Genomic DNA, 144,179 nt, shown 5'->3' with positions numbered 1-144,179 from the left:
AGTCCAGGGGTCATGTGACCCCCTTTTGCAACCTTCTGACAAGCAAAGTCAATGGGGAAACCAGATTCCCTTAACAATGGCGTTACTATTGTTAACAGCTGCAGTGGTTCACTGAACAGCTGTGGCAAGAAAAGTCGTAAAATGGGACAAAACTCATTTAATGAATTCCTCACTTAGCAACATAAATTTGGGGGTCAATTGTGATCATAAGTTAAGGACTACCTGTATCATGCAGGTCATAAAAGATGACAAATGTCATATTCTTTGAAACCGCTGAAATACTGTAAACCTTGCACAATGCACATTACTTTTCAGAGAGAATAGTGGATGTTGCCTGCAGAAAGACAGCAGCTAAATCTTGGGGGATTTAACAGCGTCCAAGTGCTTTTAAATGTATATGGGATCACAGCCTCAATGTATTTTAAATCTATTTCATTTAAAAAAAAAACTGGGAATCATGGTATCTTTGTTATAGTACACTAGATATTAATAGCTGTAAGATTTGATCTAAAGCACTGATTTGATCTAGACGTCAGGCTAGCAAAGTCCACAAACAAACATAATAACACTATCAGATAAAGTTAAAAGTGTGAAATTTCAATGTCATAAATGTGTGCACAGCCGGAGCTATGTTCCGACTCAGGAGCAAGGCCTGGAACTGGTACTGCTAGTACTCTGTGCAGAACAACTTAAAGATAGTAATTAGTGGAAGCCACTTTCTCTTTTAACTATTACCAGTCCATCTTGGAGCAAGGACATTTTTTGAAATTGTAGGCAACGCATAACTGCATGCCAAAAAAACAAAGAAAAACAGCATCTAAAGAACATTTTATGGCAGTAGTTCTTAAACTGGGAGTAATAACCTTCAAGGGGATAATTTGGGCCTATCTTATGGGTAGTGGGAAAATTTATAATTGCTTGTTTGTGAGTCAAAGTTCCAGGTTGGGACTGCTGCCGTTTGGACATTTGTGTAAAACAATAGCGTCTGCATAATCATTTAATTCCAGACTGGGAAAAGGGCGAATTGGGTGAAACAGCTGTAGAACCAATGCCTTATACGATAGTAAATTTAGGAGATGTCCATTTTGCTAAAGCAAACTTTTCACAACTTAAAGTGGATATAAGGTTTTGTGTGTGGGGGGGTTGCTTTTCCTCATTTGTGTTGTGTTCTGTTCCTGCTTTTGGTTTTATTATGCTAATAAATTTGATGATTTGACAGCAGTGCAAAGCAATTCTGCACTGGAAATCCAAATCAGATAAAACTATGCTTAAATTCTTGAAACTGCCCCTGCCCCCACAACCTCATTTCAAATTTCGTGACTTGGCAAGTCTATTAAAAGCGTTTCAGATCATGTTCGGAGGTTTTAAGAGATGTTGCTAACTTTCCTCTTGAGTTACTGACATCCACAAATTCTTTATTGGAGCTGGTCCTAACCACAATTCACACATGCATGGAAATCATTTCACTGATGCACGTTTTCATTTGCTTTTGAAAAAGACTGGGTTGGAAGTTACATGAAAATGGGCCTTTTACCACTCCTTGAGTTGACAGAAAATAAAACTGACCTGAAACTAGTCCCTATTGTCAATCCCTATCCTGCCTCTATTTCCAGTCACTGCAGTCAACTTATCTCACTGCAAAATAATGGGTCACAAAGCCTAGCAGCTTTTATACACGTACTTGGTAGCCTGTTCTCCTGGCTTGTGGAGATCAATCCTGGAATAATCATAGATTTTGTACATGTTTTACCCTGCATTCCAGGGAGAGCCATCAGTACAACAGTCCAGAAGTAGAGGTCACCTTGTGGATCTTGCATGACGCTTCTGACACTAGGCATATATTTTTGTTAAGGCAACAAAATTGGTTAAATTGGACTGATGCATTTAATCAAGGGGACAAAGAAAAATAGGGTGATATGAATGATCTAATTTTCAAAGGGATCTTTGAACTGTCTATAAGCAAGGGTAGGCAACCTTGATTCTTCTATGACTCTGGGAGTTGAAGTCCACAAGTCATAAAAAAGCCAAGGTTGTCTACCCCGGTCTATAGTTTCATTTTTCCACAGCATTCTTCATTTTCAGTGAAATTGAAGCTCCCTCAATTCACAGTTAAATTATTGGTGGAGGGGGGAATAGAAGATAGGAAGAAGAGACCATGAGTTCACGTCTTGCCTTAGCCATAAAAGCCAGCTGGGTGACCTTGGACCAGTCACTCTCTCTCAGCCCAACTCACCTCACAGGGCTGTTGTTGTGGGGAAAATAAGAGGAGGAAGGTGTGTTGGATGTGCTCGCCACTTTGAACTATTTGTAAAAATAATAAAGGTGGAACACACACACACACATATATATATGTATGTATGTATGTATGTATATATACTCCAAACTGATATAGTATAAGTGCATGCACATACAGTATATTTTATAGAAAAAAAATCAAGTTTAGATATAAATCCAAATCCAATTCAGATATATTGTATATTTGAAGCACTCTTCACGCAATGAAAGAAAATAAAACTTTGTGTAGTATCTTTCTAGTGACAGATGAGCACTCCATTTCTTATCTGGCTCACTATGTTTATATATCTACCTACAAAAGCATGGAAAAATGATCTTAGTAGCAGTACGTGGAAGAGCAGAATCACAAAGCTGTGCAATATCTGGAGCCAGCAATGAAAAAAAATCTTCTCCGCAGTTCTGCACAAAGTCAAGTTATACATTTGAAAGAAATTTGAAAGAACTTCACTTTAGCATGGTCAGAGGCTGCCAAAAGAGAGTGTTTTTACAAGCACCTTTCACCAACTGCTTGCATTTTAACCTAGAATTACAACACAGGGACATCTCGGTGTTGCCAAACAAACTTCTGCCCCATGTTTAACTCTTGTCATTTCACTTTCAAGAAACTATTCCTGGTATGCTGGGGAATGTGGTTAATGTTACCTTTCATTAAGTTGTTCAGCCAGTTGTATTAAGCCCATTCTTCTACTTTTCAGCAGCCAAGGAGAGTGTGCGCTTAATGTTTGTAACGAAAAGGAAACACTGACATGTATAACTTCTCATTCTTCTGCGAGAAAAACTACACATTCTGAAACCTAATGTTGTACAAATTCAGTGCCAGAAAATCTTGAACCACACTCAGCAAAAGAGATTCGGAGGAGTTGCAGCTGATTGTTGGAACAGATATTTTATACATGGAGTCCATGTTCAATCCTTGGCATTTTCAGATAGGAGTGAAAAAAATCCGGCTTGAACCCTAATACTGTAGCACTGAGTCAGGAAATTACAGTGCACTTTATGAGACTGAATGATAAATCATTGCATGCCCAAGCCCATTTTTCCTTTTTTGCCTGGACAAACTGACTTATCGAAGTGAAGCAGGAAAGTAAGTTCAGAGCCCATTGGAGAGGGATCAGACTTTGTATGCATAGGCCAAGGGTAGGCAACCTCGGCTCTTTTATGACTCATGGACTTCAACTCCCAGAATTCCTGAGTCAGATGCTGACTCAGGAATTCTGGGAGTTGAAGTCCATGAGTCATAAAAGAGACGAGGTTGCCTACCCCTGGCATAGGCAGACCCATGAAGCTTTCAGGAAAGCTGGCTTATTCAGGCAGAATTGGAAAAAAATGAGCATTTGTAATTCATCTCACATTGTACTGAAAATACTGGGATTTAATCATCTAAAATAAAACAATTAACTTCTATTGATTCATTTTTGATAGAATTTGATAAGAACGGTGGCTTATGGATGAAAATTTCTCCCAAGATTTGGGGGCACAAATCAACCTATTTATAAGCAGAATGTAGCTGATGAGTTTAAGATGAAGTTTCTTAACTAGGAAAACCTTTAAAATCGTTTTGATTATCTAACTGTGTACCATATCATCAATATGAAATGGGGGGGAGTAAGAAAGATAATAATCTCTAAGTGAACATACTTTTGTCATCAATGCTCAATATCAAGCCATTTCTCCTTGTCTTCAATTCTTTGATAATGGCAAATTAACTACAGTTTTTCCACTCACCTTACTTTTTATCATCCCCATTTTTCCCCCTCTGTTCAGCCATGTCCAATTTGCTAATCTTTTTATTTATACTGGGGGAGGGAAATAAAAGATACAAAAAGAAATTGTAAAGAAAAGGGAAAAGGGAAAAAAATGAAGCGAATAAGGCTAGAATTTTATAATTAGGGCTAAGAGTACTGAACATCACTAACAGATACACTTCTACAATGCAGAATGCGGCTGCGCGAGTTGTGATGGGGGTTTCCCGATACTCCCATGTAACACCTCTACTCCGCGAGCTGCATTGGCTTCCGGTTGCCCTCCGGGTGAGATTCAAGGTGCTGGTGATGACCTATAAAACCCTGAATGGCTTGGGTCCAGGATATCTGAGGGAACACCTGCTGCCGGCATCAAGCTCCCTTTGTCCTGTGCGCTCCCACAGGGAGGGTCTTCTCAGGGTGCCGCCGATAAAAGATTGCCAGCGGATAACACCCAGGGGAAGGGCCTTCTCAGTGGGTGCGCCTGCCCTGTGGAACCAGCTGCCCGTGGAGCTTAGGACTGCCCCCGACCTCCGCACATTTCGCCGGGACCTGAAAACCTGGCTCTTCGAGCTTTCCGGCCCAGGCTGAGAATTTTTAACTGGGATTTTTAATTCTAGGGATGATTTAATCTTTTTTAAATTTGTTTTTAACTTTTGTATTGGTTGTTTTAAATGCCCTGTAAACCGCCCTGAGTCCTTCGGGAAAGGGCGGTATATAAATTTAATAAAATAAATAAATAAAATAAATCCCAAATTTTGTTACTTGCCAGGCTGGAAGGCCCCAATCAACAGGGAAACTAAAACTATGCATCAAATACAGCGTTGGTGTGACTGGCAGATGATTCAACAGATGACTGTCTTTAGATGTAGCTCATAATTTCCCTTGCACTTTGTTCCACTTGCCCAAAGTGGAAGCCAGTTCTGACAGCACTTGCTTTTAGTCTGCTATCTTAAAAAATAAAAAAAAAACCTTCACAATCTCCTTCTATGATATCTGTGACTTCCCAGGATCAGGACCCATTGCTGGAGAGAATGTAAAATATCTTTTCCCCCCAACTTGATGCTCTCCCGCAATGCTGAGATTACAACCCCATAACTCCCATCCAGCCTAGGAGTAATTATATTACTCCTACATGGCATGGGTCCGGATTACCTACGGGAGCACCTATTGCCGGCGTCAACGTCCCTCCGTCCTGTACGTTCCCACAGAGAGGGCCTCCTCAGGGTACCACCGGTCAGAGAATGTCGGCTGGTGACCCCCAGGGGGAGAGCATTCTCGGTGGGTGCACCAATCCTTTGGAACCGCTTACCAGCTGAACTCCGGATGGCCCCCGACCTTCGCTCCTTCCGGTGTGATCTAAAAACTTATCTATTCGAACAAGCCGGCCTGGCCTGATGGATTTGGGTTTTAAAATTATTTAACTAATGTATTCTTATTTTATTGCCCTGTACACCGCCCTGAGTCCTTCAGGAGAAGGGCAGTATATAAATCAAATAAATAAATAAATAAATAAATAAATAAATAAATAAATAAATAAATATTGGTTCTTTCTAATTTTCTGGGGTGAACCTTAGTCCGATGTTGTACATGAGGCACCCTGAACATCTGTCAGCAGTATATAAATACCGCTGCCATTTAAAAAGCAGAAGCTTCTGCAATGAATTAGTTAAACAAATCTTTTATCCTTGCCTGCTGCTGCTGCTGCTGTTACTGCTGCTTCTCCAAATAGACTGTTTGACAGATGGTGAAGCTGCCACTCAGAGTTAGCAGAAAGACGTGCCTGGCAGGTCACCTGCCCCAAAGGACATCACGAAGGTGAGGCTCTGCAGGTAAACAGGAGTGTCACTGTTTGTCTTGCACACCCCACAATGTGTTATTTTATTGCCTTTCCCAGGGCAGCTCCAGGCAAGCAAGTTCAAGACAAGCTTGGTAAGGAGGAGAAGACTTTTGATCTTTGCAGGCAGGGGACTCAGCCTATCAGAATGTGACCTCTGGACCCATTAGCTGCCCTTAGCTATTTTGTTAACCTTGGATATTTGGGGCACCGTTGAAATATGGAAATATGACAGTTCTCCATTTCCTGTTCTTTAATGCCTGATAGCCACTCTTCATTATTTCTGACCAAAACAGCTGGAATACGGCATCATTTCATTTTGTTCCTTTCACTTAGCTAACAAAAACAACATTCAATGTTACATTCAACCTTTGATAACTTTTTGGGTAACTTACATAGACCCAACCATACAGGGGTTTTTCTTAGCATGGTACAAAACAAGATTTTACTTTCTAAAAGTAAATTAATATAGTCTGATAAATGGATTTATTCTGGAACCTACCATTTGATTACGGTAAAAACAATGCACTGCAACATTCACAAGCCCAAAATTGATCAAAAGCAACACGGTCTCCGACTACAATAAATACATAGTTGTATTGAGAGAACAGCAAACAATATCTAATTCAACAGTAGCTAATTTAACCCCTTAATTTTGAGGGGAAGGGGATGGATCCAAATGGATTGTGTCTGTTTTGATGTATTTAGAGCAGGTTGGGTTGAATTATGGCTCTTCTTCCAGCCCATTTCTAGATCATAATCTTTTAAAATCTCCAATTTAAAAACAAAAAAATGTTTGTTATGGTTTGTTGAACAACCATCAAAAGCATGGTTTACCCATAATGTAACCCATATAACACTGTCATGTTAAAAGCAGTAACAGACAAACCACATTATGGCTTAGTACGATGTGACAATTAAATTCATTTGAGAAAGTTTAGAAATAATTATCTACTAATAAAATTCACATATCAACCCCTGGCATTATTTGTTTGATATAAAGACTTATTTCCCTAAATTATTTGAACCTCTTGTGAAGAAGTTGGTTTTATGAAAAATTGGCACTACCTATATTATGGGGAATGGTAAATTCTTTGGAATATGTTAAGTTGCTTTTTATTCCTTGTCAGAGAGGAATCCAAGCTGGTTTTAAACACTTTCTCATAAATGAAAACACACGGAAGCTTCCAAATTAAAACCCCTAAGAGAAAGGAAAAAAAGTAACTTTTTATCCTTATCTCCAATAAGCAAGCCAACAGTCTGGTTTTTATATGCTTGTTTAGACTTTAGCTAACCAAAAGGTCTTTTAAAGACACCTTTTCAAAGCTTCAAATTACAAGAAATGTCATTGGAAATAGAGTTCTATTAAGTAGAAAATGTTATGAACAATTTTGTGAAAGCTTTTCTCTTTGTCATCTGATTTCTTATTATCTGTAAGTTCACAAATGCTTTCAATTTTAAGCTTCTGCTAACTTTATATTGATGTTCATATAGGAACTGATTACTGTGTGATGCAGCTAATGAAAAAATGTCACTCCTACTTTGATGGAAATTGATTCCTTGCAGATATTCTGGAAGATCATTTGTCTAAATTGGCTTATCTCCTAGCAGCCCACAACTAAATGCAACCACAAAGGATACTGGGTTTTATAACAGATTAAAAGAAAAAAAAAACCTTTTGTTTCTTTTAGTTTTAAAAATGTGGCAGCTACTATTGTTATGTCACTGGCCCACCTTCTCTGGCCCCAGCTATTATGATATTTTATTTACCCTGATTAAAAAGTGAAACCCTCCCAAGTTGCTTATTCCAATAGTAAAGAAACATTATTCATTTTAAAGTACAGGCATTTTATGTGCACGTAAAATAAAAATATTTCACTGAAGGTCTATTTTCTTCTATGCAAGAAAGGCATTTAATCCTTCCATTTCCTCTGGAGACCATGTTCTTTAACACTGCTTTTTTCTTTCTTTCTTTTTGAAGAGTGCCTGTCCCCTGGTTTTTGATAATTTGTTGTTGAAGAGGTAATGGCTGTTACATTTTTATTATAACTGGTTTAAATATATAAGGGCCTCCAATGCTGTGAAACTCTGAACCACATACAGTAAGAAGGGATAATAAAATACAGTTAAAAGCCAAACATGAAAAAGAAGGAAGGAGAAAGGGAGAAGGGAGAAGGGAAAATGGAGAGGAGGAGGAGGAGGAGGAGGAGGAGGAGGAGGAGGAGGAGGAGAAAAAGAAGAAGAAGAAGAAGAAGAAGAAGAAGAAGAAGAAGAAGAAGAAGAAGAAGAAGAAGAAGAAGAAGAAGAAGAAGAAGAAGAAGAAGAAGAAGAAGAAGAAGAAGATGATGCTTGGATGAGCTGCTTTTATATAGAAAAAGATCATATATATGCAGAAAAATATGCATACTGAAAAAAACAAAACACAGACAAAAAAAATCAAAAGAACAGAAATGTCAGTTATGGGCTTTAAATCCTAGGGCTTTTCCTGAGTCAGTGAACTTTTGGACATTCTTTTCTTGACCTGGAAAGTTGGTGATACAGATGATCCTCGACTTACAACAATTCACTTAGTGACCATTCAAAAGTACAACAGTACTGAAAAAAAGTGATTTATGACCGTTTTCCACAGTTATGACCACTGCAGCACCCCCAAGGCCACATGATCAAAATTCAGACGCTTGGCAACTGACCTATGATGGTTGCATGGTCCCAGGGTCACGTGATCACCTTTTGCAACCTTCTTCTAAGCAAAGTCAACGGGGAAACCAGATTCACTTCATAACTGTGTTATTCACTTAACAGCTGCAGTGATTCAGTTAACAACTGTGGCAAGAAAGGTCGCAAAATAGGGCAAATTGTACTTGTTTCATATTTGCCTAATGCTGCTGTCCAGCCTGAAAATCTCTGGTTTCTGCTTTGACAGCTTCAGCCCTTGCAATCAAGTCAACTTGCAGATGCAACTCATGAGGCCTCTGCATGAAGTTATTATGACAGCTGATTCTCACATTGACAAGAAGTCTTGGGGCTGTTTCCAAAACAAGCAACAGGTGCTGACTGCTCTGCTTTCATTCGCACACCAACAACCCACAACAAGCGCCCTCCAATTTCTGCTGAAAAGGACAAAAAAAAGCAACAAGAATCCTGCTGCCTTAATGTGTCTGTATGTAGGATTTTCACTTGAAAGTATAAAACTCACCTGAATTCTTAACCCTCTTTAATATTACTAGTACTAATGTGACTACCGTATTTTTCCATCTATAAGATAAAAAGGTAAAGGTTCCCCTGCACATGTGTGCTAGTCGTTTCCAACTCTAGGGGCTGGTGCTCATCTCCGTTTCAAAGCCGAAGAGCCAGCGCTTGTCCGAGGACATCTCCGTGGTCATGTGTCTATAAGATGCACCCGTGTATAAGATGCTCTCCACGCCGATCAGCGGCTCATCGGAGTGCCGAACAGCTGAGCGCAAGTTTGGCCAGCAGAGGATCTTGCCCCCTCCCCCTCCTGTTAGTGGCAAGCCCACAGGGACCTGGCACCTGCACCAGGCAGCATGGCAACCCACACAGGCATGCCCTGGGCTGCGGAGGTTACCATTATTTTTCTGTGTATAAAACGCACCTGATTTTTGAAGAGGGTGTTTGCAGGGGGAAAAATAGTGTCTTATACACGGAAAAATACGGTAATTACCTGGGACAGTTGGGAGCTACCAGAGACTGTTTTGGAAATGTTATGGGAATCAAAAATAAAAGAATAAAAATGAACAGGCCCCTCTCCTCCCCTACCGCAAGCATTCTACAATAAGGATACGTTCAGCTCCACCCTGTCTTCCTTGGGAAGTATCACACAAAGACTTTACTTTGCACTGACTGCTTTTATTAGCGGTTCCATCTAGGATGCCTTGAAAACCATTGTCAGTTGGTTGAACAAACTTGAGTCCTTCTTCATTTCCCTATGTGTAGGTCCTTGAAGCTGAGTCAGTCAAACATCTGAGGGTTCCCCAGCCTCTTTCAGCCAACAGGCAACTTATATGTCCTTTAGTTCAGTGGCACCCAACCTTTTTGGCACCAGGGACCCGTTCTGTGGAGAGAGGTTTTTCTGTGGACCAGAGGGGACGTGTTTTCGTGTGCTGCCTCCATTTTGCGGATGTGGCTTTGCTTGTTTGTGCAGACCGGTTGTTGGCACGCTGTGGACTGGTGCCAGTCCGCGGATCAGGGATTGAGGATCCCTGCTTTAGTTCAGAATAGGAGTTTTGTTGCCTTCTTCATGAGCAAACACAAACCTGTTTTCTTCTTCATAGCTTACAGGTAGTCCTTAACTTACAATCATTCCTTTAGCAACCATTCAAAGCTACAATGGTCACGTTATCAAAATTCGAGTACTTGGCAACTGGCATGTATTTACAATGATAGTAGCTTCCAAGGTTTGCGACCTTCCAACAAGCAAAGTCAATTGGGGAAGCTGGATTCGCTTAATAACCATATGAGACACTTAACATATAACTTCCCTTAACTGGGCCAAAAAAAGGTCACAGCATTGGGCATGACTTTCTTAACTACCTTGCTTAGCAATGAAAATTCTTGTCCCAATTACGTTTGTAAGTCAACTATAATCACCGGTACTTGTACAAGGGGTTGTAAATTCAAGAGACTGTTTAGGTTGCCAGTATTGTAGATATAGATCACTTAGAAATAAATTATGCATGAACACCTATTTGCGTTGATATTTCAAGCAATCATTAACCCGAGTGATATGTATTTGTTTTATGAGGGCGTATATTAAAGCTAATTAATTCCAAGCCTGTTATACCATTGTTTAATGTCTGATATATGGTACCCGTTCTTGTCTGATGTACTTACAAGGAACATTAGATAATGCAATTTAGATGATCCAAGTATGGAATAAAACATTTTGTTTCCTAAGACTCAGTTCAAATTAGGTACTTGCGAGAAGGATAGGATATGTGGTCCATATACTGTATGAGTATGAAATCTTGTAGCAATGGAAAATGCTAAGTTAAGGAAAGTGAAGAAGCAACATAAGAGTACAAAAATAATAATATACTATAAAATAAACTGAGTAGTTAAAAATATTTATTTCTAGTATATTTACCTTACCAGGCATAAAAGTTTTTCCAATTTCATACAGAAATTTGTAAAACATATAGACATGTAGACCAATATGGCCTGTTTCAATATAAGTTCAACATAGTAAATATAATTGACAATCATCTGAATATAAATATACAATGGTAAAAAACACATCATACAAAATATGATCCAGAAATATTATACATAAAATTTATCATATAGATAAATCCATTGCTATTCATGTTTGCTCAGGATAAGCCTTTGATCTTAGTTTAAACTAGCTGTTGCCTTCAAATTTTATTTATAAAGAGAGTCCAACCTCTTAGTACAACTTTGGTCATCCAATTCATGTTTCATTCAATGGCACTAAATTTTTGGTGTTTTTATATATATTGAACTTCATGTATTAACAATCTTTTATCACTCCGGTTCTGATAACACTCTTTTTAAATACATGATCCACTGAAAAACAGTGAAATCTATATTCTCAAATGACACTGTATCTTTGGGATGGAGGCAATCTATTTAATTCCTTTACCACCAGATTGTAGACAAATTTAATCTGCAATCGTGAAAGTCTAAAACTAAATTAACTAAACTATAGGCAATTGTGGTTAAAGGTAAGAGGTTGAAGCCAACACTCAAAACTCACAAAATAGTTGTAATGTTAGTTTGGCAAGAGTGCAATTCCGAGCATATGAGGTAGACCTGTAATTTAGAATATGTGCCTCCATCAAAATAGCACACTTATTTGGCTTTTAATCAGGGTCAGAACTAAGGCATCTTCTCTTTCCAATCTTGATCTTTCCATTTTTGATCTTGCTTGGGTTATACTGTGGCTGAAACCTGACAAATCAAAGGAGTTGATGCTTTAAATGTTACTCTCTTTTTGGAGCTGGGACCCAAACTTGTCCATTCTTCATTTGACAGTCTTTAAAGGAGTTGGTTGAAAAAATGTTCTTTGACCCACTGGAACCAACTGAAATCCAGTAAGATGCCAGTATTTATCTGCTTTGTCAACAGTCTGAATGGAATATTTATGTGGGCTCTCCTTTACTTTACAGAGTTAATATTTAGATCAACTTTCCTTGATCTTTTCCTGAAGTGGAATGTTAAGAAGCCAAACCAAAGTCTCAGCGAAACTTTGTCAGAAAGTCTCAATGACTTGAGGACTAGAACTGGTGATCTTTCCACTACGATGTCATTTTCAGACTTTGCCAGATGTTTTGTTTTTCGTATGTTCGGTTATGCTTCAACTGCTTCGGTTTGTGCAGCTTGCTTACCAGTTTGGCAATATTGGAAGAAGCTTTGATACTGTTTCGAAGAGTATCCAACCTGCAAAAATAAAAGAGAACTCATCAATTTCAATGATCAAATATGTTGGCGCATCTATAGAGATGTCAACCATCTTAGTTGTCTTAGTCACGTGAACATTTAATTATCATTTTCTGGAAATACAATTTTTTTAATCTCTGTAACCCAGATTCACATATGAATATCTAAAGGTGTATTTTTTTTCCGTACTACTTTTGGAGATGTTATGCAAGGCATATAAATTTAAATACTCTTGCAGCATGCAAATTTACCTCACTTTGGGAAGACGTTCAGAGATAACTAATATTTGACAGATGGATAGACTCAATGACAGCAATGTGCATTGTTGGAAGACTTAAAGAACCAGTCTCGGGACAGATCATCTATTGATGGTATTACTAAAAGTTGACACCAATTTGATGGCACATATCAGTCAATATAATATATCAAGAAAAAGGGATACTAAAAGCATCTCCTTGCTAAACACCTTCATATTTGAGTTCTGTTAAAGCTGTAGCAGAAAGGAAGGATGAATGATATCTCTCCCACCATATTCAACATGGCACATGGAACAACAAGATCCCACATGCAAAATTAAAAAGAAAGCTCTGGGAACAATGGCATTATCATGTATAAGAATAGGCAACCAAACCTCATTTTAATCGAATATCTGAAAGGGGAGGGGTTGGTTATTAACAAACATTCATTCAATTAAGACTATCTCCTTGGGCAATTTGCATAACAATATCAATTGTGCCATTTACATCTTTATGCAGATGACCTTAATCAGTGCAGAAAATTGGTCAGTTCCCTGCAGAGGCTGTCAGCTCAAGGTCTGGTAAATTGATAGCTTAACTAAGAAACCTGCACATTGGGGAAAAGCCCTCTGCCAATTCAGTCTAGGGAAAATTTCGCAACTCATAAATGTCCATTTCCATAAACTGGAATCAGCTATATATACCAGTTAAGAAAATGCAGAGTCCACTCAGCTTCCACTGGGGGTGGGGGGACCAATAACCTTTCCCATGTCAGAGATTTTATGTATTCTGTTGTGGTATGAAGTACATTTATTGGAATCAATCATTTTCCAGAAGTGGAAAGGACAATTTTACCTCTTCATTTTCTTGCTTTCAGCCAGTTGATGAAATGTACACTTCAGTCCAAGCCCTTTGCAATCTCTCCCTTTAAGCAGATGTTTCCATTTCTTTTCTCTAGTGGACTGAGACCTGTTCATATCAATAAAAAAAGATGCAGCTGTGAGAAGCATTCATGCTTCTCGCCCATATTGTAGCACATTTATTAAATCTTAATCTTATTCTTCCTCTATTTTATCCTTACAACATCTATTCATTCATTCAATTGTTCAGATTTAGATAACCTATATGGTATAGGGGTTGTGAAGCAAGACTAGGACTCTACCAAGTTTGACTCTACCAAGGCCACAGAGGTTTAGTGAGGGATTCCTGGCCTTTCATCCTGCCCAACCTCTCCCATAAGGTTACAGAGGGGTAGGTTTGGAGAAAGAAGTGTATATGTGCCAATTAGAGAGTCTGAGGAAAGGAAGGATATAAATCTAATAAATGAATACCCTGGTGTTCTCCAGGATCTCATACCACTATCTTTTCCCCTGTTTCCCCCAAATTATTCTATGGAGTAGAATAAATTGAAAGGGTAACTAGCTCAAAGCCACAAAATGAGCTCCCTTGGCTAAGGTGATTCATGTTTATCATCTTAATTGCATTGATTTAGTTCAGGGATCTCCAAACATGGCCATGTTAAGACTTGTGGACTTCAACTCCCAGAATTCCTCAGTCAGTCAGATCCCTGATTTAGTTGAAGAAAATATCCGTGATCAGACAGAAGCATCCCATGTCCTCCAAATGTTAAGAGCTGCACTCTGATAGACCTCTACCATTAGTCACACTGATTGGGAATGATGACACTTGAAGTTCAAAAGAGGGCATCAATTGCCTGTCCTTGCTCAAAATCATCCATTGGGTATCTTGTCTAAATAGAGACTAGGACCCCAATGCTAACTGAACATGCCCATCTTTAATGCCACCCTGTTTCTCTAGATGCTTCAAAGTCTGTAACTTTTGGTCACTTAACTGAGTCATAGTGGCACAGTGGTTAGAATGCAGTATTGCAGGCTAATTCACCTCACTGTCAGGAGTTCAATCCCGACCAGCTCAAGGTTGACTCAGCCTTCCACCTTTTTGAGGTGGGTAAAATGAGGACCCAGATTGTTGAGGGCAATGTGCTGACATTTGTAAACCGCTTAGAGAGGACTGTAAAGTCCTGTAAAGTGGTATATAAGTCTAAATGCTAAATGTTCAGGCTACGCTAGCTCACATATTTAGAAATGAAGTAGATATACTGGAATCCAGTTTATAATCCATTCACTAAAGGCTAGAAGAAAGCAAAACAAAATTTACCTGTGCTCTGTTCCTGCCTGACAAAAGTTCATACACTTCTTGTCCTTCAGGCTAGCACAGTGGCATCTGCTGTGAGATGGCTGAAGCGTCTCAAGCGTTAAATCTTTTAGGGACCGCCTGGTTCGAGAAAGGCTTCCAAGCCCATATGGCACAATCCGCCTATCATGAAAAAATAATAGAAAAAATATTTAATGAGTAACGCGTGGCCTACAGTTCCCATCATCCCTCGCCACTGGGACCATGCTGGCAGAATCAGGCTGGAACTAGTTTGGTGTAAAACCTCTGGTTTTACCAAGCTCCATACACAGCAGTACAGTTATCTGCGAGGCCTAGGTCAGTTCAAACTTCTAATAATTTGGCACCATTAATATCCTCTTAGCAAAGAAGCACCCTGAAACTGCCTCACACACTGTGGGTAGGTCTCCCCTGAGCCAAATAATTAGAGAAGGATTGGTATGTGCTAGCAGCAGATGGCGGCTTTCAAATACTTTTCAGCATGCTTATCAAGGATTACACAACATGATTTGTTTGATAGCAGCCTGTCTTTGGCTTGCCTCTGCTAATTTGATTATAACTGCAGTTCTGCCTTACATGCGGCTAATGCAGCAGAATCCCATAGGAGAACACAGTGGCCAGATTTTGTCTTTACAGACTTTGCTCATAGTGTACCAAGCCAATTTCAGTTTAACACCACAAATGAACCAATTAAAATCAGATTTCATGCATGAAAGCAAACAGCTGAGCCTATTTGAACAGTGCTGTACTATCAGAGATATATATTTGTGTTTGTGTGTATGTGTGTATATAATACAATATGATCCAGAAAAACCTTAGGATTATGCTGTAAGCCCATGAAAATACATTGCAAAATTAAGAAATACATCCAAACAAATTTTGCTGCTGTTAATAATCCTTACTGCCCAGGCTGCAGTGTGGCACCCTTAAATTCATAGCTACAAAGGTCAAAATTGCAAAGCTACAAACTGCTTAGAAGCAAGCGGAATGCAACTGTATTAGATGTAAAGGCCAATCCAAAAGAATTGTGTCAATAAAGGTTGTCCTCGACTTACAACAGTTCATTCAGTGACCGCTCAAAGTTACAACAGCACTGAAAAAAGTGACTTATGACCGTTTTCCATTCTTACGACCATTGCACCATTCCCACGGTCGGGTGATCAAAATTCAGACACTTGGCAATTGACTCATATTTATGACGGTTGCAGTATCTTGGGGTCATGTGATCACCTTTTGCAACCTTCTGACAAGCAAAATCAGTGGGGAAGCCAGATTCACTTAACAACCACATTACAAATTTAACAACTGCAGTGATTCACTTAACAACAGTGTCAAGAAAGGACGTAAAATGAGGCAAAACTCACTTAACAAATGTCTTACCTAGCAACAGAAGCTTTGGGCTCACTTGTGGTCGTAAATCAAAAACTAGCTGTACTTGTGTTTCCAGGAAGAGTTCTGTGCTGTGCACTTGTTACGCTAACACACTCATCTTTGCACCCGCTTATTCTAACCTGGTACTCTCCCCTTCATTGAACTACAACACCCATTACCACAATCAGTACGATGGAATTCATAATCCAACATATCTGCAAAATACCAGGTTTTCTTGCTGGCTTCTTTGAAGCGCTAGGAGCAAGCAACGCTGCCCGAACCAAAAGCGCTCTCCCAAGATTATCCTGGGTTTAAAGTGCAATTAGACTTCCCATTTGTGCTCCTTTGAAATCTGGCTGATACTTCAGATAGCCCCGGCCAGATAAAGGAGGGATGTGCTGCGCTCGCCCTTAACAGAGGAATCCTAGACTAATTAAACCCAGCCGCAGGAACGATAAAAACTGCATTAATGGCTTAGTGCCAAGGAGGAGGCCCTACTTACTCGGGAGTGTTAATCCAGATGATGTCCAGGTGGCAGAAATAGACGCACTCTTTATCCATCAGGGAATAACAGGAGCAACGCTTCACTCTGCGCGGCGGCGAGGGGGCGCTCGCGGGCTGCTTGGTGCCACCCACCGCTGCATCTGAGGAAGGCAAGGAAAAAAAAAAACCGTCATTGAGGGAGGGAGAGCAAGCAGACCATTTCAGACAAGCGGACCAGACTCGGGGAAGCCTGTGGAGCGGCTTCAAGAATTGCACATTTGCTCCTCGCTGGGCGAGCTGCGTCATTAAGAAACGCAAGGGCCAGACCGGGAAATACAAACCGGCTAGTCCGCGGCGGCCGGTTTGGCACCGAAACGCCCAGCCCGTTCCGACCGTCACTTGAAGCCAACCAAGCTCTCTCTTGGCTTTGACGGTCAATTTGACTGCGAAGGCGAGCCCCACACACACACACACACACACACACACACACACACACCCCACCCCCGGTGTGTTTATCAGGCTATTCCAGTCAGCGCTTCCGAACCCCAAGGCAGCGCGGTTCGTGGGAAGTGTTAGTCCCCAAGAGTTGCAGGGAACCTGGATTGACTACCTCCCCTTTCCAGTCAGTTTCCGAAGACCGTGCGCTTCAGTGGGATCGTCCAAACAGAAGTTGGTCTTCAAAACAAACTTGAGACTGCAATTCCCCAAATGCCAAACCCAGCACTTGTGAATGACGCGGGGCTGGGAAAAAGCTATCGGAACTATCGGGATATAAATGGAATTAAAATAAAATAAAAATAAATAAAATAAACTCGCGCTCGGCTGCCAAAAGAGAGGTTGCTTCAATTGGGAGCTAGTTTTTTTTTAAATTTTAATTCCATTTATATCCCGCCCTTCTCCGAAGACTCAGGGCGGCTTACAAGCTTAGCAGTAGCCTTCATTCTATGTATATGCCTGCTTATTAGGGCTTTCACACACACCCCAAGCGGCATTATTACAAAGTCAGCTTAATTGCCCCCAACAATCTGGGTCCTCATTTTACCTACATCGGAAGGATGGAAGGCTGAGTGAACCTTGAGCCTGGTGGGATGCGAACCTGCACTAATTGCAGGCAGCTGGTGTAACCTCTAGTTGGCACAATACGGTAAACTATAAATCGTGGTTTACATAGCACAGTGGCTGAGCCAAAGCCGAGCAAGGAGGTACGAGCCCTTGCCAGCCTACAATTGTTTGGGTTCGGCGTATCGTAGGAATACAATCGTAGTGGTTTATTCAGCTTTAGCACGTTGGGGGAATTGCAGCTGAGGATGCCCAGTTTTAAGCCCATTTACCTCGCCTTCTTTAAATCAATGGATTCATTCTCTCCTAATTATATGGAGCGCTTGGTGTTCTCTGAGCTTGGTTGCTTGCTTTCAGACGTTTCATTACCCAGTTAGGTAACGGCATCAGCGCTAGCGAGCGTGGGGTTTGCTAGTGAACGTCTCTGAATTCTTTTTGGGTCACAGTCACCCGCTCAAGTGTCCCAAGATTTTGCTGCCTGAATCTCTTTAACTTTTCAACTCTTGAATCATCCCTCTGGCTAATCGCCTAGAGCTAGTGAACCCAGCAGCCAGAACTGTTCCCCCCACCACCACCCCACCTAGGAAGTATTTCTTAAAAAGAACTTTATTGCTAACACCTGCTCCCCAACCTTGGTTCGTGCTTAAAATTGTAAGCCGCCCTGAGTCTTCGGAGACGGGTGGGATATAAATGGGATTTAAAAAAAAACAAACCCTCCACCAGGTAAACCAAATTTGCAACGGCCACCTCTAAACAGCGAGGTAAAGCAGTCGACTCCGCCCGCCTCTCGGAGCAGACTTCGCCTGCGGGATAGAATCTGGGACCAGCTAGTTATTTCGGATGAATTGCCTTGAGGACCGTAGCCCTGGAGAGGGCCCCTTAGCCAGGCTAAGCAAGCTCCTGACCTGGCTGAGGAAACGCTTTTCGGCCAGAGAGCATCAAAGAAGTTTCGCAGTCTTCCTTGGACGGAGGCAGTCTATCGGCAAAAAAGCCCAACCTGGGCTAAGAAAGACATTTATTTGCGAGAAGCGTTCAGAGTGCCAGAGGGCTCCTCAACTTACCCGCGTGCTGAGCCCCCTGGCTGATCACGAAAAGCAAGGGAAGAAGGATCATCCGCTTGTAATCCATCCCGACGGTTCCCTCCGGCTCACTCAACCCCAGGGGCGGGCAGTGCAATTTAAACGCCTTCTAAAAAAAAAAAAAAAACCCGCTGCAATCCCGAGGCAGCTTCGGCGCAGGCAGACACACGAAGCGGAGCGACCCGTCCGATCGCTCGGTTCCCCCGAAGCCACCGAGCTAAGCCCCCCCTGGCCGCACTCCGCTGGGCAAGCCGAGAGGAAGGCTGCGCGCAAAAGAGGAGGGGTTGGTGGAGCAGGTGGGCAGGCGCCGCCGCTGCTGCTGCTGCTGCTGCTGCTTCCACAGCGAGGCTCCGCGAGCGTTTCTGACTTCGGTGGACTCTCGGCGGCTCCTTTTATACGCGCCCCCGGAGAGCGGAGTAAACAAATCCGACTTTATTATGTTATTGTGTTATTAGTCACCCGGAGTCAACGTGCAGGAGAAGATAAGGGCAGGCTGGAAAGGAAATCGCTGCAAGCTTCAGAGAGGCAGACGCCGTCTGGCCAGGGTTACACAGGAAAATAAATACGCGGCGCAGACTTTTTTTAGGAAAGGAAGGCACCCGAGAACGAAGGGCAACCTTCGGCACTTGGCCCACAGGGGGCGCACTGCTCGCCAAGAACCACGGCCAGGTTTCCCCCTTCCCCCCTCCCGCCCGCCCCGACTTTATTTTATTTTTATTTTATTTTAATTCCATTTATATCCCGCCCTTCTCCGAAGACTCAGGGCGGCTTACAAGCTTAGCAGTAGCCTTCATTCTATGTATATGCCTGCTTATTAGGGCTTTCACACACACACCCCCAAGCGGCATTATTACAAAGTCAGCTTAATTGCCCCCAACAATCTGTATACAATATTTGTATAGTGAATTCTTTCTGGTGTAGAATTGAACAATAAGGAGCCTCATTATATCTTTCCCTGATTAAGCAAGCACGTTCCCTTTGTTTTTCCTCACCCGTGGACCAATTCCTTAACTGATTTCACTCCCGTTTTGAATTTCACAAATGTCTTCCAAATATGGTTAGGTGATAATTACTCTCCACCCAGATCGCCAACCCATCCGAACTAGCTAGTGTGAACCGAGTTCCAAATACTGGGGTGGGCAACAGGTTTGGGCAAATATTGGAGTGGGCAACGGGTTTGAGCAGATTGATCTATTATGGTATTGATTTTTTTAAAAAACTACCCAAGTATTTCGTTTCACAGACTGCAAATTTCTATTCAAGAAATAAACCCGTCTTGTAAAATAACAGTTATATTGGAGCTGCGGTTTTCCTATCATTCCTCTAAGATGATACTCATGATCATCTTTGTACTTTAATCATGATCATCATTGTACTGTATTGCAGAACAGCTCCTTGAAATGGAGCCTTCTTGCAAAGTCCATCTTAAATAACACTCATTCCAGACAAATGTTCTTCAGACTTTGTTCACAGCAACAGTGCAAATGAGCTCTCCTAGATTTAAGCCTAGCTTTGAGTAGTGTTGTGGTTTTCCCTTAAATGAGACTTTTCTCATTTAAGCAGTTTTTCGGAGCTGATTGACACCTGGGGAAAAATCAGTTCTGTTGAAGGAAGAAGATTGAAACTAGACATGCTCTGTTCAAAAGCACAAGGGTGCCTTGATTGCTATTGGGTATCATTCATGCAATAGAGATGACTTTATGAAAAATGTACTGACCAAGACACACACAAACACACATACATACATACAAGAGGTGAAGTAGAACCAAACATTATGAACGAATTATTGATGGGTCCTTGGTGCTCTTTGACCTTGCTTATTTTCTTGGAGACATTTCATTACCCAACTAGGTAACATCATCGATGCTAATAAGGAGTGCATTTTGCTGTCAGTTTATATTCTAGTGGCTTTCCCTGTTAGTGTTGGTGGGGATGGTCTTAGAGATTCTTTGGTTTGCTGTTAGCTTCTTTGGCAGTTTCATGACTGGGGTATTGTTTATTTGATTGTTTACTTGATTGTAAAGTGGGACTTACTAGAAACAGGTTCCTTAGTTTTGCACCTGCAATGCACTGTCAGATTACATTGCCAACCTTCTGCAGCAATTGCCTATTTTTGATAGCATGGCTGTATTCTTTTCACCTTCCCTCTCAAAACCAAGATGTAAAATAGTGCATGTGCCCTCACATTCACGCATACAAAGCAAGCCAGAATTTCAAACTTGATCCCTCTGTGGATGTTACACAGTTACTGGCCAGGCTCCCAGGAGCCTTTAGAGGTCAAAAAAAAGGTGCATGCTTGGCCCAGAAAAAAATGTGTATGGTACTTTTGCAGAGGAAGAGAAAGAGAACAGTGAAATTTCATTCTTTCGAGTTTGTGGGTCTCTGCCAAGTGCACTTCCTCTACCTTTGCCCCTCTGGTCACTGAGCAAGATCAGTGCCTTTTTTTTCTTCTCTTTATTTCCAGTTTTCACGGGTCCTGGTTGGGCTGATATTTTTAAATATATATTTTAAACATATGTGTTGTATAGTATATAAATATAATAGTAATAGCATTTTAAAAAAAATCTGTGCATTGACAAAATTTTCATCAGTTGATTGCAAAAGGCCACACTGTTTGGATCCATAGATAGAGTATGCTGATACATTATGATATCCTAAGTTCTTGGGAAGAACTTGGTTATATGAAGGCGAACACCATCTAAAGAACTGGCAGCTGTTCACATTCTTGTGAACAGATAATAATAGCATCCTGCAACAATACCTTTAATATCAAGAGCTGTGGTGGTGCAGAGGTTAGAATGCAGTATTGCAGGCTAATTCTGCCGACTGCCAGCAGTTCGATTATGACTGGTTCAATGTTGACTCAGCCTTCCATCCTACAGTGGTCACTAAAAGGAGGGCCCAGATTGTTGGGGTTAATATACTGACGCTGTAAAAACACTTAGAGAGGGCTGTGTAGCACTAAGAAGCAGAATATAAGCCTAAGGGCTAGTGCTAGTGCTATTAAACTAGGGTTATCTGCCTAACCCAAGTCCTTGGAAGGATTCTGATAGGTGGGTAAATATGCCAAATCCATTCTTAAACAGCAGACTGACTGTGCTAATAATAATATAATAATCATAATCATAATAACAGCAGCAGCAGCAGCAGCAGCATGCCATCCAATTTCCAGCAGCTCTGGACAGTTTAAAATTGTTATAGAGAACAATACAAAAAACATGAAACAGCAGAAGGCAAAGGGACAACGATGGCAGAGGGGAACAGAAAGGAGGAAAGGGATCTCAATCATCCTCTCCAAAGGCCTGGGCCCTCTGAAATCCCAGTTTGTCCATAAAACTCTTTGCTTTTGGATATGCTGATAGGCATTCAACCACCCAACCGTGCTTTTAGGAAGAATAATCATACAGCAGTCATCAGATCGATGCAGACACCACTGCATGAACTGACATTTCCTAGTTCTAAATGACACACTAAAATGAAGAATATGATGTAGAGTATTGAAAAACATAATTTCCTTAAATCTGGAGGAGTTTTAAAAGTACGTGTCTGTTAACGAATGTTTGAAAATAGGGGGGGGGGAAATATGGGTGATAAAAAAAGTGATTTCAGGCTTTTGAAGAATATATGGGTTGGGTCTTAGGCAGGTAGTTAGGAAAGTGTCCCTAGTAAATTTTAATTGTCCAGTCTGGATGAAAAGAGAGCACTTGTGGATCATGTAATCATCAAATTACTAATTTGTTTTGTTCCCCTCAACACTGTGGCTTAATGAAATACCCAATGAACAACTGGGAGTAAAGATCTTTCTTTGCTCTTATCAGAGCTGTTACATTTCTGGCACTTGACATGTTAGGTTTACACGTGGTATCTAGGAACCTCCCTGTTGTGAACAATTTCACCTGCTATTTCTTGAATAACAAGTATTGTTGTTGTTAGCTGCGAAGTCGTGTCCGACTCATCGCGACCCTATGGACAACGTTCCTCCAGGCCTTCCTGTCTTCCACCATCTTCTGGAGTCCATTTAAGCTCACGCCTACTGCTTCAGTGACTCCATCCAGCCACCTCATTCTCTGTCGTCCCCTTCTTCTATTGCCCTCGATCTTTCCCAGCATTAGGCTCTTCTCCAGTGAATCCTTCTTTCTCATTAGGTGGCCAAAGTATTTGAGTTTTAGCTTCAGGATCTGGCCTTCTAAAGAGCAGTCAGGATTGATCTCCTCTAGGACTGACCGGTTTGATCGCCTTGCAGTCCAAGGGACTCGCAGGAGTCTTCTCCAGCACCAGAGTTCAAAGGCCTCAATTCTTTGGCGCTCAGCCTTTCTTATGGTCCAACTTTCACTGCCATACATTGCAACTGGGAAGACCATAACAAGTATAGTTAAAGGTAAAGATAAACAAACAAAGTGACAAAAATACAATCCTTACTAGCCTGGACCATCTGTTATTTTAAAAGAACCATCTTAACAAAGATCTGGACCTTTTTGTAAAAAGCCTTTTTCTTGACTATTTCTGTGCTTTGAGAAATAGCTGGATTAACAGTAAACCAAAATGTATTCACTATACCACAAAAAGCTTTCTTTGCCCATCAAGCTTTTGTTCAAGATAAGAGAGGCCACTTAATACTTTTCACCCCTCCAGTATTAATCCTAAAAATACCCTGGACTTTTTTGGGGGGAGGGGTGGAACCTTGATATTTAGTGGAGAAATTCACATTTTCATTACGTTCTATTCTTTTGTTTTTCACTATTCGGTGTACAGCCTAGTAATAATATATTTAAGAAGTTTGGGAAACATGCATCTGGCCCTCCACTTTTAGTCCCACAACAACCTTATAAATAGTTTAAATAGGAAGAAGGTGAATGTTCACAATCACAGCCCTATTATAAAAGAGGACAAGAATTCTTTATCAGGTATAATTGTGTATATTTGCATATACTGTATACACATTTGGAGCAGAATGACTTTTGTGATTCTGGAAGGTCTTTTAAAATCAATCTCTCTCTCTCTCTCTCTCTCTCTCTCTCTCTCTCTCTCTCTCTCTCTCTCTCTGTGTGTGTGTGTGTGTGTGTGTGTTATAGATTTCTCTGTGTCCTTCTGTGACCTGGATTCAAAAGATTCCACCCTATCTTGGGAAGGTTTGATCTCTTTGGTTCTTTCACTCTGTTGAGCCAGGGGACATTACTGTTCCATAATTAGAAGCCTAATCATTCAGAAATGGTGCATCATTGAAGCCCCACACACCTTTTGTCCTTGGGAGCCACATCTGTGAGGATTAGCGGACCTTTGAAGTCCCCTCCGCAGCCCCTGTTCATCCTTTGTTGCAGGCCACAAAACATATATTCTTAAACCTCAAACATCTGCAGGCATTAACAGTTAATTAGCGCTGCAATTTGCTTTCCACAGACAGCCGGATTTTAACTGGGAAGCACCATTGTAAGGCCCAGTTTGGAGTGGTTAGGCCTAGTGCTCCAAAGGTGGGCATTGTTTGAGAAGTGATTCGAACTGACAGCCTGGAAGCTCTGGCACTTTGGATTACAACCTTGCTTCAGCGTTGGAGGAGTTTGGCCCGCCTGCTGGAAAGAGGCATGGTAAAGCACACCACCCAAATCTGGGCACTCACCCACATCAAAGAGCTTCCATTGTCATGCCCTCCCTTCCCGCTGCATTCTTCCAACGTTGATGAAGTCATAATTTAAAAGATGCAAGAGGGGGGGAAATCTCTTACTTCAGGCATATTTGTGGACACTTGTCCAATAAATCACTGAAATATATTCCAGCCTCAGTGCTTAGTTCACTAATTTACACTTATCTTGCTACTAGGTCAGGGGTCTTCAAACTTGGCCCTTTTATGACTTGTGGACTTCAACTCCCAGAATTCCTCAGCCAGTGTGCCTGGCTGAGGAATTCTGGGAGTTGAAGTCCACAAGTCATAAAAGGGCCAAGTTTGAAGATCCCTGTACTATATGATCACACTCAAGGCACTTCATAGCTGTATAGAAAAATTCAAAGCAAATTATAACAAATCTGGAATGTCGCTAAACTATATTAATAAAACAGCAGTTTACTTAGTGGCAAACTAGCATCCTAAATCAAAGGCAATTTTATAATTATAACTCTGCACAACATATCTGCCCATGGTTTATTCAACCCAATTTTTTTGGTTTTGCAAAACATAAGGAATCATATATTTATTGCATGGCTTAGTTTAACACGATGCACTACTAGGCTAAAATGCAGCAGGCCAACTTGTGATTCGGTGTGTCACGCAAAGGCAAGCTACAGTATGGTCTGTGCAGAACGGGAAAATTGTCTGTTCCTTATATCTACTGAATCTTCTCCTAAAGATGCAGTGGTAAGTTCACACAGACAAAGTACAAAGTTTTCCATGATTGTGGCATTGCTATTCAACTGAGATGGTCAATTATTCAATGCTCACTAGAGTAAAAAGACAACTGACACACTTTTTAAAAATGCATTTAGTAACTAAGTGATTATGATCTTTCATCTGTACAAAAAAGGCCAGAGAAATAACACTTATAGAATTTGTGTGTATATACACCCAGAAACACACATGCACACACAACATACAGAGAGAGCACACAGAGAGAGCTCACATTAAGTATATTTGGGCACGATTTCTTCAATTTTCCTGGGGTTTTTTTTCTGGGCATGGATCTCTTAATAAGAACAGTAGGTCTTCTGGTTCCTTCCTAGAAACAGAAGCGTGATCATTTCTAATCTAATAAACAGTGCAATAATACATAAGCTATGGGTTCAGTACCATAATGAGCCCATAGGATCTCAATGGGCACTGAAACTCTCCTTTCCAAATGACTTTGTTTGTTTATACGTGTAACTGTTCTTCTCTGACGTTCAGCTGCCAAGCCTAGTGAGATAGTTGGCTGTAGTACATCTTTCTCTAGAATCATCCATTTGAATATAGAACACATTGTTTTATCATCACTTCAATATTTCCCAATAGCAAGGGTTCTTTGTATTTACAAATAGTTGGGCCATGGTGGCTCACGTGGTTAGGACGGTGGTGTGTCCATTAGCAGTCTCGTGTTTGAGACCCGGTTGCCGCCACATGGTGGGATGGCCTTCTGTCACTCACTCCACGAAAGCATGTTATCGCGAGTGGATAGAGGAGTACCTCTTCACTGAGCAACTTAATGGAGATATGAAAGGAGCCCCCAACTTCGGGCAATGGTGATGTCACCCATTGATTCTTCCGCCACCAAAGCGCATCAATGCTTCCGACATAATTTTGTATTTTGCATTGTATGACACAGAAGCATACAAAATACATCTTTGATCTCATGTCTTCCTTGTTAAAAATTAAGTTAACAGGCAGGCATGCTGAGGGGCTAACAATGTGACCCTAGACATGTTTACTGAGAAGTATGTTTCATTGTGTTCCATGCTATGATAGCTACTGGTTTGTAACCTAAGGGAGTTATGTGACATATTTTACATAAGACAGTCTACTTCAGGGGTGTCCAACCTTGGCAACTTTAAGACTTGTGGAATTCAACTTCCAGAATTCCCCAGCTATCACTGGGGAATTTTGGGAGGTGTAGTCCACAAGCCTTAAAGTTGCCAGGATTGGACACCCCTATTCTACTTTCTGAAAGGCTGTCCCAGCCAACTCCAAGGTAAAGGTTCAGAACTGTAATAAGGAAAAATAGGAATCATGCTTTTCACCAATACCATAGCAATCACTTAGGTTCTGACTGAACTGCTCACCTCTAACAGTTTTAGTCCAACTGACTGTGGATAGCTAGATTACAGTTCTATTTAGATTATGGAATTGCATCCACATGTCCATGTATACCTATAATTTAGCATGCATTGCTTTTGTGAAATGCTTCTTCTAGTTTCTAGTGATGCTCTTCTGGTGATGCTTAAATGGTCACCAGATACAAATTGTGTTGGAAAAAGTAATAATAAAAGAAAAAAAAGGAAGTGCATTTTCAAGGACTCCCCACCCCTGTAACCCCAAGACATATGAATGCACTGATAAAACATGCTGTTATGAATGTATCTGCTCAACCTTTTTTTAAAAAAATCCAGATACAATATTGTGTTTGATTGCCAGTGAGGATGTTTCTTCCCACACATACATTCCAGGATGATATCTCCAAACCCAGCTGCATTCCTTTAGGACCACAGATGAGAGAGAGAAAAAGAGAAAATGATTGAGCTCTTGAGTAGTTCCACCCATGGGGGAGGATGGGATAGGATGCGCATAGTTTGCCTGCCCATTTTTCACCTGGTTTTGGAAATAAAATCACTGATGTTTCCAGTGCTGCTGAATTGGTGTCTAGCAGTTAAGAGGTCAATACTTGCAATTTCCCCATCATTGCTGGAGGAAGCTGCTCATTCTGATGAAGAAGGTCCTGTGAAAGCAGAAAAATAGGCTATGTCCACACAGGATGCTTAGCCTGGTGATGTTTTCTGGGTTTGCTCAAAACGCTGAACAATTAACCAACCAAACAGATGTTAAGAGACAGACAAATAAACAAGTCAATGCTATCCAAATTTTCCACATTGTACAAATGCAGCAACTAAGTCTTTCAACTTGTTTGGTTAAACGTATTATGCAGACTTAAGCAAACATTATGAATCAGGATATAAGCCATAATTCAATATCCCTGAGGACTAAACTCTTGTACAGTGGTGTTGGATTTATTAACATGGCCTATAACACATTCCCCAAATTGCCCTAGTTATTTTCTTTATTACTTTGCTCCTGTCCACTGCCTTAATCAGATTCATTTGGTAATGAGTTTGAATGAGCTATCAAATAGAATGAGTTTTGGCTTTGTTGCCTGTTTCAGATTTGTTGCCATATATTAAAAGGAATTGATTTCAAAATTTGAGAGGACCTGGGCAGCTCTCCATCAAGGGTTGTGATTAAAGAAGTGGCACTATTGAAAGAGGAAGGAATCCACTCAGCCAGAATCAAATCAAATCAGCAAAGAATGAATGCTTGGATTTTGCTCCTAGCTATCGTAAGGGAAGGGTTTTGTAAAAAAATACATTAGTTCTTAAGAGTATTTTCCTACAAAACTGTGAAATGGTAAACAACCCACAATTTCTGAACCTGCATAGAGGGCATTCAGTAATGAAATTTGGGAGAAAATGCGAACTAATTCAGTAGGCACTGTACTGTATTATATACTGCATAATACTATATTTTTACAGTAATAATAATGGTAATAGCCCTTTGTATGATGGAAGCTTTCAAACACCTATTTTTTTTTCTACATTTAAAACTCTATGGATGACTAGTGACCATACTGAAAACAGGATATTCTACCCTATTTATCTGTCCAGCAGCAATTGGGTTTGGATCTATTTGGGGAAATAAATGTCATGACATGAAGAAAAAAAATGCACAGGTGTTGGCCTTGCCTGGTGACCAAATATTAAATTATAAGCCCATGTGACTTTATCAGGTAGGACTTTTGGACCTTCGCATTATAATGGAGATTGTATTAATTGGCACCTTGTCATTCTTCCATAGTGAATTTGACCTACATGCTTTCTTCCACTGAAACACAACTTCTGAGAGTGGACCAACCTGTCCCCCTGAGTTTGTGTCGGATCTGAGTGATTTGGATTACATTGCACAGCTGCTGCTGCTGTTGTTGATTTGTCTTTTTAAGGTGTTCCTATTTATGATCTGTTCTATTTCACTGAATGTCTATATTCTATCAACGTCAACACTAAATAAATGCTCCAAGTCTAGATATCTATGGATATTCTCAATCATTCAAGTCGTAGTTGTCCCAAAGGTGCTTTTTCCAAAAGCAACCTCGACTTCCTTCTTGTTTTTTCTTTGAAAATGATTGAACTGAATAAGCTTCTTGGATGAGAAGCGAAATGTTTTCAAAGAAAAAAAAAACCCAAGAAAGTTCAATCGCCTTATGGAAAAAGCACCTTTGGGATCCCAAATCTAGATCGACTTAGCAACAGGGTGGTAGATGTGTGCTCTTCTTCTTCAGATCCTGCCTTGATGACAAGCCTTTGCTAGGTTCTTCAAAATGTAGGATTCAAGAAAACAAGGTAAGAAATGCATTCAGTTGCCTTGTTAGGCAGGAGATGTGTCACCTGGGAAGCTGCAATCTACACTGGGGGTTGGGAGTATCACACTGGGGGAAAATTACCTCTTTATCTGGGAATGAATGCTAATGTCTGTCTTCCTCCTGAACAGGCAGATAGGATTATATAAGAAGTACACAATCCATCCTTATCTTGTGCCACATTTTTCTAGCGCTGATCCCAGGTATGAGTTGTTCCTTGAAAAGACTGGTTCTTCTCTAGCAATGGTATTGCTTTAGTAGAAGAATCAAGCCACAAGATGGTGCTGCACTCTACATTTTTATAGTAGTAAAAACAAAAAAAACCTGGAATGGAGTAAAATGCAAAGTAGAGTTTAGTAGTAGTCAGCGGTAACTTTTTTTTTTTTGCAATGCTTTTAGTAGTGGAACAAAAAATCAACCTTCCTGCTTCCTCCATATAAAAATAAGGTGGGATAATTAAGCCAAAGGAGTCGATACAACTTGAAGACACAATCAATTTTAGAGAACCAGGAACAGAGCTTTGCAGACATTCTTTTAAATTTCCGCTGAGCAATGAGGATCATTAGGAGATGTTAAGCTAATCAGTGGTAACACTGTGTTGTACCAAGGCAGGAGTTTTTAAAACACGTTTGTTGAACAAGGCATCATGGCATGGTTTGCACATAGTGTTAAATACTAATGAGAGGTCATGTCAAGCTGAAAGCAAGCCAACCATATTAGGCTTAATGGCTTCATGTTGTATGAACCACACAACAATATTCCGGTCTAGCCTATCTCAAAGGAGTGTTCTAAAAATAGGAAAAAAATATTTTTGCAACACTAAAAACAGCCCTCTTGCGCTTTGAGTTGGAGGAAGGAGATGATACTACTATTATTAGAGGGACCAGGAGAAATATTTTATACACAGTGTTACTGTGACCGCAATAGCACAACGAGACTGGTTGTTTCAGGGATCTTCCAAGATAATATATTTTCCCTTCCAACAATAGCAGAGGTATCTCTCACTGTGCAGAAATTCTCACTGATTTATTGATTATAGGTGCACTTTTCCTTTCCTTCATGGAGTTCAGGGCATCGTAGAAGGTCCTATCAACTTTCCACTTTACCATTACATCAATTTTACCCTGAGATGTGGGTTTAGATTGGAAATGGATGATTAGATAAAAGCTGCAAAGGTAGTAAGTTCCAGGCTTGAACAAAATTCCATCCAGAATTTTGGTTGGTTTGAAGGTCACTGAGCTTCACCTTGCTAAGAGATAAGGTAGTTCCAAAAACTCAAACTTGCATCCAAGAACCTATGTACTGAGGAATGCAGCTTAGCCAGCAGAAAAAAGCTACACCCAAATATACACATGCTTATCACTTCCCTGTTATCTTATATTTTGGTTCATAGATCATACTAAGCTTGAACTTGACTTAAAAAGTATGGCTCAAATATGTTAACACTAGCTTAACACTAGTTTTTATATAACACTAAGCCATAAGCCGTAGTTGAAGAATCACAATATCAGCGTCCCCACATTTTGCTCTAAGGTAAATACAAACCACTATGTTATGGTTTAGTGGGGTATGTGAGTCCATATGAACGTGATACAAAATAAAGTCCTGATCTTCAATAGGTCAGTAAAAATGTAAAAGGATTCGTAATAGCTACGGTATTTTATCTCATGACTTTCACTGCATCTGAAACATACCAGCACATTTATATTAGGCTTAATATAAATCTATTGAAACTAGGCTTCTCTGTCTAACAGATACATTGCAGTATCTTCCATACAACATAAACATCTAAAGCAGAGGCATAATTATTTTTTTTAAAATTCCATTTATATCCCGTTCTTCTCCGAAGACTCAGGGCGGCTTACAAGCTTAGCAGTTAGCAGCTTCCATAGGGATAAGAACCAAGAGTTCTGTTTCATGCATGTAGGGACATTTGTAAATAAATGTCCTTGCAAAGGCTCTTTCGCTATATAGGTCATGGGTGTCAAACCTTGGCAATTTTAAGACTTGTGGACTTCAACTCCCAGAATTCCCTAGCCAGCCATGTTGGCTGAAGAATTGTGGGAGTTGAAGTCCACAAGCCAAGGTTGGACATCCCTGCTATAGATGCTCAGATTGTATGGACAATGGATGTGGGGTGGAAGCTATCATAGATACAATATTGGAGGTAAGATGTATTGTGTGCGTAGGTAAGATCTGTTGGATAAAACCATTTTCTAAAATCTGTTGAGTTTTTTGTTCTGAGAGGCATCTTACAAGATATTGCCATATTAAGATTAATTATTTTCCTTTGAATTTTGCTCTTTAATGGCTAATTAAATTTGCTCTGCACTAAATAGATTTTTTTAAGGAAATGAGCCAGGTGGATTATTAGCATATATACTAAATAACGATGTGCTCTGTTGCTTAGATACAACTCTCCCGCTTGTGAGCATTCAAATCAGCCATACTATCACAAATTATTTGAGATTCAAGCTCTTAATGAAAGTATCTCCTTATCGCTACTGATTAGCAGTTGCAAAGAAGATAAAGTTGCAAATTAAACTGCAGTCCTATATTCCACTCGCCTGGGAGTAATTCCCATTGAATTTAATGGATTTACGTCTGAATAGGCATATATAGGATTATGCTATCAGTACCAGAGGAGAAGTCTTCTTCAGGATATGAAATCCACTGGGGTTGGGTTAAAAAAAAACATTTGGGAAGAATTCCAAGCCTTCAACTTTTCAGTTTAGGGATTTACAGTTTGATTGCTAAGGAAGCAATATTGTGCTGTCCAAGAATAGACACAATGCCATTCAGGAAGACATCTGCAAATAAAAGCTGATCATTAAGTTAAATTTTAAAAGTGCAAACTTTGGGATATGGTAGACCATTAATGACCATTTCTGCTGAGTGCAGAGGAGCAACCCCCCAAAAGCCAATAAATCTCAATAAAAAATTGACAGTCTTCAAGCGTCGAAGAGGGCCACAATGTAGTGCAAGAACAGACATTGTCTGCTGAGAGATGTATCATCAAGAGAGGTAAAGGCATTTTTTTTTGTACTGGTGGGGAGGGCTAAGCAATCTGCTTATTAGGTGGGTCTTGCAGTCAGGGTTTTGTGTGGGATTTTGCCCTGCTTTTCTATGCCAGGCCTTTGACCTTTTAATCCCTCTGAAAGGGGGACAAGCCCTTCCTTGTCTCGATTTGTTTTTTGACCTGGTATGCTTCTAAAGTAGCCTTCAGTGTTTCAGCTCTATTTTGGCTCCCTTGCACTTTGCAAGCAATAAATTACATGCTAGCAGTTGTAGTGAATCTGATGAAATGAAACCAAAACATTTATTACTACCGATTGCTCTAAAGTCAGCATGTAGCTGAAGTTTTTTGTGTGTTTTTCAAGGAATCGATTGCTCATGTCTTTTCTGATCAGCCAACTATCTGATACATTGTGTTTGCCAGAAGGCAGAAATAGCCTCTCAAAAACTAAGTATCTTTGAGTGTTTTATTGTTATTATCCATTCTCAACAATCTGATGTCACTGCTGCCAGTCCTTTAGCTAGAGTTGGCCTTCGTACATGTTGCATTCTTCCCAAGAATCTAGGATGTTGTAATGTATCGGCATGGTATATGTGCAGTTCCACGCCGCGTGGTCTTTTGCAACTAACAGATGGAAATTTTGTCAATGCACAGATTTTCTAAGCAGCATCCACAACTTTTTGGTATGGCACCCAGTGTGCTGATAACCACTGGGACCGCCATAGCCAATATATCCCATTATCTTTCAGTTAAGATTTTCAGCTCTTGATACTTTGTGGTTATCTCCAATTCTTTGTCTTCTATTTGACTACCCCCTTTTACTGCTGTATCAATTATCTACACTTTCTTCTTTTTTATTATTATTACTATTAACTATCTTGGATAATCTCTTAAGAAGAAAGGTTATGTGTGAATTAAGGAATGGTACATTGAATGGAGTCAGGAGAGCACAAATTTCAATCCCAAAATCAGCATCCCCACCTGGCACCATCCAGATGTGTAAACACCACTCTTCTAACCATTCTAAGTCCTAATGCATTTGGCAGGTGCCAGCTGGGAAAGGCAACCACCTTACACTCATAGAAACTATAGGCACGTTAGTTTGTAATCGGCAAACCTGATTTTGAACAGAAGTTTTTTTTTCTAAATGCTACTGTGCATGGAAAGAGGAATCACCTGATGGAGTTGCAATGTTAGGGAAGGGTGGGTAACTTTTTCTGTCCCAGGTGCAATCTTATCCCTTCTCCAAATATGGTATGAGATAATTTGGTCTGCTTGCAGACTTTGATCCTTTTTCCCTCTCCATATTGTATGATTATAGCAATAGCACTTAGACTTATATATACTGCTTCACAGTGCTTTATAGCCCTCTCTAAGCAGGCTATTGTTGACCCAACAATCTGGGTCCTCATTTTAATGACCTCTGAAGGATGGAAGGCTGAGTCAACCTTGAGCCGGTGAGAATTGAACTGCTGGCAGCTGGCAATCAGCAGAGGTAGTCTGCAGTACTACATTCTAACCACTGCACCACCACGGCTCATAGTTTATATTCCTATTAAGTCACTATTAAAGGGACAAGGGCTTACTAGCAGACACTATTCCCAACTTAGTCAGTTCATCATCTCAGCTGAGAATAAATGGCTGTATTCATACTTGCCATACTTACTGGCATAATTACCAGTGTCACCAACCTCATCTTACAGAAAACATCCAGCTGATGAATTGAAGAATATAAATAAGGATGCTCTAACCCAGCGTTTCCCAACCTTAGGAACTTGAAGATGCGTGGACTTCAACTCCCAGAATTCCCCAGCCAGCTGGCTGGGGAATTCTGGGAGTTGAAGTCCACGCATCTTCAAGTTCCTAAGGTTGGGAAACGCTGCTCTATCCAATGCTCTGTCCTGGTCTTTGAAAAGTGCCTTTTTGATGATTTTAATAAAACTCAATCCTTGCAATAAGAAAAAAAATTACATGAAACTTCGCTCTGCTCTACTAAAGCCAGCTGTGATAGAACTTGTGCATTTATGGCAAAATGAGAGAGATGAATCACTGGGATGAGGAGAGAAATCTAACCCCTCTTAAGCTCTATCTTAAGTAAATTGACTCAGCAGTTTAAGAATGCAGGACTATGGTGCTGATTTGAGAGAATGGCATAAAAAAACCATGACAATATCTTTAATTGAAACCTATAGGCTTGCACAATAAATCTGATCATATAAATAGGAAATCCCTTCTGGTTTAGATCATTATTGGAAACACTGACATGTCTATTGGTTTCCAAATAATTCCTGATGGGAAAATCTCCTAATCATACTCAAAAAAATGGATCCCAATTTTGTATTGTATTATCATTTCTGGCTGGGATATCTCATTGTGCTTTGAAAAAAAATAAAACATAATCACATTCCAAAAATTTAAGTGATTCAGCTTGCAATTCACAGCGAGTTCATAAGGGATTTTGGATTCATTTGATTGTGAAGTTTACAGACAACTTTATTAAAAAGAATACATTTTCATAAAAATGGCTACTATAGCACTCCTTTTAGTAAGCATTTGCTCTGAAAAAAATTTGATGAGGCATTTGGATGACATTAGATAGTTTGGAGAAATGTGTGTAACCATAGGGAGAGTGTTGGGCTAGGAAAATCTAGTTTCATGTTCCTACTCAGCCGTTGAACTTATTGGTGATAGAAAAGAGAATGGACAAATCCAATTTTGGGGGGATAGCACTGAATTACTTTTGAATTTCAGCATATGACATTGTAAACCTTACAGTTCAAAATTATCACAAAACTCAGCAGGCATGCAACTTCAATAACCATTTTCATAAAACTGCTCGCCAGTGTTTAAATCAGACACTATGTCAAGAGCAGCTTTTTTCTGGATGCAAGAAACTTCACACAAACCTCCTTGACAGTTTGGTGGCAAATCAAACAAGTCTGTTTTAACATTTGACCTCTTTGGGCAAAACAAACCTTGTCTAACAAAATAAAGCTAAACATGCCTGGTTAATTAGCTCATCTGAATGCAAGGTTTTGCTTCCCTGACTGAACTTCAGGAATGCAGAATTGTTTCGTTGGCTTCAGGGGAATTTTAAAGTGGCTAGAATAGTATTCTGTATGGATAAACCATAGTGATCTAATGGTCCTTGCTAACAGTCTTTCATATTGTTAAATATAGGTTTATCTGAATGTTAAGTGTCTTAAACTACAGCATGATTTCCTTACAGCTTCTACTCAACATTAGATCTCTGCTGCCTAGACCAGAGATCCCCAACCTTTTGGGCACCAGGGACTGGTTACATGGAGAGGTTTTTCTGTGGACCAGAGGGGGCGTGGTTTTGTGTGCTGACTGCATCCTGCGGATGGGGCTTTGCTTGTTTGTGGGGTCCAGTTGCTGGCATGTTGCGGTCCAGTACTGGTCCATGGACCGGGAGTTGGGGACCCCTGGCCTAGACAACCTTCAGCAACGTTTCAAGAGTCTGGCAAGAAAATCAAGTCACTTTATGCTTGATCTCTTGCAGGATTTTGGAAGTCTGCTCAACAGTGTTCTGAAAGGTAATCATATAATCCACTGACATCATATGAAACAGCAGATTAGGCTGAGTTTTCCACTGAAATGTTAGCATTGTTATTGCCATATGTTTCTTCCTCTAGTCAAGCTTATTCTGTGCTACCACTTTAAGAAGGTACAGTGTTAATCAACATTTACGAAAATTCCAGTGGCTTATATATAAGCATACAATCCACTTCTTGTCATCTTAATAATGCAAGGGGTATTATTTTCAGCAAGCAATGAAGTTTTCTTTTCTTTTCCAGGATATGTGACCAGGAATTGTGCATTCTAAGGCAAATAAAGTCAAAGGCAAATTGTCTATTCTATCCCCTCCTCCCCTTAGTATTAAGAATGTTGCCTTTAAATATGAACTCCTACTTCTCATATCTAGTTATGGACTAGGATTGTATAGGATGTGATTCCCCCTGGAAATCTATACATCTGTTGTATGATTCAACACTGTCCAATCCTTCAAAGATAAGAAACAGGTGACACCCATGTTACTTGCTGTCTTGCCTTACTGAAGGAAACACATCTATTTTAAAGATATACTCTAAAACAGTGGCCCCCCCCCAACCTTTTGGACCTCAGAGACTGGTTCTATGGAGGATGGTTTTCCCATGGATTGAAAAAACTGCCTGGATCCCATGCATACACAGACGGAGCTTTGTTCACTTCTGCGGACCAGTTTACAGCCCGGGGTTGGGGACCCCTTGCTCTAGAATCCTCATCTTATGCAAGAAAGCTACAGAGCAAGTATAACTTAAAATTATAACAGAAATGAACAGCTACTGTAGCATTTAAATCTTAACTTGGTTAAAAATGGAAACAACAGAAGGACCTTTTTTCAACATTGCTATTGCATAAAGCAAGGCTTTATGCTTGCTTTTCAGTAAACAATAAAAAGTAGCCTGAAGGGTTTTCCACTGTCATAAAGGTAACTATATTTAATTCTGTGGCAGCCTGACTTTAATAAAATAGCCAAACTTAACAAGAAATAGCATGAGCCTTCCTTCATTTGTTTTTCTTTTAATAAAGGACTTTAACAACAACAACAAAAAAAAAAAGCAAAGTTGCTTTCTGAGAATATAAAAAAAATCTATTGAAACAAGAAAAAAACTCCACATTCTGGAAGTTCTTTTTACAATACTGCTAAACAAAAGAATATATCACTTTTTCAGTAACTCTCCTAAAAAACTAATTGGACAGGATAGAGAGGAACAAGGGAGAGGTTATTAGCAATGTATTTACAATTTTAATGTTTTTGTCATCATCATTATCATCACAGAATAAAGTTGTTCTTTCTTGTTGGTTCATTTAGAAAGAGGTACAACTTAAGCCAGTAGTAAAGTCAGTAAACAAAAATTTTACTGAACTAGTTCAATAACACAGATACAGGATTTTTGTTTTAAGTGTAAAGCTAATGTCATACATGAGAAAAATGGACAGAACTTTTTCCCTCCCCCCAGACTAATATGGGTACAATAAATATGGAATTGTACATAACTGAATCTGTACATACAAACTTCGCCCCACAGCCATAAAAATTTACATTTAACAGTGCAACATATAATTTAATCATTTCATTTGACATGAGATTTTTTTTACTTACGAAACAAAAGTAACTACTCAGGTTTAATGTACATATAATATATAATTTTGACCATCTGTACAGTTTTCTAAACATAAAACACAAAAAAGGCACAATTGTCTATACAACATGTACAAAAAAATGGCCGGAGCTGACAAGAAACAACAATTATTGGTCAAGAGTTCATGATTGCACAAAGATTAGTAATGAGTTTGTGTCAGAAAATATGTGCTTTAAGTAAAAGGGAGGTTTGCAAAGAAACCTAGTAAGTGTTACTTTAAAAAAAACATACACACAAAACAAAACATCCGCAATCCCACACACAACCCAACATGAAACCAAAACACCCTAGGTTGCAATTACTAGTCTGTCCTCATCATCGCTGCTGCCATCACTCAAGTCCACCTTTGGCAGCCTTTTTGGCTGATGGAATTCTTTATCCTGAGGGACCATCTGATGTCTGGGGGAACTGGATAAAATGTCTGAATTCACTTTTGCAGGAGGCTCTGACCCAGAAGGCTGTCCCACCTGAATAGCACTAATATTGCACTTTGGTTTTTTGGGACTCTCTGAGTCAGAACTTTCAGAGTCCGGATTATCCGGGATATCATGCCGTCGATAGTCCCTTGCAGGGGCCACTTCCAATCGATTCTCGATGCTGTACCGCTTGTCGGCAGGTGCCTTCTGAGAAGATAGAGCACTGGCAATCTGAGCAGGGTCCGGAGTAGCTAAGTTTCCAGAACCCTGGTCTTGGACCGTTTCACAAGGGTTGTTTCTGGAGGCTGGTGGTTCTACAATCCCCTGATCATCTGCAGTCTTAGGGCTCACCGGAGGAGCTAAAGTTGGCAGTGCTATATTCAATATTTGCAGGCCTGGAATGTGTGCCTGAGGACTAGAGATGCGCTGAGAGGAAGTGCTTGCAGTCAACACTTGTAACCCTACGGCATTGAGCGTTAATCCCGAATGATGTATCTGTGGTGCAAGGCTGGTGCCGGCCAGGCCTAAGATATTCACCGTTTCCATGCTCAGGGATGGAAGAGGCTGCAGGGCTGGTGCACTCAGACTCTGGATGCCTGGCACATTAATTTGGCCTATAGGGATACAGGGAACCACACTGTTCACTTCTGCTATACCAAGGTGATTGGCAGTGCTGGAGACTGCACAGGCTGGATCGCCAAGAGCACTTGTAGTTCTGTGGATCACACTGACAGCAGGAATAGTGAGCTGTACTGGCCCAGCTGGAATGGGTAAAAAAGTAGAGTATGTGGCTAAGCCAGCAGGTACCACGTGGATCCCCCCCATTGGAACCACTCCATAGTGACTCTTGTTTTGCTGTTGAGAATGCAAAGGCAGGTGGCTAAACAGATGAGTCTGCGGAGGTGATAATTTCATGGTGTGTTGTTGTTCTCCATGCTTTTGCTCTTGGATCTCCCCAAAAGGGGATGCCACTGAAGGAACGACAACTGTAGTTTGTGTACTCTGGTCTATGGGTACAGAAGGAAGTCTAGAAGAAGCTGTGCTCTGCACAAAAAAAGAGAAAGCATGAGAAAGGGAATATGGTAATAGTTCTGAAATATGCATCTGCTAGTTCCTTCTTAGGCTGAAATGCATGGATTGTAGCACTGTTCAAGCATTTAGAAACCAAAACAATCACAACATGAGAACTTCAATTAAATCTCGCTCTGCTGATGTAATTTAAATGAAGTTGGCTTCTCTACTAGGGACAACGGCATATCCAAGGTGGAAAATGTCATGGAATTGAACAGAACAACTGCCCAACAACTATCCAAACCTAAAAATAAACATTTTAATGTTAAAATCAGGCCAAGTAAGGATTTAAAATGGGCTCAGTAAACAATGTAATCAGTAATAATTTGTATTGACTGTTTTTTAAATGCCCTGTAAACCGCCCTGAGTCCTTCGGGAAAGGGCGGTATATAAATCTAAATAAAATAAATAAATAAAATAAATAAGAAGAAGAACAGTTTTATTTATTAAATCTAGAGGCGAACTGACTTCAGAATAACTCTGGGCAGCTTAACTTCAGATAAATAGAAAACAATAACAAAATGTTCATCTATGTCCAGGCAAGCCACTTTCCATAAACATAACTGAAAGTCCTCTATGACCACCCTACCCTAAGGCCTTGGAGATCAACCGAGTTATAGAACATCATCAAGGTGGGAACCACGTGGATCGCTTGAGAAATTTCATCCAAAGAGGGTAGCACCACAACAGTGAGGGCATGTTTCCCAGATCCCAATGGATAAAATCTTATCTGGGAAATAAATTGCCCCTGTGCCATGAAGGGCACTAAAGATGATAACATTGAATTGCACACAAATATCGGATACCGACTTATTTTAAAGCATCTTGCTAAAATGGTCATTAGCAACTGGGTGACAGATTTCTTTTTTCTTTTTTCTTTTGTATTCACAGTCCAAAGGCTTCTTAAGAAGGACCTGCAAGATTTGTTATCTTGAAGAGGGCAGGAAAACACATGTCTAGGTGAGTTGAGGAGGTGCTTAATCTCTTTCAAAATGCTGTTAAAATCCAAAATGGAGCAAAATCAAGAAATATGCGTTGACAATTCATCCAACATAGTGGCCGAATCTTCAGTTCACAATAACCAAATCTGATATAAAGCCGGTCTAGATAGCACTTCAGAGAACTTAACATGGAAGCTTGCTATTATTAATACTGTCACAAAATAAGTAAAATAATGAACTTCTGCAACTCTGATCACAGTTACCATGAATCTTATATCAAATGCTTTTCAGTTCCTTCTGAAAAACAGGGAACTAAAGTGGGCTTAGCCTGCAGTATTTGGCAAATGCGTCTTTAGTCCTCCTTTGTACACCATTGCATGGTTAGACTAAAGTTTAGACATAAACAGCAGTGAAGCTCAAAGTAGTTGGAATACATCAGATTGGTTTTAATTGATCCACTACTTTGCAAAAAGAACCAATTTCTGTTTTAAACCATAACAGACCCCCACTGTTTTCCCCAATACAAAATCACTCACATCCAGGCAAGTAGAATATAGCAAGTCCAGAGTGTGATATGCATCTTAGTGCTCAGCTGGACTACACAAAAACAACTTTAATGCGAATACTGAAACTAGAATGCTTCAATCCTACGTTTTCAAATTCCTCAACCAGGTTGGACAGAAAAACTGGAAACAAGAATTTCTGTACATCTGATGGATATAACTTGGGAACTTCCATTCTCCTCAATTCAGCCCTTAAAGTATGGGTGCAAGTTGTATCAGTGTAACGTTTTCAAAAACAAATCCCATACAATTCATTGCAACAAAGGTGCACAACATGCAATCTAATTTTCCAATTTGGTAGTGACTCATTTTCTGAAAATGCCCGGGTCAGCATGATTAATACCTATCTCCCAGAAAAGCATTATTTTGCCAATAAAACAATAAGCACTGCCTGTTTTCTCTGCAATAAATTCTGCAATTAAAAAAACAACAACCCTCTTTCCTCTCACCTTCAAAGTCGATGTAGCACTAATAGAAGGAGAAGTGCTTCCTAAGACTTCTTTTGTATCTGGGAAATCCACGTACATCTGATGACATGGTGACGTGTGAAATGTTTCTGAAGACCCAGCGGGCTCTGTGCTTGTTTCTCTGTCTTGCATGCTTTCCTTTTTTGCTTCTCTGGATATAGCTGCTGCTGATGGCCCTGAGTTCCTGCAGTCCGACTGCACTGTACTAAGTACTGTCATTTTTGTGAGAAGTGCTTTTGGCAGGCCATCCGCAGAGTCTGTGTGAACCCCAGCAAAACAGTCCAAAAGTCTACTTTCTTCATCAGCACTTGAAACCTCATGAGAAGCATTTCTTGAGGGGTGATGCTGTGGACTGGCTGAAACAGAGGGAGTCGCAGATAAAACTGATTCGGCTTGGCTATCTTCGTCATCATCTTCGTTTTCATTGTCTTCATCTTCTGGCCCATCTGAGTCCTCTGGATCAAATCCAGACTGCTCATAATTTAGACGTTGCTTCTCACCTATGAAAGAGAACAAAATTAAATTCCTCTCTAACAGCCCAGCAGTTCAAAGGAGATTCTTTGCATTGCATTTACTTTATTTTCCTTGAACATTAACTTCATGCAAGTAAATGGAAGTACAGTATATACAGAAATCCATTTGAAACCTCCCATCCACCCCAGCCAAAAAGTAGCACTTTGCACTGGTTGATTCCATAAGTGGTGAAAAATGTGCTGTTTATGGAAGAAGCATTCAGACTTTTTTTAAAAAAAATAAATAAGGGGCAGTATTTGGACATGTAATATATCCCCACTCAGATACAGCACATTTCAGTTTTAATCAACTAACCACTTGTACACACACTAAGACATTACTAAGATTTAATAAAGCCCTATAAAAGCCAACTTTATGCAATGTAACAGATGGATAGCCAGTGTCTTTTTAACAGTTTTCAAAGAGATAGCCACGGTAGTCTTTTTCAGTGCAGAAGCTCAATGTTAATTTTTTTTAATAATCCACCTTTTTTACTTTATTTCAGTTGATTTGATTTTTTTTATTTAAGGATCATGGTTCATTTTGTTAAAATTATGGAGAATGCTCCTACAAGATGGCTGATGAGGTATTATACAGTAGTCAGAGGTTTTTTATTAGAGCAATGCAGGGCTTCCAATACAAAGAGCAAAAGACTCTTTAGAACACACAGGGGCCAGGAATTGCATAATTCTTTGCAATTCTTTCATCCACAAGGGTCTTTTAGTGGAATTGGGCAGGCAATCATAGCATAGTATATGTATCTTGTTAGTGTCAAATTCACATCAGTAGTATAAAAGGAGAGCAGGCTATATTAGTTAAGTATATGTACAATAATTTAGGGACGCGGTGGCTCCGTGGGTTAGGCTACTGAGCTTGTCGATCAGATGGTCAGCAGTTTGGCGGGTCGAATCCCGAGTGTTGCATAACAGAGTGAGCGCCTGTTACTCGTCCCAGCTTCTGCCAACCTAGCAGTTCCAAAGCATATAAAAATGCAAGTAGAAAAATAGGGTGAGAAGGTGGGAAGGTAACAGCGTTCCATGCGCCTTTGGCATCTAGTCATGCCGGCCACATGACCATGGAAACATCCTCGGACAAGCGCTGGCTCTTCGGATTTGAAACGGAGATGAGCACCGGCCCCTAGAGTCGGAAACGATTAGCACGCATGTGCGGGGGAACCTTTACCTTTACTTTACAATAGTTTAATGATTATAGATGTGATGGATGAGGAAAAGAAATAACTAATTATAACTAATAATAATGTGACAATGTAAAGCACCAGCTTCCAGCCAAAACAATTTTTCAAGAATACCTCTAGGTCTCACTTTGCCCCATATACAGTTTCTGGCAATTAAAAAAGATGGGTGCTTTCCTGCCCAGGAAAAGAAAAGAAAGATAGAATCCCATTTTTTGAAAATGCTGGGAAGATGCATGAGAGTAGCCTGTCCTACTTCTGTACTCTCTCTGTATTGTCTCTGTACTGCTTCTGATTAGTCATATTCTACAAGCGATAAGTTCGCTACACAATCTTCCTTCTCATGGCAGTAATTTTGTTAGCATCCCTCTGTACTCCAAAATTCTTAATAGTTTGTATCGCTTAATAATAAATTTTAAAAAAGAGAAGCAAGCAAGTTCTTAACATTTATTCTTCTTTTAGTTTTAGACCGCAGTTTGCGGTCACACAATAGAGAGCCATTACCTTGCTCTCTGACACAAATAAATCATAAATATGAACACACTCTAACCATAGTTCAATACTTTTTAATCAAATTTTTCAACTGAAATTTATTAAATGTAATAGCAATTCACTTTGCCTGGTACAATTGTATAGACAGAAACTAACAGAATATTATCACTATTGACTAATACCACAACTCAAGTCCAGTTAGTATATTGTTTAGCCTTATAGAAGTCATGCATTTTTATATTCCTCCCCATATCTTTTAAAACAAAATCTTATTTTCATGAAAGGGAACTTGAAAAATCTCCTTTTAAACTGTTTCTTCCCTTCTTTCCCCCTCCTTCTCCTCCTCAAAGTCATTTCTTTGATGACTTGGGTGGAGTATGTGAGGTGGAAGAGCAAGGGAAACTTTTTCTGTAGCATAATAAAATGTATTTATTTAATCCAATAAGTTCTTCCTCAGCCCAAAAATATTACCATTTGCTAATCGACCGCTATGCCTGAAAATCTTATCCAATTTACCTCATTTGTTTTAAGCTGTATTTTTATGTTTAGATTCAGGCCTTGGGTCAAATGAATATGGGATGAAGAGGGCTGTTTATGGAAATACCCATTCATAAACTAAAGTAAAAATCTGTGGTATATGCACATTTTTCATAGCAGCTGTCTATCAATCTAAGCTATTGACAAATAATAGAGATAGCTCATTTTAGTTCAAGAGATCATTACATTCTATATATCTATCAAGGTAAAAGGTATAAACAGGCTCCTTTAAGTTTGAAATAATGTAAAGATGTGTGTGAAAGCCCTAATAAGCAGGCATATACATAGAATGAAGGCTACTGCTAAGCTTGTATGCCGCCCTGAGTCTTCGGAGAAGGGCGGGATATAAATGGAATTAAAATAAAATAAAAAAATAAAAATCATAAGAGGCATGTTTCTTCCTCCTCTTTTTATTTATTTACTGCCTTTGCTCTGAAAGCTCAAGGCTGAGAGAAAGAGTTACTGAACAAAAATCATCAAGTAAATTTTATGGTCAAGATTTGAACTCCGTTCATGAAGTCCTCAGGTTACCAGAATTTCCATTCCTAAATGATGCAGCTGTAAAGGGCAGACATGTAATCACATTGCTTAGTGGTGGCAATCCTGCTCGCTGTTGTAACCCTAGAACTATGTGGGGCATTAAGCAAAGACTTCACGTGACCTCAGTGAGGATAGGGGCAGAAGTCACAGGAAATCAAGCTGTGGGGGAGAATATAGCCAGACGGGGTTGCCGCTGAGGGGAGCTACAAAGCATGGGCTGTTGTGCAGATTCCACCAGAGGGGCAGGGAGTGCCACAGGCAGTCACTACAGAGAGTGGAGATGGGGTGAAGAAATGGTGGAAGCAACTTCTGACCTTGCTGACTTCTCCATTGATTTTGCCTTTGGAAAGTTGGCAGAAAACATCAGAAATTACAATCATGTGACTGCAGCTTGCTGTGACATCATAACCATGAGCTAGGCACCAAGTGCCCAGAATGCAAAATCATAACAGCAGGGTCACCGCGACAGGATCAATCATTAGTCCTCCTCATTCAGCAAGCATGATAAAATACCTCTTTGTGTTGTTCACATTTCCAATGTATATTTGAAGTGCCTTTATACATTCAAGACAATTTCTCTGATGACATGTACATTTTATAAGAATTATCTTTAGAATTATAGTGTAAATTTCAATCCTTTCAACCATATATTTTCCTGTTGCACTGTATATTATAATCAAAACTTTTAGCCCACTTTATCTTATATCTTTCATTTCTTCTTTTGTTTCAAATCTCAATAAGTTATATATTTTAGCAATTCCATGTTCACCATTTGTACACAATTCTATTTCAAGCTCAGTCTTACAATGTTCAAAAGCATACTCTTTTATTTTAAATCTTTCTAATAACTATAAATAAGAAAACCATTAGCAATTATATCCCCCTGCCACCAATTATTCTTTTGATTTTATTTTGTATTCTGCTTGACAAAATTCTACTATCTCACATAAATTAGCCATTTATGTTTGCCTATTATTTTTGAATTGGTGGTCATAACCTTAGAACAGGGGTGTCAAACTCAATTTCATTGAGGACCGCATCAGCATTGCGGTTGCCCTTAGCGGGCCGGGTGGGTATGGCCTGGGTGGGTGTGGCCTACTGGGTGGGCATGGCTAGAGTGCATATGGCCTACTGGGTGGGCGTGGCCAGCTCTACATAGTTCGCATCAAGGGTGCCTATGGGGGCCTGGGCCAGAGCCAAGGCAGTGGGGGCTGTTCCCTCGCTGTTTCCAGGATGGCTTTGCGGGCCGCATGAAACCACTTCGCGGGCCGGATCTGGCCCCCGGGCCTTGTGTTTGACATGTCTGCCTTAGAACTATCTGTAATAAACAATGCTATTGTTAAATTCACAGCAATCAACCCGGGAGAAAAAGCATAGAGTCCAAACAGTTGAGGAACTGCTGTTGGTTGATTGCTCTCAAATTCATTCTGAAACTCTGAATCATATTAAACTATATTGATTAATGCAAACATTTAACAATACAAATGATCAAGAAGCAGTTGCTTTTAAGAATAAAGATTATTCCCTCTACAAGCTCCAGTATTGAGTAACAACAAATGGGAGATGCTTACCTTGCTAAAAATGTTATCAGTAAGGTCTGAAGCAGTTGTTGATAATGTGGTTAGAAGCCCATTCTTCCCTTTTCCCTAATAAAATACTTCTTAGGAGCTAAGGCTTTTTAATGCCATCCAGACTAACTTTAGACATTAATGTTGATTGAAATGATAAATGTTGAAGAAATGATATAATATTGAATAAAGTAACTCTTCTTTCTGTACTGTACGTTACTTAATGTTTTTCTACTTCAACCAAGCTATTTGCATTGTATTTTAATTACTATTAAATTTTAAAAGTATTTATGAATCATTGAAGATTTATAACTGTCAAGGAAAATTCAGCTATAGTTTGATAAAATATGGTTATTATTTAAACTAACAATGAATTTATGTGCAAAGATCCAAATATTTTATTTTCTTTATGTGTAGAATACCATATGCATAACATATTCATTAATTAGCCACTTATAATAGCAGGGAAAAAGTCCTTCTGGGACATAATGCTATAAAAAGTATAGTAATACCAAATTTAAATAAATGTAAATAACAGTATTTCTATATATAAACATTATGATAGAAAGGTTTTCATATTTTCACAATGAAAATCTCTTTCTGTGCAGAAAAGATGTTTTTATATCAATTTGTATCTATTCCAATTTTAGTTTTACATATTTCCTTACTTAAATTTTAAACCTCTAAAAATTTGGATATTTATATCTGTTTTATTTTTATTTTTTCTTTCTGATACTGACATCCACTGAGGAAACTCATATTGAAGCAACTTAAAAGCATCGGAGATTTAAAATTTATCCTGAAATAATACTGCTTTTCTAGCTGTCAAACTCCTTTTTATAAAAAGTAGTTTAAAGTATTATTCAAATAGTTCTCTACTGTTGGAGGGGCTCTTGTCATCAACCATAAGCTAGAAAATATATAGATTTTACCACATAAATATCTTGGTGGGAAACTGCTTGATAAATTATGCTGTAATCTTCTGCAGAAATTAAAATAGTATACTTTAATATATACTATTATATATTTGTATACATTTAAATTTTGGAGAAATGTCACATTTTAAACATTTCTGAAGCTCGGATATATTTGTATAAATCAAAAATTTGGAGAAGAATCACATTTTAAACATTTTTGAAGTTCAGATCAACACTTGTGAGTGACCTGAAACCAGTCCTGAACTAAACTAGTCCTTTTATAGAAATTCCATGGAATTCAACAGAAACCTCTTCCAAACAAACAAATTTGGGATTGGGGATTTGTTATCTAAATGGAATGTGCAATGAAAGCTCAGGCAAGCACTGTGAAAAATGATATGCCTAAATTGTACTATATCACGTTGAATGGTTCACCTGGTCTGACAGCTTAGCTCAGAAGCCAGCATTCCAAACATATTAACCTTATATTTTGGGTGGGAAGAACATTCTTTAGATCAGGAGATGAAAGATGCAAGGGTGATTTGGAACATAAAAGGGAAACTAAATGGTATTTACCAATACCCAATTGATAGTGAATCTGAAACAAGAAAACATCACATAGTCTACCAACTCTGCTCTTCTAAATCCTCCAATCATTAATCAGCAAGTCCTCACAAAACCAAATTGAAACTATAGGACAACTGTGATGGAAACTTCACAAATTCTTGTTGACCAACAATAGCTTTTCTAACGAATACATTCTAGTTCCTCCTTTCACTCAAAAACGGTCCAATCTCAAAGTTATTCTTCTGCTTTAAAATATAGAAAAACCAAATAAGAGACATTCAAGGATGGAGAATAGCTAACAGAGTGGCTTAAATTTATATCTGAGCATTAACCTTAACGTTTTCCTGTCAATTTTTATGAAAGATAACAAATAATGGGAAAAGATTAGGAAAAATAATCCATATATTTAACAGAATAATACTATTAACAAATACATAATTGATGCTGAGGAAGAACTGTAGAATGCTAAGTGCTTTCATGATAATTTAAAGTGCAATTATGTTCACTACAATACAGGCTACAATCGAAACAACCACAAAAATCAGTCTGTTGGCTGCAGATATAAAACCAAGCCACTCCTTGGGATAATATAGGAAAGTACTATGTATAACTTAGAATCTCACTGGCCAGATTGAGATCATCACATTTTGTTGTCATCCCTATGAATTTTCTAAAATGTTTGTAACATTTTAGCTCATGAACCTGGGCAGCTTCAGGGTTTAGACCTAGAACAGAAATATACATTTTAAATTTTATTTTTCTTAATGTATACAGATAGTCCTCAAATTTCTGTCCTATGTCATAATGGTCATCAGTCAAAGAACCCACGTGACCTGATTTTACAACATTTTTGCAGTGGTTGTTAAACAAATGCTGTGGTTGAAAGTGAAACCATTATCTGCAATGGTCATTTTTTTTTTGGCAGAAACCAGAAGTAAACGATGGAAATGGCTATAAATGTTTGTTGGTTGCTAAGTGCCCAAATGCGATCACATGACTGCAGGGGTGGAGGAGCTGTCAGAACTTCAAGTCTGGGTATAAGTACCCTTTTGCAGCTCCATTATAACTTTGAATGGTTGCTAAGCAACTGATCGTAAGTCAAGGACTACGTGCATCCAAACACTATCCTTAGGTATTCTGGGAGGAAGCTTACCTCACAAATACACAGCACATATTTTACTAAATAGAATGCTCTCTGATTTTTAAAGATTCAGAAGATTTAATTAATTAAAGCATTTCAACCTAGCGATTCTGAATAGCCAAAAATACCTAAAAGTATAAAATAGAGCAGAGATTAAATTGGCTCATTATTGCATCTTTGAATGTCCAAAATAATGGAAAGGAAGAGATAAGGCAGAATTCATCATTTGTGTAACAATGAGTTGGGCCTTTTCACTTACATCGCATTCGTGTCACACCCAACGGCGGCACTTGGGTTTCAAATGCGGCCTTGCTAACCTCCAAGCCAGGGTCCTAACTACGCAAGCCACCATGCTCCTTGCCTTTTCACTGATTTTTGGATTTCTCACTTTGATAGGTAGTATTTTGAAGGTGAGTGTTATGAGCATTCTCAGCTTTCTGCTACTTTCAATTTCTATGCTTTTTATTGTTTTTACTTGCTAGCTGCCCCGAGCCATTTTTATGAGCTAGGCGGCCATCTCAATTTATTAAATAAATAAAATATATCTTAAACTCTAGATATGCAGCCATTTAGTTCATTCTTTTCCAGTGAATCACAATTATGTGGCCCCCTTATTAGATCATTTTGCAGAATGCATAGGCTAAACCTTCATATTTGCTGTTAGATTTTGGACAATGGTGCATCTTTCTGAGATTTGGCCATGTAAATTAACATATTCAGATCTAAATATCTGATATATACTTATCAAATTGCAGTATTTTTATATTCTACGTAATAACTTTCCTCAGCCTGATATTCCTTCCCGAATTGTCAAACTACATAACCTTTGGAAGACCAGTTGAAGAGTAACAGGTTGGCAAAGTTGTTGTAGAGGCATGACCAACATAGCATTGCAGTAACTGAATATAAAGAAATACCATACAACAATTTTTTAAACCCAGAGCTATCTGTATTTTGTTGTTGTTGTTAGTTGCGAAGTCGTGTCCGACCCATTGCGACCCTATGGACAATGTTCTTCCAGGCCTTCCTGTCCTCTACCATCTTCTGGAGTCCATCTAAGCTCACTCCTACTGCTTCAATGACTCCATCCAGCCACCTCATTCTCTGTCGTCCCCTTCTTCTATTGCCCTCAATCTTTCCCAGCATTAGGCTCTTCTCCAGTGAGTCCTTCCTTCTCATTAGGTGGCCAAAGTATCCCTTCATGGATTACTGCCTTGTCGTGGCGAAGGGGCTTGCGTAATTCAATGAAGCTATGAGCTATGCCGTGCAGGGCCACCCAAGACGGACAGGTCATAGCAGAGAGTTCTGACAAAACGTGATCCACTGGAGAAGGAAATGGCAACCCACTCCAGTATCTTTGCCATGAAAACCCTATGGACAGTACCAAAAGGCTATCCGTATATACTGAATTAAATGTTAGAATTTATAGTCCAATATATGGGGAGGGAGATCCAAATTAGCAAAGGTTGCTTTAGATCCTAATTCATAGGCCTGTTTAAACAATAATCTCCCCATTTGAATCCTTGTATACATTTTGCAATTTGTTTGTTTGTTTGTTTGTTTGTTTGTTTATTGATTGATTGATTGATTGATTGGATTTATGTGCCCCCCATCTTGTCCAGATGCAATTCTGGGGCAGCTTACAAACATTTATATGGATCCTCTTTTGCCAGACTCCTAATTAAATTTATTATATACTTCAGCTGATAAAAGTATCCTCTATCTAATATGCTCTATCCTATGACTCAGATTAGGATATCAAAACAGAGATTTTGATCTTCTTGTGTAGAATCAAATCAGTCAGAATTAAATTGGATTTAATTAATTCATGTTTGATTAAATGGAGGCTTATGAGATTTCAAAACTTTTCCCTATGTTATCACTTAAAGAAATTTGGTGAGTAAATTAAATTTTGGAAGTGTACCATTTGAGATGCATGTGAACCCAAACTGATTTGGCTGTGCAATGTATCTGAAATGCTTCTACCATGAAAGCAGCTGAATAGGAGGTCTGAGCAGGGAAAGGGAAATATCACAACCACAAATATACAACTGAATTTTTAAGAATTATAAAACCTTTACCGTAGTCTTCTACATCTTGATCATCTATTAATCCCACCGAGACTCCCAAATCCATACACTTCTTGCTATGTGCTTTGGACTTCATATGCTTTGTCAAATTTCCTAAAATAAAAACAAAAGCAATAATGCACTGTTTTACTGTTAAAGTTGAATGCATAGCAGCACAGAAATGACCATAAGCATGCCAATTGTCACATATCATTTGGGGCATGATGTTGTGGTTTGTGATAGCTTTATATTAAATTACAGAAATGTATAGGAAGTCAATAAATTACTTTTGCTCCCAAGGATTTTAACATTATTTTTGATACTCCTAGACCAGAGGTAGGCAACCTTGGCTCTTTTATGACTCTTGGACTTCAACTCCCAGAATTGCTGAGCCGGGCATGCTGAGGGAAAAGGGAGAGGTTTCCAAGATGAGCTATGCTGGCTCAGGAATTCTGGAAGTCCACGAGTCATAAAAGAGCCAAGGTTGCCTACCCCTGTCCTAGACTAAGCAAAATAAGGCTTATAAATATAACAGTGGTTAAGAAGACAATGGCTAACTATTTCTACACTGTTGTCCAGAAAACTATATCTATCTGTAAAGACACCAGGAATTGAGCTTGATTTGAAGGAGATTTTTAAAGGAAAGTAACTCAGACTATTGCTGATTTTCTGAATTTTGCCATTTCATTTATATTTTTGCAGTGCTTCTTACACTGTAAAATAATTAGATTTATTCAAAATTGTAACAAGTCTTGACATAATTAAAATAACCAATTTTATAATAACATGCAGTACCGTATTTTCCGGCATATAAGATGACTTTTGAACCCCTGAAAATCTTCTCAAAAGTTGGGGGGTCGTCTTATACGCCCAGTCGCCTTATACGCCGGAAAATCAGTGGGTGGCATCTGGCGGGAGCCGGCAGGGCAGTCCTGCGCACGCGCACACTCCCCGGCTGCTCCTTAGCAGCTGGGGAGTGCGCGCGTGTGCAGGACTGCCCTGCCGACTCCCGTCCGACGCCCTTCGCTCTTGAGGCAGCTGCTGCCTCAAGAGCGAAGAGCGTGAAGCCGGCAGGGAAGTCCTGCGTGCGCGTGCGTTTGCAGGACTTCCCTGCCAGCTCGCTCTTCCCTCGTGTCGGACGGGAGCCGGCAGGGAAGTCCTGCACACGCACGTGCACGCAGGACTTTCCTGCCGGCTCGCTCTTCCCTCTTGAGGCAGCAGCTGCCTCAAGAGCGAAGAGCATGGAGCCGGCAGGGAAGTCCTGCATTGCGCGTGCGTTTGCAGGACTTCCCTGCCGGCTCGCTCTTCCCTAAGAGCGTCGGACGGGAGCTGGCAGGGAAGTCCTGCTCCCGTCTGATGCTGCGCTTCCGCCGGGCGGTGCTGGCCAAGACGAGCCAGCAGGCAGCCGCCGTGAGCGCGGCGCTGAGGGGCAGCAGCCCCACGCGCAGCAGCCGCTGGCTCAGCAACAGGTCCGAGCGCAGGAGCCGCAACGCCAGGCTGCCCAGGAAAAGCAGCCACACCGAGAGGCTGCACGCCCAGTCCAGCTCCATGAGGGGCAGGGCGGGAAGCCGGTCGGGAAGAGGGACCGGGAGCCCGGGCCGAGCGCGCCTCGGCCGACGGTGAGAAGGAAGCGGCACATGAAAAAGAGGCTGCGGGCGGAGCTGCCCCGCCCTGCACCGAATGGGAGAAGTTCAAGGCCTGGGGGGGAAAGCAGGAGGGGCGCCGGCCGTGGCGGGTGGCGGCTGCCCTCCGGCGCTGCCTGCCGCCCGGGAAACGCTGCGTCTCGGGGGCCAGCAGAAGCACGGGAACAGTGGGAGGGCCGGCGGGGCCAGTCGGGCCTTCGCCTCCTCTGCGACAGACAGGGAGGGCAGGGCATGTAAGTATTTTCCGGCGTATAAGACAAAAAACCTTGAAAAACTTCTTAAAAGTAGGGGGTCGTCTTATACGCCGGGTCGTCTTATACGCCGGAAAATGCGGTAGTTTTTCTTCTATAAAAGGTAAAGGTTCCCCCGCACAAGCGTGCTAGTGGTTTCCAACTCTAGGGGCCGGTGCTCATCTCCGTTTCAAAGCTGAAGAGCCAGCGCTTGTCCGAGGACGTCTCCGTGGTCATGTGGCATGACTAGACGCCAAAGGCACACAGAACGCTGTTACCTTCCCACCATAGTGGTCCCTATTTTTCTACTTGCATTTTTACGTGCTTTGGAACTGCTAGGTTGGCAGAAGCTGGGATGAGTAACAGGCGCTCACTCTGTTACGCAGCACTCGGGATTCAACCCGCCAAACTGCCGACCTTCTGATCAACAAGCTCAGCGTCCTAACCCACTGAGCCACTGCGTCCCTATTTTTTCTTCTATAGTTGCATACAATTTTAACTTTATATTTGCATTGCCTTTAATTAAAATAAGCAATAAAATAAACCAGTTTGTTAATGTTAAATGCTATAAGGGAGAAAATTAAACCAAAATTTTGATGTGAATGTCATCTCAGTTTTATATAATTTACAAAAAGGTTAATTTCTTTTTTAATTAACTAGATTTATGGCGGAACAAATAGACACCAGCATGCCCCTAACACACAGTGCCTTTTAAATTTGTTCACAATCAATGATTTAGTATTTGGGGCAATCAAATATATTCAAAATGTTCTTACATTTTTCTTACATATCCTTGACTATAGTAACTCCTGATAAAAAGCAGAAGAAACAGTAGCTTACCCAAATCAGCACAATTATATTTTTTAATACTACGTCAAATCTAAATTAATCGCAAGAATTAAAATTGCAAAATCAATACCGTTGCAGAGTATGTCTGCATGACGAATTATATACAGGATGTGTTCTCAAAAGGGGCAGATCCTTCTGTATCCAAAATTCCTCCTGGGTGTTTTGGCAGGCAAGGAAAGTCTTATTCGTACTTAAGTAATAGACATGGCTGGTTATAATTTTTTTTTAAAGTTTTCATAGCTTTATAACAACTTTTCAAATCTTGAAGCAATAATTTTAAAAATTACAAAAATCTCTATAATCTCTATAGATTATCATTTATAAAGTCTATATAATTTACAGAAAACCTTCTATACCTTGATCATGTATTAACTTAAATCTGACATGTTCAGCAGAAAAGAATCTGCTAAAGCATCCTGGGAAGTGAGCGGACCCAAAACAATGATCCATGAACAACTGAACTACCTTTAGTCTTGAAGGAAAAATTGCAATAATTGCAATGATATGGACGGACATCTGTGTGCGTGCGAATATGTTTCTTCAACATACTGGGCTTTTTACAGCGTATCCCACACTCTTCACATATATATTTTCCTCTTCCTCTCCCACGAACATAGACATATTCTTCATTTGATTTATATCTAGTTTAAAAGGGACAGAAAATAATCTAATGTGAGCAATAATATTATGGGAATAAATGTTAGGCATGGAATTTGGCAAACACTTGAAACAGAAATCAGCTCATAACTCTGCTGTTGCAATGTTTTAAAAGTTCAATTTTTTAAAATTAGTTTGAAAATCTGAGAACAGCAGCCCAGCACTGCAGTCTGGTTAAAAAAAAGGGGGGGAGGGAATGATATATTTGGAGTACAAGGAAACTTCCTAGAGCAGTTTTGCAAACTTGGCAACTAAGATGTGTGGACATAAACTCCTAGAATTTCCCAGTCAGATTTCCCACACATCTAAAAGTTGCCAAGTATGAAACACACTGTCCTAGATTATTGAAGAGAAAGCACAGTGGGATGTTTTGCTTGCAAATTCTGTATGTATGCGTGTTTGTGTTTTCTTGAAAATCACAGTGTATTTTTAACAAAATAGTTTGTTTTGGGGCAATATGTGATTTTGAACCCTGGAGAGCGACTTTTCTACTGCCCAGTTATGATTTTGTGTCCTGGCATTAGGACTTTTATTTTACATTTCATCAAGCTACACTTCTTTTAACCTCATGAATTTGTTTTCCCAAAAATTCATGTTTTATGACTTGATACACCCATAACTATGAGAAACACTCTAATAGATTCAAACTGTCAAATGTTTCTACCTGGCTACAAAAGACTCAGATGTCTGTTTTCTAAGTTCTACCCCAAAAACTGTTCCAACAAATTTGCCAGAAATTGTGCTAAAAGAATCAAATGATACAGCATATCAGATGTTCTGCTAGTGGGCTGAACCTTTAACAAACTCTAAAGCAATCTTCCTAATGTACTAGTTTCCAGATGTGTTGGGAATAACACATTTCCAGTCAGAACAGACCGCTCAAGGATTTCTAAAAACCGTGGACCTAATATATTTCATATTAAACAACTGGGTGATGATACTAATTCAAAAGAATAGGAGCTGGCAGAAGGACTGGATACATGGAATGTGGTTTAGGGTTTATCAACCCATCTTATGGTTTACATAAGATATCATTTATGTAATTTCAACCTTCTATAAAGGTTTCCATATGCTGTATCTAAGAGGCATAAAAACAGATGTTATGTTTGCAGTGCAACATAGTATAACATGGGTGAATACCTGATTCAATATAAAAATTGAAAGTTTTTTAAATTTGGAAAGGTCTGTATGTTTAAAGAACTGAGTCTGAATAATTAAATAAGAAAATGCAAGATAGAAAAGGGGAAATGGTTAAAACTATAAACGCTGAGCCAACTGAGACGAAAAGATAACAATTTAGAAAACCAAAACACTAAATCTACCAAATTACCCAAACCATTAAATTAAATCTAGAGATAATATCTCAGCCTAACCATATTTTGCATAATGAAATACAAATTCTATTTCACAAAAATAGAGGATGAAATAATCAGATTTCAGTTCAAAATAATCAATAAAAGTTACAGCACTTTTAGAAAAAAACCACTCACCCTCCATCAAATATTTTAACTCTTCTTGGCTCATTTTTGGCTATGTTCTCAATATCTTGATCAGTACTTAGTTCAGAGTTTTCTTTATTGCTGAATTTCTTTGCTGCCTTTTGTTTAACTAATGCCTGCTGAGATAAATGTAAATAAACTCTTACAAATTTAACTAGCAGATTAGTAGCATCTATTAATATAGAAATCTACCAACTCAAACAAAATTATTCTATAAGTAGGGTACAATTCAATCCATTTGTGCAGCTATTAACCAGTTCAAAATGCATGCATATTTTACAAATCAGCTCCTTTTACATTTTGATTTAATATTCCTTGTTAACATGATTGAAAGATTCATAAGCAATGCACAATTTCTATATAAGATTGAAAATAATTTAGTTCAAATTATAGGAATGCCACCTGAGACAAAGTACTTTTATGTAGATAGAAGCACCATTGATTACAATGGATTTAATCATTTATGCAATTAGGAATAGAATTAGCTAAGTAGAAGCATTATGTGTGTGTGTGTATGTATGTATATATGTATATACATATGTATATATGTATATATATGCTCTTTTTGTAAGCCTCTGTTGCAATATGTCACATTTATCACTGAGAAATACTAAATGTTATTAAAAAATGTCTCCAAGGGCCTAGTTTCTCCTAGGTATATAGTTCAAGGCAGGGACATATCCTATAATTACACATTGTAAAATAGATGTAAAACATAGGCGTGGAATTCACTACGATGGAAAATTATTTTCATATTTCTGATAAGACTGTTAGACAAAACATGAAATTTTTATATCTAGTGATATTAAATGGGTAAATTTCCTCTCTAGAAATCAAAAGATACAGTTTCTAGAACTATTTACTGTATTACTAGCAATGGCACAATAAATTATGCCAAATATTTTGATCAACTTTTATCATTCATACAGTTACGCCAATTCAGCTTTTCTTGAAGCAAAACCTATATATTCATCTATTATTCCTCTGCTACTACATGTATATTGAATAAGGTTATCATACTGAGAAAAGAAAATCAAGCAATGCTTTACCCTCTTCCCTCTACAACCCATTATTTATGCTACTCTTGAATGGATTTTTTATTCAAGAACTAGATAAAAAGGCTACAAAGAAATAAAGAATAACACATACTTAGCTATAGCCTCATTCCTAATGATTGTCAATACTGCAGACAGTATAATAACCCCATCCACTATGTACTTGGGTACCACCCAAGCAACGCTTTCAATTCACGTACCATTCAGGACTATGTGTGTAGTGTATTGCTTTTATTAACACCAGGAAAACTTCCAGAAATCCTATCTGGTATGGCCCATGCTGGCTGAGAATTCAGGATGTTGTATTCTCCATATAAGGAATACATTAGATGGAGAAGGCAGTTAATCAGGCATATTTCTTGTGTAATTCCTCCACAAATATTTACAGCTACACTAGTAATAGGGAATTCCGCTGCTGTTTAGTGAAACAATCACTGGCCTAAATATGGACAATAGTAAAATTTCACTAGATTCACTACTTTGCCCCATATTAATTGGAATCAAAAAGAGACACTGAAGAGGGCATTTATTCAAAATCTTTTGGCTCCTGAATGTAAATCATGGCTGTTAATTATAATATTCATAGGCAGACAGTGAATGCAAAGTGGAAAATTTGCTTTCAAACTAGGCTAACTAAAAGTTAAATGTAAGCTTTTTAAAAAAATTCTTTAAAGAATTTAAAATTCTTTGCCAATGACCACATTTGTTCTCTCTATGCCACTGCATTTATTCATTCTATTTATCCTGACACCTTACAGAGAAACCATGATTGTATCCAGTATCACCTATAGTACTGAAGCTAGAAAAAAAATGCAGTTCAGAAACATTTAATTCAGGCACTAGCAAGTACTTAAAAGGCTAATTCTCTATTTGAACAAATATCCTTGTTTCCTCCATCTTGGGGTCAATTCAGATATGTGGATGTTAACTTCTAGAATTCCCAGAAATTAACATGCCCACACGCATATAGGGCAACTAGCTTCTGGAAAGCTGAGGTTAGTTGAAAGAATGAACCATCTGGAAATAGCATACACCAATTGCCACATAGTATAACAATTATAAGGGACGCGGTGGCTCAGTGGGTTAGGACGCTGAACTTGTCGATTGGAAGGTCGGCAGTTTGGCGGGTCGAATCCCGAGTGCCGCGTAACAGAGTGAGCGCCTGTTACTCGTCCCAGCTTCTGCCCACCTAGCAGTTCGAAAGCACGTAAAAATGCAAGTAGAAAAATAGGGACCACTACGGTGGGAAGGTAACAGCGTTCCGTGCGCCTTTGGCGTCTAGTCATGCCGGCCACATGACCACGGAGACGTCCTCGGACAAGCGCTGGCTCTTCGGCTATGAAACGGAGATGAGCACCGGCCCCTAGAGTCGGAAACGACTAGCACGCATGTGCGGGGGAACCTTTACCTTTTTACCTTTTATAACAATTATAAAGCTGACTCATAGAATGTTGATACTGTAGTAACAAAAATTGTAGGATGTACATGAATGACAAACTTGCCTTGTATATAGGTACTCCTCAACTTGACAATTGAGCCCAAAGTTTCCGTTGCTAAGCAAGACAGTTATTAAGTTTTGCCCCATTTTTCACAGTTCACAGATTCAGTTAAGTGAATCAGTGCAGTTATTAAGTTAGTAACATGGTTAAGTGATCACATGACCCCAAGATATTGCAACCATAATAAATACATGCCAGTTGCCAAGCATCCTAATTTAGATCACGTGACCATGGGATGCTGCAATGGTCATAAGTGTGAAAAACAGCCATAAGTCACCATTTTTAGTGCTGTTGTAATTTCAAATGGGTCACTAAACAAATGGTGGTTAGTCAAGGACTATCTGTACATGTATTTAAATCCAAAATCAAAAACGTCACTAGCTAATATAGATAATTACCACCAATATTTCCAATAATTCTGACAATGAAATCTCAAATTATTTAAGATGGTCAAAAAGTTCCTTTTCTATAATCTTAAGCCTAAACCATATGGAACCTGGACAAAATCAGTTTATATTAGCCTAAGATTGTCTGTTCAACATCCAGACCTAGATTCCCAGTACACTCACTTAACCTAAATGAACATACAGCTACAAAAGGAAGCCACTTTGAAATAGATGTATACCATAACCTGGAAACCATTCCCTGACTACAACTTAATACTGAATTTATACAATTATCCAATGTTTGGGTTTCTCTGTGATTTCAGATTTACAGGATACCTATTCTTAGCAATATTGATTGAAGGTATTATAGAGCATAATTTTATCAGATTTATATTGTGCTAACTATGGTTCCCAATATTCATGTTTAGCTTAAAGCTTTATAGCAATTTTTAATCTTTTTAAACAATGTAATATATTCATCTACTCATAATTAATAATATATTCAAAATATATTCTCTGTGATATTTTAATTTTTTTGCTTATTCATTTCCATTTTACTGCATTATTTTTCTTGTTAGTTTATTTTTCTATTTTTCTTTCAAGTGCTTCATCATATTAAAAAGCAAAAGAAATGCAGCTATACTACAGACTAAATGACCTCAGTATGTAATATAAAGCAGAATTCCCCAACTTTTGGGGGTTGGTGACCCAGAGCGGGGAGGGGGGGAAAATGGTTTTTTTGGGGAAGGGGGTGAACGCATGTGCATATGCAAGTGGGGCCATAAGCGCTTACATGAGTGGGACCACAAGTGCCTGCAACACTCGCACATGGGGCCGCAAACGTCCATGACACTCCCGCGAGTGGGGCCATGAACGCCTACAACACTCATGGCGATGTTTACATGAATGGGGCCATGAACACTTGCATTGCTCACACGAAAGGGGCAGCAAATTCCTGTGACGCTCGCAACAATGCTCACATGAGTGGGGCTGTGCGCATACCTGCACATCTGCCAGCCATTCCCATGGCCTGCTGGCCAATAGGCCACAGCCGAGTAATGGGCTGCGGCCCATAGGTTGGGGACTCCTGATATAAAGTATACTGAGTATAAAGTATACCAGTATAAAGGCTCTTGTAATGTTGTGTTTGTGACTCTATATGATCAAATATCCTCGAAGTTTGAATATCTGGTAGATATTTACTGTTATGTTTCTCTTCCTGAATGAAAGACACTGTCTACTGCAGGCATGTCCAACCCGCAGGCCACATGTGACCCTGGACAGCTAGTAATGCATCCCACAAGATCATAAACTTTTTAACTTTGTTATGCAATTTATAAACATTATATTATAAATTTTATATGTGACTCAAGACTGTTTTTCACTCAATGTGGCTCACGCAAAGCAAATGGTTGGACAACCATACTCTACAGTGTTGACAGGCTTGGTATTGACTTCTGCAGTGACTTATTATTCTTGTGTATGTCTATCTGAACCCAGGTATCATTTTTGGAATCAGGATTTGGATTATATAATATGCTTTTGCCTCTCCAATTCATATTCCTGATCCAGAACAGTCTTGTATATTAGCATAAGATATTCATAAAGATGATCACTTTTATTAAGCAGTAAGATATATTCAATTTTTCTAAAGGACAACGCTGGATTTAAGATATTCCTCCAAAGGTTAATTAAACGTATATGAAATTCTTACCCCTATGGGTGGTACATGTCTTCCTCAATCTCGGGTCCTCTAAGATAGCCCTGAGAGTTTGAGGGTTCTGCATACCGTGTTTCCCCAAAAATAAGACCCAGTCTTTTTTTTTCCTCCCAAAGAGGCACCAGGTCTTATTTTCAGGGGATATCTTTCTCACGGTCTCACCTGGTGGCGGCAGCCTCGCCCAGTCAGCCTACTTCTTTTGTGGCCGCTTTCTGCCGCTCACAAGTGTGTTGCCCCTGGCCTCCACTTCAAGCTAGGGCAGGTGTGTGTGTGTGGGGGGGTAGAGATACCCCATGCCCTCTGCACCCGCTTACCATTGCAGCCAGGCCTCCAATGCCCAACACCTCCCATCTGGACATTAAATAGACTAGTCCATATACTGTGCAGATGTTCCTGTACACAATGCCACCTACTTGGCTGTGTCCTTCAGTGTATGTAGTTCTTGCCTGCGGCTTATATTCTGCCACTTTGTGTTGGATTGTTTCTAAAGCTTCTGTGCACAATCTTGGGTCTTATCTAATGTGGTAGAACCTGGTTTTTAGTGCCTGTTCTTGTGCTGATAAGAGTTTCAGTGCTATGTTTTAGTCCAGTCCTTTACAGCTACTGATAATAGTTTCCAAAGTCAGCTATTTCTGTTATCTGTTAATGGTACATCCCATGCAGGGTCTAGTCTTGCCAAGGTATTTCCTCTGCTTGAACTTCCTCCCATTCTCTCAGTAGCTCATCTTTGGGTGGCGTCTTACTGATGTATTCCTAGATACTACTGGTTTCATTCAGGACAGTGGCTTTGATACTCACCAAACCCTACCTGCCCCTTTTCTGGCTTTTGTACTTGGGGTAGAAATCTCCATACATTGTGAGGAGCTTTCAAGTCTTCACATCAGCAGGTTCCATGTCCTTCTTTGGCCAGCTCACTGTATTGCCAGGTATCTGATGATTAAGGATGTATAGACTGATGGCATAGATCTTGTTCTTCCTACTGATCTGGCTCTTCAGGACTTGTTATCCTTTGGCAATATTTGAATGTTGCTGTTTTCCTTGCCACTTCATTCTGACTGTAGGAACCAAGATACCTTTAGCTGGTCTGTATGTCTGTTATGTGGCCTCCTGATAATTCCACACCCTCAGTCTTAAATAATTTCCCTCTCTTGATTACAATCAGTCTAGTTGTGTCCAGGCCTCCAGTTCTCTAATTCCAGCTCCAATGTTTTTTCCATAGATCAACATCACCCCTAAGTCTCATTTGCTCTTAGCATACAGCTTGATGTCATCCATGTAGAGGTAGTATCTGAAGGGTAATTCCAGTCTTGAACTTGTATCTATCTTCAATCCTTGTAGTTCAAGCCTATGTAGAATAAGAGAGGAGACAGTGCATTACCTTGGTATATGCTACACTTGATGGCCACTTGTGCAAGCAGCCTTGAGTTGATTTCCGGTATTGTCTTCCACAGTTCCTTTGAATTCTTGAGGAAAGTATTCTGTTGGCTTTGTATCGTGTCAGGCATCCACAGATCCATATGTGGGGCACGGAGTTTTAGGCTTTCCTGTAGTCAATCCAAGCTGTGCTCAAATTGGCTATTTAGATCTATATTTATGAGCAACTGGAGTTTTGAACCTGTGTGCTCGTGTACTGGCACATTCGATACTATAACTTGCATCAATAATGCCCAGTAGGACTTTCCATGTTGCAGGAAGGTAGTGTTCTGTACCAGCCTGCTACCGGCCCTGCAGAAAAGGCAACCCCTTTACAAACGGCAAGAGGTTGGAATTACACCTGCCAAATTTATTACTACAAAAACAAACAAGACACGAACCAAGAAACAGGAGCTTTAAGAAACACGAACTATCCAAGCGGTTGCCTTCAGCAAACCAGCCCTCCCCACACATTCCCCTTATATAGAGTTCAGGGCGTGGCTTCTCTTTGCCTCCTTCCGAGAAGCCCCATTGCCTTCCTCTGTTTACTCCTAATTGACTGCCTCCTGCGTCGGGCGTCCTTGAACAGGGCCAGCTGTGGGTCATCTTCATCCACGCTGTCAGGCTCACACAGCTGGGTCTCCGTGGTGACCAAGTGGGAGGGGCCTGGCTGAGGACTCTCATCAGCAAGATCTTCAACCCCCTCAGCAAGGTCTTCAACACCCCCCTCCTCCTCCTCTGAGTCATCCGACCCAACTGCCGAACCCACAGGCTGACCCTGAATCACAACAGGTAGGTTAATGACCAATAGTTGGACTGCATCCTTGTGGGGTCTTTTATGATCAGCACTGTCCTTTCCTCATGTTAGCCAGTCTAGGTGGGAGTCTGTTGCTAGCAGCTGGTTCACCTATATAAGCTGAACATTCATGCACTGCTATTACTTTCTTTAGCCAGTAATGAGAATCACATCTGGGCCAGGTGCTGTCCAGCTCTTCATGTTTTTGTCCCACTGTTGGATGTCTGCTACTGTGATGGTGACTGGTTCCTGTTCTGGGAAATTGCTGTAGTCTGCTCGTAGATCCTACAACCATTTTGCACTGGTATTATGTATTTTTATTTTCTCCCGTATGTTCTTCCAGCACTATTCAGTTTCTGGTGTCGGTGGCTCTGCTTTAATGTTTTGTTGTACTACTGGGAGTACACCTTAAATAGTTCTTTCGAGAACAGGGCATTTTTTCTTCTTGGCCTCTGATTCTCTAGTGCAGGGGTCAGCAACCTGAAACAGTGAAAGAGCCACTCGGAACCGGTTCCCTCACAAAAGGAAAAACTGGGAGCCGCAAAAAATGTCTGCGCATGCGCGTACATGCGCGCATGCGCAGAACAGGGTTTGACTGAAGAGTGGAGCCAAGGCGAGATATGCACCTACCCTTTATATTTGAATTGATTGAACAAACTTTTTTAGTCCCACTTTTTTTTTTGGACTACACACAGCAGAAGACTGGGAGCCGCAGGAGATGGCTGAAAGAGCCGCATGTGGCTCCGGAGCCGCGGGTTGCAGACCTGTGCTCTAGTGTATCGTCTTAGCCTGCTAGCCAGTGCATTGACCTTTGGTTTAGTAGCCCTTAAGGCTTCAGAAGAAGTCAGACCTTGCATTTTTTTTCAGTAGCTGAGTTTTATCCTTAATCTCCACACACTTCTGTAGTTCCACCAGCTGACTAACCTCTGAGTTGAACTGATCTTGCCTCCAACAAACCTTCCCTCTCTTTTTCTCTCTTTCTCTCTCTCTGTGTACTGCTGTTTTTCTTGACTGCATAATCAAGCATCTCCAGAATTGCTGTAGTAGGTACCAGTTCATTCAGTTATGGTGGTAGTACGGATTGCCATGAAGGCTATATTGGCATATTCTAGCATGTTAACTGATGGTATTTCTGCAAAGAACCTTGGTAATCAGTCTCAAGGGTTGACTGTAGCTAGTTTATCCATGATCTTATGCCTCATATCAGCTGCTGTGCTCTGTAATGTGGGGGATGGCAGTAACATTCAGCTTTAGGTGTTGGCTGCACATCCAGTTGTTCTTCTGGGTCTCCAGGATATAATATGTAGTTGGTCTGACTTAAGCTATGGCAACAGCTTCCCCTTCACTATGCTGAAGCACTGAGTAACTAGCTGTTTATCAGTTGGCATGGATGTAGATCTTCTGTCCATTTCATATATTTTCCCCCTCATTAGTTCTACTGTTGCAGTAGCATTCCATCAATTCCAAGTCTTTTGTCTCATCCATGTATGACTTGTTCCAGTAGCCCACTTATCGTCTGATTTTTCTATTTCCCCAATATCTGGCAAAGACCTTGTTAATCCGGGTCATGTCTGAGGTGGCATGAATCACTTGTGTCACTCTCAAATACAAAGTAAACGGGTGAAGCATCAGGAGGTCTTTGCCAAAGGAACCCTACTTGTAATGTAAGTACCAGCAGGGATTCAAACTCAGGTCTCCCACAACAAAGTGTGGCACTCTAGCCACTAAGCCATCCAGCTACTATCTATAGTATCTCTTTTCTGTTTCTATCTATCTATCTACACACACACACACACACACACACACACACACACAGCACATATTCATAGATACATTACATATCCATACATACTGTGTTTCCCCGAAAATAAGATCTAACCTGAAAATAAACCCTAGTTTGATTTTTACACGTGCACCTAATATAAGCCCTACCCCCAAAATAAGCCCTAATTAACAGCCTGTGCAGCTGGCCACCCACCCACTCCATCTGGTTGTTGGAGGTGCCACCACTATGAAGTGAGCCGAGGTAGATGAGGGAGGGGGAGGAGCTGCCCCACATGCCCCACACCCGCTAACCTCAGGGTACCTATGGCCAGGCCTCCCACGCCCTGACACCTGCCTCACTTGTGGCAGCAGCATGAACAGCCCCGTCCAGCAGGAGCCCATGTGGCTGCTGTCAGCCCACTTCTCCTGTGGCCACTCGCCACCGCTTGTGCAGGTTGCCCCTGGCCTCTGTTTCACCAGCAGAGGCCTTCAGGAAAGGCCTCTGCAGCCGAGAAAGGAGCCCTGGTTGATGCGTGTATCACCCCTCCAGCCTCCGTTTTGCTGGCAGAGGCCTTCAGGAAAGAGGCCCTTTAAAGGCCTCTGCTGGTGAAATGGAGGCCAGTGGGGTGACACACATGTCAACATGGGGCTCCATTCTCAGCTGCAGAGGCCTTTCTTGAAGGCCTCTGCCAGTGAAACGGAGGCCAGGGGGCGACGTGCGCAAGTGGCCACAAAAGAAGTGGGGCGGTGGCAGCCACGTGGGCTCCTGCTGGATGAGGCTGTTGGTGTGGCCGCAGTGTGGTGAGACTGTGGAAAGAATAAGACATCCCCTGAAAATAAGACCTAATGCCTCTTTTGGAGGCAAAAAAAATAAATAAATAAGACTGGGTCTTATTTGGGGGGAAACACAGTATATATTTACACACATATACATCAATAGAAGTAGGAAGAAACAAGAAACTGTAAAGACAGAATGAATGGAAAGGCTAGCCAGAAACAGGAAAGGAAAAGCATGTGAATGAAATAGGAAGGTGATGAAGGAAATGGTGTTGAACAAAGGAAGAAAGAAAAGAGACAACCAATGGCCAATGCATTCTAGTAAATTCCACCAAATTGTATGACTTTTACTCACAGGTATATATGCTTCAAAAGTGTTCACAAGTGGAGTTTGATTCCTACTAACTACATAAGCACACCCATAAAGTTTCCTTGAGACCAGTACATTCACTACTGCCAACTCCCCAGGAATTTTCTAATTGTCTTCTATCCAAATACAAAGCAGGCTTATCTAATGTAGACAAAGTTGACTAGGATGCTCACTTCAATCATTATGAAATGTGCAATAGTTTAATTCAAGGGAGAGTAAAATGAAAGCAAGCTAACTCCACCTGCCTTTTACTAAAGAAATCAGAATCACTGCTTCTTCCTCACTGTGAGTGAGGACTCTGAAGGGGAAAAAATGAATGTGTAGAGGCAACTTTCAGGCTGTAGGCATCATGCATTTTTTTCAGACACTTAAACTGTGCCTCTCGTATTTCTTTTCATGTAAATATTTGACGAGCTATCAAGAAAAACGATGAAGAACATACTAAATAGAACCATATAATGGTAATACATCCATAGTATGAACTGTAATTACTTCAAAAAAATTACAACAATAAAGATTAGCCTCATTAAATATGGGATATTTCTATGTTTGGGCTCTCATTAACAAGGATATACACATGGCATTTCAAAAATAAGTATAAACTTGTAGGAACATTACATGTAATTTCTGAAGATGACATTTATGTTTACAAATAGTTATTCTTTATGTCTTTCAGATTTAATCTGAGCTTACCCAGTAAAAATTACATAACCAAGGAAATAAATCTTCTACATTTTAGTGTACTGTTCAATAAATCCAGTATCTATGACCTGCGTTTTACCAGCTTTCAACTGAGAAGATTGCTACAAAAGTAATGTTGGAGTAAGGAGGGGTGATTAAACAAAAAATGAGAAATAATACACTCTTTCCAGTAAATTAAGTAATTTTACATTTGGGCAAAGTAGTAACAATTGAAGTCAGTATTCTTATATAACCTGAAATATTAACACAAAATAACCTTGGCTAGCAATTAAGGATCTAAGAGGGGGAGCTATTTAATCTTTACTTCAGTTATTAGCATATAATGTTACTCTTATGTTGCCATAGCTAGTTTTAGAGCAACTGCTTTATATAAACATCTATGTTTTGTCTTTTCATTAAAATACTATAAATTCCATGAAGCAGCTACCATTTCCTTAAAAAATGGTAGGTGATTCATGGAATGTATGTTACTAATAGATCTGTAAATTGAACTGAGTACTGAGAATTTCATCTGATCCTCTTAACAGTTCACTATCATGATTATTGCTGCTATAAGCACATAAAAGTCTAAACTGCATTATGTTCCATAAGAATGGATAGATAAGAGTGGGCGCATTGTGAAGTTTATCATTTAAGCAATGTCATCTTGTGGGACCCAGGATACGTGCCTTCTCTGTTATGGTGCCTGCCCTCTGAAACAATATTTCCTCAGATATGCAGATTGCTTCCATCACGATGCTGTCCAGAATTTATTAAAGACCTGGCTATTTTCCCAGGCTCTGGATTAGACCAAAATGTGAGCTATCGGATGGGTTATTGGTTATATGTTTTTTCTGGACCCATACATCATTCTTTAGTGTGTTTTGTATATATTTTTTTAATTATAAGCTGCCTGTGGTCATTGGAAGCTGGGGGGCAATATATTGTCTGAAATAAATCTTCCTCACATATTTTTTTCAGCTTGATAAAATATCTATTTCATTATGGGCACAGGAAGTCAGGGCTCCATCTTCCACATTCAATTTTGTCCTGCTGAGGTCCCTAAAAAGAGTTGAAAGTCACCCCAGAGAGGCAACAGAGGGGACCCTTGTTGATCACGGAGGGGACCCTTGTTGATCCAGTCAGGCCACATTCATGTGGCCAGTCAGAAGCTGCTGACAACCAAAGAAAATAAGCACTAATGAGCAACTTTTGAGCAACATGGATGGAACTGGGTGAGACTTTATCCTCTGTTTATGACTGAAAAAAACAACCAAAGCAAAGAATTCCTCCCCCCGCCCCCACCCGATGAGAGAGGGAAGGGGAATTTCTGCCCCATTCCCTCAGGAAAAGAAAAGTGGCAAATTAATTGCTTGGGGGAAAACAGAGAAAAGTACAAGTTTAATTTGGAATCAATACAGATATATAGCTTTGAAATTTCGGGACTAAAAGTGCTTTTGAGACTTTTTTAGAAAAAAGACTTGAAAAGCTTGCAATGTAAGTTGGGATTCAAAAAGCTGGAAGACAGCGTCAATGACATCTAGTGGTGAACCACGGCACTACAATCTATTATGCTTAAAGGAAACTTGGCTTGAAGCCCAGATTCAGATAAGACTTTTGTTGTCCTTGGAAACTTTCACTTTTGAAGACTGAAGCTGAGAAAAGGGGGGGGACCCCTCTTGGGCTGCTTATCTTTCTGGCAGAGACAATAAACTATTTTGAAACTTGCCTGCCTGGATTACAAATACAAATACTAACTGACTTTTAGAGCTGTGTCATGAGTTATTTCCCTGTAGAAGAAACATGCATTACTGACTGAGATGATGGAATACTTTGGATTACAAACCTTTGATTGATGAACAAGTTTTAATTACTTTTTTCTCTCTGGACAAAAAGGAATATGTTTTTCATTGGACAGAAAAACTTGAATTTTTCCTTATATTTGTTTAGGGGAGACTTAAGGACGGCCTGATAGGCTGGCTTGATAATTTGAAGTTCAAATGACAATTAACTGAAACTTTTTAAATCCTTAAATAGATTGGAATATAAAGACCACATAGAAAAACAAAATGGATGTTTGACTTCCGGGTGGCTCTTCAGCGGCGCGGACAGTTGGGATCGACCGCCAGCCCCCCGATCTTGTTAAAGCCGCAGAGCAGCGACGATCAGCCGTTCTGTGGCTTGAAAACCCTTCCCCTCGGGCGAAGAGGGGAAGGGGAGCGTTCTGGGTAGAGGTAGAGCTCCCCTAGAGCCCTAGAATATTTATTCTGGGGCTTGAAGGGTGAGAGCTCCCCCGAAGCCCGGAGATACTCCAGATCGGAGGACTTCTCTGCTTTTAAGCAGAGCAAGACGCTGAATCCACTCCTGCTGGATTTGATTATCTTGAGCAACTGATGCAGGCAGAGCGGATGTGGGAGCTGTATAATTAGCAAGTATAAGACTTTAACTCTGGAATCTCAACTTTCTTTCTGTTTTAACGATCGTCTTAAAAGGAAGGGGAAGATGGCACCTGAGTGATTCTTTGTAACAAGAATTGAAAGTGCTTGGCTGGTGAGAGACGAAAGTTAATTGGGTGTTAAAATGGCTTCTAAACCACCCAGAGTTTCTACTTCGAGAAGTGCGGGCGCATCACCAATTCAGCAACAGTCTGTATTACAGACTTTGATGCCACACACCCCCCGCAGCATCTACACCTGCATTGACATTAAAAGATTTACAAGATGCTTTAAAAAGTCAATCTGAGCAAATATCTAAGCAAATGGCAGAGCTTATTGATGAGAAAAATAAGGAAATACGAGAGGACATTTTACTGGCGTTTCAGGGGCTGGCAGCTTGTATTGAGCGTCTGGATGAACGTGTGGAAGAAGTAAATCAAAATAATTTGAGATTGGAGGCTAAAATGTCTGAAACAGAGAATAAAATGGATAAGATTGATGATGATGTGGAGACATGGAGTTTGCCCTGAGGATAAGAGACATGGAGTTTGCCCTGAGGATAAGAGGTTTGAAAGAGGATTCAAGGGAAAATTTGAAGGAGATTTTAGCAGAAGCTCTGGAACCAATTTTGGGGTGTCAAGCTGAAGATATTATGGTGGATATAGATAAAATATTTCGTGTCAACTCCTGGATTGCCAGGCAAAGAAAATTACCAAGAGATGTGGTAGTTTATTTCACAAAGAGCTCAATTAGAAATGTGATTGTTCAAGCTTTTTACAATAACAGATTTAAAGTGGCTGGTCAAGAGGTTTTGATTCTGAAAGAAATTCCTCCAAGAATTTTAAGGAAAAGGAAAGAGTTTGCTTTTTTGGCAGATGAATTAAAGAAGAGGCAGCTCCAGTTTAGATGGGAGATACCAAATGGATTGGTGGTGAACTACGTAGGTACAAGATATCGTCTTAATACAGTTTTGAAGGCACGAGATTTTTATTGCAATGTACTGAAAGCAGGTTCTCCACCATCCCCGGAATTTAAAAGAAGGAAGGAAGAAGGAGCGAGACAGGCACAAATGGAAAATATACAGGGAGATGCAGAAATTATTTCATTGATTGCAAAAGAAGCTCAGCAAACTTTGGAAACTGCGCAGCCCCAGGGATTGTTAGAAGAATCTAAGACTCAAAGAGTGACATGGGCTGCAGCTAGACGAAAGCAACAAGAACAAGAACAACAGAAATCTATAACTACAACAACAGAAATCTATAACTATAACTACAACTTATAGTGAAGCAGTGGGAGGTGCGCGACCAAAGAGGCAGGTGCGTGAGGATCTGCAAGTCGTACTCCGAAAGCTTCATGTCGCAAAAGATGGCGACAAAGTTTCTAACTTGGAATGTTACGATAGAATTTTAAGTGGTTTTTTTTAGTCAGTTAGCTTATTTTAGCTTAAGTTTGTAAAAGTTAATACCCTGCATTCAGCTCTGGGAAGTCAGGGGGGGAGGGGGAGGGAGGGAGTTTATGTTTTTAAAATGTATTTTAAAACTTTTTAATAAAAAAATGGATGTTCTACACTTAGCCTTAAATGGTAAAAAAAAACATCCCTAACACTTGTCTTCAAAGCCCCCGGCTTGACATACCAACAAGAAAATGTTGATGAATCTCAGAAAGAAATTCTTTCTATGTTGAAATCAATACAAGAGACAATTGCCTTAGGTCATGATGAGACTAAAAATAATGCAAAGGAGATAAAAGAACAATTTTCTAATCTAAACCTGCAAATTCAGAAAATGACTACAAAGAAGGAACTAGTAACCCAGAAAACAGAAGGAAAATTAGAGGAAGCAGATCCTAAGATGGAGGACCTAAAAGAAGGAAGCAAGACAGACTCAGACAAATGAAGAATTAGAAGACATAGCGATAATATTGGAAATGGGAAAGATATCTTACTTGTCAAGATCTCAGAACACATTTGAGGATAAGGAAGAAGAGCTGATCGTACAGTGGAAAATTGGACAAGGAGGGAGGCTGTTTAATGAATATAAATGGGCTGAGTGTTCTTCCAAAAATACTTTAATCAAATTGTCTTTCTTATTCCAAACAATATACACAAAAATAGAGGAAGAACTACTTGATGACTCAAATGCATTGACTTAGAAAGTTAGTTGGCAAAGGAAGAAAGCTAGAGTAAGACTGAAGAAAATAGAGATTTTGACCCATTAGATGGGATATTATATTATTACATAGATGTCTGAACATGGCTAAGAGAATAGATAATTGTTAGAAATAAAAGTATTATTATAACTAAAAGGATAGGATCTGCAACTAGAATATTATATTTTGGTATGAGAAGGGAAATATGAAAATCCTAAGAGGGTCTGAATAAGGGAAGTTTTTGATTACCCAAATATAACTTATTATGTGAAAACTATAAGCGATAGAGACACTTTGAACACTGATGGGAAATCAAAATTTTTAAAAAGCGGGAAAAACAGGATATTGATTGAACAAATGTATTTTAAGCACAAATGCAATTGAGATGTTTTAGTTAGAAAAGATATTTTAAACTGACACTTGATATTATGTATAATATTAGAAAAATGTGATAAATATGTTGATATTCAATTGTATATGTGTTAACAGCAATAAGAATTGTATTTGCATAGTGTGGAAAAATATATACCACCGGAAGAAGAGAGGAAGTACGATGGGATAGTATTGGATCTAGTTTGAGGAAGTTAGTATGTACCACTGAATTACTAATGGACCCAGACACAATGTTCGTTAAGTATTTATGATTGCAAAACTAGAAAATTAATAAAATATTTATAAAAAAAATATCTATTTGTTCATGCAAATATTATCCAACTACTACAAACCTCTAGTATGATTAACCTTGATTTGGTGGAACTGTGCTATAAAGTAACATGAAGGCCTTAATATTTCATCTCACTTTTTTAAAACAAATTCACATTCAACTGGTGAATTTAAGAGAAATTATATATCCCATTCCACAAAGGTCAAATGTTCAAAGAATATACATAGCTCCTTCCAGAATCAACTGGCTTTTTTACTGCTAAAGTTATGCTTCTCATGAAATGTGATCGTCTCTAATCAGCAATATAATTAAGCTGTATTAGTAATACAAAAATATACAGAACACTATGAAGTTCTTCCCAAATGCAAATGTTACACTTTTTAAAAAAAGCTATTTAAATACTTTAAAATTAGAATTTCCCCATTTAAGATAAGTGTAGTCAATGCAGTTATTAAATACCTTAAGTAAGTTGTTCTCCCATTTGCTTGAGTAGACCAATGTGTCAGATTTGAAGGTGGTGCTTATTGCTTGAGTAAAAGATGATTTTTCAACTTTCTGTTTTGAATTCAAGAGGGAAAGTGCAACTTTTGTTGGCAAACCAAGTGGATTGGGATTATTGGGGCTGACAGACCAGGAAGAATAAGCTGAAGACTGTTGGTCATGTTGTAATATATGTACTGGTTTCCTTTTTAACAGGTAACACCATGTAAAGTTTGTTGCTGTCTTTAGGCTTGGAAAAGATAATCTCTGTGTATCACCTGTATTTACAGCAGAAAAATTAGTTCCAGAATTTGCTTGGCTGTGGATATCGGGTTTTTTGTTTTCATTAAATCCTGGGGATATCCGAGGCTTTCCAACTGCAAAGTTTGTGGTTCCAGAAGTTGGTAGGCTATCTTGTTCTAAGGAGTCTTTTACAAATGAATAACCTTTAGACTGGGCAGATTCAGGTAAACCAGACAACAAGACATCTGGTGAATTATTGACTCCACCGCTTTCATCATCCGGATCCAATGGGAAACTTTCCTCGGTGGTACAGCTCTGTCGTACTAAAAGTGGCTTCTTTTGCTTATTAAGTTCATTGGGTTTAATGTTCAATGGATGCAATGATACAGCACCTGTGATAGAAACAGCCCCACTTTCATCTTTAACACGTTTCTGATGCTTTTCCATGGCAATGTCTAAACTATTGGCTGGGGAAAGCATGCGCTTACTTGAAGCTGTGGCTTCCTGTTGAGGGAAAAGTCCACCAACTGGCACTTTCTGAATCAGATTTAAAGATCCTAATGAAACTGGCATCTTGCCTTCTGTCTCATAAACCAAGTTTTCAAACAAAGATATTGGCTGGGAACACGGCAAACACCTCAGATGATTTTTGTGGGATTTTGGCATTGAAGCTTGATCTTTTGCTACTGTCACTGATGCAGTATTTAGTATGCAAAGGGGCTGGCTTACTTGATCCTGGGTAACTAGAATCTGAGGAATGGGTGCAACAGAAGCTAAGCCATAAGATGGAACATTACTGTGAATGCGTACAGGAACAACAAAAGGTACTGCCTGATAGACTGAGCTGCTGTTGTTATTAGGAACAGTTTGTTGCAACGGCTGGGCTACATATGGCTTGGACATGTTATTATTTAATTTACTAAATATTTCTAACGAAGGCCCAGCTTGATCCATGCCAGCTATTCCTGGAAGACCTGAAGGATATTGCTGTTCTACTTGCAAGGTTTTAATCTGAAGTTGATATTTAGGTGCAAAACAATCCTCTTGCTTACAGTGCTGGCTAGCATTTTTCTGAGTTCTTAATGTTGTTCCTTTAAGAGACGCTTGGGAATTACGACTCAGTGAGGACTGCTGATCATGGTGATTTAGACTCGATCCTGTAGATTGTTCAGTGGAAGGAAAGTTAAGAAAGTTGTTGCTCTTTATTGATTCCTGCAAAGTCTTGCTATAATTTTGTGGGTGCCGAGAGCCTGAAGAAATGTCTTCCAAAGGTGTCTCAGAACTTTGCAACCTTTGAAAAGACTCTGTTGAAGTATCTGCTTGAAGAGCTGTTTGCAAAGAAGCATGTGATACAATGTCGGGCAGATTCTTTTCTGGAGCAATATTTAAAGAGATCTGTCTTACAAGAGGTCCCCTCCTCCTTTCTAAAAGAGGCACATGTCCAGTGCCACCACTACTGATAGTCAATTTGGAAGAGGATATCTCTTTAAGTGAGGCAGGTTTTGATGCAGTCACGCTTCCGTAATCAAAGCTCTTGCTCCTAGAGTCAAATACTTCCATGGAAGGCTGGGCACAATTAATTTGTTCGGAAGCAGCACGTCGCATTTCTCTGTAATGAGGACCAGGCACACTGAGTGTATTTGAACAGGGAGGAATTACAATGAAATCCAATGATTTATTAACAGGGTCTGCTTTGGAAATATTCTCATTCTTAGCAAGTTCATCTTTATCAAAAGATGCCGAGAAGCTAGACGCACGTGATAAACTACTTTCTCGACTCAAACTTCTAGAAAGTGTAGATTCAAAGCTGGAATCAGCAGATGAATGTTCAATTTCAGCCAAACGAATTCTTTTCTTTTTTGGAGGAAGTTTTTCGGTGGGTAGCTTTGATAGTGTTTCACTTCGCTGAGGCCAGTTAAATTTTTCAGTCTTCTCGAGATCACTGCACTGGCATTCCTGGTCTCTATCTGGTTCTTCTGTAACCAGTATTTCAGGAACTTGTATGTTATGTTGGCGAACAAGTCTTAGTGGCTGTACTGTTGCATTCCTTTCATTAGGAGAAACTCTACATTCATGATGAATTTGATGTCTTATTGCTTCAGCCGCCTGAAGACTTTGGGAAGCACTTAAGAGTGGATGCTTCTCTTCTTTAATTGCATTATTCAAGGAATGGAACTTCTCAGGCTTATTAGCTGGGAAAGAAATAGGTGATATTCTTTCGAAAGAATCTGCTTTTTCAAATGAACTAGGTCGGCTTAGGGAATTAGTGTGCTGAATCACAGAAATTCCAGCTCCTTGCCTTTTCAGTTCCTTTTTTTCATGCACAATTGGAACACTGTGATTCTTCCTATGCAGCAACATTTTTGGCTCAGTGGCTTGCTCGGAGATTTGAGTCTCTGTCTCATCCTGTGCCAGTTTCTGAACTGAAGTGTTGTACGAATCAAGGAGAGCAGTTTGTTTAAAGGCAGCCTCTCCTAGTTTATGTTGGGAATCTACTTCTGCAATATTCTTCGACAGGCTATTAGTATCATTTGTGGATGCTTCATCATCCTCATCTCCAACACTTTTCATTTTCCTCCTTTTTCTTATCTGAGATGTCTGCTCCCATACACCGGTTGACGTCGCTACTCGGTAGTGAAGGATTTGTGGCTGTGTACTGTTCACAATAGTTTTATGTTCAGAATCTCGAATAGCTGCCTTGGTTTTTGGTCCATGCAACTCTGAACAATAAAACTTTTTATGGTTCTCAAAATTCTCCAGTTTTCTATATCTATTTCTGCAAGTCTCACACTCAAACATTATCCCTCGGCCTTGATGTGACTTTTTGATTTTATCCAAATTGGAGCCTTGTACAAATGACTTGCTTCTTGCCATTAAGAATTCATTTGATACACTGCATCCATAACTGTCATCTACAGATCGTGCCGGTCCAAGTGTGTGCCCTTCACTGGATGACGAATCTTCTATTGCTGTTTGACGTACAAGTGTGCGAGTGTGTCCAGTCTGGAGCTGTGGAGTAGAAGGTCCTGGCACAAAGACATCATCATACAAAGAGGCAATTTTATCATCAAAAGACTGACTTCCACGCAGTGGATGTGGAGGAGGTATTACATTGGTAGGTATAGCTGAGTAACTGGTAGTAGGCATAGAATTACTTCTGGTTATGGGCAAACAATCAAGGGTTGGTACAGACAAGAGAAAAACTTGCTTTGACTTTTCAGTTGGTGTAAAAGGAGACTTTGGTATATCAGAACTTGAGCTAGTTCTTCTCCCCATTGGTTTTAAGTCAAACTGGAAGGAATCTTTAAAAATATAGGATTTGGGAGAATCAATGCTGCCCCTTCTAGAAAGGGATGTTCTACGTGGTTTCACACTGTCCAATTGCTTGTCATCCACTACTGCCTCATTATCAGATATTAATTTTGAAATGCGTTCTTCAAGGGTTTTTGTGGCCAAAGGTGGTTTCATTTGACCAGATGAAAGAAAAGACTTGTCAGCACAAGTAGTCTGTGCAACAGTTACCACTGTGGTGCTCATTCGTGGCACACAAATTTTATTTAAGTCTTTTTCAGTTGTGGGGGGTCCCTTCAGAAATGGAGCTGGTGGACTCATGGTCTGGTCTGCACTTTCTGAACGTGAGAAATAGCCTGAATCAGTGCTACCTAGGCTTCTAGGACTCAGGAGACATTTTCCTTGTTCTTGAGAACAATCTGTTGCCTGCTGTCTTTGTAACTGTGCATGTATTGTTGCCCCTATAGGGGTCCCGGGCTGTTCCTCAGAAATATCTATTTGCTTTTTCTGATGTTTGTTTGTATCAAAATCTTTTATCAAGTCACTGTAAGTTGTATCTGATTTCACATTTGTGACTGTAGAGCTGGGGACTGTTACTTTGGGACAATCGTGTTGTAAAGGAGACATATTTATGGGGTAAACAATTACCTTAGGTAAAGCTGTTCTTGCTTGAAGAGTTGACTCCTGAAATGAGGAATTGCCTACCGTATATTCTGAGTTGCTTAATGAAATGGGATTACCTTTGCGTAAGCATTTAGAATTAGAAGGGATCTTCACTACATGAGTTGGTTCCAGTTCTAATGATCCTTGATCATCTTGCCTCTCATCAGCCGTGCCTTCATCATCACTGTCACCACTTTCTTCTACATCTGAATGAATGCTAAGTGCTTTATCTGATTCATGGGAGAGAAACAGCCCAGAAGAGTCTGGCTGGAGGATACGTCCAACTTTGATAGCATGGGCGTGGGATTTCTTGTGCTTGTACAAATTGCTTTTAGTTTTAAAAGAAAATCCACAGGTCTCACAAGGATATGGTCGTTCTCCTGTGTGGGAGCGAATGTGCTTTAAGAGAACACTAGGCTTAGCACATGCCCTGTTACAATATTCACAGACATATTTTCCCATTTTTTTAGGCTTCTGGACTTTAAGAAGGTTACATATTTGTTCTGCGCCATGGCTGACAACTGAGGCTATCTGGGCTGAATTGTACAAGGGAGCTATAGGTATCTGGGCAGTAGAGCTGGGTAGCAGAGCTTGATTAATTGACAAAGGAGAAGACGACTTTGCTACTAGATGGTTTTGACAAAAAGCCTGAGAAACAGAAGACTGGGAGGTTACTGAAGTAGTTACTGCTGTGCTGTATATATGTTGGAGTTTTAGATTTTCCTGATTCTGTTGATGTACCGCCGAACTAGTGAAATGTGGGCTTGCAGTTACTTGTTGATTGTGTTGTCCAGCTTTTGCAAGAACTTGTTCTTTTGAGTGAGCAGCTGAGTGCATCTGTGCTTGTGAAGTCTTCCCTGATGTTGTTACATGCACAGTCTGTGAAGTGCAAGGATAAAACTGAGATGCGGCTACATTTTTTTGCTGTAATGAAGCATCATGACTGGCACTCAGTGTATTGGATGCAAGAGAGGAAGAGGTGTTGACAGTTCTGTGTGGTCTCAGTTTATCAATCTCCTTTCCACTAGAAGGGCACTCGTGTGCTAAAGTGTTCAGTTCAGGCTCCATAGCTTTCAGTAAGACATCAAATGCAGTATTTGTACAGGAGGACAAGTTATTACAATCAACAAAACTAATACATTCATTGTTATCTATCTCTGATAAACTTGAACAGCTAGCGGGACTTTTTTTCGCTGGTAAATTTAGTTGAGTTGAGCTGTATTTTTCTACTGACCATTTATTTAAGTCCAAGGACTGAGGTAACAGAGATGGTTTTGTGTGTGGTATGGTCTCAGCTGTAGATATTTTAACAGCTACCTCGCTATTAAATGTCCCCACATTTTGTTTATTTTGTTTCCCATTTTGTGAAGCCAAACTACGAGGTTCTTTTAATAGCTCTGAAGTATTAGGAAGAATTTTAGAAGATGATGAACGGTCTTCTAGTTTTTCTTTAGATTTTGCCTGAGCTGGAGTTCTCAAAGGTGATTTGGGTATTTTTGTCTGATGATTCTCAGCTACAATCTTTTTACGCTTCACACCTTTAACTGTGTCTGTGCTGCCTCTTGTAATAGCCTTGGAGATGTCTGCCCAAATACAAAGAAATAAAATCACATCACCAAATGAACAGTTTAATTTACAAAGCAGTTTCAACTCACACAATGCTGAATTCCTTTTAATCCATGCTTTTTAGAATTGGCAACTATTAAGATACTAATTTAAAAAAAACTCATAGTAACTCGCCCAGGTTTACCTGAACTGTACATGCTTCAGCAGAATGAGTCCAACAGAAAACTTCAGGAATCTGGACAATCCCAGAGTCTTCCCTTTCTTATAATGTCTTTGAATTCTACAAAGTATTACTTAAACTTTTTATATATTATATTAAACAAAGACAAGAAATGTATCAATACCTGTTATTCCATTTCCATCATTTACTACTCCGTTGCAAACCACTTGCATAACTGATTAAACAAGCAAATAAATTAAAAAATAGTGTAAGTGTTTATGCACTCTTAAGTATGGTCCATTATAGCTTTATGAACAGATTAATAATGCTACCTGTCTGGATACTGGATTTAATATTAATATGATTAAAATGAAGTTTGACTCAACTATATTCCATAATATGTTCTGTATTTATTTATATAACTTTGTGTGTTTCAAATGCAAAACAATAAAAACAGCATAAATACAACAAAGCACATACATATATAACAAACTTAGAATGCAAAATACAAACGCTGAGGCTCCCTCTGTCAACAATATTGACCAGTACTGGGTTTCACTAAAACCCCCTCCTCCTAATCCCTATGGGAAAAGCCAGGATTTTACAGACTTTCCAAAGGGCAACATAGTCAGTGTCACCCAGATTTATGGAGGGGGGATGTTCCAGAGGGAAGGCACTACAATATTCTTGAATCTTACAAGATGGCATTGTTTCATAGAAGGGACCCAGAGATATAAACCCACAAATAAATTGGCCCTGTAAAGGTGAAAGGTGAAAAACCACATTTTGAACTGTACTCAGAAGCATATTAGAATCAATCAGCTTCTTGCTGTAGAGGTATTACATTGACAATCTTGGTGTACCCAATACTGCGTGATGCTGCATTCTGAAAGCACTGAAACTTTCAAATGCTTTTCAAGACACCCCTACGTACAGCATATTGCACTACAGTAATACAGACAAGAAATGACTCGGGCATTAGAACCTCTCAATCTACAAATCGATGCAACTGATGTACGCAATGATTTGTGCAATGATCATCCTAGCTACATCTACCGCCTATTCCTCAAGCAGGGGTTGTGAGTCCCAGATTACACACCAATTCTGTCTGGTGGAGTGCTACTTCATCCAGAGTTATAACTGGAACAGATCAGAATCAGAAGGCCTCAAAACCCCGAGACATCCAGAATACTCTGTCTTGCTAGGGTTCAGCTGCAACATGTTCATCCCAATCCACTGGGTAAGCACCTCTACAGCATCATTTGCACAGCCTGGGGCAGAAATGTACTACTGGGTAGCATCCACATAATGATATCTTACCCCATATAGATGTTAAACAGCAATTAAATAGGAATAGAGAAAGAGTTGACTGCTAGGGTTAGATCTCTCTTCCACTCCAAATGGGTATCAAGGTAAGAGGATAACCATCACCACAAAACTCCCACTCCCAACCCTCTAAGCCAATCCAGAAGGATATTGAATGCTGAAAGATCCAGAAGGATAAGGACAGATGCACCACCACTTCCATCCCAAGCCCTCCACAAGTCATCCACAAGCATAACCAATGCTGTTTTGATGCTTAAGCCTAGCCTGAAACTAGATTGAAAAAGGTCCAGATGGTCCACTTCATCCAAAGCCCTTTGAAGCTGGGAACTAAGGACCCTCTCAACAATCTTCCCCCAAAAGGAAAGGCTTGGGAGACTGGCAAAGAAGCATTCACCATGGGTTGGATTCAACAAATAACCTCCCAGGAGGTCTTAACCAGCCAGAAGGGATACAGACATCCAAACTCATGATCCCAAGATCCTGTCCACTTCCTCAGGACTGACAGGCCAGAATTCTTTCCAGATAACTGAGATTGCACCTCAGTTCAATTCTGTATGACTTGCCCAGGCAGAATCCAACTTCAAAATGAGCCCATTTTCACTGCTCTTGTTACAACAAAGTAAAGTTTAATAGTATTTTTTCTGTGCCCCTATTTGTTATTTGTCTCCTCCAGTGGCACTCTAGGCATTTCATCTCACAGAGTCTCTCTGACAACCGGGGTGGGGTGGGGGGCTGGTTCTGGGATTCACAGATGGAGAGAATCTGCAAAGAAAGGATTAGGTCCAGGATTGTTGTTGCCTGTTCATTTCAACCGGCTGATATCTAAGACCTTGGACAGGTCATTCAACATAGCTTCAGGAACATCTCCAAGCTACTTCTGGGAATCAATTGAGCCGATTAGTCATCTAGAATAAATTAATCAAATTTATTCTCACTAGCTGAGAACTCTACGGCTCCAAGTGAGTCATTTGTCCATGACAAGGGACTGAATGGCAATATTCCTCAAAACCAGATACATCACCATTGCCCAAAACAAATCCCAGATCTAGTGTATTTTACCTTCCAGTTATGTATAGGGCCCCTAATAAGCTGGATCAAATTAAATGACTGTATTGAACTCCCAAGCCGCCTCTGTCAGGCTGAAATCTCTCATAATCATAAAACTGGGAAAATCCACCACCAACTGAACCACAGAGTCGAGAAGTAAAGACAAGGAAGCTGCTACCCAGCAAGGAAGCTTATACTACAGTAGTAAAAATCCCAACTGATCCCTCCATCCTAGATCAACAGGTTCTTAGATCTGGCTATGTTCAGCACAGAACTCCTGAGAGCCATCAGATTTCCAGATAACAATAGCCACCTTACCTTCCCTGTCCCAGGATCAAGGCTGATGCCATGCTCAAAACCCAGAATGCAAATTTCTAAGAGCGCGCGCACACACACACAGAGTTTCAGTAATACAAACTAGGTTGCACTTCTGAATTAAGTCATCAATGAGTCTTATTACAGTTGGTTTTACATTTAATAGTAACAGATGGAGGGCAGGAACACTGAAGGTCTAATCTCAGGACTACGTGCAGAGCAGTAAAATGTTTCATTGGTAATAAACACTGAAGCTGCAATTCCTGAGAATAGCCCACTCTGTCCCTTGCCGTATCTCCCCATGACGTTTTTGCCTTCCTCCTGCTGCACATTCAGTCACCCAGACCACATTTACCCAATCCTCCTACACTATTTCCAATGCCTTGCCTTGCCATCCCCAATCAAAAAAAACCCACCATTACTACCTCACACATGCAGTATCAGATGGATGACAAACTTACCCAAGCACTTGAATACTTTTGCCTAGCACACATCACCTACTACTTGGGGCATCTGCTTAAATCCCACTATATCCAATCCTTCCATGCACACCATTCCTCAGCCATACCACTCTCACTCTCACCACTCTCACCTGGACAGCCAGGAGTAGGACTGATTATACATTTCAACCATCTAGGTTGGCTAGATATGCACCCCCATCTCTCATACTAGCAGAGGAAACAATTCCAGACTCCCATAGGCCCTCTTTCCACAGCCAGATATGGCTAACCAGATATGGTCAGTCTTTCAATTCCTTGGGTTGCTTTAAGATGTAACCAATAAAGTAGGTCCAGAAAGCGAAGCAAAGGACAATTCAAAATGACTGACTGAATAGCAGCCAAATTTAGATAATACCTAAATTATGTTCTGTTGTTGTTCAGTCACTAAATCATGTCCGACACTTCACAAACCCCATGAACCATAGCATGCCAGGCCCCCCTGTCCTCCACTGTTTCTCTGAGTCTACCTAAACTCATCCCACTGTGTTGATGACATATCTGCTGTCCCCTTCTCATTTTGCCTTCAATCTTTCCCCAAATCAGGATCTTTTCTATAATGAGTCCTCTCTTCTCACTTGGTGGCCAAAATATTTGAGTTTCAGCTTCAGTATCTGTCCTTCCAAAGGATAGTCATGATTAATTTCCTTTAGGATTTGATTTGTGTTTTGATCTCCTTGCAGCCAAAGGACTCTCAACACAAATTATCTGTAACTGTGGATAATTACTTGTATGAATTATTTGTAACTATGGATGATAAGTTCATCTAATTTGCAAGGACAGAAACAAAGAATAACTCTGCATGGCTTATTTGTAAAGTGTTTCACAAAGTCAGAAGCAGGAAACAACTGTTGCCCATTCAATTCTGTCTAATCTTCATCCAAGGAACTGCTGCATGAATTATTCTGTATTGTGACCTCTACAAGTTGCTCTTGTAGACTACTACAAACCAGATTAATACTTGGCTATAATCAACAAGTATTTTCAACACTGCATTATGGTTTCAATAACATTTTTTATTTTACCAACCTTCAATTGATGTGCTAGTTCTGAGCTAGTTGTTGGTTTTTTTGTTCAAACTAAACATTTCACGACCATGAAAAACATCACAGAACTTTATGCTACAACCATTTGAAAATGTAGTGCATATCTTTGTGGAAATTCTGTATTTGGCAAAAAAAAAGCATTTAACTTTTCCTCCATAATAAAGTTAGAATGGCATTAAAAGTTAAAGAACTAAATCAACACACACAGTGTGCTTCCTTCTTTATTGTCAAAATAATCTCTGCTCTGATGGTCCTGGCATTTATTTATTTATTTATTTATTTATTTATTAGTTTTTATAAACCGCCCTTCTCCCGAGGGACTCGGGGCGGTGTACAGAGGAAGGGAAGGTATACAGACCGAACAATAAAATAATAAGAAACACTAATTTACTAATGTTCTTTGAAATTCTGCATGAGAAATGAATTTTCTACTCAGTTATTGAATCAGAATCCAGTGTTTTATATTGTATAGTACAGAGACTTATTAAGATGCAGACTTTAAGGTCCTTTCAGACCCATAACAAATAGATCAGGACAGATAGATGCTTATAGTGTATTCTGAAACCTGTCACTAGTGTTCCCAATTTTTTCCCCAAAAAATAATTCACAGCACTTCTAGCAGGGCAAATACTATCTTGCAGGATGTAAAGCTATAATTTAAAGAATTTATAATATACACTTTACAGTATATATATATATATTGTATATAACACAGGTCGGCAACCCGCAGCTCCGGAGCCGCATGCGGCTCTTTAAGCCGTCTCCTGTGGCTCCCAGTCGCCCGGTGCGCGCGCACCTCTCCGAACGGGCAGTTGTGTGTGCGCACTTCTCCAAACGGGCAGTGGTGCGCGCGCACCCCTCCGAACAGAGTGACGCCACCCATATGGAGAGGTGCGCGCGCACCTCTCCGAACGGGCGGTGGTGCTGCCCGTTTGGAAAGCTGCCGCAGCCCGTTTACAGAGCTGCCGCCTTCCTCCAAAGGCGGTAGCTCTGCAAACGGGCCGCGGCAGCTTCCCAAACCAGCAGCAGCAGATGTGCAAACGGGTGGCGCCACCTTTGGAGAGGTGCACGTGCACCTCTCGGAATGGGTGGTGGTGCCGCCCATTTGGATAGCTGCCGCGGTCTGTTTGCAACAACTCTGAAGGCAGCAACTCTGCAAATGGGCTATGGCAGCTTGCAGACCTACCGCCACCCTTTCTGCAAACAGGTGGCGCCGCCGCCCGTTCGGAGAGTGGGAAGGTTTGGAGAGCTGTGCGCGCACCTCTCCGAACGGACGGCGGTTTGGAGGTCCTGGGGCTGGCTCTGGTGGTGCCCGGGCTGAAGGCAGCGCCGCAACCCAGTGCCCGTCACCAGGGAGACCCGTCACTGCGCAGGTGCCTCCCATTTTGCGCATGCACGAAACGGTTTGTTTTTTGCGCATTCGTGTGTGTGGACGCATGCGCGCGCACATTTTGCGGCTCCCACTTGTGTGTGTGATGGAACCGGTTCTCCGTGGCTCTTTTGCTTTTTCTGGTTGCCGACCCCTGGTATATACATATATGTGCAGCCATGAAGAAAATAAATTAATAGCCTAAAGGAGTATGTGCAGTGAATGATAGCATAATTCCAATAATTTCTTTCTGGGTATCGTGGAGCATTAATCTTTCCATTGGAAAAAATGTTCTTCATACTAGTACAATTCAAGCTTTTTATTGTTTTATTGTAAGAATTTATTTTCTGCTTTTTCTTAATTAAAATTATTCCAAATCAGACTAAACTTTTTTTCACATCAGAACAACACAGTCTTTAGATTATGAGGCTGATGGGGAAAAACAAGAACGAACTTGATTTTACCTTTTTTAGAATCTTCTGTTTCATTTAGTTCTTTCTGTGCTTCTTCAATTTTATCTAAAAGAAAAAAAATATCAAAACTAAAAAAGCAAAACTTATTTTTTAAGTATTACACTTTCCCAACTAACAGTTGTTCAATAACCATTTATAAAATATTCTTGATATTACTGAGTAGTTTACACATACATAATGTAAATGTTGCCCACTACAGAAACCTAGGGCAAAACCCCATGTTAGTATTAAAAACTGTTAAAGTATTAATTAGCACAACCTATTCTTGCTTTTTCTGCTGAATAAAAATAGTCCTACAAAGAAGTAAGACTTAATATTGTCCCTAGGAAAATTCTCTCTCTGTAATAAAAATCTAGAAGCTTCAATTTAACAAATAGACACCAAACGTAGTGGGATTAAAGAATGCTTTAAAATGAAGATAATCAAATATGACAAAAGAAATATGAAAGAATGCCTTAAGATGATGAAGTTTAGTCTAAGGCAACAGAAAGGTGATGATTTACCATAGTGTAACCAGTTTAAACAGCTGTAGAAACAAGTTACTTTCAAATGTCAAAGCTTTAACATATATAGTGAAAATAACTGATCATCTTCGAATTCTAAATCAGAGGTGCTGAGCTAAATCTAATTTAGCTGATTTCTGATCGCCACACATTCTAATAGGCCAGATGTTAAAGATAATGTTCCAGCTCTAGGGTAAAACTATGTCCATTAAAGGTTTTTTTTTCTGCAAAGGAGGAAGAAAACAAGGTGTACATGAACTGAAAAACTGAAACAAGGTATCTTCCTCTTCTGAATTTTATTCCAACAGAACAAAATCAAATGAAATGTTTAACCATAGAGAACAATAGGACCACAAAATAAGTCTTGGTTCCTTCATTCTTGTCCTAAAGCTATAAAGATTGGTGCAATATTAGTATGTGCTAAGTAGTACTTACTACCCAGCTTATAGAAAAATTGTCAAATCGTTCATTCTGGACATTTTATAGCATGGAAAACAATGGAGGCAAATTTAGTTACAGTATTACAGCTACCTGAACAATCATAGAATTGAGCCCAGTAAAGAAGCAAAAACAATGGATTCATTTTGCATTTCATGAATGCCAGTTTAATACAAAAAAAATGTACCGTAGCTTTCAAGTTATTAACTTGAGACTTCTTCCTAAGGCACATGCAGAATGCACACTTTTTATATTTGACATGTTTCATGCACACATAAAAACAATATAGAAACTCTCAAAGGAATATCATTTTTGCAATTTGAAAAGTAAGCATCATAGCCACTTATTTGTATTTGGCAGCTTCCAAAAAAGCACAAAACAATGTCAATGCAGGATATTATTTGTATAAATAAAACTGGCAGAAAGAGAACACACAAGGACAAAATTAAAACACTCATGAATTCTAATCTGCTAATCTGTATAGTGAAAAGAATTTTAAACAGCAAGAAACTTATCTATTAGGCATTCCTACTACTAATTCTTACTTGTTCTTCCTTTAATGAGATAGCTTGGCATGTCAGAATTTTTCTCATCCCTGATCTAAATTAACATGAGTGATATTAATGTCTTTTCTCCTCTTAACTCTCCAACTGTCTTGGACAGAAAAAGAAGACTATGTGAAGCGTTCTCAACTCCTAATGACTTCATTGACATGGCCATGTAGTTTTAGTGTGTGTTGAGGGGGGGGGGAGAATATGAATGGTTTGTACTGTATTTTATTAGAAGTATGAAGGCTGTAGGCTAAAATATTCAAAAAGCACCAGATTCATTAAGGTAGAATCAGTAGTTAGTCAAGTTAGTTAGGTAGTCAAGTAGTTAATCAAGATGCTTTCATGTGCTCAGTGATCATCAGCAATATATGAAGATTACAATAAAGCTACCCAGAATGTCTTGCTTAATTGATTGTATAAAGCCCCAAGTATTTAAAAGTATATATGCATGTGTATATATAAATAAAAAACTGGAACTATTATTCTTTATCAGTGAGTTTGCCAAATTGATTTACAGTCTCTGTTTCAACTTATTGCCATGACAACCATGACAGGTTGCTATTATTTTCACATCACCTTGCTGAGTCAAAATGAGATTTACTCAGGGCCATCCAATGAATCCTTATCTGAACTAGGATTTGAATCAAGATTAGAGTCCAATAATCTTTCACAAATTTATGCATTTGCATGTGTGCATACATGCATGTATATTTCCCTATACTCCAAAATGTGTAATTTTTATTCATTAAAACATCAGGATACTGTGAGGGTGGATGAATGAGAATTTTATTTTTTACAATGAATGTTTTGCAAAATATATATATAAGCCTGGAAAATAAGCACTGCCTACAGAGCAAATGTTTATGATAATCAATTCCACCTACACATCTAACTGATCCATCAACAGTGGAGATGCTTCAAATGTTGATGCCCACAGTAATCTAGTATTTCTGAAAACACGGAAAGCAGATGCAGTGTCTACTCAGAATTCCCCCTACACTGCAAATCATTGTAGTAATTTCTGAATGGTAGAATCAGTATCAAGATAAAAAATGGCTGTTACCTAAAATAACTGAACAAAACGAAAATTAAAAATAAAGTAAAACCTCTTAATGCTAACACCCCTTAGTTTATAGGGCTGTGTGCTTGATTGTGTATGATTTGAACAGATTACTCTAATTCCAGTAGTGCAATTCTATTCCTTGCTATCAGTTCTCCAAATCAATCAAATTCAAGTATATGAATAGCTCCAATCCCATACAAGCAACAATTTTATTTGATGATGACCACAATGGTAATGCTATTTTGTCCCACCTTTGTGGCAAACTTTATGAGTCATTATTATTAATATTATCATTATTATTGTGTGCCCAAAGCCAGAGTTTTAGACAACAAAAATTCATAGCAGTTTTACAGACTGCTGAAAGCAAAAAGAAATGAAAGAAGCCATTACAATGGTTCCATGCCTCGCCCTTGTTATTTGACATCTTTCTATTTCAGTTACAGTCCCACCTCTACCTTCAAACTATGTATTCCCAGATCCTTCTTTATGGCTCTATAAAATGCAATAGCTCTTTTTAGCGTTCAGCATAAAATATGGAGAGCTCAAACTTGATAAAAAATAATGTTGCAGATACAAGGCTGCGTTCAGCTGGCAGCTCCCAAAAAAGAAAAAGAAAAAACAGTCATGCAATAATAAATTGGAAGCCATAAGATTCGTACTTCTGTTTCAAGACATCCAGTAAAAAGGTGTCCACGGCTTCCTTAAATAACTGGTTCCACAGCAGAACTGCTCTTTTAAAAGTTTTATCTTAAAATGCAATTGAATTAATTCTTCCTATAACGTCTTAAATTGTCCTGTAATCTTGGATGCTACAGAATATATCAAGAACTGTCTGCTTCAAGGAACTAGGAGTTTCCCGAAAAATACATTCCCAATAAAACTGATAAAAAAGTAATATTATGGTTACTCAGTTATATTTCTATCATGTCAATTTTATTCACTAACAGTGAACTGGTCTTGAAACACTCAGATTCTAAAAGATTGGTGGATGTGGAGTAAAACCTCATTGGTTCACAGTAATGCAACTTTACAAAAATGTCTGCACCTACATTCCACAGCATTCACCCACCCACCCACTCAACAACCTACTTGTGAACTGCTTATGAAAAAACTTATTATGGCCGGGGTTTGCAACACCTGCTCCCCCATTAACTTTGCATCTTGAAAGCCAGCAGAAAGTTGCAAGTCCCGGTCACGTGAAGTCTTTCCTTAATGACCCGTGATCTTCACTGAATGAAGGCAACAGGGACTGCTGGGACTTCCATCACACAGTCACAGTCATGTGGCATCTCACTTTGTGACTGCATCACTTAGTGATCAAAATTCCGGTCCCAATTACTGTTAGTTAGTAATGACTACTTGTACAGAAGTAAAATTTTGGGGCCCAACCTAGAAAGTAAGTAATAGGTTAGTTCAGGGGTAGGCAACCTTGGCTCTTTTATGACTCGTGGACTTCAACTCCCAGAATTCCTGAGCCAGCATGGCTGACTCAGGAATTCTGGGAGTTGAAGTCCACAAGTCATAAAAGAGCCAAGGTTGCCTACCCCTGGGTTAGGTTGTGCAAAGTATTATAGACTGAACGCACTTGAATTATATTGATAGTAAGCAAATGTACCTTCATCTAAGTGTTCCTTTATTGTGCCATTACTGAGCAACTGGTGACAATGTCGCTTTGTCATATGGAAGCTGAAAATCTCTTGGTTTCAACCCATTTTCTATTGGACTGCCTCTAAAGACTGAAAACTTTCATTAATTCCAAATTATGTGATTGGCATAGCATAGCACATCCATATGCAGTATAGGCAGTCCTCAACTTACAACAATTCATTTAGTGACCGTTCAAAGTTACAACGGCATTGCAAAAAGTGACTTATGTCCGTTTTTCCACAGTTACCACCTTTGCAGCATCACCACAATCATGTGATCACCATGGTCATGTGATCAAAATTCAGCTGCTTGGCAACAGGTTCATACTTAAGACCGTTGCTGTATCCCAAGGTCATGTGATCACCTTTTGCGACCTTCCAACAAGCAAAGTCAATGGGGAAGCCAGATTCACTTAACAACCAGGTTACTAACTTACCAACTACAGTAAGTCACATAACAACTGTGGCAAGAAAAGTTGTAAAATGGGGCAAAGTTCAGTTAACAACTGTCTCACTTAACAACAGAAATTTTGGGCTCAATTGTGGTTGTAAGTCAAGGACTACCTGTATATTAAACATAGATCCTAAAATAGGTTTCAACTCTTCCGAAGTTTACCTGTTACTTGAAATATATGGAGAGCCACATGCCGCCAATCTTATTTCACAGAGACCTTTTACTACCAATAGGCCATGGGAAAACCACTCTCAGTCCAACATCTACAACTAAATGGATTTCCACAGCCAATATGATATTATGCATGTTGTTAAAACATGGAATAATTTCACTATACTGGATACATTTTATATTTTCTCATACTAGTTCACTGCAATCGAAACAATGTACAGTGCTTAGCACTGCACTTCTAATTATTTGTTCCAAAGAAACAGATGGGGACAAGCAGATGGTATTTCGCAAATATCTTGGAATTCACAGACTATAAAGACACATGGATTCGTTATTTTCAGCGACTATTTCTCATTTAGGACCACAAGGCTATATAACCATGGTAACAGACTGAATGATCAGGTATGACCCACAGCTTTCCTTCTGAGAATTCACAGAAGAGCTGCTTTATTTTCTCAGCCTTTATACAACGAACCTCTACTTTCTTCCCATTTATCATAACTGGCACACGCAGTTCACTCCAAACATATTCCACATCCTCAAATATTTATTAAAATAGAGAACGTTAACATTATTAAGTGCAATGATTAAAACGTACTGGAATTCTCCTGCTGAAAGAATGAACGCTGTGTGCGAGCACTAGCTTCTCTAATGACCTGTATTATACCCCTCCAAAATATTGTTGTTTTTCACAAAATCAGAACTTCCTCATTCCTGTCCAACAGCTTGAAGAACTTGTAATTGGATTCCACATTTCTAAAATTGGGGATTTAAACGATATACTTTTCTTCAATATAAAGATTAAAGAGAGTATTGAAAACTGACTCGACTCCTACAAAACAAAAGGTCAATGAGAGCTTGTATAGACTTAGTCTTGCCACTAGGAGTCAGCTTTGTATAAGTAATTATTAGAATCAAACATTCTCCAGTGTACAAGAAAAGTTAATGCTAATAAAAATGGATAATTTTTTGTACATGTTAAGAAAGGAAGAGTATCAATACTAGCATCAGATACAGTATGTCAGTAAATAACTCTTACAACTATTGTTGCAGCAGCAGCAATTAATAAACATGCTATGAAAGCTTTTCTATAAAGTTAAATTGCCCCAATCAGGATGCAGTACATTAATCCACCATTTGCTAAATAGACAAATGGACTTAATAATATTACTGTTCCTCAAGCTACACCTGAAGGCACCATCAGTGACTGTTATTTTTATTGATGCGTGAAACACATAGATAGATGTTAAATTTCAAAGATTCACATGTGCATGTCAAGCAGTAATGCAGTTGTATAGGAGAACGTATGTATAAGCAGTTGAGCTACCACATTTTTCTTTAAAAAGTCCTCATGATACTCCACCCTTGATCTCCAGTAACGTGGGCATTGTTTCATCACACCAGTAATGTTACACAAATCGATACCATAAAATCGATACCATCAAAACTATGAAGTAGTAGGTAGATCTGAAAGTTTGAGAGCATGCCAAAGAGAGTAAGGACTGTCAGTGGGGCAACTCTTCTCAAAGTGATGCTATGGGGAACATACCTACCACAAAAATACTCATTAATCAGAAAACAAATTTCTTGCAGTTCAAGAGCATGGTTGAATACACCATACAATATCTTTGATTATGCCTGAATGATTTCACCTTCCCTTAGTTCAAATAAAGGTAATCCTCTATATATGAAGTTGAGCCTAGAATTACAATAGTAAATTGTTGCAGTTAAGTGACCAAGCCTGATTTTATCATTTTTGCTGCAGTTAAGTGAATATCATGGTTGTTAAGTGAATCTATTTTATCCAATGGACTTTTGCTGGAAACAGGAAATAAATGCTAGAAACTGGCAAAAAAAAAACCCATCAAAAATTATGGTCATGTGAAAATGAGATGCTACAGATGGCTGTAAAGTGAGTTGGTTGCCAAGCATCCAAAATGCAATCACTGTGGGGGTGGTGGAAGGGATGCGGCCATTGGAACTTCAAAATTGGGTCATCAGTACCTTTGGGGGGGGAATCTGGTGTAAATTCAGTTGCTAAGCAATTGGTTGTTAAGCAAGGCTATCTATAGCTGATTTGCAACAGCCATCTTATAAGTCCTTTCACATCAATCTATCTAAGCCTCATTCTATGCCTACTCCCTACCTGCATCCAGGTTTTCTTACCTTATTTGAAAAATGTTTTGGGTAAACCAATTAAAGTCCAGTTTTCACTCATGATTAGCTGCCCATAGGGCCTTGATTCCCTCAATAAGAGCTAACTACCCAAGAGTTGGAACTTTGTATGAGATTTAACATAACCTTAAAAATCTAGCTTTCAATTTTAAATCCCTGTAATGAGATTGCAACGATTTGGGACACAAAAGCATAGAAGTTGTTTTTTTATCAGCAGTTGAACATTTGGCCTTGTTGGAGGTCTTTATTCTATAATAAATCAATGCCACATTATAATTAAATTTTATCATCATATTAACCGCCAAAAGAATGTTACAATACTGCATCCTAAAGTTTACTATTCAAAACAAGAGATATAATAACTCAGAATAATAAACACATCAATAGAAACTACAAAGTGGGACTTTAAAGCGCAGGGGGAACTCCTATGAAAACCTAAAGATCAACAAATTTATTATAGTATGAGGTTTTGTGAACTAGCATCTCCTTAATAAAATATATTTATTATAGTATCAGCAAATAAAAATGGGGAAATGTCATAGTATTTTTTGCATTTCTCTAATTCTCCTTCTGTTTTCATGTTTCCTACTGAAGGTAACCATTTAATAAAATAGAATTTAGCCCATTTAACAGAATGTTTCTATAAATCACACTAAGCCATAATATGGTTCATTTCTTTCTGATTTACATATCATGCACAAATTGATGTATGTGCACCAGTAAACTTATTGTTCATTTAAGAGCACTAAACTAATATAAAACTAGTGTTTGTTAACTTAATAGTAGCACCTGAGCATTATAACATGATGTATGAACAGGTTTATGAGATACAATTTTGACTTCCTGAATTATTTATAGATATTTGTTTGTATATTGCTAAACTTTTAATCAGTCCTGAGACACGCAAGGCAAATAATATAAAATAGAAACGGAAATCAATCATCATTATTTTGCTCATCTACAGAACTAGCCCATAAATCATGCTTTAAACAAACTTAGGCTTAATACAATGTATGAATGTAAGGAACTATAATTCAAGTACAAGGGTGGCTTATCAAAGTTAAGAAAAGCAAAAGTTTTTACAAAACAAAATAGATTTATCCGAGTCAAAGAAGCGAAACAGAACCAAAAGTTTCAAACATTGATATACTTTATATATCACAGTAGATGGCAGCATCAAGCTGACCTTAGCTCATCTAGAAAAAGCTAACCAAACCTAGATTCATTAATATTAGATGAAGCAAGGAAACCCCAATACCTATAGGCTAGATAGGGAATGTAAAAAAACATCCCAGAATGTGATAAAAATAAGCCATTTTATAAAGTTTCTAAGAGTATTCTATGCAAGTGGTCATGAGATCACTAGAACATATCCTTGAGGAAGTCTTTAACTAAACTATCTAAAAACCCATAAATTTTTAATTGTTTGGGATTACAATAATGCTACAAGAGGCTCTCTCTCTCTCTCTCTCTTTCACATACTCTATCTCATATACTGTGCAGATGTTTCTGAACACAATGCCAGCTATTTGATTGTGCCATTCAGTATATGCTGTTCCTGCCTGCATGATACAGTTGCCCAAAGTATATTGTCTATATAATGAACTGGAATTCTGAGATGTTGTGCTGGATGTTGTCACAATTTGCTATGTAATTGCAATGTGATCTAATTCTAATCATACTATCCACTTCAAGTACACAACATAACACAGATGAAAACATTCCATGGTTCCCTTCAATTATAAGGGCATTTTGCAATAAAATCAGGAGATGTGTCATGCTTTACTTCCGTTGCACAAGAATTATTTACTGAAATCCTGCACTGTGAAACATCACAGTCAAACAGTTTATTCTTTTCTTTCAGTTGATTATACAGCTAAAAATGCAGCTAAAAATAATTGTAAGGTCAAGCAACACAGTTTTGATTTTGATCTATTTGTCAAATAACTTTTACTACTCAAGCTAACAATCAGACAAACAAACTTCTAAAGTACATTCCAAAAAAAGCAAATTATTTTAGATCCTCAAGCCTTTAAGAAGCTTAATAGTAAAACAACTGTGTGCCTCCCTAAAGAAAAAAACCCCCATTTGATAGCTATAAACAGCAGTACGATATTTATGAAGCTGGAGAAAGACGTACCAGAACAGCAGCAAAAAAGTTAGTACATAAATATAAAGCAGCATTATAGTCTGCAGCACAGTATTCCCCAACCCAATGCTAAAAAAAAGAATAACCAGAAAGTTACACAAACACAAGAAGCCACAGACATACTTTATACAGTTAACAAAAGAGTCAGCAATACTGATCACTACTTGCCGTGATCATATAAAACAGTAAAGTGAACAGATAATTTTAAAGCAGATTTGGATTTCAACTCTTATTTAAAAAAGCAAATTATTTTGATATAAATACTATTACCTATTAATATTTTTCAGTTAACTTTAAGACACCACCACAACCAGTTTCCTTCTCCTATGAATTATTGCACCATATGATTGTACTACCTTGTTGCTGATGTTCATGCAAGTTTGAAACTTTATTTCATCTTTTTTTAAAAGACTATCAAAATCTATAACATGTCTAGAATGCTGGAACAAATATATATTAGCGCAAGCATTCAAAAATCAATTGTTAGTCCCACTTGATGTTTGAAACATTTACTACACAAGAACCAAACATCAGTAAGGCACATGGTAACTAGTAGCTATTTCACAGGGTAAATTTAGTATATTCAAACCCCATCAGTGACTATTTGCATAAGTGAAATAATCTCTACTATACAGTCCATAATTATCCACTCACAGTGCTACATTATATCTCAAGATATGAAGCAAGAAGTAAGGACTATCTACATTTAGAACACTTGGTCTTTCAAAATTCAATATGCTTGGCCTGCAAATTCAGTTGCCAGGAAAAAAAAAGTCAGTCCATTAACTGCAACCAACATGATCATCACATAATAACTATGAATTGCTCTGTACCTATGATGCAACTTTCTTTCCTACTTATCCTTTTCCATTCCATATCTGTTTCCAACTGCAATAGGATCATTTTAATATAAGGCATTTACTCAAAGTTGTTGCCAGAACATTTGCAAGCTATCAAATATGAAAAATATGAATACTAAAGGCAAAATCATATTTACATTTTCTTAACTATAGACATAAATAGAGATCCACATTTTCTAAAATATTGTACTGAAATGTTAGGATTACAGAGAAAGAAGTCATCAAAATTTATGATTAAAAAAAAAAAGATCCCAACTACAGTTTACAGAGTCTTTAAAAAAGAAAAGTAGCAATATCTACCTTTGTTCAAATGCTCAATTAGTGCAATAATAATTGATGGAGAAAATGAAAAGAAAAACCCCTAGAAGAACTTACCAAAGCAAACAAAGCCTTTTTCTATACAGTAATTTTTTTCATTCATGCTAAAAATTTCCCAGTGACTAACTCTTGGGCTGGTAAAATACTTTAACTGCACTAATGACAGTGTTTACTCTTATTGCATACTGCCACACTGCAATGTAACACTGGGATTACAAAGCAAATGCAAAATATACTGTATTCTGAATTCTAAAGCAAATTAATCTTACATTTAAACTTTGTTCACATGACAATCCAAACTGCAATAGAGACTTCATACAGATATCACTCACGAATTCTTTCTATTTATAGCTGTCCTAATATTGTAAACTTCTCCTTTATATCAAATAAAAGGAAATGCAACATTGTTTAAAACACCACTGAAATAATTCCTGTTCCTAAATCCTTCCTTCCAATTAATTCATATGCACTGCTTTATACCTTTTCTCATAGTCTAGAATAATTAGACAGCTTTTTAATAGTCACATTACCGGAGAGCTGACAGGTCATCCCCCATTATAATGGCACAATACACCTGAATTGCCCTGCCACATCATGCTATATTCAAAGCGCAATTCTAAGACGTAATCTCTTGCAAGCTTAGGGATCCTAGGAATCCTCCCCCGCTATCTCTCCATGGCAACAGTAGCTACAGTAAAGACAGTCCACCTCTTACGCAAGCAAAGGGAATATGAAACATTGCCAAGAAAGAGGCCACAAATGCCAGCAGTCAAAACATCACTCTTACTCCTCCCTGTTTAATCGTTGTCTTAAAGAAACAGCAATCAATCTGATTTGATTTTCTTCGTATTAGAAAGACCTGTGCATGTTGATCTGCATTGGGCTGGTGGAAGGAGGGGGGGGGAAACATTGTCCCAGAGAATGGCAAATTAGGACTCTAAGTACTTTCCCCACACTTGAAAAAAAAAACTTCTTCTCAAACATTTCCAGAAAGGCTTTGCCTTCTGCTCCTTAATTGCCAGGATTTCAAGCATCCTTTTTGTCATCTTTCAGTGTGAGTAACATTTTAAGCCAAAGACTACAACGATATCCTATCTTTGAAAAGTTTCTCAAACTAAAAGCTTCCTTTGTTTTCTTGGAACGCCACCTAACAAAGAATATGTCACTGGATTGCTTTTCAAGACTTTTGGGGTGTTTTAATAAAGTGAAACTAGAGTCAAAGGTTTATTTTAAACAATTACTTTAAAAATATATATAGAATGATAAAGTGTCAGAAGAAAACCTCATTCATCTTTGGGCAGGACCCTGAAATATTAGATCAGCTTTAGTATTAAGATTAACCCAGGGTTCAGCAACCTTCTTCCATAGAGGGGCCAGTGGCCATGTATTATGAAAGGATAGTCTCTCTCTCTCTCTCTCTCTCTCTCTCTCTCTCTCTCTCTCTCTCTCTCTCTCTCTCTCTCTCTCTCTCTCTCTCTCTCTCTCCCTCCCTCCCTCCCTTTGTCCCCCCCATACACACAAATACACTGGTACTTGAAGGACTATTCAGGGCAAACCATAGAGAAGGGTTTCTTTCTTAGGAAACCAAAGGTGTGCTCTGCAAAGTCTTGGAGTGCCTCTTGTGGTTGGAGAAATAAATGCTTACGGAGGGAGGAAGAAGAGACTTCAGTAACTGAAGGTATACTATAACCACATATCTATATTTATATGTGGGCGTATAACTCAGTACAAATTATTATAGTTTATTAAAATAGCGTAGTCTACATCAGGTATGAGATAGAATTACAAACATGAATTGTTTTTAGGACCACTTTTGAACTAGCAAATCCTAGGCTGCCAAGCCCTGGTATAATCATTACTCTTGAGATTTTATCCTACTTACAAGTGTTGGTTTTTTTCCCCCATTAAGCAGGCATGGAAACAGAATTGTAACAGAAGTTTTAAAATGATTATTAGGCAGACATAAATAAGCCTTTAATAAGCTTCCTAGGTCTCGGCTCTGGAAGGTCCTCACACACATTATGAGAATTAATCATGCTTACCATAAACCTACTGAAATCAATGGGGCAAATTAATCATGACACTCTGTTGTCCACTTTCCAGGACAGATACACACTGATAGCAGTATTAAAGCATTTTGGTGTAGTACAAGCTCTGTAAATAATGTTGTTAAACAGAGATGCCGCTCTATTGATCATAAGAATCTCCAGAAGAACTTCCACAGCATTGGACAATTGTAGCAAAAGAAGGGCAACTTTGCACGATGAATCCATACAATTTCAGAAAATCCCACAATTAGAAACATTTATAGAGGTTATATGATTTCAATGACTTGGTTTATGTTCAGAATAATTCCACAATTCAAGCTTCAAAACAATCAGGATATTCAAGTTAAGATATCCAGTCAAGTTAAGAAATGTTAGTTAGTCTAGAAAAAGCAACAATGGCCACTCAACAATCTAATTTAGAAGCTATCGGGGGCATGGATAAACTGTCTCTGCACCAAAAGAAATACAAAGGTACAAAAAGATTTCTATTTGTATAGAAATATTCATCTGAATAGATAGTTCTTGATCTACAAAGTCTCATCATAAAAGAAAAATAATAGTATTGCAGGCTTTGCGCTTGGGATGTTAGGAACCATCCGATTCCTCAGTAATACTGTCCAGCAAAAGATCCTCCAGAAAAGATCGTGGTAACTGATCCCTGCCACCACAGCCCCAATTTCCTTTCTTTATATCACTGCCATCATCCTTGGTTATATTGGTCTGTACCCTACTTATTTTAGCATAATATTTTATGGCCTAAATCCATAGGCTTCCATATCAAAGCATAATGACAAAAAAGGTGAAATGTACATTGAACCTATCTTTCACACTTCTGTTCCAACATCAGATGCCAATATATTAGTCACAAGATTTATGTCACGATATTATGGCTCATAGTTCATCACTTGGCCCCCTCCCCATTAAACACTATGCCTTTTTTCACTGCTGTTCTATTGTGCATATTTTCCAGGTTAAGAACCTGGATACTTATTGAAAGTCTTTTCCATTTTTATTGCCCTACATCAAAATAGTACATCCAAAGCTATCACAAACACTTACAATAAATCATTTTGACAGCGCCAAGTGGAAAACTGGATATAGAATTCCTGTAATACTGAAATCAACTATACAATTAGATCACAGAAATATATTTCTACCTTCATGTGAGTGGCCTTTGCATAACAAGCTAAACAATAATTTAATTCAGTAAGTTAAACCCATGAAAATGTAATTGGTGAATAATGTGATGTGCAAACCTAGCTATTCTGTTATCTGCTTGCTGCTATCAAGTGAGAAAAAGGAAACAATAACTGACAAATATCAGCTTTTTCTTCATCAACAGGAATGGAATCCACTACTGTATGTGTAAAAACAAGACACCAATCATTTTTAAGCCACCTTTTGACGATTTAAGCATAAATTGCAAGATGTATCATTTTCCACAATGACATTTTTTTGAATGTCAAAAATTATCTTGCAAAAACAATGCATCTGAACCATGTACAAGAGTTAACAACCAAGGACACATCAAGAACTGTTTGGTCAAATTGTTTTAAGATGCTGCAGAAAAATGTATATAATCAATACACAGAGAGAGAGAGACAGAGAGAGAGAGACAGAGACAGAGACAGAGACAGAGACAGAGAGAGACAGACAGACTGATAGATAGCAAAGAGCTTAGTTGTGATTTACCTACTGCATCCCTATATCCACTTGAATGGGAATAAACCATTATATTTGCAGGTTTTAAGTTAATTAAGCACATTATCATATTCCACCTGATCACTCAAGAGACATATATAAATTCATTTATTCTTCTAAATGATTCAATGAAATAGTTTGGATTTGAAAGAAAGTGACTGACTTGAGTCCTAGTATCAACACGTTACCGATATCGCTACACTATGGTTCTTAGCTTTTGGAAGCCAAATATAACATTGCATTAAAATATGTTAATGTTAACCAAACATATTACATAATTTTGTATTTTGATTGTATTGGCAATTTGTATAAATCACTACTTAGCAATGCTATTAAATCAGAAAATTAGCTAATAATCTACCTTATAGTTTAGGGCCCCAGTTTAACCACACTATACTGACTACAGGTAGCTCTCATCTTGCGACCACAACTGAGCCCAAAATTTCTGTTGCTCAGCCAAACAGTTGTTAAATGAGTTGTGTCCCACTTTCTGACCTTTATTGTCAAAGTTATGTGAATCACTGCAGTTCTTAAGATAGTAATATGGTTGTTAAGTGAATCTGGCTTCCCCATTGACTTTGCTTGTCAGAAGGTCGCAAAAGGTGATCACATGACCCTGGGGACACTGCAATCGTCATAAATATGAACCAGTTGCCAAACGTCTGAATTTGGATCCGGTGACCATGGGGATGCTACAAGGCCATGTAAAAAATGGTGATAAGTCACTTTTTTCAGTGCCATTGTAACCTTGAAAGGTCATTAAACAAATGGTTATGAGTCGAGGACTACCTGTAATTCCACAAATCTTACTGAAGAGTAGGAACGGGGTTCACTGGAAACCTAGGGGTTACAATTATTAGAAAAAGCATAGCAGGGTTTTGAAGAATAATAGACAGAAATGCATTTGATAAACTTTACATCCTACAGTAAAGACCAGCAAACAAGCAAATGTAAAAATACATTTTTAAAGGGATTTGGGTCTCAAAAAAGGAAAAAAGAGTGACAACATGATACCTTGCCTAGGACACAATGCCTAACAGACAATCCTGGGGGTGAGCTCAGACCTCATTGTTCCAAGTAAACCTTGCTTCCAATAGATATTTGCACAACAGAGGCATTCATTTGCTGTGGTAGTTATGCAGTCTTGTGGCACCACAAAATTTCATCTATGTTTTGTACATGAAATTTCTGCTTTAAAAACCTACTGTCTCAAAGATATTGTGTGCAAGATTTGAGCTTTTCAAAGCACAGATCACTTAAGTTCCTAAGATGGATCTTTTTAACATAGGAATGAACTGTCTGTTGAATCTTCTCAGTAATCAACTTACAGCTGATTTCCAGTAGAAAAAATGGCCATCTGAATGTGTTTCCAAAGGAGCTCTGAGGGCCGAATTTTCCACTGGCTAGGCTTAGCAGGTTTCCTAAGTCTGAAGAAACTTGTCGGAAAGAAAAATTCTTCAGAATCAAACCTTTTGATCCTCTTGACAGCTGTGGCTTGCAGAAAAGGCTCTGGAACTGAACTTAACTGGAAAGCAAGGCAAGCAAGCAAGTTCATTGTGGAAAACCCAGCCATTTTTAAATACTTTTAAAACAGATACTTAAATGAGCCTTCTACTTCTTAGGCATATAATTTTGCATATTTACCTTACTTGTTTTAAAAGTTTTTTTCCAGTTGCAGCCTTTTTGTTTTGATAAACTGTGTTATTGCAGAGCTCTGTGACTGAAAAAGGCGAGGAATGGGATTGTTGGAGTTGTGCAAAAATAAGGATGCCTGACACTACTTTCTAAATCGACCTTTGAAACATAGGAATTTAAAGTTTGGGGAGAACTTTATTTTTCTATTTAATAAGCCTGCTTCACACGATAAAGAACCCTGCAGGAGTTGATTTTAAGAAGTTTGTTGTATGAGAAGAAAAAGCTTTGATTACATACATATGTGGTCAGATTTTTTTTTAGGAGAAAACAGGCCGAGCTGGGGTGTGTATGAGCAAAGTTAAACATATAATCAACTTAAGAGTCGCTGCATTCCCACAAGCACTCCAAGTTCAACCCCTCCTGAATTGTGTTAACTCTTATCTAATGCCAAATTAGAACTGAACTTTAACTGACCAGTTTCATGCATATAGGCTTGAATAAATACTGCAACCTACGGTAATCTAATTCTTTGCACCTGACAGATTTATAATTCCTGGCTATGTTTGAATATTTGCTATTTAGCCACAAAAGAGAATCAAAGAGCAGAACATTACCCAATCTACTGATTTATCAGAATAAAGCTTATAACATGTATTTCTGTGACAATTTGTGAATTCATAACAGGATTTTTTGCATGCAAAAATAAGAAAAATAATTAGGACACTTCACATTTAGATATTTTATTTTTCCTGATTTTTCCTAAACGTTTTTCTGAATTAATTCCAATTCACTTTTGAGAAGAAATGTAGAAACAAATTCTTTCAACCTTAATTCTTGCATAATGAAACTCTTTAAACTGCGAATAACGTATCATTGGCTCTTCTTTTCCAGGGATAAAGTTTATATGTTATTCTTCCACTAGTGAAGACCAAGAGTGAATTTAGATAAGATTTCAACCTCAGATTCAGTTATATGTCATAGTGAAAAGGGCAAGCCTTTTTTTCTATCCATGTTGCATACATGGAATGTAATCTAGCTATAGTGTTTAAAGTGTCCTAAAAATGTTTAAGGAATGTTGGCCTGAAAAGTTCCAATAAAATGTTGCTGTGACCTTTTAACTGGATATTTTAACTGGGCAATGATAAAATTGCTCACATTTACTCCAAGCTAAAAGCTTGATGGTCAAAATCTGATTAGTTGATACCACTGATGCAATACAACAGGGGTGTCAAACTGCCATCCCGCAGGCCGGACACCTCACGTGGAAGCTGCGCCCACCCCATTGCTGGCAATGGCAAAACTGTCCCAATACGTTGCGCGACATCACATGACATTGCGAGTTTGACATGTCTGCAATACAATGTTAACTGGGAGATTTCTCACATGTGAATTTCAAGCACATGTTCCTTGTTCTGTTAAATTTATTTCCTACTCATCTAGCTGGTTTAGGTTGTCGGGATGGGATAAGGAACTGGATCTGGGAAGTAGTTAAGATCTCATTGCACGAGGAACAAGTATGGACTACTTTTAAAGAGACACCGTATGCCTCCTCTTCAAGAAAGTTGCCTTAAGTCCACCAACTATCCCTCTATTGTAAATGTTCCATTTTTATGGAAGGTTGGTGATATGGAATAGTTACCCAAATTTGCTTCTCATTCTTGAGGAAAGTCATAAAATTGGTGAGCCATGAATTACAGATGATCATGGAAAAAGGAGTTATCTAGATTTTCATCCAGCTGAGTATAGGATAGAAATAGTCGTATTAATAGATGGCCTGGGACAGGAGTGGGACAAAAGGAAAGGACACAGAGGTTTTGAAAGAGGTCAGGTGTCTTCCAGGTGCTACTGCCACTAGGGACAAGAAGCGTATTTCTAAAATAATCAAGAATGCCAGCAAGGACTGTGATGTGGAGGCTATTGTACATCTTGGCACTAATGATCTGTCCCAAAAAGATGTACTCTCTGTGCAGAATGATTTCCAGAGCTTGGGGCAGGAACTTAGCAGAATAGGCTGTAGGCTTACTTTTTCAGAGGTTTTACCAGTGTATAAGGAGCAAAATGGAAAAGGCCAGTGTATAGCAGAATTTAATATGTGGCTAAAGGAGTGGTGTAAAGGAGAAGGCTTTGGTTATATTAGTCATGATGTCTGTAGCTGGTCCAATGAAAAAATGTATAAAAGAGATGGTCTGCATCCATCCAAGAAAGGGACTGAGTTACTTGGCAATAAAATCACAGCTTTTTTGGAGGAACATTTAAACTAAATAATGGGGATAGTGAGTTAATTGATACAGAACATCACTGTCCCCGGCAATCTAAGAAAATAGGGGAAGCCAGGCACCACACAAGTTATGCAGCAAGTAAACACAGGGTCAGTCATAAAGGACTCAAATGTCTATACACCAATGCACAGAGTCTATACACCAATGCCTGAGCAGGGGGTTGGACTAGATGACCTCCAAGGTCTCTTCCAACTTTATTATTATTGTTATTGTTGTTGTTATTGTTGTTGTTCTTGTTGTTGTTGTTGTTGTTGTTGTTATTATTATTATTATTATTATTATTATTATTATTATTATTATTATTATTATTATTAAAAGAAGTGACATCTTTGTTCTATTGGAACTCTTAATGGTCTTTGATACTGTCTTTTTTACTTTTAGATCCCCAGCAGTGGATGAAAACCAGTCATTTAACCAATTTCAAAGTTATGGCTGCTGCAGTGCCCCACAATCATTCGCCCTTATGACTGACCGCGGGGAGACTACAGTGTCCCCCCCCACACACACATCTCTCCTTCACATCCTGTCCCACCAGAACCGCAGAGGCCTTGGGCCTACTCCCCACACGTCCATCACCCATCACATACTTATCTTTTGAAAATATCAGACCTCATGTTGCAGAAGAACAGGCCATGCATCCCTGGGTCATGTGGCTGCCCATAATTCCTTGTGAGTGCACCAAAATGGCAACTAATTCTGTAAGACCCATGGATGAACTGTCCATTTTGCTGCCTTAACAAAGTCTGCAGAGCAGAGATCTTCAAAAGGTAAGGAGGATGGTGCGGAGGCTGGTGGGGTGGGAATCAGGCCTTTGGCCTGCAAGGACCTGGTGGAGGAAGAAAATGCCGGCAGGGTATGGTGGGAAAGGGAAAGGCCTACAGTGATCTGGTAGGGAAGGGAAGGGTCTGTGGAAACCTAAGGGGCGGCAAGCGGAGCATGAAATATCTTGGGTAATGGGGGAGGCCTGGGCCACACAGGCCTGGACTTGCACTAGGCCTCTAAAGATCTCCCCAACTCAAGGCACCCTGTATTCCTCTTAAAACCTGTGCATTCAGTTAATGGCTACATTAGGTAGAGCAGGGGGTAGGGGTCATAAGCGAGACCATTTCTTTTAATGGTCATCACCACTTGTGATAAGCACCACCGTGATAAGCAGTCTCCATTACAGTCATATATCAAGGATTATCTATATTATTATGGTTTAGTGATTTTGCTCCTTTGTAAGGTGGCAATGCTAGTCAGTGTCTATGATGAGAAAAAAGAGGTCTTAGGTACTGTAATGTCAGGTGGCCCAGGGCTCACTCTTCTCTTCCAAACTATATGAGGTCATTCATAGACATTTAGTATGATATACAGTAGATGTGTGGATGATACCCAATTCTGTATTTCCATCCAGAATAAAATGGGAGATGTGGCTGAGGTCATGATTTGGTGTTTGGAGGCTTTTAAAGTCTGGCTGAGGAGATTCTAAAAGTCTCCAGGATAATGCTAAGAGTCAACACAAGCAAAATTAGGAGTTTTCTACTTTTGATTCTGGGTGGGTTATGATCTCTCTAAGCGTATATGATGAAAACCTGGAATAAAATTCCAAGTAAAAATCCCCAACCTAGAAGGTCTTTGCCCACACTCAGATGATATGCCAGTTTTAATTATCATTTCAATTTGCATACCTAACCATTCACTGACTAAGAAACACAATGCTAAATCTACTATTGATCTTCTTCCCTATCCAAGCAGTCTTAACTGGCATGCTTTAATGATTCAACATCAGAGAAACAAAACCATATTGTTACTGCATCTCTGGTGTCCATTATTACTAAGTTAGGTGAATCACTCAAAATAAATGATCAATATATTCTTTCTTATCCCCGCTGTGCCATTATTGAAACCTGACTGTTCTTATTAGTGTTAATTGTTCTTGTATTAATTTTGCTGGGTTTTTAAATAAGAACTTTGTAGATAATTTTTAATAAACAAACTTGTAATTTTTAGACCAGAAAAAATGTATTCATAGTATAAAGAAAATTATTCATCTTTCTTCCATATTTTATCATTATCCAGCTACTAAAACTCTTAAAATTCCAAAATAGGTAGTTAACTGCATATTTAGCTACCCCTTTAAAATTCAATATAAGTATATTTGGAACAAGCAACAGCTGTTCATTTATATCCCGCCTTTATTATTCTTATATATAACCAAAGCAGTGAACTTATCTAATATTCCTAAATGGAGATTTACCAAAGTGGTTATTTATGCCAGATTTAATACTTTATTAATTTGGAAAAAATTCATGCACAGTCTATGTTCATTTCAGTAGATGAAATCAACTGCTCTTGTTTCGAAAAACTTGAAGTTTGAGATTGAACACTTTTTGAACAACCAAAAAACCATGTTTTATTCTTAAGAAAAAAAATCAAAATTTTATTCATAAAAGATAATTTCTGCTCTGTAGCTAAAGTATAACAATCCCAAATTATGGATTATGTTGGCCTACAATATTTGAAAGAACTTCATCCCCAGGTTTGCCTCTTTTTGAAAGAAACAAAACAGTGGTAAAAAGGAAAAAAGGAAAGTGATAACTCCACTTAATATCAAATGCGATCCCCGATTTATTTTTCTCTGGGGCAAGAGCCAGTCGGAGAGAAAAAATAGTTTTGAAATTCTTTAGGTAAGTAGGTAAATCTTTACATTAGATTCCAACTTTACATATAAACTACTAGACAGTCTAAAATTAAACAGGTAAGCCCACCCTGAAGCCAAATTGCTGACATAGGCCAAACCATTGAAACCATAGTAATTTATTGTCCTATTACTATGGATTATTTTCAATTTGTCAATCTTGAAGATATAAATAGGACTTATGGAAGGTAAAGGTTGCAATACTTGTTTGCGCTTCTCTTATCTTTTCCAGTTGATTAAATTGAATAAGATCAAACTGGCATCCTGTTTAAGAGAAGAATCTGCCTTGTGGCTAGGGCTTATTTTCTTCTACTTAAAGGAGGCAATTATTAAACATATGTTCTTGAGGACTAGAAAACAGTTGGAGTAACATAAGTTTTAAAAAGAGATCAAGTCTACATAAGAAATTATACACCAGTTAGTCTAAAGATTGTTCACAACAACACAAAAATTGTAGAAGAATAAGTATTTTTCTACAATAAACACATCTGTTTGATTAAATTCACATATTTTTTAAAACTACCGCAAGCCTGTTGATAAAGAGTAAGGTTGAAGTACTGAATTTGCAGAATTTGATTGTCAAGTCCTTCATCAGTCTTTTAAACAAACTTAGCAACTATGAGATAGGAAGACAAGCACTATTATGGACCAGTTACTCGTAAAAGATACTAAGGAGAAAACAATAATTTTCATATCTGAGAGGTGTGCAAGTCCTCAGGAGATCACAGCTTGGCTAATTCACTTGTATTTATCTGTAAATGCTCTGAAGTTGAAAAAGAATAGTGAGGTGGCCAGATTTTCTGATGATACCCAAGCTGTTCACATAATAAAATCAACAACAGATTGCAAAGAACTCCAAAAGGATCACCACAAACTGAGGAAATAGGCTTTAAAACGGCAGATGCAGTAAAATGTAAGCAAATGTAATGTAACACATATTGGCTCTAAAAACTCAGCTTTTACATTATACATTAACGAGTTGCAAGCTAACTGTGACTGATCAAGAAAGAAGCCTTACTCAATGAAAATATCAATACTTCCCTTTCCAATAATTAAAAAAGATTGGGGGGGAAAAATCAATATTACCCAATTTGGTGTTGGCAATGCAGTACCAGTTATACACCTTGCAGCCCTAGAAGTCTAAATAAAAACAAAGAGGAAAGTTGACCTGTATAAAAGTATCCGTAATGAATTCATAAATATTGGTCTATGGTAACCTACTAGAGAAAGGGGAAAAGTCTCTACATAGAAGCATGCCCCTCTTATTCTGTTATGCAAAGTAATTGCTCTTCTTTTCTGTAGACCAGGGGTGTCAAACTCAATTTCATTGAGGGTCACATCAGCATTGTGGTTGCCCCCGGGGGGCCGGGTGGGTATGGCCAGGGTGGGTGCGACCTACTGGATGGGCGCAGCTGGAGTGCGTATGGCCTACTGGGTGGGCATGGCCAGCTCTACATCATTGGCATCAAGGGTGCCTATGGGGGCCTGGGCAGGAGTGGGACAGATCTGGGGATCTCTGGCAGAAGGAGGGTCTCTGAGCCAGGGCCGAGGGGACCGTTCCCTCACTGTTTCCAGGATGGCTTCGGGGGCCACATGAAACCACTTCGCGGGCCGGATCTGGCCCCCAGGCCTTGTGTTTGACATGTCTGCTGTAGACTTTCAAATAATGTGAATTAATAGTGATGGTAATCAACATTACAATTGTGTGAGAGAAAAGAGCACATTAGTCCACTGATCACTAGTACCGGTACTATAAAAGTTCCTCAGTGATGATATTGACCATTATAAATATTAGGAGGGAGTTTCTTTGGCAGATCTTTTCTAAAACACCCAGACTTTACTTAACCATATTTCTTTTTGGCTTTCCAACAAAAGCATTCCTTTCCAAAAACAATCAGGTCAAAATTATATATATATTAAAATATTTATTAAGCAACTTTTTAAAAAGTAATCTGGGAATTCCTATTTCAATAATGGAGGAGAATTAAGCACTGAACCTAAAAGAAATAATATACTATCAGACGATTTCTCAGAAAGGTTGAAAGCCTTCAGTTTATTAGAAATCTCAACCCCGCCTCAAACTGTGTTTGCTACAGCTGCCAAAGCTGTGTTTCCAAAGCCTAAGGGGGAAAAAGACGGATTCGTTAGGGTACTGACTCAAGAGACACATTTGCAGCATTGTTTACCAGAAGCACAGGATTCAAATTAACAAGCAGGTACAAGTCCATAGCTGTATTCAACTGCCTGTTTCTTAAAATGCATGGGGAGAATCCCAAAGGATTACTTGCTAAGTGAAGACAGATAAGGAAGAAAAAGGAAGAGAATGGCAGAAACATTTTTTTTTAGAAGGATAACCAAAAAATTGAAAAGGAAAAACATAGAATTCCATTAGAATTGCAAACACAATTTAAAATAAAGTTCAGATGGCCTTATCTTTCCATAAGCCCTAATTTAGCACAACTCAGCCACCAATTTACAATATATACAGTACACCAGGCATGTCAAATTCGCGATGTCACATGATGTCGCGTGACGTATCGTGACTTTTCCCCAATTGCCGGCAATGGGGTGGGTGCGGTTTCGGTGTGACGCATCCGACCCGCAGGCCAGCAGTTTGACATGCCTGCAGTACACAATCTAATAGCTTCAAAATTACATTTCTAACCTAACTGAATTAGAGACAAGAACTATTTTGAGTTGTTAAAATGCTGGGAGATAAACATGCTTTACCTGTTGGCCAATGAACAGCTAATTGTATAGAACTTTCAACAAAGATAAAAAACAACCATAAATCCGAAAGAATTTCACATAGTAGATTCATTTTACAGCTGAGAATGTAAGGAAAATCCACTGTGATCATAGACTACCTTCTCATCCTAGACATTATTAGCACCCGTTTCCGACTGCGATATGAATCTTTTTTTTGATATCTAAGAAAAATGGACCAACCCAATACCAAAGAACACCTGATCTAAAGTTCTAAAAACAATGCTGTCCTTTAAATATTTCATAGAAATTAGTATTTAACATCTCTAAAAAGCTAGAAGCTTAAGGAGAAATGAAAAAAAACCACATGTCCTTGTGTTCCTGTATTCAACCCGCCTCTAAGGAACTGACTCTTATCAGAGTTGCTCACAGTTATCACTTGTTGGGTACAGTAACGTAATGTACATTATGCTATTCTGCCTTTACAATTTGAATCACTTTATTCCAAGAAGATTTTTGTCTTCTCAGCTACAGATGCTTAACTTTAGTTTGTGCTATTTTCTGTGCTCCTTTTAAGCCTTTCAACCAATTCTAACTTATATTATGTTCAAACAAACATGCACTAATATTTAATCAATTTACTACACTATATTCCTCATTAATTGCAGCTTTGGTGTCTTTAATTCCTGCCTTTTTCCCCTTTAAAGGTTATGTTTGCAGACATACTCCAAGAAAATATTAGTAAAGTAGAAATGGCGGGTCTCTGACCTTACATTTTTTTTCTTGTTTTCTCTAATTTTTTAAAGTGGATTTGGGATGGTTGTTGGTATTGTCAGCAAGTTACATTTTACTTCAAAACTTAAATTTATTCTCAGAAAGCATTTTTGCAATTTTCAGGGAAAGTGTTACTCATTCTTCTTCACTACTAACAAAGCTTTGAGTACGCTCATGAGGCATGAACCCAAGTTGTCTGTAAGTCAGCAGTCATAGAAATTGAAGTGATAAAATAACTAAAACAATGCTGTTAAAATTTTGTGAATATATTTTAACTGTTTTCATAGTTTAGATGATTACTAAAATACTGAATGTTTAATGCTACCATTTTAACACCAGTATTTCCACTGGAAAATGAAAAAAGTCTCTCAGCCAAATTATATGCCGCCCTGACTTAAATATTATGGCATATAGAGCAATACAGAAACATTAAGTGTAGTTTTTTTCAAGTTAAGTTGTCTACTTATACAAATAATAAATATAACAGGAGGATAAGAGACAGTTTGACAAATAAAACTGCTCTAATATAGCTCTCATGGCACAGAAGTTTTTTTTTAAATACAACAAATGTGTTGCACCATCTGGAAAATTCACATATTTATTATAGCTTAAATTTGTATAACCTAGAGCATCTGTTAAGTAGATCAGAACTGGGCAGGAAACAAATCAGGCCAAACTGGTATATTTGGGAAATTTTTGAATGATATTGGCAAGGTTTACTGACTCTCCATTTTTAACACTGACAACAAAACAACTTTTCTCACTTTATCAATTGAGAAAATAAAGTATTCAGGAATGGATTTTATATAAAACCTGACTTTCAATTTGTGAGCTCAAAATAAATTCCTGGGCTTAAATCTTTGATTCATTCTTTTTAGGATAACAGGGCATTGTGTTTTTTTCCCCATTGTGTTTTAAAAATTTCTTTTTAGTCTCATCCTCAGTCTTGGAGCAGACTTTGTAGAAGAACTGTGTTAATCTACTGTATAGTGGTGGGGGGAGAAATCAGGAGTCAGATAGCACTTTTTGTGGCAAATATATTTTATTAAATAGCATACTCTTTTGTAAGCTTAAAAAACTTATGCCTTTAAAAATGTGTTACTCAGGAAAAGTTATATAAGACTCCTTATGATGTATAATCTTGGTTCTCGCCAGTGATCTCTCACCCAAACTCTAACCAACTTTACTCAACTGCTAAGTCAAGATAAGGTAAGCCATGGGCCACCACTTGCTGAGACTAATATTCCTTTCCAAAAGCTAAATCACTGATTTGTTCAGCTTTTGTCCATGTTCCCTTTGTATTCTCTAAATAAAGAAAAGCATGATATTCTTTTGAGTATAGCCTTCATTTGCTGTTCAATAATCACATGAAGTATTGAAGTTTAAATATCTAGCCCCAGGACAAAATCTAGTACAGGAATATCATGATTAGCAACATTGAGATGCTCAGTTAAAGGTTCTTCTAAGACATCATTATTGTTATCCCCAGAAATATCTAGCCCAGTGATGGCGAACTTATAACACAAATGTCACAGGTGACAAGTCATGCCATTTTTTGCTGACATGTGGGGCCCGAGGCCTCCAAAAATCATGCAAGCATCCTCATGCAAATTCCAGAGACTCTGTGGGCCCTGTGAGAGGAGGGCTACTATCTCAGGCAACTTCCAGAAGTCCAGACAGGACATCCAGACAACCAACCCTCTTTTGTCCTTGGCAGGGGCTGGGCGGGAAGAAGGGGGAGGGGGTGACACACCAACAGAATTAAGGTAAACATGTTCTGAATTTTTGAGATGCCAAACCCTAAAAGATCCTAGGCTTGCATTCTCGGTAATGTGCATAATTATGGAGCTCTGGAAAATAGTGACATACTAGTAAAGATGAATAAAAGAGTTGCTGAGTCAACCCATAGCTCATAATATGATATGAATAGAACTTTTTAGATCACAGGATTTTGATTTCTGTTTTACCTAGCATCTATAACAATACTATTTTTCACACACAAATATGCGGAGATCCTATTCTACACCCCTTCTACAATTCCTTTTATTCATATTATGTTGGGTCTGAGCTTAGATTGAAAACAGTCATGCACGTGTCAATTTCTGAAATAAAAATATTGATCTTAATGGGACAAAATATTTCTTTCCTGCAAGCTTTCCTCCAGATTTTGTAAATCAGCCTAGTTCTGATCCATTAGAAGCACAGATGGGATTGTGTCAAGATGTTCTGCATTATGTTCATTCCAAAACTGAAATATGTTTATACTGGAATCAAATTGCCAGAAAAGCCTTTTTGGTTTCGGCGTCAAATAGCATATCTGGCGTCATATAGCGTATCTTTAAAATTCTTGCAAGCAAACCTCAAACATACTTCTTTTTGTCTCTGCAACAGTGATGAACTTTTTGGTCAAATAATGGTGACCATTTAAAGCTCAGTGGCCAACAGATAAGTCATGGTTAATATGTAATCCTATAAAATCTAATGACATGCAGTGAGACATCACTCAAGTCATAATATTTAATCTAGGCACAAAATTTAATGACAAAAGAACATCGTTTTATTTCATTCAAGGGGCAACCTTTCATAATTCTCAAACTGTAACTTGCAACTCCCAGGAATGTTGTGAACAGTTTACAAAAGTTTTGCAATTTTCTTTTTAAATTTTCCTCTGTCAAGCTTGGACTTTGAATTTTTGTATGCCCAACAATCTGTTCCTTTTTTTGGCAGAGGCATGAGGATTCTGTGAACTCAAAAAGAAAAATTCGATTTGATGTTTATACAGTTTTTGAAATGAAAATGTTTATTATCACTTATCTGTTTCTTTTACAAAATGTTTTAATGTTGTATCCATTAAAATCTATCATTACCTCAGTAAGGTTTTGTGACTTGCTTTGATTATATCACTTCCGGTATGTACTCTATGGAGTAGGGTTTTTAATGGCATTAATACGGACAACATTCTAATTCTGCAAAATGTAGCTGCTGATATGTTTTTGGAAAATTCATTCCATGTTAATGATGCATTGACACTGATCACCAATAGTGGGGTTTAGTTTTTCTTGGAAATATTTGTCTTCTCCACCATCTTTGCAGGCATGGCACATAATAATACATACATATTCTATGGAGCATCTGTAGAAGTCTACATGTTTGCAATTATCAGTTTAATATTTATTTAAAAAACTGTACATAAAAATATTAAAGCTTAAAATTTCATAATACAAGTGGACTCATTTATCTCTTGCTCAATCCTAACCTGAATTAAATCCTTTGTTTTATTCCTGAGAGGTGGCAGAATTAATTTATCTTTTCAGTGGGGTTGCAGTTTTGCTAACTTTGAGAACCCCTGGCTTAGATTAAAACATTTCTTCACATTTCTTCATACTGTTTTGACACAGATAGGGTTTCTACCCCAGCAAATCAATACTTTTTTTAACAAAATGAATGGAGACTTTCAATTTATACATATGGCTAGAGAAAAAACACCAATATATTGTTGAACTAGTTCTTCCTTTTTTGTCTGCCAGTGAGATTTGGCTGATTATTTTAGTTGTCTTGAATGCATTCTATTGATATACCTATGTCCTATGCAATAGTTATGTAACTGAGTTGTTGACTAATGAAAATTTTCAGAACCAACATGTGTGACTTTATTTGCCATCAAGCAAAAACTTCTTCGACAGGATATTTTATCACTAGCAGCAGGCAAAAAAGGAACTATTCGGACCAGAATTTCCATCACTGTGCCCAGGTTTACAATCTTTTTTCCCCCACAGTTGTTAAATAAATCACTGGAGTTGTTAAATGAATCATGTGTTTATTAAGCAAATAAGGCTTCCCCTTTGACTTTGCTTTTTTAGAAGCTATCCGGGAAATGGCGATCACATGACCCTGGGATGCTGTAACCATCATAAATAAATGCCGGTAGCCATGTGCCCGAATTTTAATCATGTGACTTTGGAGATACTATGACAGTGTAAGTGTGAGGACCAGTTGTAGGTCACTTTTTTCAGTGTCACTATGACTTTGAATGGTCACTAAATGAATGGTGGTAAATCAAGCTCTACTTGTAGCATACTAGTAACATTACCTAGTAAACTACCATGAGACAAGGCATAAAGCTATCTATATATAATTTTATTCGGCAAAAGATTTAACCATTTCTCTCAATTCTTAATAGCTGTTAAGCATACATTGTTGTATTAGAACAGTGATACCCAACCTTTCCAGCTTTGAGGACTGGCGGGGGAGAGAGAGAGGTAATGGTTCTACATGTGCACACAGCTTCATTTGCATGAGCAGCGGGCATGCATGCCCACTGCTCACGCAAATGGAGCTGTGCACATGTGCACTCACTCACTGCTTCCGCAGCTCAGTTCCGAACTGGCAGCAACCTGGTAATAAGCCGTGGCCCGGGGGGTTAGAACCCCTGTATTAGAATAAGACAAGTTTTTTCTTAAAAGTTATGAATGCCAAAGTGAAAATGGACTCTAAACTAAGAGACTGAGTCCTCCATGAGTGGTCAGCAAAAAGCTTCATTATCAAATGTACATACAATGGAAGTCATACAGGATAATGAGGATAAGGATGAGGATTCAAATCTGCAAACTTAACTAGTTAATAAATATGTTATTTCAGAAAGTAAATTTCCATACTTAGATTTCCTTAGCTCAGCAAGTATTCTATTCTTAAGAAGCATCAAATCAAAAGATGATCGTAAAACCCAGAGGGCTAACAAAAATTGGACGGAACCAACAAAGCATTTTGCAGTATTTTACAAAAGCATAAGTGGAAAATCTGAGAAGAGATTAATAGTATTAATGGAAAAATTATCTCCTTCACTTGAACCAAACCTTCCAATTTATAAATAATTTACATGTATCACGTTCTTTATCAAAGCATTTCACTGAAAGACAGGACATTATATTAGTATTTTAAGAGCATTATAAGTGCATGTTTTACAGGTGGAATATATTTAGCATCATGAGGAAAACCTCAATTAAAAAGCTGAATGTAATGATGTATTTTAATGAATGAGAAATAAAAAACAGTATAATAGTATTGCCTTTTAATTGCTTACTGAATTAACTAGAGATGACAGAGGTAAAGTAGTACACAGAAAGACACCTTCCAAATGTATAGTTTTCAATCAACTCTTTTTGTCTTAATTAAATCAACTAATTTACTTACTACAAACAAAATGTGCTTGTGTGACAAGCAGTGAAGGAAAAGTACTTAGCAATGCATTCATATTTTTTTCATCTATTATCACAAGAGAGGAACAAACCAGAAAAAAAACTTTACGTAATGTGCAACCCAGAAACTACAGTGTATTTATTTGGACAAGCCACGACATAAAATAATCACAAATCCTGATTTACAGATTGGGTGTATGTTTATATGTATATGTATGAATGCATTGCTTGTACTTTCCACCCATTCCTCAGTTTAGTGATTACCACAGTTAGCAATCATTCACAAATATAATGGTAATTAAAAAAAACATTTTCAAACCAATCTGTGCATTCATAACCAAATTTCATGCACCTAACAACAATGTAGACCAAAGAATAACATTGGACTAACTATATGTAGAACTTTATCTGAATGACATGACAGCAACAAGAGTCCTTTGCAGCGTTTCTCTGTGTCCATGTATTCATTTAGCAACCATTTACTTCAAGAGCTAGTCTTTGGAATGTAACCTAGTCACTACAGGGAGTGCAGAATTATTAGGCAAATGAGTATTTTGACCACATCATCCTCTTTATGCATGTTGTCTTACTCCAAGCTGTATAGGCTCGAAAGCCTACTACCAATTAAGCATATTAGGTGATGTGCATCTCTGTAATGAGAAGGGGTGTGGTCTAATGACATCAACACCCTGTATCAGGTGTGCATAATTATTAGGCAACTTCCTTTCCTTTGGCAAAATGGGTCAAAAGAAGGACTTGACAGGCTCAGAAAAGTCAAAAATAGTGAGATATCTTGCAGAGGGATGCAGCACTCTTAAAATTGCAAAGCTTCTGAAGCGTGATCATCGAACAATCAAGCGTTTCATTCAAAATAGTCAACAGGGTCGCAAGAAGCGTGTGGAGAAACCAAGGCGCAAAATAACTGCCCATGAACTGAGAAAAGTCAAGCGTGCAGCTGCCAAGATGCCACTTGCCACCAGTTTGGCCATATTTCAGAGCTGCAACATCACTGGAGTGCCCAAAAGCACAAGGTGTGCAATACTCAGAGACATGGCCAAGGTAAGAAAGGCTGAAAGACGACCACCACTGAACAAGACACACAAGCTGAAACGTCAAGACTGGGCCAAGAAATATCTCAAGACTGATTTTTCTAAGGTTTTATGGACTGATGAAATGAGAGTGAGTCTTGATGGGCCAGATGGATGGGCCCGTGGCTGGATTGGTAAAGGGCAGAGAGCTCCAGTCCGACTCAGACGCCAGCAAGGTGGAGGTGGAGTACTGGTTTGGGCTGGTATCATCAAAGATGAGCTTGTGGGGCCTTTTCGGGTTGAGGATGGAGTCAAGCTCAACTCCCAGTCCTACTGCCAGTTTCTGGAAGACACCTTCTTCAAGCAGTGGTACAGGAAGAAGTCTGCATCCTTCAAGAAAAACATGATTTTCATGCAGGACAATGCTCCATCACACGCGTCCAAGTACTCCACAGCGTGGCTGGCAAGAAAGGGTATAAAAGAAGGAAATCTAATGACATGGCCTCCTTGTTCACCTGATCTGAACCCCATTGAGAACCTGTGGTCCATCATCAAATGTGAGATTTACAAGGAGGGAAAACAGTACACCTCTCTGAACAGTGTCTGGGAGGCTGTGGTTGCTGCTGCACGCAATGTTGATGGTGAACAGATCAAAACACTGACAGAATCCATGGATGGCAGGCTTTTGAGTGTCCTTGCAAAGAAAGGTGGCTATATTGGTCACTGATTTGTTTTTGTTATGTTTTTGAATGTCAGAAATGTATATTTGTGAATGTTGAGATGTTATATTGGTTTCACTGGTAAAAATAAATAATTGAAATGGGTATATATTTGTTTTTTGTTAAGTTGCCTAATAATTATGCACAGTAATAGTCACCTGCACACACAGATATCCCCCTAAAATAGCTATAACTAAAAACAAACTAAAAACTACTTCCAAAAATATTCAGCTTTGATATTAATGAGTTTTTTGGGTTCATTGAGAACATGGTTGTTGTTCAATAATAAAATTAATCCTCAAAAATACAACTTGCCTAATAATTCTGCACTCCCTGTAAATAAGAAGTGGGTGGAATTCATGTAAATTACACAAAGCATTTAAAACTAGAATGGTTTTTGAAGAAAACAGTAACCAAAACCAATTTCAAATGCCATAGGTGTCACAAAAAAAGCTTTAAGTCAGGTTGCATTCAGTACATATAGGAGACCATGGCATATAGGAACTTAACGTTCTAATATTAACCTTTAAAATTAGATGAACAGATGAACAGATCACTAAACAGACCAGAGTGCATGTGTCCAAGATAGAAAATGGATATTGAAATGTTAGTTTTAAGTAATTTAATTTCTTTTAAATTATTGCCATTACACTAATTTTTAAGCAAGTTCATTTTAACATTACCTCTTTATTTTTATCTTAAAATTAATTTATAGAAATATTAACACTCCTACATAAATGTTTCTTTCTTACCTCTCAAATTTCTGGGATTTATTTGTTTTGTTCGAGGCATTCTCATCCAATCATAGGTAGTTTTGCAGAAGTGGAGAATAGATCAAAAGAAGATCCATATATATGCCAAAGGGGTCAATTAATCCACATACTGGGGGGAAAGATTAGATTAAATAATGTCAGAAGCGATGGTCTAAACATATAATATCAGTTTAATGAACTGATTACATTATAACAATATGGACAACAGTAATCACATGAGACCCGGCTAACCTTTATATGCAAAGTAATTATTACTTCATACTTGTAAATTTCATAGAATATGGCACAGAAAATAGTCTAGCAGCAAACATCCCATTAGTTTGTAGCACAGATAATCTTTAAAAATGATGTACTTAGAACTAAAAGTTTAACTAGCTCATTCCTTAATTATTTACACTCAACGTAATTTTTTCTACAATCACCTCCTTAAGCAAAAATCACAACCTAAAAAGCAATACATAAATTACGACTTACAATTATTAAAAACAGAACTATTTTAAAGTTTCAACCCACTTCTAATGGAAGTGTCTCTACAGGACAATTCACTTTCAAGCCAGCATGAGTAGAGTTTTGCTTTACCTATCACTATGTTAGGCCACCAAAATATGTGACCAGAATAATAGGTTCTAATATAAAGATTGTGACAAAGTTGCTGGGTCAGATCAAATCTATTAAATCTTACAGTTTTTAAGGAACTATAAAATCCTTCATGAAGGAGATACCTCCCCAAATAGTTTAAAACTCCACTGCAGAAAAATTTATTATGTACATATAATAAATAACCCAATACGGTATTTCAAATCTGTTCTGCTAATATTTCCCTAGATCTCAGACAGAAATCAAAAGGCCTTTAAACTAAAAGTACTAACAACTCATTTAGGATTTCCATCAAACACAAATTATGCACCCTGCAGAAACACAAAGCGTCCTTTGTATTGCTCAAGAGAAAAATAATTCTAATTCATCTTTCCTAGACTACTCGTTTCAGTTAGTTTTTAATAGAACGTATATCTTATTCAGGATTTATCGGCCCAACAGAATGATTAAATTGTGAGAATTTAATGTACAGCCATTTTTCTCCCCTGAAATAGTTGTTGGGAATCATATAATGCAGCGAAAGGGGAGAAGTACACAAATGAATATTTGTAGTATTGAAAGGGAAGGGATTATTTTCTTTGACCCCAATATGAAAAGAACTCATTTCTCTCTTTGTTTCAGAGCTCTTGTTTTTTCAACGTTATTACTCTTCAGGGTCTTGCTAGATAAACAAGAATGTGAAAAATGCTATGTGAGACATGGATAGTTCTTTAATTGGCTATCAAGGTTCTTATCAAACTTATGCTGCCAACATATTAGACAAAACAGTATTTAAAGAGTTCAGTCTTTCCTTCACATTTCATCGGGAATGCTGGAGTACTGACTGGTCAGCTATTAGGGAAAATGAATCCATTACCCTAGCGATTCAAGAATTTTTAGACTCCATATATAAAAAGCACATTACATAATATTTATTCTTTTTAGAGTAGTACTTCCGCTGGCCACCAGCAGGATTTCCCTTCTCTTTTTAGAATAGTTAAGGCTATAAAAAGCGCTTGGGTGACAATTCTTTCAAATAGGAAAACATCACGTATCTCTTACGTGAGTAACTGAGCAAAGAGAAAAGATAATGTTTGGGGGTGGGGGTGGGTGGGGGCGGGTGGGAGGGGAACCATCCGAATTAACAAAACTACGTTAGAGAAAAATGGAAACGAAATGAGGCGCAGCGACGGCGGGTAGCCCTGTGAGAAGTACTGTTGCAAAGGGGAAAAACATGAATGAATAAAGAGGGAGGAGCTTGGGAAAACCCCTGTGCAACGCAGAACTGAACAAAGCACAGCACACATGCCAGGAGGGTGGAGGAGAACGAGTGCAAACCAGGACCGACCCGAGGGAGGGAGGGAGAACTCACCGGGATGCCTGGTTACCACGGCCGCAGCCCAGACGCGAAAACCTTACCTTGCTGAAGCTGCAGACGCCAGAGCATAAAAACGCAGGCAGCCGAAAAGGACGGGAGGGAACAGGAGCAAACACGCCAATGCAAGCCAAGCCAAAACCGCGCCAGCCAAAGCCCACAACGCGAGCCATGCAGGCTTTTCTCCGGCCCTGGCGTTGGCGCCTCAAGCCCGACTCTCCCTGCCCCGAAGCTTTCATGATTAAAGGAGACTCCATGGGGGGGGGGAGGAGGGGGCTGTGTTTTCCCCCAGCTCTGAGGACACAGAGGCTCCGTAGGGTTAAAAGAAGCGGCCAGCGGGGAAGCTAGCAGACCGGGGGGGGGAGGGGTATACGCGCTTAGCTCTCTCCTTCCGCCACCCTTCCTGGATTCCCCCCCCCCCGCAACCCCGCTCAGTAGGCAGCCAGTGCTGCCGCTTCTGATGGCGGCGCCGGCCTGAAGAGCAGCAGCCACCGCGGCGGCAGCCGAGAAGCTCGGCGACCCCAGCACGGCGGCGGCGGCGGCGACGTCTGGGATCCTCCTTTACTTGACAGCCTCCTCCACAAACATGACCCGGCGCTAAAAAAAAAAACCCCTCCCCACAATCCTCTTCCTCACTAAGGCCTCCCCTCTCTGCCGTACGCATCCCTCCGCCGGCTCTGCACAGACATATAAACACGGCAGCGCCCCCCACCCCTCCAGCGCCTCTTCCTCCTCCTCCTCCTCCTCCTCCTCCTCGGTTCAACTCTCTCTCTACCCCAGTTGCTCCAGGCACGCCAGGATGGGCCGAAAGGGCCTCCGAAACAGCCCGGAATAAAACCGGGGGTTGGGAAACGAGCGAAGCAGCTTCTTCTGCTGTGCCAGGTGCCCACATCCGCGCTTCAGCCTCGAGAAACATTTCGCCTGGCTCCTCGATGGCTGCAGCAGAAACATGCCGCGGCCGTCCCACACCCCCAGCGGCTCTTTGGCTCTTACGCACCCTCTAGAAAGCCGTCTCCTCGGGGACCGCGCCTCATCCTGGCGGGAAGTTCGGCGCCCCTCCCTCCACGCCGAGAGTCGCCGCCAACTCTTCCCCGCATCTGCTCCAACTTGGGAGCTCCCTGCCCACCTGCCATCTCCCCGGGCTCTTTTCCCCCGCGGCTCCCTTCCTTCACGTCCATAGGTGTTCGCTGATAGCTAGGAACTCCGGCTCCAGCAAGCCTCTCCCGCCTTCCTCCCAAGACGCAAGTATCCCATTTTCCCCCCCCGAGAAGCCTACTGGAGAGGAACCCTCTCGCCACTTCGCATCCACGTCTCTTTCGTCGAACTCGCACCTTATGCCAACCCGCGCTCCCTCCAAGGAGCTTCGAGGCTGTTTTGCTCAGAACGATGACCTTTCCGTACCGTTTACCCAACTCCGCGTATTCCACATGTTTCACGGGCTACACGTCAACAGTCTCCCCGGCTTCCACCCTCCCCTGCAAACCCCACAACCCTCTTCCCGCCTCTAGACCAGCGTTTCCCAACCTTAGGAACTTGAAGATGCGTGGACTTCAACTCCCAGAATTCCCCAGCCAGCTATGCTGGCTGGGGAATTCTGGGACTTGAAGTCCACGCATCTTCAAGTTCCTAAAGTTGGGAAACGCTGCTCTAGACCAAACACGGAGCCCCGGGCTTGCTTCCTTTCCTCCCTCCGTCGTTTACACCCGGGATTAGCAGCGAAGCCCGAACTAGCCGCCCCTCAAGCCCAGCTTCCCCATCCTTCTCCCGCCACCGTACAAAGCCCGGGTAGCAGGGAAGAGGAGAGGGTGCGGCGGTACCGGGGCAGCAGGTGGAGAAACTCCCTGTTTGCAGAGCGCTGGGGGGGGGGGTGTGTGGGGGTGGCCAAACAGGGCTTTGGTGGGGCAGGTCAAAATCAGGTACTCGAAAGAGAGCAGAGCAGGTGTTCGGAGGGCTAGGCGTGGAAGTTAAAGAGAAACCGAGGCGCAAAGGAGGCTGTTGTTTGTACAGCAGGATTCGGGAGCAGTAGGAGTCCATAGGCAAAAGGAGGGAGGTTCAAAGAAGGTGTCAATGGGCGGAGACACCCTACACGGTTAAAGAGGGGGGCTGGGCTGGGCTTTTGGCTGAGGCGGCCGCCGCCACCACTTCCCTTTTTTCTTCCCCCCCACCCCCGCCCCTCTCTCTTTCCTGGTGCCCTTCCCCCATTCCAGTAAGGGCGGGCGGGGAGAGAGAGAGAGAGAGAGAGAGAGTAGAGCGCGCGGCCGGCTGCACCTCCGGGCTTTTTTTGAGGGGGGGGGAGAAAAGGAGCTAAATGGAAAAGGGGGTGGGGGTTGCTTTACCTTCCTTCACTTTCTATTGCAGGAAGCGGGCCGGGTGACGTCATCGGGTCTCCCGGGCCCCGCCCCCTCCTGGGTCTGCCTCGGAGAGAAGGGGGCGGGACTTGAGGAAGGAAGGGGTGGCTAAGGGGCTTTCCTCGCTTCCTCTGGACCTCGACAAGGAAGGGCAGAAGTGAAACTTAAGAACTTGAAGCCAGGAGGGGAGAGGGGGGAATTCCTTCGCTACCGTTTAGATCCTCCCACCCGAAGAATCCCAGCCGCTCTGAGCAGCAGTCGCTTTTCTGGAAAGCCCTGGCTTGCAAGGGAGCTGGGATCTTCGCAGGAAACAGTGGCCTTGGATTATTGCTTTGAACGTTCTTTAAACGTCAAAACTATCTCTCTCCCCCGCCTGGCTTTCTAGCTGTGTTGTTTTTTTTTTGTTGTTTTTTTTTTTACAACTCCTAGAATTCCCAGCCAGGCTGACTTGGAAGTCAAAGGACTGAATTTTCGGTATAAATATTTTAGTTTACAACACTGCCTAAAGTAGTACGCAGCCTGTTTCAGCAGCAAGCTGAACTCCAATTTTACTGCAAGTTGTTATTAACAGGTTATATTTCACATAAAGTTACTGAGTGACCAGCTTATTCAGAGACTTTCTCTTTTTTGAAATTCTCAAACTTTCCCAAGTGTTTCTAAATAAAAGAAATAGGTATGCTAAAATTCTATTGCTAATTAAGGCATTAAATAGTCTGAGCAAGCACACTTTTTTTAAAAAAAAAGCGTCAGGGATAATCATATCATTTTAAGACACCCATCAAACAGGAAACACTACACAGGCCAGGACCTCTTAATGCCTACCTCATTAAAATTAAAATCCACTATTCAATCTGGTCAAAAACACAAAAGTATTGAGAAATCTAATAAGATGTGAAATGTTATACAGTAATAGTGGAGAGCTTCTGCTAGTTAATTATAGAAACACTAGCATAGCCTTTCTACAAAATACAGCTTAATTTGGGGTTTTTTCCTTAATGAACAAAACAGGGATATAATAAAAAAACAGGGAATTTTTTTACAAAACATAGAAAGATTGCAAGTGCTCACTATACAATTATGTATATAAGGTAATGACATAATCAAGGCTGTTGATTATGTCATTACCAGCATCCCTGCACAAGGCCTCTTCTATTATTGTGTCATTCTAACTTAAGTTTTAGAACAATAGGACAGATACTGATGAACAATATGCCAACCATACTATCCAGAGTAGTTCTTACAATCTAAGAAATGATTGGGAATGTATTTTTGAAGTTATAGGAAATCAGGCCAATACGTGAATTCATCCAGCCTGATGTTATTGGGATGTCTATCTAAAAGAATGCTGCATTCTGAAAGAAACAACATCCAATATAAAAAGAATAAGAAACAATTTTGTAAAATTATGACCAGGGATAGGGACTCTGGGTTCAAGATATTACAAAATTCCCAGTCTCAGCCACCCCAACCAAAAATGAAGGATGGCAACAGCTGAAAATAGCATCTTCTGAAGGCCAAAATTACTTCTCATCTAGAAAAAAAATTGGATGCCCTGCTATTACTACATTCTTTCATTTATTCAACACTAATCAGATCCTAAATACTTGCAAGGGGACCATGTTCAAAGATTGCTCCATTTACATTATCTTATTTATGCCACTGCGTTTACCTGTTATGCTTGTCCACTATATTATATTCTGGTCTGGAGTGATTCACAGGAGAAGGTGCCTTCTAATGCTAAAACAGCCTGGGCAAGGTGCCATCACCCTGGAGTTTACTTTTTTTAAAACCGGTTTCCTCTGGAAAGAAAAACGAGATAATTTGTGAATAAAAACAGGAGAGAAGAACTTCATCTGCACTTAACATACAATCCTTTGGATAAAACAACGTACTTGTGCAACGAAAGCTTTGCCTGGAAGCTGCCCTCTCTCTGGCACACCCACAAAGCCTAGCGTAATCCTACACACGACCATGAAAGCAGCTCATAAAATGGGGTCTTCCTTGTGGCCGAGCCGTCCCCGCCTTGCCAGCCCAGATATCCTTCCATAAGGTCTCTTGGCCCGAGAGATTTTCCTCGGGTCCAGTAAAGAAAAGGTTAAAAGTGAAGAAGAGGGTTTGGGGTGATTTCCCTCCCCGGGAAAAGTCCAAACTTATCCGGGAGGAATCCTTACCGAGGCAAGCAGCGGTAGCGCTGCCGCCTCCCGCCCGGGTGCCCGTCACACGCCCCCCTGCAGAGGCCCATCCCTCCAGGGCAGAGACACGCACACCCTCCCATGTATGCACATCGCTGGGGTTGCTGCTGACGCGGAGATCCCGGAGGTTCCTCCTTGCTGCTGGCAGGTCATGCAGGCTGCGCTTGCCGGCGCCGCCTCCTCCTCCTCTCCTCCTCCTCCACCTCCTCCTCCTCCTCCTCCTTCCTGGTTGGGTTTTCCCGTTCGCCAGGAGCCACGCTTAATCCCCTCCTACGCCTCCTTCCCGTTGCGACAGACTGAGCCAAACTGCGCGGGCACAAATCTGCACACCCCACCACGCGAGCGGGCGAAGCACCGTCTCGCTGCTGTCAAATCTGTCCCGAAACCGGAGAAGGAAACTTACCCAAGTCGGCGCCGGTTCCTCCCGGTTAAGTTTTTAACGTGAAGCGACAAAAGCCGAAAGAAAAGGAAGGCAACCCCCTTCGCTGTTGGAAGTGGGCGTGAGAGGAAATCAGAAGGGGAGGCGCCTAAGGCTCGCTCACTCGTTCTCTCTCTCTCTCTCTCTCTCTCTCTCTCTCTCTCTCTCTCTCTCTCTCTCTCTCTCTCTCTCTCTCTCTCTCTCTCTCTCTCTGCGCTGCTTTGATTGGCTTGCTTTGCAATCATCAGCTGTTTATAAAGATCGTCGGGAGGGCAATGGGATCTTTTTCCAGAATAGGAAGGAGCGCCCTGTCGAAATCCTTGCTTAACGGAAGGCTTCATTTATTTATTTTTTTAAAAAAAAGCATACAATATGTGTGCAATGCGAGTTTTTCTTAAGTCTGTCTAATGCCAATGACATATAAATAAATAAATAAATATCACCAAAGGCAATTATCTATAGCTGTTAAATAATTAAAGTTATGCTTAAAATCCTACAAGCTAGACTCCAGCAGTATGCCGATGGAGAACTACCAGAAGTATAGGCAGGATTTCCAAGAGGCAGAGGAAATAGAGATCAAATTGCCAACATACACTGGATCGTGGAGAAAGTTAGGGAGTTCCAGAAAAACATCTACTTCTGCTTCATTGACTGTGCTAAAGCCTTTGATTGTGTGGATCACAACAAACTGTGGCAAGTTCTTAAAGAGATGGGAGTATCAGACCATCTTATTTGTCTCTTGAGAAACCTATATGCGGGTCAAGAAGCAACAGTGCGAACTGGACACAGAACCACTGATTGGTTCAAAATTGGGAAAGGAATCCGGCAAGGCTGTATACTGTCGCCTTGCCTATTTAACTTATATGCAGAGCACATCCTGAGAAAGGCAGGGCTAGATGAGTCAAAAGTGGAAATTAAGATTGCCGGGAGAAATATCAACAACCTAAGATATGCAGATGATAACACTCTAATGGCAGAAAGTGAAGAGGAGCTAAAGAGCCTCTTGATGTGGGTGAAGAAGGAGAGTGCAAAAGTGGGCTTGAAACTCAATATTAAGAAAACTCAACATTAAGAGGGCATCCAGCCTTCTCAGTTCCTGGCAAATAGATGGGGAAGAAATGGAGGTAGTGACAGATTTTATTTTCCTGGGCTCCAAGATAACCGCAGATGGGGACTGCAGCCAAGAAATTAAAAGATGCTTGCTCCTGGGGAGGAAAGCTATGGCAAATCTAGACAGCATACTAAAAAGCAGAAACATCACCCTGCCAACAAAAGTGTGTATAGTCAAGGCCATGGTTTTCCCAATTACAATGTATGGCAGTGAAAGTTGGACCATAAGAAAGGCTGAGCACCAAAGAATTGAGGCCTTTGAACTATGGTGCTGGAGAAGACTTCTGCGAGTCCCTTGGACTGCAAGGCGATCAAACCGGTCAGTCCTAGAGGAGATCAACCCTGACTGCTCTTTAGAAGGCCAGATCCTAAAGCTAAAACTCAAATAATTTGGCCACCTAATGAGAAGGAAGGACTCACTGGAGTAGAGCCTAATGCTGGGAAAGATTGAGGGCAAGAGAAGAAGGGGACAACAGAGAATGAGGTGGCTGGATGGAGTCACTGAAGCAGTAGGTGTGAGCTTAAAGAGACTCCAGAAGATGGTAGAGGACAGGAAGCCCTGGAGGAATGTCCATGGGGTCGTGATGGGTCGGACACGACTTCGCAACTAACAACAACAAAATAACTACATATCCAGAAATGAGTCTGATAGCTTTCCACACTCTTTTCTGAAATTACACAAAGCATCAATTCATATATCTTTTCTTTACTGGAAGCATGTCTTATTTCATTTTTCTAGAAAGTTCAAGGTAGCTCATAACTTTAAACCAAATAAAGCTTTCATTCTGTTCTACATTGCTTACCTTATTGTAATCCCTGCTGAATGCACTGACTTGAGTAAATTTCCTGACGCTTAAGCCTGCCTTGCTTAAGTGCCATCAATAAAGCCTTCAGAACTCCTTAATGCACCAAAGACAGCTTTCAGAATCAGGCAGTAAACTATTGTTCTAGATTATTTATTTCACTTTAGTAAACTTTCTATGGGTTGATGGCCTCTAATTATTAAACACAATTGGTTCAGTCACTCAAAACCCCTTGCCTATTCCCTTAAAATGACTGGAAGTTCTTTGGCTGTTCAGTCCTATGTACATGGAAATAAGTCCCATCCAAGTAAGTTACATAGGAGGCTTCATCATCCCAACATCTGATCTAGTTTTAAACAGTTAATTATGTTGGGCTATTTTACAATAGTCCATATGCTTCTTTCTTTAATGATACTGCGCTCTATAATAAAAGAGTTAACTGAATGACACTTGTAACCTTTGATTTTGAACACTTACTACACAACCTTGATTGGAGCTGATAGATGTATAAAATGTATCTACCCATTTTACCAAGCTCAATTTGCAGTAGATGGCAATCAGCTTGGTTTGCTACCCAGGAATAAAAATAGCCGTAGCAATGCCTTTAGTCTTAGTTAAAACTATTGAAAAGCTTTATTTCAGTCTAGTAACAGCTGATTGGTCCAGTCAAATTATTGTGGAACTTCACATAACTTCCAAATATGGTTTCAATTTCTATTGTGGAGTTTCACATAATTTCTTAATAAAATTGAGTATTTTTGAATACTTAATTTTGCTCTTGAAAAGCGAAGTATCATTTCACTAGTAAAGGGGCAATTGCATCAATGTTTTGTCAGTGAGCATTATATGCGTGAGTATGTGTACAGTATTTAATACATGTCTGTATGTGTGTGTGTATTTATTTATATATGCATATATGTATACACACATAGTATACCAGATATAGATATATACCGGTAGCTATAAATATATAGATATACTGTAATTTACTCACATCACAGCCAAGGGCATACTTACAGAGTTTGTTGGTTTCTATCTTGCTTCTTACATATTCACTCTAGTTTATTTACAATGCCAAATAAAATGTACATGTTGGCTGAACTTCATGTCCCATTTGACCAAGTGCTGGGGCAATTATTTCAAGCGCCCAGTACAATTCACAATAGGTATGAATTTGCTGTCCCATAAAGCACAACAAAGGATAATTTCATCTGATCATTGCAGGATCTAGGAACAGAGATAGCACTTTTCCATATCTTCCTATCTGAGTTTTAACTTGAGTCACCCTCTAAAATAGGAAAACGTGTTTAGTATTTTTTTTAATTTTATCTGTATTTTTCTCTTTGTCTTTTCTGTTTTCTTTGCAGAGGTATGCCATGACAATTCATGACAATAGAAATAACAACTTAAAAAAGAACTACTACTTCTTCTTCCTTCTTTCTTCTTCCTCCCTTTCCTCTTCCTCCTCCTCCTTCTTCCTAGTAATCTGCAGTTAGATTCACAGTCTAAGAGTGGTAAAAATTATATGTCAGATCAACTTTCGTCCATTGGATGCTATGATTCTTGGCCATTCATTGAAAAATGTGCTACAGGGTTTAGCTCCTTCTGCTAGGCAATCAGGGCATGGAGTTTACATATGAACACTCAGAAGCTATTATTATTATTATTATTATTATTATTATTATTATTATTATTATTATTATTATTATTATTATTATTATGGTTGGTCACACAGTCAGCCAAATGTTTACACTGGATTTGGTATTTTTATCCACTTATCGAGTTCTTCCTAAGGTCCTGGGATAGGCAAATGTTGTTTAATGGTGTTATAGATATTGCAGGATATAAGCTGTACCAAGTAAAGCTGCCTTTTGCAATTGATTAATGGTGATTTTTTTCAATGCCGATGGTGGTAAAGTGGTGCTTCAGATTTTTTGGGATTGCATCCAAGGCACCTGTTACTGTTGGTACTGTTTTTGCTTTCATTTGCCAGTCATTTTACTTCTGGTTGGTTGGTCACATAGTCATTGTTACTACTATTCAATTTAGTATATGAGTAAATTAGAAAAACATTATTTTAATGTCAAGCACATTTCCAATTAGACAAACGATTTCCCTATAGGAGCTTGAAATCACCTTAAAATTGATGTGGACATTACCATATAATGTCCTAAGGGTTATTTTTTCTACATAAACTGAAGGTACACTTATTTTCAGTATGCTGGACATGGTGTTTTGAAAAGTATATAATAACATACATAAAATTACACACAGAGAGACACACAGAGAGACACAGAGAGAGAGTGAGAGAGAGAGAGAGAGAGAGATCATCATCATTTGTTCATTAGCCTTCTAAGGTAGTCCTTGACTTAAGATGACAGTTTAGCCCAAAGGTCTGTTGCTAAGTGAAGCAGTTGAGTTTTGCCCCATCTTACAGTCTTTTTGTCACAGTTGGTAAGCAAATCACTGCAGTTGTTAAGTGAATCATGTGGTTGTTGAGTGAATCTGACTTCCCCCATTGACTTTGCTTGTCGGAAGCCACTGGGGTGGTTACAAACGGTGATCACATGACTCCAAGACAATGCAACTGTCATTGTGCTCAAATTTTGATCAGCTGACCATGAGTATGCTGCCACAATCATATGAAAACCGGTCATAAGAAATTTTTAGTGCCATTGTAACTTCAAATGTTCACTGAATGAATAATTGTAAGTCAAAGACTACCTGCACAATTATCTGAAAATTTAGCTTACTCAGATTTTGCAAAGTAAGAAAATATTGACAAAAGGCTTTGCATATCACCACAGAAGTCCCTTTCCCATTTTTTTAAATTGAAAAAAAATGTAATTTACATTACCAGTAGTTTTTTGAGTTATTCTTTCATACATGGCACTACGCCCATTCTTTTTCGTAGGTTTCAGCTTGTGATCTGTATATTGGAAGAGATTTTTGTTCTTCATTCTTAATTTATTTCCTCTCTTTTGTTTGGATTATAAATCTAACTGCTGCTTGATTGTGTACACTGATGGTGTACATTTCCAAGCAATGTTCATAATAGTGTACAGAATATCCAGATGATATCATCTCTATAATCCAACTTTTTAAAAAAAACTGGAGGGAAAATACTTTAATGAGGGAAAGAGGTACCTATAGATATCCTACAATAGTTTAGAATCAGTAGCTTCTGATTCATTAATGGTCCCAATTCAGAGTAATGGTATTAAAGCTACAAAGTCCTTCATGAGTCTACGTTATCTGAAGATGTTCTGGTTATCCTCAGAAGCACATTAAAAACAATGTAATCCTAGAAGCCCTATTCCCTACCCTTCCATGTGAAAATGCTGCAAATGGCTATCCAGGAGTAGCAACTGTCCCCCAATTCTGGAATATGTTCACCATTTGGACATTCGTCGCTTCTTGTCTATTAATATTGTCTTTAAATGCTGGGCAAAACTGTTCTTATTCTCCAAGACTTGTTATCTCTTAATACATTACCACTTTGAATTAATATGTAACAAATGTACTTTTTAGCATGTTAAATATTGCTTTAGTACTTTAAAGTATTATTTATTTTTTAAAAAAAGATTATACTGTGATTATAATGTGGTAGATAAACCTTGAATTGGATAAGCAGCACATATTTTCTGAAAACAAATAAATAGAAGAATAAAGTTTGTACATTCTCCAGACTTCACCAAAAGGAGTGAGAGGAACAGACTGCTGACAGCCTGTAAAAAAAAGATTACAGTAGGTCGCAAATAAGAGGAAACTGTGGTCTCTAGGTATTGCAGAACTAAGAATCTTTTCCCAAAGCACCCATCTTTAAAACAACAGAAAACTATTATCAGCATAAAATTGGCTGTTCCCATTGCTAATCCCTATCTTGCTGCTGCTGCTGCTGCTGTAACCTCCACTCTGGCTGATAGAGTGGGCATTGGTGTCCTGAATTCAGGTGCACCGAGCATGATAAAGCAAAACCATTGACTTTAGGCTGCTACCGGTATAAGTGTCAACTGGGGATAGTATCAAAACAATATCCTGGAGACATGGGGGGAAAAAGTGATTGCCACGGCATATTTGTCCTAGGCTGAAATGCAAGTTGGGACCCAGTCTGTAATCCCCAGGTGTCCCAGACAGTACAGTCAATGGGGATGGAGAAGATTTAGTCTCTAGTATCTGCTGTGGATGTAGACAAAACTCCACAACCCTATTTATAGTGGAGGTTTTCTCAGAGCTATTCCATACAAGTTTTCTTTCCTTTATAAATCGTGGGACAAATGTGTAGTGTAGAGGCTTAAGGCCTTCCCAGTCTCCTAGCCTGCAGCTTCTGGGGCCTCTTCCTTCCTTCACCCACCAGTTGGGTGGGTGAAGTGCTGAGCTCAAGAGCAAAGAAATGTGATGAATACATTGTTGAGTTAGTCTCTTGTGTTAGCCCAGTCATAAAAAAAAACTTGCAACTGTATTTCTTAAGAAGTAATTAGGGGACATGACTCTTCCAGGAGGAATATCCAGCATTCAAATAGAATAAATGAAAAATGTTCTTGTTAAAAATCAAACAAAAGAATATATGGAATATAGATCATAGTAATTAATTGTTAGGGATTGTTTTATAAATGTTACCCAGACGACATACTGTTTACAAATTACTGAATGATTTATGTTATGTTAAAAAATTCTAATAAAATATATATACAAAAAATAATAAACAAGATTCTGAAAGGGTGAGGAACTACTTTAAGGCATTGTTTAAATGAGAAATGGGACCCCCCCCTCCAAATAATATTTTTTTTAAAAAAAATAAACAGGACAAGAAGCAATGGATGGAAACTAATCAAAGAGAGAAGCAACCTAGAACTAAGGAGAAATTTCCTGACAGTTAAAACATTTACCGGTAATCAATGGAAGTTTTTAAGAGGAGACTAGACAACCATTTATCTGAAATGGTATAGGGTTTCCTGCCTGAGCAGGGGGTTGGACTAGAAAACCTCCAAAGTCCCTTCCAACTCTCATTATTGTTGTTGTTATTGTTGTTATTGTTATTGTTATTAGTATTATTATTACTATTACATTGAAGAAAGGTATCTCTTAACACACATTATTCCTTGAAGAGATGCCCATGGTACATAACCATATTTGCTAGTCCTTTAAATATTGCATTTTTCTCTCACCATGAAACAGTTATAAGGGTAACAGCAAGTTGATTCATAATTAATATGGTATTTTTCTTATTTTTCTTTGATGTGAGACCTCCCATAATTTAATCTGGATTGTGAATTAATTATGAAGTTGGATCAGACCTATTGAACATCAGTGCTGATCACATCTTTCTTGGTCAGAAATTATTGGCATCAACTGATACTTAACTTCTCTCTCTAGAGTTTGATATATGGAAGTCATCACAAATGACTTTGTCAGCAAATAACACTCATGCCTTTGGATTAGCTCAACAACAGCATGTGTCAAAGCTGGATCTGTGGCCACAACTGTGGCCTTTACAAGTTTTGCAGCCTGTCCTCTTTGACTTCTATGGTTGAATAGATGAGCATGGAGAATTTGATCCACAAGGCACATTAGCTATAAAACTGTTAATTATATTGATCAGATTTTGTTTAATAGCATTTTCCTGATTATGTTTGTGATCTTGAAATCAGAACTGAGAATAGACATTTCTGATGCATTATTATGCCTACAGTTTGTTCACATGCAATTGTTGTTCTGTGATTATGTTACTGAATACAACACAAAATCTGTAGTATGTAACAGGGCGAAGCATCACACACCAACACATAGTTATAATTGTGGGAGAAGTTGGAAGGGCCATGGGTGTTTTAATATTTGTGTGGAAAACATGCCATAACTACAATGCTATAATTGCAGGAAAAATGAGAGATCACTTGGTCTGTTTCAGGATTGCTTTTCAAATCTTATAAATGTATGTATTGTATATCTCCTATACTTCCTATAGCAGCACAAGAGGTGTGCAGATATACGCTTTAGAAGTGCATATTGACTAACATAAGATACATATTTCCCTAACCATCCATTTCTTGTCTTCTCTGAATCAAAAGTCAGTGTTGAAAAGTATTATAAAGCCAGTTCTACAATACAACTTTATTTTGCTAATGAAAAATGCAGTAATTGGAGCAGTCAAAAAATCATAATAAATAAAAATGACAGCAAAAATTATAAAACAGTTCTATAAACTGAGAATCAGGAACAAAAACCACTTTGGAAGTTTTTAGTATGTTTGATGAGTGAGCCACAGATGTTGTGTACCAAGAGAATAATCCTGTCATACACTGGGCTCAGATTCTTGGGAATTTCTAATATTTTACACCTCAGACTTTCATATTTGTACTATAGGTTCAACTGTCATGATTTTAAGTTACCGTATATTGGAAAAATTGTCTCTTACATTTATTTCAAAATGAATTGATAGCACTTTTTCTTACTTGGCAGGAGTATTAAAACTAGGATTTTAAACCATTTTAGTATATCCAGGGATTTGGCCCAATGCTCAATTGTTCATACAAATTATAAAGAAATAACAGAAATGTCCAAATGGTATAGTATGATAATGGTACCATACAGCTTAACGTAAGTGTAGATATATTTCCTGGTAGTCTGTATAAAAAATAAATTTCATTCTGAGTCTTAGCATTATACAGTATCTTATTATTTACTTTTCCTTTGTAAGGAATAATGGAAAAAGATATATTTAGAAAAAGGTACAGCAAAGACTAAGAGTAATACTGTAGAAGGATATATTAAACAAAATTGTAACTAGATTCTATTCTGAAATGTATCTTTCACTTGATAAATAATATGTATTGTGTATAAATTTACCATTAAGAGAGTTGTGTTAAACCTCAATAAACAAGTTAATGTTACAATATTAATTCTAATATTTTCCTACATCAGTCTGTCATTTTATGAGAATACTTTCTTGTCCTATACTATAGTTTATTTCAGCCCTTATTAATTATACTTATTTTAGCCCTTATTAATTATATAGTATTATATTAATAGAAATTGTAAATCCACAGGTTTCACAATTAATTCAAATAATATCCAGTAGAATGATATCCCTACAAACTATAGCAGTCAAAACCACTAGAGTAAGTGTTCTTGTTTTATACCAACAAAGGACAATAATTTGAAGGAGCAGTAGGAAGGACACAACTATGTTTCTGTTAGAATTATAATTTTCATTAGTAGGGCACTTAATATAGTCATGATAATAAAAAAACATAAAGGCAATTTTAGTAAAGCACTCCTTATAAAATATCACACACGCAGAGAAAATTGAAGTTTCTTGTTACAAAATTAAAAGGTAGAAAGGAAAAGATTTGCAGCACATCTTTTTCTTAGCTCATGAAATGGATCTCTTGCTGAGGTCTGTCAGAAAATAGTAATAAGTGTTTAGAAGGTTCAGCTGATTGTCTGCACCATTTCCTGTAGGTTTTGATGCAAATCTCCTTGTTGTTCTTCAGTTAAGTGGAGGCAAGTAGTATTAAATTGCTTTGCAAGTATATTATCCTGAAGCAGATTGTCTTCTGCAACCTTCACAATGCAAGTGATTTATTCAAACAATTTGGTACAGTAAACCCTCCATTGGAACAAAAGGGTTTCCTCAATGTTGCTCTAGTGAAAAAAAATATAAGTGACATCATGTTGTTAGTGCTAATGGAAGAATCACTATTAAAACTGTCACACACACCCGCCTGATGAATTGTGCAGACATTGTAACCCACAACAACTAGTAGACCCAGCCATGCAATGGTAAGAGGCTGGGAGTATAGGTCTGCAACCACATCTGAGCCTGAACTTCTCTGCTTTCTAAAGTACTTCAGGGGCTTATAAAATGCCTTGTGTGTGGACTTGTGCAGTAGGTTGCACAAGCACTGGGAAAGTATTGGCTCTAGCACACATAAAAGGCTAAAAACAGAATTTCCGCAAGTGGAAGACACTTTGCATGGCTGGAATGGTGCCACTGGAAACAACCCAGAAGAGTGTTAATAACCCTGCCCTTTGGGCTAATAAATCTGATTCAGCACTTCATTGTGCACAGCTGCTGATTGTACCTTACTGGAAGAATTGTTTCAACAGACTCTTAATTTAATGTCCATTGGACTAATCCAAAGCCTTTTAAGTTAAAACAAAGCAAATGTATGCATGAAATCAAGCCTTTTAACAGCAAATAGATCTCAAAGAAGTAGTTATTGAGCAATTTCTGCAATTGTTGTTTTTTATTAACTACAATAGGATTTAAGCTACTGGTGTATTTAAATGTTCTCCAACTTACAAATAGATCACCACAGTAATTTGAGGCTAACTTCAGCTAAAGCAGGGGTCCCCAAACCCTGGGCTGTGGACTGCCACCAGTGCACAGCCTACCAGGAATCGGGCTGTGTAAACGAGCGAAGCCTCACCTACACACGGGCACGATCCAGGCAGCGGGTGAAACCATGCCTTCTCCCCCCTTGTCTGCAGAAAAACCATCCTCCATGGAACTAGTCCCTGACGCCCAGAAGGTTGGGGTCCGCTGAGCTAAAGAAATGGCAGCTGTGACTTCTTATTGTTGAGAACAGGTAATAATAATAATTTATTAAATATATATGCTGCCTGACACCCAGTAACTCAAGGAGTTTTACAATTGTTAAAAAAAATCAGGACAAAAAACAATACCCCAACCACAGAGCAGCGTTAAGAGGAGAGAATAACAATGGCAAAGAAAACAAGCCCAGTGGGAAACAAAAAGAAAGACAGACGTCCTCACCAAAGAAAGGCCTGGGCAAAGAGCCCTTTGAAACGTGTGTAAGTTGGAAGCCATTTGAATTTCAGGGGGAAACCTTGTTAAAGAGGGCAGGCTCTGCTACAGATTCCTGAGGTCCAGACAGATGGACTTCTCTGTTTAATCGATGGAACCTGGAGCACACCAACCTGCCAGATGGAACCACCTGATCAGATACAATGGGAGACAAGTGGCCCCTAAAATAACCAGGCCCTATGCCAGACATGTCAAACTCGCGACGTCACATGACGTCGCACAACCTATCAGAGCCTTTTCGCCATTGCCGGCAATGGGGTGGGCGCGGCTTCTGGATGACGCGTCCGGCCTGCAGGCCAGCAGTTTGACACCCCTGCCCTATGCCATGTAAGGTTTTATAGATGGCCACCAGCACCTTGAATCACACCTGGAAGCAAACTGACAACCATACCGAGCTATGCTCATCACTGTCCCTGTCACTGAAATTTGAAACAACTGCAGTTTCTGTCTGCTTTTCAATGACAGCCACATGTTAAGCACATTGCAGTAGTCACGCTGTGAGGTGACTATGGCATGAGTGACTCTCTGAAGCCTCCCCCCCTCCCCTATCTAGGGTGCGACAAGGTGTAACCTTGCATGAAATTGAACAAAGTTGCCATCTCCTCTTCAAGCAGGAGTTGTGAGTCCAGGAAAACTCCCAAATAGTATACCACCCTTGCATGGGGAAATATTCCCACATCTGGGTAGTTTGAGTGGTTCAAACACTCACACCCACTCAGTCTTGGTAGGATTGGAGACAGTCCATACCAAAGCAGCCTCCTGGAACATGGGTAGAATTTGACAGACCCACTTGGTCATCTTAGAGTTAAAAGTTATAATAGGGTATCAACAATATACTGTTCTGAAACTCACCTAGCAGTTTCATGTACCAGTTGGAAAGGAGGGGAGAGAGAATGGTACCCTGTGGCACCTCACAAATAGAGGGCCTAGGGGATAATCTCTCCCAGCCAATTAACACTGATGAGAAGTGACACCAGGGAAAGGATAAATAAACTGGCATCTGCAATCCCCAACTCACAAAGCCAGCTCAGAAGGATGCCATGATTGATGTTATTAAAACCCACTAAGAGATTGAGGATGGATACAGAACCATCACCCCCAGCTCCATCATAGTTCAACAAGCACAACCAAAGCTAACTCAGTACTAATCCTGGCTAGAAACCAGTCTGAAATGGGTCTATGTTGCGCTGAGCGACCGGTCAGGGTTCTGGCTTCAACTCTTAGAGCCCCTTAACAGGGGTGGGAATTTAGAGAGACCCTCGCAAGGGTGGACACCTTGAGTAAGGAAGGATCTTTGCCCTTTACCACCGACCCAGTATGCCGGAAGTTCCGACGGTCATACTTGGGAACTGCGATGATTAGGCAGAGTTAGAGACAGAGTAAGACAAACTGAGGCACCAATACAAGAAGGTGAGGGAGCATGGAGTGCTCGGGGTGGATGGTGTGCCCTCCCTAACAGCTCCACAAACCCTCCTTTTATTAGGCTGTTTCATTTGGGAGGGGTGAAGTACACATGAGGAATTAACACAAAGGAAAAACATAACTCATTGCATACATCTGCTAATGAACATATGTGAGGTCAAAGGAAACAATAAAGCATAGTTTATGCTAACAGAGAACTGATAATGAAGAGGGTAAAGGTCATTACAGGAAACAATAAAGCATAGCTTATTATATTACAGAGAATACAAGGGTTGTCATAACTTGAAACATAACTTGAAACATAACTTGAAACATATAAAAGACAAGTCTTTGTTATAAATGAAGCAAGGAGCAAAGGTTTATCACAGGAAGGCAGAGGCCCTATCTTGAAGCAAGGACAACTTCAGGAAAACTATATACTGGGCAATTTAAATGAAACAAGTCTTTGTTGTATACACATGTGAATCAGAGACAGGAATGTGGTTGTAAATAAGAAAAGAGTTTTATCACCAGAGGCAGAGATGGAATGTAGGAATGTGGCCTTACAATTGCAGATCAGGTAGAAGTGCTAAACTGAATGCAGGAATGTAACTTTGCAAATGGGGGGGAAGGCAGAAGTGTTAAACTTTTTCTTTTGCAGGCAGAGGAAAGCAGATTAATATAGGAATTAAAAAAGGTCTTTTGGGATATAGGAATCAAAAAGGTCTTTTGGGAGTCTGGGATTTACAGGTCTAGATCAGAAATTTCAAACCTTTCCGGGCTCGAGGACTGGAGAGAAGGAGAGCAGTTTCAAAATTGCATGCTTGCACGTGTGCATGGGGCACACACATTCGTTCGCATATGTGGCATGCACTGGCACCGTGCACATGCATGAACAGCCATGCATCCCCCACAGCAGCTAGCGGCCTGTTCGTGTATGTGCAAATGGGCCGCACAAACCGCCCGGGGTAGCAGCACATGCGCAAACAGGCTGCAGACACCCGCCCTGCACTAGCATTCCCGTTTGCGCCCCTGAGCCCTGGTCTAGATAATCTATTTCCTCCAAAGTCCTTATCAGCTGCAGACTGACTATCTTCTCAACAATTTTCCCCCTAAAGGGAAGGTTGAGGACTTATTCATAGATATCCCAAACCATTATGTACAAGGAGAGTCTCTTGAGCAGGGAGCACATTACTGCCTTTTTCAAGGCTGGGGCATTATCCCCCGCCATATAGGCTGATGCTTTTTCACAGACCCTGGTTAAATTCTTCCCTTTATCAGTATAAATCTGAAATTTATAACTCTGATTTAAGAACTTCATATTAAGCATATGCTGAATCATACAATCTCATGTTTATAAATGATATAAATCAATGTTCTTATTTTCTTTTTTATAAAAGTTTTATTAATTTTTTAAAATTACAGTCTTTTGTGCTTAGTAAACAACATGTTGCCTGAGTTCAAATATTTAACATTAACTTCTTCAATATAAATTTGTTCAATATTACACAATGCAGTATTTTTTCCCTGATCCTCCTTTCTTCTCCATATTTTTTTCCATTTTCCCTTCATTACACCATTACAATTTTTGGTACTGTTAATGTATACAGTTAGATATAAGCATCTTCATCACATTTTACTAATATCATACAACTAACAATAATATAAATTCATAAATCAATAATGTCAATTCATTAACCAATATTCTGATTTTGTGCTGTTGTTAAATTTTGATTTCCCATCAGTATTTGAAACATCTTTATCAGTTATGATTTTCTCAATATTAATTACATTTATATAGCTGAAAGTTTTATTCAAATCAATCCTCCTCTTATCCTCATATTTCCCATATCAAAACGAGGGGGAAAAGTGCTATCTTAATTCTAAGCCGTATCTTTCATTATAAAAGTCTAATTATATCTAAGGGTCTTCCATTCTTTTAATCTTATTCAAAGATGTATTTAAACATATAATGCCCCCTCGAAACTTCAAATTTTCTGTTTTTTAAATCTCTTGCTTTCTTTCTTTGCCAAGTCACTTTCCAAGCCAGGGCAATTAGATCACCCAGGAATTTTCTTTCTATTTTTCTAAATATTGCTTGGCATGAGGAAGACAATTTAGGTAGGGTATTTTGTGTGTGCGGGGGGGGGGGGAATTCCACCCATTTATATTCCTTAAACAGCTCCCAGTTCCTTTCTCCCTCCATTTCTCTTTTCATTCCCTGTCTCCCAAGTTGTGACATTTCCCTTAACAGCTCTATATTCCCTTTTTAAAAATCTTTTTCCTTGCTATCAATTTTGCAGACCTAAGGGGAAAAAAGGTCTCTTGCATTTTCATTGATATAGCTAAGTCTTGCAGTATTTTGTTTGTATATAGTTATTTATATTTTCCTTCTTTTATCTTTTCCATCTCTAAATCCATTTCTTCTGTTTCGTCTTCTGATTTCTGGATTATTTGTTCATACTTTGTAGACGTTATCTGGGAGCTTCCTAGTTGTAGATTTAATTTGGAGATTTGCCCGTTTATATTGTTTAAATTGCAGATGGGGACTGTAGCCAAGAAATTAAAAGACGCTTGCTCCTGGGGAGGAAAGCCATGGCAAATCTAGACAGCACACTAAAAAGCAGAGACATCACCCTGTCAACAAAAGTGCGTATAGTGAAGGCTATGGTCTTCCCAGTTGCAATGTATGGCAGTGAAAGTTGGACGATAAAAAAGGCTGAGCGCCAAAGAATTGAGGCCTTTGAACTATGATGCTGGAGAAGACTCCTGCGAGTCCCTTGGACTGCAAGACAATCAAACCGGTCAGTCCTAGAGGAGATCAACCCTGACTGCTCTTTAGAAGGCCAGATCCTGAAGCTAAAACTAAAATAATTTGGCCACCTAATGAGAAGGAAGGACTCACTGGAGAAGAGCCTAATGCTGGGAAAGATTGAGGGCAAGAGAAGAAGGGGACGACAGAGAATGAGGTGGCTGGATGGAGTCACTGAAGCAGTAGGCGTGAGCTTAAATGGACTCCAGAAGATGGTAGAGGACAGGAAGCCCTGGAGGAACGTTGCCCATAGGGTCGCGATGGGTTGGACTCAACTTCGCAGCTAACAACAACAAATGATGTTTAAAATACCTCATGCACAGACCGCTAAAATTTCTGACATTTACAACTCATTTGGTAAAGTCTATTTGGAATCTTTTGTAATATAAAACTAGCCTAAGGAATCTCACCACTCTGATGTGTATGTGTGTGTGGTAGATAATGTGGAAAATGTGGTAGAAAAAGGGCATTGGCCTTTTAAAAATGAAAATGGTAATGAGCAAAAATAACTACCAGTAGTAACATCACAAAAAAGTCAATCTAAGCCTATAGTGGAACTAGTAGCACAGAAATATGGAAATGCTGATTTCTCACTGCTCAGATAGATTAGATTCAGATTCAAAAGCTTTTAGGGATGATGAAAGGAATTTCACTTATATGGGAATATATTAAATACATAGGTTGATAAATGGGATTTCTGGGCAGGCATGTATAAAGGGGTGGGTAAACATTTTGCAGCCCATGGCGTCATCTATAATTTTATTCATTAATTCCTGGATGGATTGATAAACCTTGAGGTCAAGTAGTAGCATGTTGGTTATGTCAGTGGAGGAGATAGATTGACTGAATATTTCTGCTCTTTTCTGTAAGTGCATCAAGTCTATTTTCAAGAAAACAAATGATTTGGGGATTGTTACAAGGGTGAAAAATGGATTGCTACAGGTTTTGGTGTACAAGTTGCCTGTCATGATATATAATATTGAATTGCATTTTACTGAGAAACTGATATGATACCAACAATCTATTCTTAATCATTGAGAATATTAGTTCACCGATCTCACTCAAATTAGAATATACAACCTTTTTTTTAAGGATGTTCTTCTTTTGTCATTCAACTCAGTACTATAATTCTTATCCTAGTACTTAATGGGGATGCCAAAAATCAATCAGCACAGGTTTCTACATGAAGCAAATTAAGATGGGGATGAAACATCAGAGTTCTGATCTGGAAAAATTGGTTTGTTCCAACTGGAAGAGCTTCACAGTATAAAAATTCCAACAGAAGAGAATATTCAGAAGACTAGCAGAGCAATTCATGAACATCAACCAGCAGTCAGAAGACACAATGAAAACTCTTTAATGCCACAATGTGTGAACAGACTCAACTATAGTTCTGTTCTGTACCAGCCTGCTACCGGCCCTGCAGAAAAGGCAGGGACAACCCCTTTACAAACGGCAAGAGGCTGGAATTAAGCCTGCCAAATTTATTAACATAAAACAGAGCAAAACAAGACACCAACCATGAAACAGGAGCTATGAAACAGGAACTAATCAAGCGGTTGCTTTCAGCAAACCAGCCCTCCCACGCATTCCCCTTTTATACAGTTCAGGGCGTGGCTTCTCTCTGCCTCCTTCCGAGGTGCCCCATTGCCTTCCTCTGTTTACTCCTGATTGACTGCCTCCTGCGTCCAGCGTCCTTGAACAGGGCCAGCTGTGGGTCATCTTCATCCACACTGTCAGGCTCACACAGCTGGGTCTCCGTCGTGACCAGGTGGGAGGGGCCTGGCTGAGGGCTCTCATCAGCAAGATCTTCAACCCCCTCAGCAAGCTCTTCAACACCCCCCTCCTCCTCTGAGTCGTCCGACCCAACTGCCGAACCCACAGGCTGACCCTGAATCACAACAAGTTCAACTACAAAACTGGGAACATCCTGGACCAAGCTAAATCCAAAAATGCTAGGAAATTCCAATGCAAATTTTCCATCCCTTTCTTACCTCACTTCTTCTGTGGATAGTCTCTGTGTATTGGGCATGCAGATTCTATTTCAACCCCACCTTAGTATGAAGTAGTTACAGTTTAATAAACAACTGCTTTTTGCTATATTTATAGACTGGGCTTCTTTCTTCTAAAATATATGGAGAAATACCCAGGTTACAAAAGAATATCACAAAATTCTGGTGACCTGAAAGATGAATCTGATAGAAAAGTTTTGTCTTCACTTCTTGCTACTAGTCACATGAATTGACATCAGATGAATGTAGATTAAGTTTTTTATTGAAATGTTCACTATAATAACAAAAATGCTTGTTTGCTGCTGGCAAGCACGCAATTAAAAAAAATGCAAGCACAAGGTATAACAATCAACCAACACAGTGAAGTGTTCTCGATCGCCAAAGATTGAGCCATACAGATCTCCTCTCAGACAGTCCCTATTTCTTCAACTCTCCTTGATGAAGCTGGGCGCTATTTCAAAAAGGCTGTCTTTTGGGTGGAGGATGTTAATGAAGATATATATCTGATGAATTCAAAGGGAACAATAATTGGAACTTTAAAAACAATAACAAGACTGATATGAAGAAATGACCAAATGTTTGGGGTGAAAGAAAGCATGCACTTTTGAGAAAGTGAGTCACAGGGATGTTCTTTTTCTGGGCAGAATCTGTCTTTATAATATATCAGCTGCTAGCCCCTTCCTTAATCGTGCATGTAGCAAGTCCAATTGGTTTCAAGACCTCATTTTTTGGTGCTACAAATTTTTGTTCTTTCTACCTTCCTTCAAAATATGCCAAATCGGTTGATAAATCTTGGTGGTGGCAGAGTGGCAAGCTTCACAGAGTTGCCCAAACGGAAAAGCTAGCCAGCAGATATTCAAGGACACAGCTCTTTGATAAGCTAGCTTTATCACAGAGGAAAGTCATAATTTGATCTTTCCGGCTTGGTGCCTAGAATTATTTCTGCCACTGGGCCTGGAAAATTGGAACTCAGGAAATGTTCCCATTCAATTTACAGGTGCAAATTTGAGGCCAGTCTCCGTTCCAGTTCAGAATTCTGCCAGATTGTAAGTAGAATTTGGATTTTGTATCCTAATCACTGGATATCCCTATTTTTTCTTCTCTAACACCTGATGCTCATTGATTCACCTTTGGTATTCTAGCAATGGAGAGAAAACAGATCCAATCCATGTAACCTTTTTACAGATGGACATTGTGAGTGATGCTGTACCACCTTTTCTGGAATCTGCATGATTTTGCCACCTTGTTGTCCATGTTACTCCAGCTGCCTTTTTGCTCAATCTGCAAAAAAGTTGCCACACTTGTGTGCCACTCAGTGTTTAGTAGGTCAGTTGTGTTGTGGAAGACTTGATGTCACTTGTCTTTCTCATTTTATCTGATACCTCTGAAAGCCATCACTCCCTGGTTTGGTCCTGTCCATAAGACTAGCCAATTCTTTCTTTACTTCTCCATTCCTTGGCCATGTTTAATCTTTGCTTTGGGTATTTGACAGAATCCCATTTGATCATATTATGTTCTGCTAATTCTATTTTCCACATGCTACGTTTCTCAAGGTTGACAACTTAAAAAATGTGTGGACTTCAACTCCCAGAATTCTCCAGCCAAGATGTTTTTGTCAGCTCTTCCTTTGTGTACTCAATTTTTTCTTGCATCATGGTCCATGCCACCTCCTCCATCTTTTATACAGAGTCAAAACTAAACACTTTCTCTAGAACAGGGCTTTTCAACCTTTTCACAGATTGTACCACTTTTGGGATATGGCAATATTAGAGTACCACCAGTCGCCTAGCAAGGTGTCAAAAACTTGACCAAAAAAATAGAAAAAAGTGATAAAGTACAGGTAGTCCTCGACTTACAACAGTTCGCTTAGTGACTGAAGTTACAACGGTAGTGAAAAAAGTGACTTGTGACCATTTTTCACACTTATGACCATTACAGAATCCCCAAGGTCACATGATTTACATTCGGATCCTTGGCAACGAATTCATAGTTATAACCGTCACAGTGTTTCAGGGTCATGTGATCCCCTTCTGCAACCTTCTGACAAGCAACGTCAAAGTCAGAAACCAGATTCACTTAACGACTGTGCAACTAATTCCACAACTGCAGTGATTCACTTAACAAATGTGGCAAGAAGTCGTAAAATGGCACAAAACTCATTTAATAAATGTCTCACTTAGCAACATAGATTTTGGGCTCAATTGTAGTCCTAGGTTGAGGACTATCTGTACACCCACTTACCTCACTTTTAATGGGAAACTTGTGCCTGTTTCTCTGACATTAATCTTTGCACTGTTCTCTGACATTAATCTTTGCACCCTTTTCTCCCTCTGCTTGTCTCAAAGAAGTCTCTCCTCTTCTCCATCTTTCTTTCTCCATCCCCTTCTCTTTCCCTGTTTTTTTTCCTCTCCCTTTCCCACCAAAATCTCCTTTTATATCCTCTCCTCTCTCCCCTTCCTCCTCTTCAGTGAAACTCCAGCTGACTCCTCTCTCAGGTGGTATGCTGCTCTGTCTCTCCGTCTCCTTCTCTTTCCCCATCATTTTTTCTCTCTCCCTTTCCCGCCAAAATCTCCTCCTTTTATATCCTCTCATCTCTACCCCCTCCTCCTCTTTTTCTCTTCCGGGTGCGCCAGAAGTACCAATCAAGCAAGTAGCCACGAACATCAATTCTTGGGGCTCTGCCAAGCCCTAACAGTCCTGCAGCTCCAGCTGATTCTCCCTCAGGCTTGTGCATTGCTGCCACTGCCTCAGCTCATTCCCCTCCCTGGTATACTTGTCTAGGACAGTGGCAGATCAGCTGCAGGTGCCAAAGTACCACCAGTGGTATGCATACCACCGGTTGAAAAGCCCTGCTCTAGAAGGCTCAGTTAAAGAACGAAGAAAACATGTTATTTAAAGAAATCCATTCACTAAAGTTGCTGCACTTGAGCAAAGTACAATTAAGCTGACTTTGTAATAATGCCGCTTGGTGTGTGTGTGAAAGCCCTAACAAGCAGGCATATACATAGAATGAAGGCTACTGCTAAGCTTGTAAGCCGCCCTGAGTCTTCGGAGAAGGGCGGGATATAAATGGAATTAAAATAAAATAAAATAAATAAATAAAAAATGTATGTATGTACGTATGTATATGTACATGCACACACACACACAAACAAAACACAGACTTGCTATTTATAGGTTTTTGTTTTCAGCGTATGTATAGACAGCTCCAAAATTCAACACTGTTTAATGTTTTTAAGAAGCAAATATTTTAAATCAAGATCTTTTTGTAGCAAAGCCAAACCAAGCTAGCTATTATATGTGAAAAGGCAGCAAAATTCACTGATGTTATCTCAATAAGAAACATCCGAAAGCAAACAGTCAAGCTTAGGCAGCACCAAGAACTCCACAAAGCCAAACATTTTCAGAAGTTTAAAGGGGGAAAGATACTGGAGTTGTTTGGATGAAGTAGGTGGGGGGAAAAATAGGAAAATGAAGGAAAGTGAGAATAAATTCAGGAGAAACTAAACAAAGGCGCTTGATGGGTGGAACACTCAGGAATTACATGTGAAGCCCCAAGGGGCTTTTGACCATACTGCTTATGCTTATTTATAAGAGGTTTCAAATTAAAACTGATTGATTCTGAAAAGTTGACATTAGTAATACTGACACCATCATCAGGTGCTCAGGTAAAGCTGGACAGTCTGACACTTCCAGAGGGTAAAAGGAGTCTTTTCTTGCCTTTGCAAGAGAGCAAAGCATTGAACTGCAAGATAATAGGAATAGGAAAAAAACCTGCCCAACTTTAATTGCAATTGCATTAAGCCACTGGTTAGAAAATCTTATTGTGGTTTCACAGTCAAGTGACAGAACAGCTATTCTGAAATTGTTTCATTCCTTCACATCTAACTGAGGAGATATCTTCTCAGATATCCAGCAGCAAGGTAAAAAAGTTTACCATCAGCTTTGAATATGTAACCTGAATCCTGGGAAAAAATATTGGCTGCTCATTTTTATTATATAAAGGTAAAGGTAAAGGTTCCCCCGCACATGCGTGCTAGTCATTTCCAACTCTAGGGACCGGTGCTCATCTCCGTTTCAAAGCCGAAGAGCCAGCGCTTGTCCGAGGACGTCTCCGTGGTCATGTGGCCGGCATGACTAGACACCAAAGGCGCACAGAACGCTGTTACCTTCCCACCATAGTGGTCCCTATTTTTCTACTTGCATTTTTACGTGCTTTCGAACTGCTAGGTTGGCAGAAGCTGGGACGAGTAACAGGCGCTCACTCTGTTACACAGCACTCGGGATTTGACCCACCAAACTGCCGACCTTCTGATCGACAAGCTCAGCGTCCTAACCCACTGAGCCACCACGTCCCTTTTTATTATATAGTCTAATGCAAATTCTACTTGATGGGTTTTTAAAAAAATGTGTACATTGGTCAAGTAAGGTTATAAGGCAGGTTACAGCTCTAAATGTCAACCCACACTGAGGAATTAGGTAACAGCAGAAGCTTCCCAAGATGAAATGGGTTTAAATCCTAGGCCTCTTCCTCCCACTCTTTTGAGTCAATAGACTTTTGGCTCTTGACTTTTCTGAACCTTTGAATGCCCTGCTCCCTATCTATATAATGGATCTGTCTTAGCACCAGCTCTCTTTGCCAGCTTCAGCCCTGACACCCCCCCAAAAAAAATGCACATTATAGTTTGAACAGAAAGAGGAGTCAGTTATGTAACTGGACTACTTGGTTATTAGTTTGCCTAGTTAGTGGCACTTAACTCTAGGATGAATCAAGAATACTGTCATGTTTCCGACATGAATCAAGAATACTGTCAAGTTTCCAACGGAATGAGCTCTTCAAAGGACTCTGAGGCATTGTTTACCTTTGTTGTTGTTGTTAGTTGCGAAGTCGTGTCCGACCCATCGCGACCCTATGGACAGTGTTCCTCCAGGCTTTCCTGTCCTCTACCATCTTCTGGAGTCCATTTAAGCTCACGCCTACTGCTTCAGTAACTCCATCCAGCCACCTCATTCTCTGTTGTCCCCTTCTTCTATTGCCCTCAATCTTTCCCAGCATTAGACTCTTCTCCAGTGAGTCCTTCCTCCTCATTAGGTGGCCAAAGTATTTGAGTTTTAGCTTCAGGATCTGGCCTTCTAAAGAGCAGTCAGGGTTGATCTCCTCTAGGACTGACCGGTTTGATTGCCTTGCAGTCCAAGGGACTCGCAGGAGTCTTCTCCAGCACCAGAGTTCAAAGGCCTCAATTCTTTTGCGCTCAGCCTTTCTTATGGTCCAACTTTCACTGCCATACATTGCAACTGGGAAGACCATAGCCTTGATTATATGTACTTTTGTTGACAGGGTGATGTCTCTGCTTTTTAGTGTG

General features: G+C 39.3%; 2 protein-coding genes across 3 annotated transcripts; both read right to left on the bottom strand.

Annotated features, from left to right (window-relative positions):
• Positions 1 to 10,796: 10,796 nt before the first annotated feature.
• On the bottom strand, positions 10,797 to 19,239 carry EDN1 (endothelin 1). Its single transcript, XM_083357634.1, has 5 exons — positions 18,695 to 19,239; positions 16,594 to 16,735; positions 14,706 to 14,864; positions 13,383 to 13,496; positions 10,797 to 12,291 (listed from the first exon to the last, which is right to left on the bottom strand). The coding sequence occupies exons 1-5, from the start codon at positions 18,759 to 18,761 to the stop codon at positions 12,150 to 12,152; spliced, it is 624 nt and encodes a 207-aa protein (XP_083213760.1). The 5' UTR covers positions 18,762 to 19,239; the 3' UTR covers positions 10,797 to 12,149.
• A 17,145-nt stretch (positions 19,240 to 36,384) lies between these two features.
• On the bottom strand, positions 36,385 to 121,253 carry HIVEP1 (HIVEP zinc finger 1). Of its 2 annotated transcripts, none has more exons than XM_083357851.1 (10): positions 121,131 to 121,253; positions 120,908 to 121,037; positions 114,919 to 115,048; positions 83,065 to 83,118; positions 71,057 to 76,857; positions 54,881 to 55,008; positions 53,199 to 53,374; positions 50,024 to 50,125; positions 40,458 to 40,975; positions 36,385 to 38,477 (listed from the first exon to the last, which is right to left on the bottom strand). In XM_083357851.1, the coding sequence occupies exons 3-10, from the start codon at positions 114,962 to 114,964 to the stop codon at positions 37,305 to 37,307; spliced, it is 7,998 nt and encodes a 2,665-aa protein (XP_083213977.1). In that variant the 5' UTR covers positions 114,965 to 115,048; positions 120,908 to 121,037; positions 121,131 to 121,253; the 3' UTR covers positions 36,385 to 37,304. The 2 variants fall into 2 exon arrangements, with proteins under 2 accessions (XP_083213977.1, XP_083213978.1); XM_083357852.1 differs by having other exon boundaries at positions 54,881 to 55,005.
• Between the last annotated feature and the right edge of the window lie 22,926 nt (positions 121,254 to 144,179).

Source organism: Vipera ursinii, assembly GCF_947247035.1.
Source record: "Vipera ursinii genome assembly, chromosome: 3".
Lineage (NCBI taxonomy): Eukaryota > Metazoa > Chordata > Lepidosauria > Squamata > Viperidae > Vipera > Vipera ursinii.
Note: the sequence above shows the minus strand (reverse complement) of the source record. Positions and strands in the feature narration are given on the sequence as shown.

Coding starts and splice junctions, on each gene's coding strand:
- EDN1 (XM_083357634.1), bottom strand. CDS start 18,761: ATGGATTACAAGCGGATGATCCTTCTTCCCTTGCTTTTCGTGATCAGC. Junction 16,736..18,694: donor CCAGGGGGCTCAGCACGCGG/GTAAGTTGAGGA, acceptor TGCCTTCCTCAG/ATGCAGCGGTGGGTGGCACC. Junction 14,865..16,593: donor ATCTGGATTAACACTCCCGA/GTAAGTAGGGCC, acceptor TTTTCATGATAG/GCGGATTGTGCCATATGGGC.
- HIVEP1 (XM_083357851.1), bottom strand. CDS start 114,964: ATGAGAATGCCTCGAACAAAACAAATAAATCCCAGAAATTTGAGAG. Junction 76,858..83,064: donor AACAGAAGATTCTAAAAAAG/GTAAAATCAAGT, acceptor GTATTTGGGCAG/ACATCTCCAAGGCTATTACA. Junction 55,009..71,056: donor GGGAGAACAACTTACTTAAG/GTATTTAATAAC, acceptor CATTTATCTCAG/CAGGCATTAGTTAAACAAAA.